Raw genomic sequence first — 122784 nt, forward strand, 5'->3', positions numbered from 1 at the left:
TCCCTTATAGCGTAAAAATTAGCTTTAAAAATACCATTTCGTTAATTTTGGACAATTTTTTGGGCCGCCATCTTGGATTTAAGAAAAAAAAAATATCTCAAGAACGAAATGCACTATAGAAATGGTTAGTGTCTCATATTAAAGCTTATTTAACATACTTTACTATGATATACAATTCGTTGACCTTTGACCTTGTTTAGTGATTTTATGAGAAAAAAATGTACATTTGACCTCTGATTGACCTTTGACCTCGGTGGTGAAAAGAGTTCCTCATACCAATCCTTCATCTCAAATATGAACTTCAAGGAACTTATAATAACTTCCAAACCAATATTAAAGACTTGTTTCAAAGCCACCGTAAATTTCTTAAATGTGATACTTTGGTCATTTGAGTTTTACACATGTCATTTGAGCCATTGGATAGCTCCAGGTAAGTCGTATTATATGTTCTCTCTTTCTATGAGTGATATATCCTGTGTGAAATCATATTTGATGTGGTTAACTACAAAGTCAACGGTCACATAAAAGGTCAAAGGTTAATCAAGGGTCAAATTTTGGACAAATTTGTTTAGCCGCCATCCTGGATTTTTGAATTTTGAGTTTTTAAATTTTTAAATATTTCCCCATACAAAATTAGCTTTCCAAAAATACAATTTTCATTAATTTTGGACAAACCTTTTTTAGCCGCCATCTTGGATTTTTGAAGCCGTGATTTTTTGAATTTTTAATATTTTTCCCATATAGCATAAAAATTAGCTTTCCAAAAATACGATTTTCATTAATTTTGGACAAACTTTTTTAGCCGCCATCTTGGATTATATGGACTATTTGGGGTGCTTCCCGTCATCCGATTTGGTTAAAATTGAGATCCAAGTAGACCTCGACGAGCTCTATATGTGTCGTCCAATTTATGTTCGGCAAGTTTTTAGTTTGTTAGATATAGGCGGCTGTTCCATTTAATTTACATACTCAGCCAGGGCTGTAGAAGCCATATCTCCTTATCGGAATGTGCTATTGACCTGATTTTTTTTGCAAAACGTAGATGTCAACAACCTCTTTAGCTTTCTTCATAGGTTCAAATTTGTAAAAGCCCAAATACATCCTCAAAAATGCAATTCAATTTTTTCCCATAGACTTATGTACAAACTTTGACCCCTAGGGTTAGGTATTTTTAATTGGAGTATCAAAAACCCAACGGGGATCCATACTGTCCTTCATCAGACCTATCATATACTCGAAGCACAACTCCTAGCTCCCAACCATATTTACGGCAATATGCCGTAACTCTAACCCTAACCCTAACCCTAACCCTAACCCTAACCCTAACCCTAACCCTATATATGGCCTATTTGGGGTGGTTCCCGTCATCCGATTTGGTTAAAAATTGAGATCCAAGTAGATCTCGACGAGCTCTACATGTGTCGTCCAATTTATGTTCCGCAGGTTTTAGTAGAGTGTTAGATATAGGCGGCTGTTCCATTTAATTTACATACTCACCCAGGGCTGTAGAAGCCATATCTCCTTAACGGAATGTGCTATTGACCTGATTTTTGTTGCAAAACGTAGATCGTATTTAGTTCTACAAATAACCTCACAAAAAAAAAAATCTAATGGGTCATCTTCACTTTCAAAATGGCGTTTTAAATTTGTTTCCATAGACTTATGTACAAACTTTGCACCCTGGTAACTCGGCCAAAAAGAGCAGCTAAGCTAAGCCTACGCGGATCCATGATAACCCTACCTAGGTCTACCAAGACAACCTAGAGCCAGACCTTAGCAGTCCCAGGAAAGTTCGGGCATTTCGGATTAACTCTAACCCTAACCCTAACCCTAACCCTAACCCTAACCCTAACCCTAACCCTAACCCTAACCCTAACCCTAACCCTAACCCTAACCCTAACCCTAACCCTAACCCTAACCCTAACCCTACGCGGATCCATGATAACCCTACCTAGGTCTACCAAGACAACCTAGAGCCAGACCTTAGCAGTCCCAGGAAAGTTCGGGCATTTCGGATTAACTCTAACCCCAACCCCAACCCTAACCCCTAACCCTACCCCAACCCTAACCCTAACCCTAACCTAACCCTTACCCTTACCCTAACCCTAACCCTAACCCTAACCCTAACCCTAACCCTAACCCTAACCCTAACCCTAACCCTAACCCTAACCCTAACCCTAACCCTAACCCTAACCCTAACCCAATTTATGTTCCGCAGGTTTTTAGTTTGTTAGATATAGGCGGCTGTTCCATTTAATTTACATACTCACCCAGGGCTGTAGAAGCCATATCTCCTTAACGGAATGTGCTATTGACCTGATTTTTTATGCAAAACGTAGATCGTATTTAGTTCTACAAATAACCTCACAGGCAAAAAAATCTAATGGGTCATCTTCACTTTCAAAATGGCGTTTTAAATTTGTTTCCATAGACTTATGTACAAACTTTGCACCCTGGTAACTCGGCCAAAAAGAGCAGCTAAGCTAAGCCTACGCGGATCCATGATAACCCTACCTAGGTCTACCAAGACAACCTAGAGCCAGACCTTAGCAGTCCCAGGAAAGTTCGGGCATTTCGGATTAACTCTAACCCTAACCCTAACCCTAACCCTAACCCTAACCCTAACCCTTGGCCTATATGGACTATTTGGGGTGGTTCCCGTCATCCGATTTGGTTAAAATTGAGATCCAAGTAGACCTCGACGAGCTCTATATGTGTCGTCCAATTTATGTTCGGCAAGTTTTTAGTTTGTTAGATATAGGCGGCTGTTCCATTTAATTTACATACTCAGCCAGGGCTGTAGAAGCCATATCTCCTTAACGGAATGTGCTATTGACCTGATTTTTTTTACAAAACGTAGATCGTATTTAGTTCTACAAATAACCTCAAAAAAAAAAAAATCTAATGGGTCATCTTCACTTTCAAAATGGCGTTTTAAATTTGTTTCCATAGACTTATGTACAAACTTTGCACCCTGGTAACTCGGCCAAAAAGAGCAGCTAAGCTAAGCCTACGCGGATCCATGATAACCCTACCTAGGTCTACCAAGACAACCTAGAGCCAGACCTTAGCAGTCCCAGGAAAGTTCGGGCATTTCGGATTAACTCTAACCCTAACCCTAACCCTAACCCTAACCCTAACCCTAACCCTAACCCTAACCCTAACCCTAACCCCAACCCTAACCCTAACCCCCAACCCTAACCCCAACCCTAACCCTAACCCTAACCCTAACCCTAACCCTAACCCTAACCCTAACCCTAACCCTAACCCCTAACCCCTAACCCTAACTAACCTAACCCTAACCCCTAACCCTAACCCTAACCCTAAGTTCGGGCATTTCGGATTAACTCTAACCCTAGCCATTGGATAGCTCCAGGTAAGGCGTATTATGTGTTCTCTCTTTCTATGAGTGATATATCCTGTGTGAAATCATATTTGATGTGGTTAAAAGCAAAATCAAAGGTCACACAAAAGGTCAAAAGGTTATTCAAGGGTCAAATTTTGGACAAACTTTTTAGCCGCCATCCTGGATTTTTGAAGATGTGAGTTTTGATTTTTAAATATTTTTCTCATATAGCATAAAAATTAGCTGTCCAAAATTAACATTTGAATTAATTTGAGACAAACTTTTTTTTTTTTTTTCTTGGATTTGTGAAGACGTGAGTTTTTGAATTTCTAAATATTTTCCCCTTATAGCGTAAAAAATTAGCTTTAAAAAATACCATTTCGTTAATTTTGGACAATTTTTTGGGCCGCCATCTTGGATTTAAGAAAAAAAAATATCTCAAGAACGAAATGCACTATAGAAATGGTTAGTGTCTCATATTAAAGCTTATTTAACATACTTTACTATGATATACAATTCGTTGACCTTTGACCTTGTTTAGTGATTTTATGAGAAAAAATGTACATTTGACCTCTGATTGACCTTTGACCTCGGTGGTGAAAAGAGTTCCTCATACCAATCCTTCATCTCAAATATGAACTTCAAGGAACTTATAATAACTTAAAACGAATATTAAAGACTTGTTTCAAAGCCACCGTAAATTTCTTAAATGTGATACTTTGGTCATTTGAGTTTTACACATGTCATTTGAGCCATTGGATAGCTCCAGGTAAGTCGTATTATATGTTCTCTCTTTCTATGAGTGATATATCCTGTGTGAAATCATATTTGATGTGGTTAACTACAAAGTCAACGGTCACATAAAAGGTCAAAGGTTAATCAAGGGTCAAATTTTGGACAAATTTGTTTAGCCGCCATCCTGGATTTGTGAATTTTTGAGTTTTTAAATTTTTAAATATTTCCCCATACAAAATTAGCTTTCCAAAATACAATTTTCATTAATTTTGGACAAACCTTTTTTAGCCGCCATCTTGGATTTTTGAAGCCGTGATTTTTTGAATTTTTAATATTTTTCCCCATATAGCATAAAAATTAGCTTTCCAAAATACGATTTTCATTAATTTTGGACAAACTTTTTTAGCCGCCATCTTGGATTATATGGACTATTTGGGGTGCTTCCCGTCATCCGATTTGGTTAAAATTGAGATCCAAGTAGACCTCGACGAGCTCTATATGTGTCGTCCAATTTATGTTCGGCAAGTTTTTAGTTTGTTAGATATAGGCGGCTGTTCCATTTAATTTACATACTCAGCCAGGGCTGTAGAAGCCATATCTCCTTATCGGAATGTGCTATTGACCTGATTTTTTTTTTTTTTTTTAGATGTCAACAACCTCTTTAGCTTTCTTCATAGGTTCAAATTTGTAAAAGCCCAAATACATCCTCAAAAATGCAATTCAATTTTTTCCCATAGACTTATGTACAAACTTTGACCCCTAGGGTTAGGTATTTTTAATTGGAGTATCAAAAACCCAACGGGGATCCATACTGTCCTTCATCAGACCTATCATATACTCGAAGCACAACTCCTAGCTCCCAACCATATTTACGGCAATATGCCGTAACTCTAACCCTAACCCTAACCCTAACCCTAACCCTAACCCTAACCCTAACCCTATATATGGCCTATTTGGGGTGGTTCCCGTCATCCGATTTGGTTAAAAATTGAGATCCAAGTAGATCTCGACGAGCTCTACATGTGTCGTCCAATTTATGTTCCGCAGGTTTTTAGTTTGTTAGATATAGGCGGCTGTTCCATTTAATTTACATACTCACCCAGGGCTGTAGAAGCCATATCTCCTTAACGGAATGTGCTATTGACCTGATTTTTGTTGCAAAACGTAGATCGTATTTAGTTCTACAAATAACCTCACAGGCAAAAAAATCTAATGGGTCATCTTCACTTTCAAAATGGCGTTTTAAATTTGTTTCCATAGACTTATGTACAAACTTTGCACCCTGGTAACTCGGCCAAAAAGAGCAGCTAAGCTAAGCCTACGCGGATCCATGATAACCCTACCTAGGTCTACCAAGACAACCTAGAGCCAGACCTTAGCAGTCCCAGGAAAGTTCGGGCATTTCGGATTAACTCTAACCTAACCCTAACCCTAACCCTAACCCTAACCCTAACCCTAACCCTAACCCTTACCCTTACCCTAACCGTAACCCAAACCTTAACCCTAACCCTAACCCCCTAACCCCTAACCCCTAACCCTAACCCTAACCCTAACCCTAACCCTAACCCTAACCCTAACCCCCTAACCCAATTTATGTTCCGCAGGTTTTTAGTTTGTTAGATATAGGCGGCTGTTCCATTTAATTTACATACTCACCCAGGGCTGTAGAAGCCATATCTCCTTAACGGAATGTGCTATTGACCTGATTTTTTATGCAAAACGTAGATCGTATTTAGTTCTACAAATAACCTCACAGGCAAAAAAATCTAATGGGTCATCTTCACTTTCAAAATGGCGTTTTAAATTTGTTTCCATAGACTTATGTACAAACTTTGCACCCTGGTAACTCGGCCAAAAAGAGCAGCTAAGCTAAGCCTACGCGGATCCATGATAACCCTACCTAGGTCTACCAAGACAACCTAGAGCCAGACCTTAGCAGTCCCAGGAAAGTTCGGGCATTTCGGATTAACTCTAACCCTAACCCTAACCCTAACCCTAACCCTAACCCTAACCCTTGGCCTATATGGACTATTTGGGGTGGTTCCCGTCATCCGATTTGGTTAAAAATTGAGATCCAAGTAGACCTCGACGAGCTCTATATGTGTCGTCCAATTTATGTTCGGCAAGTTTTTAGTTTGTTAGATATAGGCGGCTGTTCCATTTAATTTACATACTCAGCCAGGGCTGTAGAAGCCATATCTCCTTAACGGAATGTGCTATTGACCTGATTTTTTTTGCAAAACGTAGATCGTATTTAGTTCTACAAATAACCTCACAGGCAAAAAAAAAATCTAATGGGTCATCTTCACTTTCAAAATGGCGTTTTAAATTTGTTTCCATAGACTTATGTACAAACTTTGCACCCTGGTAACTCGGCCAAAAAGAGCAGCTAAGCTAAGCCTACGCGGATCCATGATAACCCTACCTAGGTCTACCAAGACAACCTAGAGCCAGACCTTAGCAGTCCCAGGAAAGTTCGGGCATTTCGGATTAACTCTAACCCTAACCCTAACCCTAACCCTAACTCTAACCCTAACCCTAACCCTAACCCTTGGCCTATATGGACTATTTGGGGTGGTTCCCGTCATCCGATTTGGTTAAAAATTGAGATCCAAGTAGACCTCGACGAGCTCTATATGTGTCGTCCAATTTATGTTCGGCAAGTTTTTAGTTTGTTAGATATAGGCGGCTGTTCCATTTAATTTACATACTCAGCCAGGGCTGTAGAAGCCATATCTTCTTATCGGAATGTGCTATTGACCTGATTTTTTTTGCAAAACGTAGATCGTATTTAGTTCTACAAATAATCTCACAGGCAAAAAAATCTAATGGGTCATCTTCACTTTCAAAATGGCGTTTTAAATTTGTTTCCATAGACTTATGCACAAACTTTGCACCCTGGTAACTCAGCCAAAAAGAGCAGCTAAGCTAAGCCTACGCGGATCCATGATAACCCTACCTAGGTCTACCAAGACAACCTAGAGCCAGACCTTAGCAGTCCCAGGAAAGTTCGGGCATTTCGGATTAACTCTAACCCTAGCCATTGGATAGCTCCAGGTAAGGCGTATTATGTGTTCTCTCTTTCTATGAGTGATATATCCTGTGTGAAATCATATTTGATGTGGTTAAAAGCAAAATCAAAGGTCACACAAAAGGTCAAAAGGTTATTCAAGGGTCAAATTTTGGACAAACTTTTTAGCCGCCATCCTGGATTTTTTGAAGATGTGAGTTTTGATTTTTTAAATATTTTTCTCATATAGCATAAAAATTAGCTGTCCAAAATTAACATTTGAATTAATTTGAGACAAACTTTTTTTTTTTTTTTCTTGGATTTGTGAAGACGTGAGTTTTTGAATTTCTAAATATTTTTCCCTTATAGCGTATAAAATTAGCTTTAAAAATACCATTTCGTTAATTTTGGACAATTTTTTGGGCCGCCATCTTGGATTTAAGAAAAAAAAATATCTCAAGAACGAAATGCACTATAGAAATGGTTAGTGTCTCATATTAAAGCTTATTTAACATACTTTACTATGATATACAATTCGTTGACCTTTGACCTTGTTTAGTGATTTTATGAGAAAAAATGTACATTTGACCTCTGATTGACCTTTGACCTCGGTGGTGAAAAGAGTTCCTCATACCAATCCTTCATCTCAAATATGAACTTCAAGGAACTTATAATAACTTAAAAACGAATATTAAAGACTTGTTTCAAAGCCACCGTAAATTTCTTAAATGTGATACTTTGGTCATTTGAGTTTTACACATGTCATTTGAGCCATTGGATAGCTCCAGGTAAGTCGTATTATATGTTCTCTCTTTCTATGAGTGATATATCCTGTGTGAAATCATATTTGATGTGGTTAACTACAAAGTCAACGGTCACATAAAAGGTCAAAGGTTAATCAAGGGTCAAATTTTGGACAAATTTGTTTAGCCGCCATCCTGGATTTTTGAATTTTTGAGTTTTTAAATTTTTAAATATTTCCCCATACAAAATTAGCTTTCCAAAAAAATACAATTTTCATTAATTTTGGACAAACCTTTTTTTAGCCGCCATCTTGGATTTTTGAAGCCGTGATTTTTTGATTTTTTTAATATTTTTCCCATATAGCATAAAAAATTAGCTTTCCAAAAATACGATTTTCATTAATTTTGGACAAACTTTTTTAGCCGCCATCTTGGATTATATGGACTATTTGGGGTGCTTCCCGTCATCCGATTTGGTTAAAATTGAGATCCAAGTAGACCTCGACGAGCTCTATATGTGTCGTCCAATTTATGTTCGGCAAGTTTTTAGTTTGTTAGATATAGGCGGCTGTTCCATTTAATTTACATACTCAGCCAGGGCTGTAGAAGCCATATCTCCTTATCGGAATGTGCTATTGACCTGATTTTTTTGCAAAACGTAGATGTCAACAACCTCTTTAGCTTTCTTCATAGGTTCAAATTTGTAAAAGCCCAAATACACCCTCAAAAAATGCAATTCAATTTTTTTCCCATAGACTTATGTACAAACTTTGACCCCTAGGGTTAGGTATTTTTAATTGGAGTATCAAAAACCCAACGGGGATCCATACTGTCCTTCATCAGACCTATCATATACTCGAAGCACAACTCCTAGCTCCCAACCATATTTACGGCAATATGCCGTAACTCTAACCTAACCTAACCCTAACCCTAACCCTAACCCTAACCCTATATATGGCCTATTTGGGGTGGTTCCCGTCATCCGATTTGGTTAAAATTGAGATCCAAGTAGATCTCGACAGGCTCTACATGTGTCGTCCAATTTATGTTCCGCAGGTTTTTAGTTTGTTAGATATAGGCGGCTGTTCCATTTAATTTACATACTCACCCAGGGCTGTAGAAGCCATATCTCCTTAACGGAATGTGCTATTGACCTGATTTTTGTTGCAAAACGTAGATCGTATTTAGTTCTACAAATAACCTCACAGGCAAAAAAAAATCTAATGGGTCATCTTCACTTTCAAAATGGCGTTTTAAATTTGTTTCCATAGACTTATGTACAAACTTTGCACCCTGGTAACTCGGCCAAAAAGAGCAGCTAAGCTAAGCCTACGCGGATCCATGATAACCCTACCTAGGTCTACCAAGACAACCTAGAGCCAGACCTTAGCAGTCCCAGGAAAGTTCGGGCATTTCGGATTAACTCTAACCCTAACCCTAACCCTAACCCTAACCCTAACCCTAACCTAACCCTTGGCCTATATGGACTATTTGGGGTGGTTCCCGTCATCCGATTTGGTTAAAATTGAGATCCAAGTAGACCTCGACGAGCTCTATATGTGTCGTCCAATTTATGTTCGGCAAGTTTTTAGTTTGTTAGATATAGGCGGCTGTTCCATTTAATTTACATACTCAGCCAGGGCTGTAGAAGCCATATCTCCTTAACGGAATGTGCTATTGACCTGATTTTTTTGAAAAACGTAGATCTTATTTAGTTCTACAAATAACAAAAAAAAAAAAAAAATCTAATGGGTCATCTTCACTTTCAAAATGGCGTTTTAAATTTGTTTCCATAGACTTATGTACAAACTTTGCACCCTGGTAACTCGGCCAAAAAGAGCAGCTAAGCTAAGCCTACGCGGATCCATGATAACCCTACCTAGGTCTACCAAGACAACCTAGAGCCAGACCTTAGCAGTCCCAGGAAAGTTCGGGCATTTCGGATTAACTCTAACCCCAACCCTAACCCTAACCCTAACCCCTAACCCTAACCCTAACCCTAACCCTAACCCTCAACCCAACCCACTAACCCTAACCCCAACCCTAACCCTAACCCTAACCCTAACCCTAACCCTAACCCTAACCCTAACCCTAACCCCAACCCACTAACCCTAACCCTAACCCTAACCCTAACCCTAACCCTAACCCTAACCCTAACCCTAACCCCAACCCTAACCCTAACCCTAACCCACTAACCCTAACCCTAACCCTAACCCTAACCCCAACCCTAACCCTAACCCTAACCCTAACCCTAACCCCTAACCCCCCTAACCCTAACCCTAACCCTAACCCACTAACCCACTAACCCACTAACCCTAACCCTAACCCTAACCCTAACCCTAACCCTAACCCTAACCCTAACCCTAACCCTAACCCTAACCCTAGGTTTTCGAGTTTTTAACTCGATCTACGCTCTTTTGCAGGTTTTCGAGTTTGTTTCCCGGCTTCATTGCTGTTCAAATACATATGTACTAAAGAATTGCAATTGTATTGCGTTGATATAATTCGGAATAATTCGTTTTAAGTATTTGCTTCCCCAATTCCCATGCGTGGTTGGTCATGTTGGTGGTATGTATGTCAGTTTTTACATTCTACTGAGTACTGTTGCAATATTTTTTGCATGCATACCCATAGCCGTTTCAAGACTATGACTGAGAAATTTGCTTTTTGTTTGTTAAGATAAAAATAAAAATAAAATGCAAGAATCATCTTTCCCCACACAATAGGGCCTACTTCTTACAAACAAGGTGTTGATATTGGCCCTTTCGATGCAAAACAAAGCACAAATGAAGGAAAGAAAACAAAACAATAACGTTTTTGATTTTTTATTATTACACATACAAAAAAGTAATGGCACAAGCATAAAAGAATCTGATACGAAAATGTGTTACTCTGACACGTTACAATCGTAATTTTCAGTCAAAAAATCCACAAGAAATGACTCTTGATACAACTTAGGCCTATATTTAAAAAACGGAAACGGCTGCCTGCATCTGGAACTCTTCATATCTGAAAGTTTGAAGGTCTTATTTCATACATCAGAATTATCTGCAAAATTGCAAGATGGCTTTAGGTGACCGTGGCCCTATTGGCTAATGCACAAATTTAGATTTTCTTTCTATTTAAATAATACTATAGTATGTTAAAGCTTAAATGCCCTGTAGATTACATTCGGTTCTTGAGATATGGCCTGTCAAAATGGCGCGAAACCAAAACAAAAAATTGGCAACAACTTTCTTTTTTTTTCTATATTTTTGACAAGTCCAGTTGCCAGATGATTTTCTAATTACATGCATGAATTATGCAAAGTAAAGATTTCAGATAATCAGATACAGTTAAAAGAGCTATGGTACTGAGGAATGATACATGGGTAGAACACACACTATACTACAAAATTACGGTTGCGTTTTGGCAAATTTCAATTTGCATAATTAATTAGGGCCACTTATTAGAAAAGTTGATTAGGGGCCCTAATTAATTATGCAAATGAAATTGCCAAAAAGCATCCATGGGTTTTATATCTTATTTTGTAGCCGATCTGAACATTTTACTTTGTATAATTCTTGCATATATAATTAGAAAATAAGGCCTACCTGACAACATTGCATAACAAAAATAAAAGAAAGTTGTTGCCAACTTCTTGGTTACGTGCCATTTTGACAGGCCATATTTTCAGACAAAAATCTATATCCAATAGCGTTACCTTAAAGCTAGCATTAAAAGTGTCTCCTTAACTAATAACAAAAGGTGCCCACTGGTATCTTGGAGGCATTGTCTTTTTTAAAGACATTTCTTGTTTTGTATTATCTTACTAGTGGTAATCTCATTCCAACATTCCGACACCCAAGTCCAGCATTTAAAATGAACCCCCACGAAGTGCCTGAAATGCTAATCGTCATACCTAATATACTTTCACCCACTCATTTGCACGTAAAACTTACCATATTGACCAGGTAAATCTAACTGAAGGAATTAAAATGATACACAGATTTTTTTTTCTCAAAATCACGTCGCATGGACTTGGGTGGGTTTTGAATTCATGTATTCAATTGTCTATTAATTTTTGCAATCTTTTGACCTGATTGCACTACCTTTTGCTAATTACTAAATTTCTGTCAAGAAAATAATGATAGGCTTTTGGACACTAGTGATTTTCCTGTTTAATAACAGGTTTTATTTTGATCATTGTATCAAAAGCTTTCAATACATAGTCTACATGCTTAGGTATTTTAAAAATTTAATATCAAAAATTGTCACAAAATTGCTTGCAATTGTTCAGAGAATTTCCAAGTTCACACTATTAAGGGCAATTGAGGGGCGGAATGTTAGTGCCAATTTTATGTTTGTACCAATATTTAAACTGAGCTAGCGCCCTCCTTTTGATTTTGATGTTTCGATAGTACTCAGGCTATTCAATTTATCAATAAGCAATCAGTTTTTAGGTTCGATGCATTGGCGACTCGATAATCAAGGCAAGCAGGTAGAAACCTGATCAAGTTTTAACCTTTTTGACACTGATATGAAGGGTTTTTTTGTTATGGATTCTTCAATATACTAAATAAAGAAGCTTAAGAAGAACATTAAGTTTAACCAGTTTACTACTCAAGGCTTGTAAATGCAGTGTAGAGATATTGAAGTTTTTCGGCTCTACAAATCCAATAGCTGCCTTTAATTGTGTCACATTTTTCTAGTATATTTTTAAAGCTTAAATGGCATTTAACTATTGAAATGGATATGTTTGTAACTCTAGTTTATTCTCTAACTATATTCAATATCATTTTGTCCCCTAAAATTCTCAAATGCAAGGTTTAAAAATGGTTACCATTGGACTTAATGCCTTTTGGAACAACAACAAGAAAAAAAACACAAAAAAAACAAAAAAACAATTCTTTTATATTTATTGATTTCTTACATTTGCTGTATACATTGGCCAATCAGATATCAATCAAATGTTTCATTTTGTTGCCTTGTACAGGACCGGAGTTGGTTAAAGAGTGTCTGCCACAGTACACAGCGCACCATAACCATAACAATCGCCTATTCAGTGTGTGCGCTCAACTTTTTTCAACTTTTTTGGGTGGGCGTTTCTATCTCACGTGGACAGATTTAGAGTAGGGTATAAATGTAGCAGACCCCAGAGCACAATATCAGTCTGTTCTTCGTGAACCACTGGACGCTTATAAACATTGGAAAGTTCCACACACTGCTAACTATCGCATCACAAACTTATGCGAGCTGACGGACACAGACGACTTCATCCTAAGAAGGAAAGAATTTTTAGAATTACTTGTGGTTTAGAGTTATACTCGGAGCAGGTATGTGATATTTTGTTCGTTTATCAATTTTGTTCCCCCGTTTGATGTGTGATTGTTTTACAGCATACAGCTCTTGGTTTCAAATATGATGCCGAAGTGGTATGGTATGGGAACCTTGTGTGATCCTTGATGGTGTGTTTTGATTGATTGGTTTTGGTCTCTGTACTGTCTTGGCACGTATGTGTCGTTTCTCTTCAGAACCTCAAGTTGTGTGATCCTAATGTGTATTTTTTCCTTTGTGGTTGTAGGGTTTAGTTCCTAATTTTCACATCACGGTGAAATCTTGGCCTTTGTGAGACAGTTTTTACTTTCTTAGCATTTCTTTAATACTCGTTGATGATTCACAATACTGTTAAATAGTAACTTATCCTGTTTTTAATGTTTCTAGTGTGTTCAGTGTAGAACAAATTGTAAAACCTCTTGTTACAATCCGCCATTTTGTCTGTCTGATTGGTCGCAGAAATCTGGACGCAACTCGAGTAATGAAGTTTTAGATCGCTTAAGGTGGCGCCACACGCGCAAATGCTTAGAACCCTAAATTGGCACAAACATTCCGGCCCCTAATTGAACGCTTCCAATTACCCCTAAATTGACTGACAACAATTAGGTGTCCACTTTAGAGACACCTTGTAAAATCATTCAAAAATCTCAAACAATGTGAAACGAAAGTGACCAAAACTATAAATGAGATCTGGCGGTTTGCTAAAAATAACATATATAACACAATCATAACATATCTTGACAACACTTCATGAAAATAGCAAATATCTGTATGCAGGTGAATACACAATAAACAAACTTATCGTGGAAATTAACTACTTTGACACAGGTTGTCTTTCTTTCATAGACTGTTCTGTTTCAAGGACCAGTGAAGTAACATTGCTGCTCTGAAAGCTGCATTGTAAGCAGTTATACTTTATAGCGTCCTTTCATAGTTCATATATAATGATGATGGTATTAAGATGGATATCCAACTCAATAACTTTAATGCACATATCAAATGCAACCCCGGCCCCTGGGGACCCGGGGATGGTCCGAGACTTGACATCATGTGACCCGGGATTTGACTCAAAATGTGTCCCGGGGGGAGCCGGGTGTTGGCCGGGACTGGTATAAGAGTTGACGTTGGCCAAAACCCCGGGAAATTGGGTTGGGACTTTACCCGGGCGAGGGCCGGGATTATGTCATAACGTACCCGGGGTTTTCCAACCAGTATTTTTAAAAAAAATGGGGCGTGAACATGGCCGTGGTTTGCTAGTAAGGATTCCCTTCATTTATGGGCCGGGGAATCCTATCACTTGGCCGTTCTTGAGCCGTGGATGTATATTAATAATCCACTGAGACGCCACATTAATGTAACTGTTCATATTAAAATCCAAAAACAAAATCTTGGCTGTTGCGCTATGTTTCAAAATTTTGCAGTAGGCCATGTATTTGCTATTTAGCGGGGCTCTAAAGTTAGCATGTTTAACCAGACCACACTGGCTTCTTGACATGCACATATGCAAACGAGAGCCTGCTATACGCTTATTTATGCCAAATGAAGTTGGTTTCTATTTTTTACGCTATTTTTTTAAAAGTTTTAACCACCCGCCGAGAGTAAAGTTTTAAAATATTTTAAGTTTTAGGCCTACACTCAAAAACAAAACTGACCGTGATAATAAAAGAATCCATGATACTTTTGTGACATCTGCGATCGACTGCTACATGGCCATAATACTTAATGGAAGACTATACTATAGGTAGTGTACATGTTCTTTATAAATTCTCGAGCTGTATTTTTCTTCTTTTAAGAAAATAATTATAAGTGTATAATATAAAAATTGAATATAATGTCTTGTGTTAATATACAGATTATTGATCACAAATCGTTGAAAGGATGTTTTAAATAATATCCAAAATGGCAATACCTGTCATGGCAATTTTGAGCCCGCATGACAAGATTGATGCGATATTAAGATCCAGGCCTATATTCGATGCTCAGGGCCAGGAACTTGGGCCGAGGAATACCCGGGGTTTGCAGTGGCTTGCATCGGATATTCGCCCCGGGAGGGCCGGGGAGTGGCTGAGTGTTTTGCCCGGGTGGGTCCGGGACTGGCCGGGTGTTTACCCGTGACTTGAACTTTTAAACCCAAAATCCACGGCCCACGACCCGGCCATCCCCGGGTCCCCATGGGCCGGGGTTGCATTTGATATGTGCATAATAGCCCTTTGAGCAGTTTTAAATTTAATATTGAACAAATGAAAAATACCTTAGGCTAAATAGACAAACCACAAAAGCACAATATTTTGTGCAAATTATTGACTTTACAAAAGCACTTCACCATGAGATCTTGCAGTGGCTCCGGAACCGTGGTGGGGGTGGGGGCTGGGGCGGCCCCCTCAATAAATTTGGTGAGGAGCCCAAGTACCCTAGAGCCCCCTCCCCAATAATCTGAGGAAAAATTCATAATTTTACAGTAAAATTCATAATTTTGGGATCAATTTCATAATTTTAAGGTAGAATTCATAATTTTAGGGTATAATTCAAAATCTAAGGTACTACAATTCATGGAAAAATGTATGCATTTCAAAATCTTCCGGAGCCTGTGTCTTGTCAATACTAACATGACTAAAAACAATGACCAAAACAAGAACAGGGCAAACGCACTGAGCAATTGGGATGAAACATTTGGCAGGGCAAACAAGAGCCCAGCAAATATACCAAGTCGCATGGAGAAACCACATGTGACTTGTAAAAACCTTTGTGACAGCCCACATGAAGAATTCTAGAGGTGCAAGATCAGGAGATCACATTGTCACAATAAGACCATTTTCATCTCGATCATGTGCAACAATAATGTCAAATTCAATTTTTTTGCGCACATCATCCCAAAAAAGCCTTTTTTGGAAGCTCGAAGACATATTATACAGTGCATACAATGGGATGCCCCATCAAGATCCCATGTGTAAGTGTGAAATTTTAATTTCAAACTTACACATGGGATCTTGCTGTTTAAAAACACTGCTATCTTAAATGTTATTTTCCAACAAAATAATTTTGGGAGCTTGTTGGCAAACTTAGTTATCTGAGGTTAAGGTCAAAATTTCCTATTTATGCGCATTTTTACTTGCCTGTATTTATGCTTGCCAACATCACTTGACTCTCTGAATAGTGGTTGTTCTTTGCCAGAGTCAATATGTGACCATCCATCTCAAACCGCTCGGCAAATTGTATTTCGAGTTACAGTCCAAAATGTGCATAAAGCTTGTACATAATGTACCTAATAATTGTCCTAGAAGTTTCTCATTTTAGTCCAGTCAAACACCAATCTTTAATCCTATTGTTGAAGAGGATAATAAGCTTATACTTATAGTAAATAGCTTTAGTCTTTGTTTGCTTTGGCTAAATCCTGTTCAAGTGGTGGGTTAACCAACAATTAACAATGAGAGGACATTCCTGAACCTCGTTGACTTGGGGATGATTTGAAGTGACCGCCAATTATGCCCATTTGATATTTAATACCAGCAATGTAGAAAAGAGAAATATTGCAGCACCAAAATAATGTACACTTTTACTGAAGGAGCAAAGTTTAACAAGCCATAACTCCGCTTCTGGATATCGTTTGAAGTCAAATGATATATCATTGTAAAGCTTATGATATATATTTTCTAAACACGGAAGAAAACAAAATTAACCAGGGGCAGACTTTACGAGCGTTTCGACGTGGATGGTCAAATATTCATCACTTCTATTTTGCGAACTGGAAAATCAATAAAAAAATATTCAAATTAGAAATTAGAATTCTATGAAGAAATATTTAGTCACTACAGTTCACTTTTATTTTGCATCTTCACACTTTACTGGAACAGCAATTTTGGAAAAAACAATGGCCTCTAAAAGCAAAGCTGTAAGTGGCTTTTGCAAAAATAATTTAGTCAAGACAACAAAGTTATGAAGTTTCCTTTGATTTTAATTCAGAGTGGAAAGGAAAGGAACGTGAACCAACGTGGAGCCAGAACAGACATACTACGAGTATCTTCAGGTCCTTGTCCATGTGAAGAGGTAGGTTATCAGATTTGGTGGATATGTAGGATTTAAGGTGGTACTGCACTCCTGGCAAATTGTGTGCCTATTTTTGCATTTTTCTCAAAAATTAAAGCGTATTGGTGACAAGTAAGAAATGTATATTATAGGGGCAAGGACTACAAATACTGCACTGGAAATTTCAGCACAGACAACAGTTGTGGAGTTACAGTCAAAAATGAGGGAAACCCAATATTTGATCAATAAATCAATAACTACTTGCCTTGAGTTGCTGATTTTCCAATGCAGTAGTTGTAGTCCTTGCCCCTATAATATAAATAGCTTACTTGTCACCAGCGCGCTATAATTTGTGAGAAAAATGCAAAAATAGACAAAAAAAATTGGCAAGGGGTGTAATACCACCTTAAAGGGACGTTCAATATTATTTTTAACTGTCTTTGCATCTTGGCAAGACTGGCTTTGCATCTATGAAATCTGGGTAAGCAATTGCAACAATATTATTCAAAAGGCAAATTCTACGATGAAATGTATGTATCGCAATGGCAGCTGTTTCAACCAAAACTGTCGCAAAATTCTGTGTTCGGCTTTAATTCAATGCCACTATGCCATTATTCATCATCTTCATGGTATTCGGGTCTAAGCCAACGGCGCAAAAACAAGCTTCAAATCAGTCAAAATAAAATGGTGCGCTATATTTTGTACCTAGAACCCCGGACACATATTGCTAAAAGCCGAACTTGATTGACAGTCTGAATATTTTGAATGTAGAGTGTAGAGTAAAAATTTGAAAATTATGCCACGTGCACACTTTTCTATGGGTCTAGTGCCCCTTACTTGTGTCAGTTGTTTACTAAAACGTCTGAAATTCACAATCGCAATACTAGAAGGCGGCCCTTTAATTTACATGAGCCTAAAATCAAAAGTTCAGCTACCAATACTTTCTATTATAGTGCAATACGGAATTGGAACATGCTTCCAAGTTCCAAATGATATCAAAACATCCCCAATTTAAATCAAATCAATGATGCAATAAGGAATCATCTCAGTAATGGCCAATTTCCAGTGAGGGTCTGTTGTCTTCTTTTGTTGTTTATTCTCTGCCATTTCTGTAAAATCTTTTTATTAATGACCCCATTGGAAATAAGCCTGAAACATTGGCTTTTATGGGTTATCCTGGTTCATAGTGTATTTTTATCCTCACTTTATATATCTTTTTATTTTTATTTGTTTAGTGTCATATATTATGTTATGTATTTTAATCTTGTAATAATATATATCTTATGTATTTCCTATTTTTATAATTCTCTGCTCAGTGTGGAACCAAATAAAATTAATCAATTCAAAGATCTGACCAAAAATACCATAGTGTAGAAAAAAATAATGAACTCACCTTAAGGTTACACAAAGAGACGTATAAAAAACGTATAAAAGACGTATAAAGTTGTTCTCTAAAACAGAGTTTTCTCAGTAATCAAATATCGCAGCGAGTGAAATGTTGGTGCATTGGATGTAGCTTAACATTTTTGTGTGTGTTATATACAAATTATTAGAATAAATTTGAAAATCCTTCGTTTAAAGCATTTTTACCCACCATGTTCACAACATCAAAAACACGTTCCATGAGGTTTTTTTTCAAATGTGCGCTCCCTATAAATCCACACCGAGCGATTGTTTTCTTCTTTTTCGTATTGTATTATAAATCGATCAAAGAAATAATGTTGCCATGGGGAAGAACCAAATACAGTACCGATTAAATTTTAAAAGCCCTTTTTGGGGGAAAATTTTGGAGAATTTGCTTGAGAAAAAGCGGGGTTGTGAAATTATCGATATCTTGATTACGAGACGTTAATTTAGACATCTGAATACCTACATTATTTCTCAACATTCTGCCAATTGCTATTCCATTTGATTTTCACTCCAAATTGAAGCTAGTTTTGCAAAAACGAGGTTTTCCTCCATCAGTTCGTTCAAAATTTCAGCGCCGACATGCGTGTTTATTCTAAGAGCCATAATGCGGACGCGATTGTAATCATCTTGAATTGCATCCAATTATAGTTATATCACCCGCTTTGAGAACAGTCTATTGCGTAAGTTGATCGATGGCCGAGTGGATAGAGCATTGGACTGATAATCTAATGTGAACTATTTTTGTGGGTTCGAGTCTCCGTGTGGCTGAATTTTCTTTTTTTTCTTTTCTCATTTTTACTTCCTTTCTTTCCTCTTTTCTTTCTCCTTTTTTTCATTTCTTTTTTCATTTCTTTCTTTCTTTCTTTCATTTTCGTTTATTTTCTTTCTCTCTCTTTCTTCCTCTTTTTTCACTATGTATTTATTCTTTCTTGCTCCTTTCTTTTTAGTTTTATTTGATTGATTCGCTGAGTGCAGTGAATCGTGATTGATTGTTTTTCACTTTATATAATTCAGAAATTTGTAGGCCTGCTAAGTCTGTCTTGTTGATTTTCATCCCAAATTCGATTTACAAATAATTGCTTTTTGATATTGTTGTTGTTGCCTACCCTTAGGCCTACATTGTAATCAGGGGAATAGCAGCATTGATTTCATCAAAGATATCAAGGCTATAAATTCAAAATCAACACATTTTCCAGGGCGTAGCTTGACGAAGTGCCCCCAATCAATTTTAAAATGTATAAAATCCTTGTGAAAATTGCCGAAAACGGCTTGTGCCACCCCCCCGGCATCCGAGCTCCGGGCACGAGCTAAGCCAAGTTTCATAGCCTTTTCATGTCTTGACCGTGGTTCGATATTCTATTGTAAGTAGGCCTACGTCCCGGTACGCTTGTTCATTTTCTGCATGGCTGTTTCTGTTATGAACTTACGCCCCTCTGAAATCAAGCGCATGAAAAACTCTCGGCTAACCTTAAATGCTTCATGAACCCGTAAACTAACCCTTAAACCATTCTACATGCATATATACATATTTTATTTATTTCCATCAAAATACATGCAAATTATAAACATCAAAATAGAATTTTAAAAAGGATGGAGGAAGCGTTACACCACCTTAAAAGACATATCCCAGCAAACACAAAAACGTTTTAAAAACGTTTTAAATAGGTTATATTTTGGCTTTTGGTTTAAGTAAAAACGTTTTAAAAACATTAAAATGTCGGGTTATATAAAGGTCATGATAACGTTTTAAAAAATTTTGTATGAAAACACAATACAACAATATTTTTTAAATGTTTTCCAAAAATGTTATTGTAAACTATTTTTGCAAACATCTTTGCCAAATATTGTGTCAATACTTAAATAACATTATGTTAAAATATTTGAGCCCAGCAAACACAGAAATGTTCTTAAAATGTTTTTTTCAAAACCTTTTAATAACATTTAAATGTCGGGTTATATAAAGGTCATGAAAACATTTGTAAAACGTTATTGAAAATATTTTGGGCAAACATTTTTCGCAAAATATTTTTTCAACCCCAAAATAATATTCTGTTTAGAATGTTTTGTATCAAGTTTTCAAGAATGTTTTTGGAATGTTATTAAAGCGTTTTTATACCCTTTAAATAACCCGACATTTAAACGTTTTCTGAAAAAATTTTTTGTTTGCTGAGCAGTAGATTATCAAAAAATGTTTTTTATGGTTATGAAAACGTTTTATACTCTTAATATTCCCTTTATATAACCCGACATTTAAACGTTTTCTGACAACCTTTTATAACCTTTTGCGAATGATGTCGAAAACGTTTTGTGTTTGCTGGGATTATAGGCTAATTATTGTAATACTAGAATTAAGAATTACACACAAACACATTAACATTAAACAAATCAGATGTCTCAAGCAACAAAAGTAAAGGAATGGAGGAATATAAATCAGAAAAAAAATCATTTGATCAATAAGTCAGATTTACCGATGTGATAAAAATAATTATGACAAATCCTGAGTTTACAGCAAGGATATATATGCTTAAATTTTTCTTCATGAGAAAAGACGACAAGCGCGTTTTATAGGAATTTAAATTTCGAGTCGATTTAATATCAGAGGGCAAAGAGTTCCAAAGGTTCGGTCCCCAGGTTTATGCAGATTTAATTTTGTGAGTTTCGAGTCTGTAAGTAGTCTTGTTTCTCGTATCATTATTTGTGAATGCTTTCCAATTCAGTGAATAAATTATCAAATGATTGTTGAAGTAAACCAGTTTTATAATAATACATAAATATACCCAATTCTTTATACAATTCAAAGATATTTGATATTTTTTATCTTGTACTTTTGGATATAACCTTCTGTTGGTTTATTTATTGATTTATTATGCAAAATATTCTTCCTACGAATACACTTCAACAATGAAAATGTTATCCAAGGTGATTTCGGTTTGTTTTTTCTATTTTCGTCTCAGAAATAATTATTGGCACCTGAAAGGTACAAGGTGCATGTCCCCAAAGTCTCTTATTTTGAACCATCATATCTCTCGCAATTATTATTGTTATGAAAAACTAAATACATATTTGAAAAAACCAAAGTTGCACAATTATTTTGATACCAGACTTGACATTCTCATTGAAAACAAAAAATCAACACCATTTCCAAACCACCCAAATATCAAGAATTTCATTGAGTTCATTTGCAGTTCAAATACCCTTTTTAAACTAAGGATATCAACTTTTAGATGTCAAAGTCAAGATTTTCTGGTGATGTTTACCAACTTTTTAATACGATACTGTCCCTAGAGACATCTCAAAACAAGAAAATACCCTGTGTATCTGTAGTTTCAGCTAAATAGCCATGATGATATCAACTATTGCTTTAATGGCAAAGCCTATCTAGGCTATCATGTTTGATTCGACCTCATGTATACACTTCACAGTGTAAGCACTGCCGTTAGCATGATTTTTTTAAGAATTTCATTTGAGACGAAGAAAAAGGCATATAATAATCTATATATCAAAGTAAATTATTTCATTTTCCTTAGTATGTTTTTTCCTTTAATGACTCAATGGAAAGCTGACATACCAATTTATGCAATCTTGCAATATTAGAATTATAAATCCAAACATCGAAATAACCGCTTAAATCAGGTGTCAATTTCATACAGTTTTCTATTTGATTGTAGTATCACAAACAATGTATCCATCGTTTTGTCCCGCGTTTTGTATTCAAAAATATTAACAACTAAGGCTAAAGGATTGCGACGGAACCGAGCGGCTAGGTACTTTGGTAGCAAGTGGTTTAATTGGTGGGTTTGCTGGAGCTGGAATCCGGCTACGCACTGGAGGAGTCTGTGATGGACCACAAAGAAAACTACTGTGATACCTTGTTTTTACCTCAACAATTTATTACTAATTTATTCATAGTACTTATACTTTATCTCCGAAAAAGTAATAACCATCTCACGTGTTAACCAACAACAGGCTTTTGATCTGGCAAGCAGGCTGTCTCACGTGCCATAACAACAGGACAGCAGGTAACAGCAAGTTGCCGTGCCACAAATTAACACGCTGCACACAGGGCCGGATTTACCATAGGGCCAGATAAATAAAAATATTATTGAGATATTCTTATGATCGTTTTGGTAGACCGTATGCATTATTCTTCTAATTAAAAAAAAACCACACACACATACCCCCCACACACACAAAAGATTATGTTCTCGCTCTAAGAGACAATGAGTGTGGTAGAGCGTGACAGTGATACACATTTTAGGTATTATAGTGAAAAGCAAAATAATATTCAGTATGTTAGGATTCCATTGCAATTTAACTGAAGACCCGTAGATTAAAATCCTATCTGACTTGTTAGTGCAGTTGGTATAGCACGCGTCTCTGAAAGTCCCGGGTTCGAACCCTAGATAATCAGTGGAAGCTTTGTTCATTAGTCGACTTTAAGTTATTGACTTTGGAAAGTCTACTGTTGATAAGCCAAAGATCAGGGGATTAAATGAAAAAGCAAAATATATTACCCTTACTGTTTAAGGGGTGGGGTATGAACGTTTGGACAGTATTTATTGTGGGACATTAGAGCACATTAAACATATAGAATTGCATTCTGAATACGAGGAATGACCTTCTGATATCAAATAATTTTGATTTTTTGAAATTCGCAATGTTATACACATTTTATGGCAAATCATTAAAAATTGATATTTTTGATATTTAACAGTACTCGAAGTAAACTATATAAATCTGATGATTTATACTTAAAGTGTATGTACAGGGTGTCCCAAAAAATAGGCCCCTCATTGCGCCTTTTTTTCTCCTATTTCTGAAAAGTTGATTAAATATATTTTGGTATGTAAAGAAACCTTTAATCGTTAGCTTTAATAAACCAAAACAATTATTTCAATCGGCTCACAACTTTTGAAGATATGTTCTTTTGAATAAAAGTGCCCGTTTTTCACTCTGTCCACGGATAGCAAACAGAGTGGTTGGGATGGCTTATGCTGTGGAGTGGCCTGCACGATCACCAGACCTCACACCACTTTTTTTCCCTTTGTGGCAAAATTCAAGATCTTCGCAAACGTATTACTGAATGCATTCGCAAGTATTCGGCGCACATGGATGTTACGCAACGCAATTGATGCAATGAGGAGCAGGGCTGAAACCTGTATTCGCCAAGGAGGCAACCAGGTAGAGGGCAGAGCAGCACAGTAAACTCACTTCAGAAGAACTAAAGACAAACCAAACAGCCTTTTAGGGCTACCTTTTATCCTAAAAAGAGAAATGACTTATGTTGTAAATAAATAAAAGAAAGCAAGAAACAACAAAGTAAGAAAGTAAGAAACATAATAAAACAAAAAGGCATAAATAACCAAGAAAAAATAAGTAATTGCAAGTAAAGCAAAGAAGTCCCATTCGGCATCCATTTTACCCACAAATTAATGACTTTATTAACAATTCATTGCCCTTAAACCCACCGGTAAAGCCCATTCTATAAATAAAGTTATTTTATAAAGTTATCATTGAGGAATGTTTGATATTAATGCATGGTATGTGTACTCCTTTTCAATCTTTGAAGTAGCGAAACCTTCTCCGTGGACAGAGTGAAAAACAGGTACATTTCTGTAAAAGAGCATATCTTTAAAAGTTGTGAGCTGATTGATATAATTGTTTTGGTTTATTTAAGCTAACGACTCAAGATTTCTTTACATACCAAAATATATTTGATCAACTTTTCAGAAATAGCAGAAAAAGAGGGCGCAATGAGGGCCTCTTTTTTTTTTGGACACCCTGTAGGTGGGATGAAAAGCCGACGATCAATTGAAAATTTTGACCTTTCGTATTGAAGATATGGATTTTTCCCCAAAACACCAAATAAAATTAGGTCTTTTTGGGGAAAAATCCATATCTTCAATATGAAAGGTCAAAATTCAATTGATCGTCGGCTTTTCCTCCCACTACATACACCAGAATACTTTGCATACACTTTGGACTAGTTGGACAAGTTGGACTCTAAAACAAAGCGATATCAAGAAGATAGAGTCGTTTGAGCTGTGGGTATGGCGCAGAATGCTTCAGGTCAGCTGGAAAGAAAGGAAAACCAATGCATGGATCCGTCAGAAAGTGGGCATCACAGAGAAACAAGGTCTGCTCAGTCAGCTGAAGAAAAGAAAGATATCCCTGTATGGTCATTGGAAGCGGCGTCCAGATAGCATTGTTCAGATAACGATAGAAGGAGAAGTAGAAGGAAAAGCCAGGCCAGGTCGAAGGAAAACAGGATGGATCGATAACATCAGAATGTGGACGAATGGTGGAATGGCCGTGGCAAGAGAGAAAGCACGCAAGAGAATGCCGACGGTTCTATGAGGACTATGGCAACGCAGCAGCAGCAGCAACATACACTTTAAGAATATATCATTAGATTTATAAAATTTACTTCGAGGACTGTTATATATCAAAATGTGAAAAATATCAAATTTTAATAATTTGTCATAAAATTTGTATTATATCGTGAATTTAAAAAAATGATAATTATTTGATATCAGAAAGACATTCTTCGTATTTAGAATGCAATTCGATATGTCTGATGTGCTCTCATGTCCCACAAAAACTACTGTCGAAACGCTTAAAACGCTCATATTCCAGATCCCTTAAGTTATTTTAAGTCCACGGGGTCAAAATAGCTTGGACAATATGATAAACATTATTGTATTTATGAATGAACGTGGTATCGATTGGTATGGGATAGGGATAGGATTGGGAGCAATTAGTAAATTTACAGTGACTCTGAAAAAGCCCTCTTTTGAGTGGTTGAAATTGGGTACGAAATAGGGAAGTGAGAATCGAGGGCACACTAACTACTCCTCGCAAAATAGACCAACCTTAGTAAATAAAAATCCCTTTAAAAAGGGATGTGCTGGCACATAGAAGGAAACGTGGTATGTTTTTGTAATGGAACTAGTATAGGTAGATGCTAGTGGAGTTTAATACGTTTGGTAAAATGACTTGTGTTGTGTAAAAGACTATGTAAAATCAATCAAGAGGAGGTATAGAGTTGATATCGCAGACGTTGTAAGAAATTAGTAACAAAGATGTAAATAACTAAATCGAACGTGCCAGCTTAGCTATGGGACGCTACTAAACGCGTACCCACGCTCAGACCGATCAGCTGATCTTTTATTCACTGTTTACCTAATTACCATACGAAAGTAGAGAACAGGAGCTCGAGCCTCGTACAGCTATTTTTTTAGTTTGATGTCTCTTTTTATTTCGACTTTTTTGTTTACCTTTCTCATGAAATATGCTTTATTTATTGATTTTGTATTCACCACACAATGAAAATTCACAACATTGAAAAGCAATGTATAATTATTTATTCATATTATTAAAAATTCCCTTTAAAAAGGGATGCGCAGCGACCAAGTTCGTCATTTGGCTGCGGGGGAACAAATTAAGAGTAATCATTGTCGCACAAAAGCACTGATGAAGTTATGCGTGATAAAACATCACTATATACATATACCCTCATATCGCGCGTACCAAACACGCACCTTTACACGCAACTTTCGGCTGCATTACCGCATCCACATTAGCATACACTCCACTATACCAAGCTCATACACATGGCATGGACCATTCACACAATGACTTTGGCCTACTTTTTTATTCTTCATCTTGCAAATTGCTATGTTTGTGCTATACTTTATCACGGCAACTGTCTTGTTTCGCAAATAAGTTCATCAGTATTGTTGGTAAAATATAGATATTCGAAGGTTCCTTTGTACAAATCCAACAATTTGGGTTGATGTTACCATTTCTGATGTTACGCACCTCAAAGACAGTTTCGTGCTAAGACTTAGCACTTTCTCAAATTGACTGACCAATTCCTGCACATCGTCGGTTGCTTCCGGATAGAGCTGGCGTAGATGGCGCTGTTAGGACTTGGTCGTAAGTGTGCGGAAGAAAAAAGGTCCCCTGTTTTTAAGAAACATGGTATCAATACCGCGTTTAAGCCACACCAAACTCTTCGTAATAAACTTGTCCATCGCAAAGACAAGCGGGATGTTAAGCGAACATCGGACTGTGTTTACGAAATCTCCTGCCTCAACTATGATAAATCATAATTGTAGAAACATTGAGACTTATTGGTACACGACTCAAAGAACACAAAACGGAAGCTGATAAAGCTTTTAAGAAAGCCTACACCAGAGCGCAAAGACAGGGGAGGAGAATAAATCTACTATCACAGATCACGTGGCCGAGCAAAAACATGTAATCGGATGAGGAGCCACAAATCAAAGACAGAGAACAGAACAGGAAGAGGAGACACATAAAAGAAGCCATCTGGATAAGAAAGAGGGGGGGGGGGGGAAAACACTCAACAGAGATGAGGAAGAACTACTTTCATCCGCACATTTACGACCAAGTCCTAACATCGCCATCTACGCCAGCTCCATCCGGAAGCAGCCAACGATGTTCAGGAATTAGTCATGTCTTAGCACGAAACTGTTATTGAGGTACGTAACATCAACCCAATTTTTTGGATTTTTATTAAGGAATCTTCAAATATCAACTGTCATGTTTGAATGACAAATACAGGTTAACTATTAGCCTATCACAGGGCTTTATTTTACTCTGGAACATCTAACTATATTTTACTCTGGAACATCTAACTACTACGGCTTTTGAAAACCGCTACCGAGTTCGCTGTCTTGAGAAAAAGTCAATTTCGAGTACAGCAAATAAATCTCAGACAAGTTATGCAGTGGCTGATAGGTCTAGTATTGTGGAGGAGTATAAATAATCCTATCTAGTAGGGCCAGTGGAATATGGATATTATGTTTACACAATCTTTCCTATTTTTTGTCACAACAAGTCTAAATGTAAATAATTCAAACGACAGTACAAACTTACTATAACTGGTTTTTAAAATTTTATTTGAAGGATTTGAGGTTTTTCCCCCAACACGTTTGGCAGGCAAATCGTAGTCATATCTTGGATCCTTGAAGCCATTTATAAAGACACACAGTTTATTTTCACCAACAATGTTTACCATGTTTAAGAATAGTGGAATTTTTCACCTGTTGCGATTTGGTCGTTCGCAGTATCTTGCGAATGGTAGTGCGCTCTGGCAAAAATTGTAATGATCACTTTCAAGCGAGCGTGACGAAGCATACAAATGCAACAGATATACTTTTGTAGGTCCTGTGTTTCTTGAGTTATGATGCAAAGAGTGCTGGAATTGATACACCTTCGTAAAATGTACACAAATAGTTAACAACAATAAATCTAAGTGCTGAAATGAGCAAAATTTTGAGTTACACCTTTTCAATGTAAAATTTATTTTCTCGGCCAAATGAAAACAGTAAATGTCAGGAAAAACTGTAATGCTTGATACTGTATTTTTTTTCAAATCCTAGTGTTAAACTTAGGCGTGAAATTCAGTCATTTAGAGTAAGATTTTCAATTTTGATAGGCTTCAACTCTGCCCGCGAGCCTTTTTTGGATCAACCTTTTAGCTTTTCAAAGTAATATAGTTCGCTAATGAAGGATTTTCCCAACTTTCTAACGCACATCACCGTGAGCAATATATCATAGTTTTGTCAGAATTTCCGTTTTAATTTCACCATTTTTTACTGCCGGCTGAAAATTATCAAAATCCACGCGTGAAATCTGAGGCTAATATTAGCATTGGTGATCGATATCTCTGGGTGCCCGGCCTGGCTACAGTGTTGCCAGAACTTCAATATAGCAAAGAAATTCCCAGGCCTAGCGCTCCTATGACACTGGTCATATTGAGGATCTTTCATGAGTGATTAATTATTTGATTTCTTCATCACCGTGATCATCGGACCAATGTGTTGAAATTTGCTTCTCCTCAAAACAACTTTGCCCAACATTTGGTAAAAAAAATCAACAATCTTACATCTTACAATTGGTCAATATTTTAAACAAAACTTTCATTTACAAAACATAAATATTACGCTGTATGTTTTATCAAGCAAACTGTTTCGAACACACTTCCAAATAACCTTCGTAACATCCCCAGACTTAAAACCAAGCTTAAAACCAATCTTTGTAAATTGATTGTTTTTATGTTTGTTTGTCAATTTCGTGCTTTACTCGCTTTGAGTTCCTCATCGGAAGAGATTGTACCTTATAAGAACCATTCATTTATCATTGTTAATTTAACCTAGTGTTTCAATTGTCATGAAGGTGACTGGGTATGGTGCCTTTTGTTTGTGTTTGTTTGAAATTGCTTTTGGAAATCCACCGAAAGTCATAATGAACAGCCAAAACAATACAAGGTTAAACATGGAAGTTTATAAAAACCTATTAAATGACCTAAACATGCTAAAGGAAAAAAACATTTGTGGCAACAATGAGCCTTGTATTGCAAGTCATGGTTAAAATGTGTTGAGTACCACCCCTACATACACCCCCACTACACACCTCACACACCCCTGCACCCACCCCACCCCATAGGCCTACATAATATTACATGTATAACGTTACATAATAATATTTATATTTATAGCACGGCTATAGCTATACATTTAGAAAGTAGGTCCTTAGCGCTAAATTATGACAAATAGGCCTACATGTCCAATTAAAAACAAACCCGAACACAAGTCCGAAGGGTGTAATGAAAATGCCAACCCGCGATTGGGGGGGGGGGGGTGGGGGGGGGGGTCATACAAAATTCACCTGGAGATAGGAGTGACAGAAAATTAAAATCCCCTATAATAGCAACCTAATTTTTCTAGGTTTGGACATTGGATTTTCCCATGGACCTCATCCTAGGTAAATAAACAAACAAACAAACAGACAAAATGGTTTTCATAATCATGGAATCCATAGGCCCTATAAATTGAAATTGCAGGCTATCACGGGAGCAAATGTCCAAAATTCACCTCATTTACCAGAACACCCAATTGGGGATTTGGGCTACCAAATCGATGGCCGGGCAATCCTTGCTTTCAATGGAAAAGGGACCTGGATGATAACAATGGAAATATCGATTATTTCTGCTGGTTGCTCTCGAAATAAAGTACTGCGTTTGACATTTTCGGAGCATGAAGGGAAAAAGGGTAAAATATAAACGGAAATTCTAACACAACTATAATATATAGACCCACACGATGTGCCTTACAGAGGTGGGAAATATCTTTCTTTAGCAAACTATATTAGTTTGAGACGCTAAAAAATGAATTCCGTAAAAAGCTCGCGGGGCGAACTAAAGGCCTATAAAAATCAAAAATGTCACACTAAAAGACACAATTTCATGGCTAATTTTAACACTAGGATTTTAAAAAAAATGTATATCCAAGCACTATGTTTTTAACTGACATTACTGAAGATAAAAAATATATTTGACCGAGAAAATTAATTTCATAGCAAAAAGGTGTATCTCTGAATTGTGCTGATTTTAACATGTATCGATCGACTTTTAGCGCGACTAAGCAGAACAAAAGAATCGGTTGTCCTGCGTTCTGAGTGTAATGATTTGTGTGGAGTTGTTGATGAGATACTGGGGTGGCAAGGAGTTGATGTAGAAGGAGATGCCAAATTAGTTGCTGATTGCTGCTGAGATACATTTTTCTCTTGGAAATTCAAAGATTGCATTACCCCAGCAAACACAAAACGTTTTCGACATCATTCGCAAAAGGTTATAAAAGGTTGTCAGAAAACGTTTAAATGTCGGGTTATATATATGGTACATTAATGGTATAAAACGTTTTTATAAGATTAAATAACATTTGTTGGTTATTTACTACACAGCAAACACAAATGTTTTACAGAAAACATTTTAATGTCGGGTTATATAAAGGGTATAAAACGTTTTAATAACATTCCAAAAACATTTTTGAAAACTTGGTACAAATCATTCTAAACAGAATGTTATTTTGGGGTTGAAAAATATTTTGCAAAAATGTTTGCCCAAAATATTTACAAAACGTTTTTAAAATGTTTTCACGACCTTTATATAACCCGACATTTAAATGTTATTAAAACGCTTTGTAAAAAACATTTTAAGAACATTTCTGTGTTTGCTGGGAGCAAATATTTTAACATTATGTTATTTAAGTGTTGACAAAATATTTGGCCAAAATGTTTGCAAAATAGTTTACAATGACATTTCAAAAACATTTTTAAAATATTGTAGTGTGTTTTCATAGCAAACGTTTTAAAACGATTTCATGACCTTTATATAACCCGACATTTTAATGTTATTTAAACGTTTTTACCTAAACCAAAACCCAAAATATAACATATTTAAAACGTTTTAAAAACGTTTTTGTGTTTGCTGGGACTTTTGTTGCAAATTTTGGTAGTATTTTGCGGATCCACATCGCATATCCAGCTTCCTGAATTCTTACAAGAACATGCATCATCGCTAGTTCCAAGTTCTGCTCTGTATATCCTGCCATTATTTACCATATTCTGTGGGCTCCACTCCAGGGTGTCAAAGGCAAGTTCATCATTTCTTTCCTTTCTGGAAAGAATTTCCCAAACATCCTCAGCAGGGACATGGGAAATTTCGGAGTTAGAAAAACCCATAAAGTCAGTGCTATTGAGCATGTTGAGAGTGGCATGATGACTAACAGAATCCATTGTCCTGTCTATTGTCCCATCCATTGATCAGTGTATTGATTGATTCAGAGGTGAAGTCCAAGATGGTTAACTGGTATGCTATTTACACACTATACAGTATGAAAAATGAGCACAATAATCACAAAATATCAGCAGCTATATTTCAAGAAAATGCACCATAAGAATCCCGAAGATAAGATCTATATGATGGTAGTTGATAGATGACTTAAAATATTAATATTATATCGAAGGAAACATCAATGATTATCTGTAGAGAAACTCAGAGACATGATTGTATGCACAGGTCAACTGGCAACAATAACCATGGAAACGTGGAAAAGTCATACCGGAAATGATATTGCAAAGAATGTGTCTAAGGGTATAGGTGTCAAAAGCCAACTCAAACACTTTGTTCCCGATAGAGTTCTCTTTCATTCTCTTTATTGAACTTTAATTCTACCTTATTATTACAAAGTTACGGCATATTGGCTTGGGAAAATACATGTAAAAGATATTTAGATACAATTTTCAAACTCCTAAAAAGAGTATTAATAATTACTGTACAACTACCTAAAGTATTTGACAGTTACTTCGTCACACAAGGAAAGCAGCATGGATGCTACACAAGAAATACTAAGGATTATATAATCTGTCAACTAATTTTGCTCATAAAACAATACGAACAGCCGGTCCTCAAATATGGAATCAAATTGACAAGACCAGCAAAACATCTAAATCTTTTACAAACTTTTGGTCTCAAATTAAAGCTAATATTTTGTCAAATTACATTTAAGCCTGTAATTTTTATACCAGATACCTTGTATCATTATGCCTTTAATAGCCATTACAAATAACAGCTTTCTTGTGCGATGAATTTTTTTTAAACTAAATATGCTGGGAAATTCATACTAGGTGTAAAAGAAAGTTGAGACAAAAAAAATAAGAAAAATGCAAAAAAAAAAAAAATTGAAAAAATGTTTCAAAACCTGATAACTCCAAAAATAAGATTTTTGACCTAAAAAAATGTGACGGTGCGTCAAAACAAAAAAAAAATCAAAAATATACTTCCACACTTTTTTTACAAATAATAAAACACACATTCTGCGAAAAATTCATTAAAATCCGTCTTAAAATGTCCTCAAGCTACTATTTTGAAGGCGCTAAAATGCAAAAAATGACAAAAATCCTAGAAACATCTAGAAAAACCTTTTTAATTTTTAATGCAAATTAGATGGCAATTTATAACATAAAACATGTAAAAGAAGCAGGCACTTGATTTATTACAATATTTTGTGAAGATAACATGATAAAAGCTTATTTGCCTTTTGAGATACAGTTTTTTGATTGTAAAAATGTTATATATCGCCACTTGAAAAACAATAAAATACATAAATAAAACATTTGATCGCACAAGATGCTTCACTTCAAATTGCAGTTTCTTGAGAACCCTAAGTGCAATTTTAGGAGAATAAAAAGTATATGAAAGACAAAAGTCTGCTCTTTTACCTGGAATGACAATGAAATATGACAATAAATGAGTGTTTTTCCTGCGCTTCTTCCCTTAATACTTAAAGCAAAGGATTTTTTTGTTGTTGTTGCATGTTTACTTGATTTAAACTGCTGTATTTATTTTGTTTGATTGTTATGTGTCTAAGGGTGTCGTCATGGGATGCTCGTTTCAGGCCATCTGGCCTCTTGAGTTCCTCCCCATTCAAATGTGTATTTTATTCGTGTATTTGAATGAAATAAAGAAGATCGTCGTGAATGGAGGAAAGAGGATTAAAAGGACGACCTGCTTTCATCTGATTTCCACTTAATTTATACATGCAAATAATAAGCCCTGTAGCTCGTCTTCTCTGGGCCGTTGTTATGAGGTCTATGACTTATGTGAATAGTCGAATACTAATCTTATTTATTTTATTTTACCTTTTGTTCTTGCGGATTGTTCACCATTCTTGTCAAAATGATCATAATCCCTCACTTAAGTGTAACAATTACACAATATATATATATATATATATATATAATTGGGTTTTATATCTATGTTATTACAGGTATACAATTAATCAGCCCTAGCTGAAGAAGACTGACACCTGCTTCCGATGTTCTTACTGTGACGTACCTTGTACAGACACTGAGTTAGCCTACATGTTCTGTAGTTACACCCTGAACATATATTGGGAGAATCATTCACTGTGAAGTGCCAACTGTCGGTTGGACAGATACAATACTTAAGACGCATGTGTACACCCCGTCTAATGTTCAGTCTGTAGTTGCACACTCTACGTACCATCTTTAAACGTTCAGCTTCAAGCTACCTGCATAGTTTACCATGGTTAAGAGTAGGACTACATTTAAGTAGAGAGAAAAGACATAAACTGCCAAGACGATCGGTTCACTAAGGATCATTGATAAAAAACAATCTAAAGATGTTTATTGAAGGATTACGTTGCAAATAATACAAAATTAGCATATATATATAGCTGCTGTAAAGGTCTGAAAAGTAAGAATAAATGGATTTGGTTATTAACTACATTACTAGGCAATTAATTTACCATTTTCACTGTTACATTACAAATCTAGCTTTTTGTATACATGTAAATACATAAAAGCTGCTAGAGACAAGCGCAATTCTTCAAATTTTCTGACTAAATTAAACAACGTCTTGTTTGCCAACACAGTCAAACGATCTCATGATCGATCACGCAGTAAATTATTAGAACTGACGATAACTACATACAAGAAAATTCAAGTTACGTTTTATAAATTTTCTCTCCTCACACATGGAATGTTATTTTAATTTATAAAAATAACATCATCCATCAGACACAAATTCAAACATGGCTTCAAGGCTTTCCCTTGAAGGAGGCCGCATTCTCTTAGAAAATGTATTTAGCCACATGCAACGAGGACTCCTCTACCCATCTCCATATGCTTGCTTCGTTACCTATTGGCGGCGTAAGGATGATGCCTACGGTGACAATATCACCAAAAATGACCTCTCACATTTGATGAAAGATCTTCGCACAGAGATCCATGAAAAATATGGCAAAGCACACACCACAGCTGTGGTGGGTGTGAATTTCTCATTGTGGACAAAATGGTGTGAAGAGGAAGGAAAGGAACCACCGGTTGGCATGACCTTTAAATATGAAGAAACCTTGATGGGCAATATACCTAAATATAAAACCTCCTCAGTCTTCAGCCGAGCCTCATCTTTTGTGGACTCCAAGGGCGACCTCTGGTTTCACATAAAATCAGACAAACGGGACCATATCCCTCGCGTCCAGCAATATATCCACAAATATCTCACTGAGAAGCTAGACATAGTTTGCTCTGACTGTGTTCACCAAGACGTGAACACCAGGTCCACGAAGCCTGACAGATCAGATGGAAAAGTCTTGGGGAGGCGTTTTTCGGAGAACCTAAACAACCCTTCCGATCCAATCAACCTGGGAAATCATACCGTTATTGGATATGAGGATATGAACAATATAGGTGGCTCATTTGCGTTGGCCCAGCGGTTGAACATCAACTGGGCACATATCCATGCCAAGACTGAAGAGGGGATAGAAGACATGATTGGGCGCAAGGCTAATGATACTATTATTCCAATACAGGATGACCGCACCCACATAAAATCGGCAAGAGTCCGGGATGAAAATGGTGACACCACATTGGTCCTCCGTCTAGGGCTGCCATTTGGATCCTCGCCATATGTTGACGATAGAAATCACCCCATAGGCCCCAAAAATGATGAAAAGGGTGTATACTTTGCGGGATTGACGAAAGACGTTAAGGTTCTGGAAACCATCATGGACCAAATGATTGGTGAAACAGAATACTTCATGCAGGATCGCCTATTTGACAATCTGAGAGCTGATTTCGGTGGCTTCTTCTACATTCCTTCTTGCAAAAACCTCAGACTGCCATTAAATAAATGGTATGGTGATTGGAACTACTACCCAGGTATTGATTGGCAACGGGTGAGTCGTCATTTTAAGAAGCGCTCTCCTAATGGTGTTATGTTCTACAATCACAAAGACTATTTGTTCACCATGGCCACAGCGAAAAATGAAGACAGGGAGAAGTTGAACCCACCTTCCTACCGCATCCTTGCCTTGCTGGCCAACACCTTTTTACTTTGGCAGGACAGCTGGTATTTCAACAGAAAGCAGGAAGAAATTGGTCACCTGAAAGACTATGTGGCAGCAGAATATGGCCCTGAGAAAGCCGAAGAAGTAATGGCGCTGTCAGTCGTGGAGCGCAAGGGCTGGGCCACAAAAATGACCCTGCGCCTCAGTAGCAGCACCAAATATGGCTTCCGAGGTCAACGTGAGATCAATGGCAAGGCGATAAATGGTGCCAACACATTCCATATTCATCCACAAGAGATTATCGTAGGTGGGATGCCAAATCTCGGCCTTGGACAGGGCCGTTATGTAATGAAGTACCTCACTGAAAAAGAATCCATGGAGGGCTACCTGAGAAATCTGAGTGAGGCCAGTGGGGTTGGCCATGTAGTGCCTGGTCATGAGCGGTCACTAAAGCTTGGCATATCCGGCCTCATTGATCAAGTTCAGAGGAAACTAGACATGACATATGATGATGATAGCAAGAGGAATTTCTACCGGTCAGTGATTTTATCATTGGAAGGTGTGGTCGATTATTGCCATAACTATGCTCAACTAGCTGACCAAATGGCCTCTAAATTAAAACCGTGGACACAAATAGAAACAAGAAAGAACCTTATGGAGATCAAGGAACGCATGTACAAACTTGCTGAAGGAAAGCCAGACACCATGACTGATGCTCTTCAACTGTTGTTTACAATGCACGTTTGTCTGAGCCTGAATGGCGAGCCTTGTGGCATTGGTAGGGTAGATCAGATAATCTATCCATTCTACGAGGCAGACTTTGCTGCAGGCCGGATTACTGAGGCAGGAGCCCAGGAAGTGATGGAGGCCTTTTGGATCAAGCTAGGGGAAAAGGTGCAACAGAATCGTATGATGATAGAAGATCACCAACCCACGGGCAACCTTGCCATGGGTGGCGCAAGTGGTCCTTATGTACAAGGGGCTGCCATCAACCAATGGGTACAACAGATCACTGTGGGGGGCACTGCAGCTAATGGAACATTGGCCTACAACACGCTCACCAAGCTTGCCTTGCGTGCATCCAGACTGCCATTGAACGCACCCTGCCTCTCATTGCGGGTCAGACAGGACATGCCAGTGGAATACCTAGTAGAGGCCGCCAAGGTACTTAAGACGGGTGGTGCACACCCAATATTTCTGAACGATGATAAACTTATCCCCGCACTGTTTGCCAGTGGTAGTAGTGTGGGGGGTAATGCGGCAAATTCCTCAAAATGGAAAAGTGACGTCACCTTAGAAAGTGCACGTAACTATGCCTGTGATGGTTGTTATGAGCCCCAGTTCCCAGGTGAGAACTGGTTCACGTTGGGAGGGTTCTCTGCCCTCAACCCACTGGAATGTGCGCTCAATATGGGTAGGCTCTATGTTACTGCTGGACCCACTTATCTTTTGGGCCAGAAAAATTCATTCACATCTCGTGACGTTAAAGATATCAAGCGTTTTGATGATCTTGTGGAGTTGTACCGAGAGCATTTCCGCTGGTTAATCACCAAGTCAATCAGCGACCAGGTTGAATTGTATGGTGCTGCATCAAGTGTTTGCCCCTCGCCCCTGCTATCTGTCATGATGGACGACTGCATTGAAAGGGGTCGAGACATCTATGGTGGAGGCACAAAGTACAATATCTTTGCCCCTTGCTTCTTTGCCATACCAAGCGCCATTAACTCTCTGTATGCTATCAAACACATGGTGTTTGACTCCGAAACAGCAGTCATCACATTGCCTGAGCTGGTACATTGTTTGACATGTGACTGGGGCTATAAGATGGTGGAACCCCTGTTCAGCAGCTTGGTAGGTGGGTTTCGGTTAGAGTTAACAGCTGAGCGCTACAAGCGCCTGCGTGAGGTGGCGTTATCACTCCCGCGCTTCGGCAGGGGTAACCCTGAAGTAGATGATCTGGGCCAGGAACTGCTAAAGATAATTGCGGAAGAGACGTTGAAAGTATTCAGGGATCCAATTAAACCAATAGAAGACAATATGGCCCGTTTTTGTGAGAAATTTGGAAGCTGTAATTCTCCATTTGGCTTTCAAATTCAGCCAGGTGTTGGTAACTTTGAGAACTTTGTGGATTTTGGTTACCAGAATGGAGCCTCAGCTGATGGACGTCGGGCAGCTGAAGCCATCTCCTCTGACCTTAGTCCTGCTCCAACACCTGATGACCGTGAGCCCAAACAGGCCACAGTGCAAAATTCCCCCGGCTTTTGTAAGGTGTTAAAGGGATATAAAGGCGAGGGTGTCAACTGCTTCAGCGATGGTGCCGCTTCAGATTTTAACATCGACGAAAATTATCCAGAGGCTAATCTAGTCGGTGCCCTCAAGGCATTCGCCAATGGTGAAGGCTCGAACATTATGACTGTGACATGTGCTTCTTCTGACACACTTGATGAGGCCCGGAAAAATCCTGAAGCTTATGACCTGTTGCGTGTGCGTATGGGCGGCTGGAGTGAGTTCTACACGGCCATGTTCCCACATAACCAGGAACAGCACCGCCGTCGCCCTCACAACGTTCCTGACCAACAGATTCCAAAGTCGGCTGAAAAATGATTATATTACGCCTCCACTATTTATAGTGGTTGAGCACTTTCGACTACTTTTGGAGTAGAGGCTGTGCTGGAATGGCTTGGTTTGTCATGATTCTGACACCACAGAATGTATATACATGTATATGTATTTCTGTTAAGTTGAAACCATGACAAATTATCCGTCTGATGATCGGTATACTCAATGATCGTAAGTGAGGATAGGCCGTGAAACTATTAGTAACGGTTGTCTTTTCCAGAGGTCTATACTTTGAATTTGTTTCTTCGCTCACCTGTAATGGGTTTGAGCACTTTTAATTCCAAAGTTAGTCATCTGACAAATAATACTTATTATATTACGCCCCCACTATTTATAGTGGCTGAGCACTTTTGACTACTTTTGGAGTAGAGGCTGTGCTGGAATGGCTTAGTTTGTCATGATTCTGACACCACAGAATGTATATACATGTATACGCATTTCGTTAAGTTGAAATCATCTGATTTGAAGGACCTCCCGCACCAGGTGGGGGTATTATCTGTCTTCACGATTCAAAACCTTGACATTATCCAAGTCAGTTTGGTGATTAGTTTCAGTACTGTGTTCAGATATGACTGATGGTGTCCTGCTGGGGGCAGTGGACTTATATTCTTTAAGTATCTGTCCCAGTTGTCTTTCAGACTGTCCGATGTAAAGATTTTGTGCATTCGGGGCAGTTTAGTCCGGCATATGCAACCACAGCGTTTTTCAATTGGAACTGGGTCCTTATGTTACACGAGGATTTTGCGAAGTGTCGTGTAGGGTTTGAAGCTGGTGGCTACCCCGTAGGTTTTGAAAATACGCTGACATTTTTGCGAGATGCCATCCAGAAAGGGTAAGGTGATGAAAGCCTTGTTGCTTGGTTGAGGAAGGTCAGATGTCATATATATAATATACGCTAGATTGGTAATGTAACAGTGATAGTGATAATAAAAAATCTAAAAAGGACCAATTTTCATGAAATCGCAACATTTCAAACGTCCTCAGTTTTTGTCATAATTCAGTAGACATATGGAGGCTTATGTGGCTGATTTTGCAACAAGTTTGTGGGTTTTAATTCTTACATACGACGTGGTTAAACTTTAGTGTTGTTAAAACATGTTATTTACATATCACGGGTATTACCTCTTATGATAGTACAACTTACAACAAATTAAAGACAAAGCAAACGTTAATTGCAATGTAAATATATATGTGTGTACCAGTATAGTATAGCTAGTCACTGTTAATTTTTAATTACCCTGCCATATTAATCATTCCTCCTTTTACCAAGTCATTTTTGTAACACTGTTTACCATAACCACCTCAGGAGCACCCCAGGTGCTTTTATTAAGCACCCGATACGTATATGGCTATCAATGGATAGCTATGGTCTTACCCTTTACATTGATACTAAAATAAATGAAAGTTTGAGGCCCATACTAGTAAGAAAATAGGTCAAATACACAAAAAGGTCAACAAAGTACTGTACACAGTCTATTAGGGTGGCAACCACCCCTTCCCCCTACATCTCGACTTTGACGGGACACCCTGACCCTGGGGAATGTTGTACCTCCATATTGTTTTCGCTAACGTGACCGGAAAAGATGAACTTAAAAAATCTTAAACTCTAGAGGGTGCTAACCACCCCCTTGTTAAGAGGAAGGTTAATTTGGTAAGGAACGAGCATAGTAGTATGACAAAATCGATTCGAAATGGGCGATTTTAAATCGCATGTTATACAACCCTGAAACGCGAAGCCTGTGAGTACTTTTGAAATTTAGTACAAAGTTCGTATTTTTGCAATTATCATGTAGTTAGCAGTTAATATAAATCATGTGCCGTGTAAACCTAGTGCTTAGTTTTTTCTTTAATTGTATAAGAATTTCACTGTAACTTTTACATCAGGAAAGTACACTTTTATGACCCTGATAGAAACATGTACATTTTAGTCCGATATAAAAATGTATGTAGCATGCTTATTTGTAATTCTTATAAGGCAATAATTCCATTATAATTTCGATTTTGTGGGATATTATGAATACAAACAATGTTGACTTAACTGGGTCGTAACTTGTTTCCAAGTTTTACGATATGGATAAAGTTTAGATATTAACAGTAGGCTAATTGGTTACTAACTTCGTGTCTCACTAGAGAAACACTGCATAGAAATAAGTATTAGTGTTTGAACTATTTCAACATACAGGGATTGTGATTGGTCTAAGCAGCCAAAAAATCGAGTTTCATTATCTTAATCAATATATTATTGAAAAATACGTAGCACTTTGATGTTTTGCACAAGCTTTTTCTCCAATCATATACTTTGAAAACTCAAGAACCACAGGACCTACAAAAGTTTATCTGTGATATTTGAATTCTTTTACATAATCGCTATGAAACGAGTCAATGCAATTTTTGCCAAAAGCTCACTACCATTCGCAAGATGTTGTGAACTACCAAATCGCAACAGTTTAAAACAGTTGCTAACCTTATCAAGCATTCTTTTATAAGAAATAACTGGCCTCAAAAAGAAACTTATAATTTTTCACAAGGTCATATCTTAAAATCATGTCCATAAAAATTAACAAAAATTACACACATGATTACTTCAATACTCTTCTCTAAACACATGCCAGCAACCAAGCAGTTGTCTAACTGACACAGCAGTAAAATACATTGACACGGTACAGCTTCCGGGACAACATTCACAGGCGAATAATAGGAACCCCAGCAAAAGAAATATGTGAGAATGCCACAAGTAAAACAGTGTGTAACGGTGCTGCTTCTGCTTTTCACACACTTTCTTCTAGAAACAGGTCTTGTTCCACCCTATTCCATTTACTCACAGATTTTTTTTTGTGTTGGGTGCCAATTATTAAATTGTGCTGTGAATGTGGTCCAGCTGTTTCATGTCATTGCATTTTGCTGCTGTGTCAGTTGGACAACTGTTTGGTTTAATACTGACCAGTGTTTAGAGTAGATTATTGAAGTAATCCTGTGTGCAATTTTTATTCATTTTTATGTACAGGATTTTAAGATTTGACCTTGTGAAAAATTATAAGTTTCTTTTTGAGGCCAGTTTATAACCACTGACGTGTAATTATACGCAGATGTCTCCAGTGGCTTGGTGATCTCTAATGTGTTATTTACGTGATAAAAGTTCACATTATTTTGTCAAACATTGTTGAATCAAAATGCAACCAGGAAAAGGTGCATCGGTATAGAAAACACAATTATAACACTAATGTAAAATAACTTTTTTAACTAATGGATGAAATATTGCATGCTTGATCATAATCTCTGGACATGGTAATTTTCGTGATCATACAGTCCTGATGAACATCCAAATACTGGCTATTTTCGGCTAAATAATTCTGTCGTAACTATACACAGTAAACGATTCATTGCCTCCAACAGTTACAACTACTAAAACATAGCCATCAGAAGGGGGAGTGTCAGATCAATCACATAAATAACACACACTGTTTTATCCATGAAACAACATAATCACTTTTTAGCTCCAAAAGATTTTTAGAATGTTGAGATTTAGCACGGACACATACAGACATGCCATTTATTTAACCTCAGGTACCATTGAAATGAAACGTAAATAATAGAAGATTTTGGCCAAAATCACATTTCTGACAATATATTCCGTTTGATTGAAATATATGATACCAGCCATTTTTCAGCCATTGGTGTCACACTTTATTTATTAATTGGGCTCATTAAGCGCTATGATTCTTTTCTGTATGCTATCCGGACGATGCATTAACCCCATTTCTGAAAAAGTTGTCTTTGGTCGCGTAAATAACACCCTTGCTCATTAAACTTACATTTTCGATTGAAATATATATCAAATTATATATCAAATTAAAGAACTCGGTGATATCTTTCACAAAAACGCCACAATAGTAATATAAGGCCTTTAATAAAAACGATACACGAGAAAAAGAAAACAAAATTACCAAATTGTTCTATTATTTTGGGACTTGACAATATACACATGTAATATCGTCGCCTGTATCACATAATCACGTATTTGCATCGTATTTTGTTTAAAATATGGATGCTTTCAATGCTTAATATATGTTTCGGCGTAATAAATCTTCCTTTAATATAGAAACAAAAGATAGCACAACGAATTTTATTAGGTAAAGCGATGACCGGTCCGAAGGTCTCTATAGTGTCATATCTTCATATCTTGTTTTGTGATAGTAGGCCTGAATTTTCCAGGACCGCCACAGGAAAGTAAACATAAACACAAATAATTATGTGGATGTTCTTGTAATTAATTTTGAACATATAGTTTGTAGTAGACCAGTAGACATACCATACCATAACGAATTTTATTAGGTAAAGCGATGACCGGTCCGAAGGTCTCTATAGTGTCATTTCATATCTTGTTTTGTGATAGTAGGCCTGAATTTTCCAGGACCGCCACAGGAAAGTAAACATAAACACAAATAATTATGTGGATGTTCTTGTAATTAATTTTGAACATATAGTTTGTAGTAGACCAGTAGACATACCATACCATAACGAATTTTATTAGGTAAAGCGATGACCGGTCCGAAGGTCTCTATAGTGTCATTTCATATCTTGTTTTGTGATAGTAGGCCTGAATTTTCCAGAACCGCCACAGGAAAGTAAACATAAACACAAAAAATTATGTGGACGTTCTTGTAATTAATTTTGAACATATAGTTTGTAGTAGACCAGTAGACATACCATATATTAAACTGTGGTAGATGATCAATAATAATTGCGTTCATGTTCTTCATATAATTTACTTTAGAACAATGTTGTTTTTACTGTATACCCAGCTAACACAAAAACGTTATTAAAACGTTTGGTAAAAGGGGATGTTTTAAAAACATTTTAATTAAACGTATCAACTTAAAATATATTAACAATTCGTTTGTTGTTTTAAAGACGTTTGAAGATGTTTTCAACAAACATCATTTTTCAAACCTTTCTGAACTCGACATTTAACGTTTAAATATCATTTAAAAAATATGCAAAACGTTTTTCAAACCCGTCTGTGCTCAGACATTTTAACGTTGTTATAACGTTAATGGTAAAATGTTCGAAAACATTTTGTGTTTTCATGGTACATCATTTTTTTGTATCTCTTATTCTTCAAACTGTAAAATAGAAAATGTAAACAAACTGTTTATTTATTTAAAAAAAATAGTCTGGTTAGTAGTTAATAAAATAGAGTTAGATATAGCTTGATAAAAAAATGTAAGTGTTCATTTATTACTTCCTTATGGAAGCTTAAAAGTGCCATCCTACCTGGCGAGATGGCGAGCTAATTTATGTTGATAAGTTGACAAATTAGCCGAAGTTAGTTGACTTAAGGTAGATGTGTACTCTCAGACATGCATGTAGTAAAAGTGCCATAACTGTGTAAATTATTCACGCAAGACATATAAAAGTATACATTTTTATAAAGGCAAGACATCAATGAATCTCAATATAAGTACAGTTTTGATGTAAAAACAACAATAATGAAGAAAATCACAAAAAAGTGAATTTTTGGCCATTTTTTGTTCGGTACATCGTAACAAAAAAAACACTCTTTTCAAAAATTTTTGTTTTGCTTCTTTCTTAATCTTGAGGCACCATTCCAAAAACAGTTTTTTTAGTTTTTTGATATTGGCCTTATTTTTTGAGATATTGGCCATATAAGGCATCAAAATGAACTTTATAAAATTCACGCCTATTTGCACAAAATGATGCCTAAAATCGGAGATAGACCAAAATATAAAAAAATGAGAAAACCGTTTCTTAAGTCGATCATGCTTTTTTATGATGCGCATAATTGCTTACCTATAGATGCTGTATTTATTGAGTTATCGTGTACCTTTTTTTACCGAGAAAATGAACATTGAAATAAAGCCCATTGAAGTTTAAAGTGGTCACATTTTGCACTTTGATTGAAGCTTACAGAATAATGCAGCAGTTCTCGTTTTTCTACCTTACATTGCGTGAACATCGGGTAAATCCACAGCCCCTTGAGAAGTTTGGGCGAAATCTATTCATATCTTGATGTTTAAATCGGGGGAAATAACTTGAAAAAATTCACATTTTATCAGCTAAAACGGAGCCATTTGACCGCTAGGTTTTTGTGAAATCAGTGCTTCCGTGGTGCTTCCTTAAGATGCGCCGCGCATGCAGATAAGCGTTGCGTATGCGTAGCGTATCTGTGCGTTAACAAATAGTACAAAGCCACGTTAAAATATGGTTTTCGTCAGAAGTATGGCGATATAAATTATCTCGCCATATTTTCAGGGAGTCGACTTGACAAGATTATTAAGGTTGGTCTTAACCCTGGAATTATGGAAAATTTCGGGCCTCATCACTGCTAAATGGTTGATCTAAAGTATATGAAGACTGTAGTGGAAGATGTGCTTAAGTGCCAAAATACTACTACTGAGAAAATAAGGCTCAATGACAATGACGATGAAGAAGAAGATGATGATGATGATGATAATGATTATTATTATGTACTACATGTAGATTATCCAATCACCACCAACACAGATGTTGTAGTGTTTTTGCATCATCGTCATCATCATCATCATAGTCATCATCAACATCAACATGATTATAATGCTTACGATAATGACAATGATGATGATGATAATGATTATTATCATGATAGTGATGATCATCATGTACTAGATTATCCAATCACCACCAACACAAATGTTGTAGTGCTTTTGCATCATCATCATCATCATCATCATCATCATGGTCATCATCAACATCAACATGATTATACTGCTTACGATAATGACAATGACGAAGATGATGGTGATGATTATTATCATGATAGTGATGATCATCATGTACTACATGTAGATTATCCAATCACCACCAACGCAAATGTTGTAGTGTTTTTGCATCATCATCATCATCACCACCACCATTATCATCATTAGTGAATTATATTATATACACATTAAAATAAAAATATATACAAAAGCAATGTCATTATGATCTTGACTAGCCTCATTTCACACTGTACTATATGTGTACAGCAGACCGTCTGTAAGCCTACTGAAAAACAGAAGTAAAAACATTCAAATTGCCACCATCATGGTGATCATCATGGCCAATGCCATCATCACCATTACTATTACCATTATCGTATGAAGTCAGTTATGCTAGTACTACCGGTATATAAAATAATGGATCATTAAGGTAAACATGAAAAACAACATGATTCTTGAAGTAGGCCTACTGGTCATTATCATGGTTCGGTCAACATCATTAACATGTTTATTATCATACAGATTATCATGGTCATCATCATGATCATCATTATATTAAAAATGCTTAGGATTATAAAGACAGTGATGATGATGATGATGATGATTATAATGCATATTATTAAGATTGTTGTCATGACAGTGATGATCATCAGACTAGGCTCATTTCAAAGAACTGTAAAGCTTATGCACTAAGTAAACACATTAAAATCTGCACCATTATGGTGATCATCATGGCCAATGCAATCATCACTATGGTCATCATTGACATCATGATCATCATTAAATATTAAATGCTTAGGATAATAATAGTGATGATGGCGATGATGATAATGAAAAGTCATAAAAAATCAGAAATCTAATCATCACCACCGTCATCATCATCATCAGTTGATTATATGGACTAGGCATTAAAACAAATATGTACAAAAGGAACATCAATATGATCCAGAGTAGGCTCATTTCACAGAACTATAAAGCTTATGCACTGATACATTATCATCAACTTCATTCTCAACAAACTGCAAATATGTTTTATTTTACACATAAAAACACTAAAAAACGCTGCAAATAATATAAAACAGGACCAAAATATACATTGGTATACATGAAATGGGTAAAAATGTCTTGATATAGCCAGCGCTTGGCACTTTCCTCTGTAAGATCCGGGTTCTCTTGTAGAAACGGGTGCAGGGTGTCAGTCCGAAACGTCCTTAGTCCGAAACGTCTTCAGTCCGAAACGTCGTCAGTCCGAAGTGCAAATTTACTATATCTGGGGGTTCGTCAGTCCGAAAGTCATTTTAGGTTCGTCAGTCCGAAAAAAACTTCGCTAGTCCGAAAATACAAAACACGTCATTAGTCCGACACTTCATCAGTCCGAAGTCTTCAGTCCGAAACGTCTTTAGTCCGAATCTGAAAAGCACGTCTTTAGTCCGAATCTGAAAAGCACGTCTTTAGTCCGAATCTGAAAAGCACGTATTTAGTCCGAATCTGAAAAGCACGTCTTTAGTCCGAATCTGAAAAGCACGTCGTCAGTCCGAATCTGAAAAGCACAGCATCAGTCCGAATTTGACAACCACGTCAATAAAATAAAATGAAATAAAATAAATAGACACATAACATGCACATAGCCGTGGCATTTCAGTGTCATTTAAGCCACTCTTTGCACTCTGTGAGGGGTATTTAGGCCTACTAGCAAAAATTCCGGGCCGCACTCCCTTCCTCCCCCCCCCCATACACACCCACACAAACACTTTTTAGATTCTTGAGCGTCATGGCAAAAAAGGGGTCAACAATTCATTGTGTTTGAGACACACATTTTATTTGCTTATGGTGTACTTCGAAATCCAAGATGGCGTCCAAAATGATCTCCAGTTTCACCGGCGTGACCTCTATTGTTAGTAACAAAATGGTGAAAATAAGCTTTTTGGAAAACAAAGTTGAATACGAAAGTCATTTCTCGCTTAAATTTTGTATTGAGTTCATAGATAAGATATGAAACATGAGCCTAACCCTAACCCTAACGCGAACCTTAACCATGCCCCTAATCCTTACCATATAAACCTAACCCTAAGCCTAAACTAACCCTAAGCATATCCCTAAGCCTAAGCTAACCCTAAGCATATCCCTAAGCCTAAACCTAACCCTAATCCGAAGCCTAACCCTAACCCTATGCATTATCTAACCCTAGCTTCTTAGGAGTTGTTCCGGCGTCTAACCCTAACCCTGACCCGAACCCGACCCCTAACCTTAGACCTACCCCTAACCCTATCCTGAACTTAAGCCTAAACCTACCCCTAACCTTAACTCTAACCCTAAATTAACCCTAAGCCTAACCCTAAGCCTAAGTCTTTCCCTAACCCTGGGTTCTTAAAAGTTATTTCGGCGTCTAACCGTAACCGAACCCTAACCCCCGGCCCTAATCCTAAACTTATGCCTAACCCTAACCATAACCATAACCAGGGTACACCCGTCAGTCCGAAACACCGTCAGTCCGAACCACCGTCAGTACTAATTTTTAGGATTACTAACTAACACTAACCCTAAAAATTCGGACTGACGGTGGCTCTGACTGACGGTGTTTCGGACTGACAAGGATACTCCCATAACCGATAACCCTAAGCGTAACCCTAACCCTGAGGCTTACCCTAACCCTAACCCTTGTTCCGGCGTCTAACCCGAACCCTCACCCAAACTTTAACCATAACCCTAATCCTAACCCTAACTTTAATCCTAACCGTAACCCATACCCCAGCCCTATCCCTTATCCTAAACCTAACCCTAACACTTATCCCTAAACCTAAACATTAACCATAACCGTAATCCTAAACATAAGCCTAACGCTAACAATAACCATAACCCTGCGCCTAATAATCCTAAACTTAAGCCTAACCCTAACAATAACCCTAACCCTAACCCATACCCTAACCCTAATCCTAAACTTAAGCATAACCCTTACCCGAACCCTAACATTAACCTAATCCTAAAGTCTAGCCATAACCATCGGGTATAATTGTGCATATAGCACCTCTGATTATAAGGCAATCAGTATTAAGGTCAGGTTTTGGGAACAGGTAATTCTTCCGGCGTCAAACCCGAACCCTTGCCCTATCCATGACTCTTACCCGAACCCTAACCCTAACGCTAAGCCTAATACTAACCCTACGCCTATCACTAACCCTAAGCCTAACCCTAAGCATAAACTTAACCCTAATCCTAAACTGAAGCATTACCTTAACCCTAGGTTCTTAGGAGTTGTTCCCGCATCTAACGCTAACCCTGACCCGAACCCTTACAATAACCCTAATACTATACTATGCATAAGCCTAACTATAACCATAACCAGGGTACACGATTACTAACCCTATTTGTAATCCTAACCCTAACCCTACAAATTCGCAAATTCGGACTGACGGTGGTTCGGACGGACGGGGAGACCCAAAGCCTTACCTAACCCTAGGTGCTTAGGAGTTGTTCCGACGTCTAACCCTAACCCGAACCCTAACCCAAACTTTAATCCTAACCCTAATCCTAAACTTAAGCTTAACCCTAAGCCTAACCCTAACCTAAATTCTAACCCTTACCCATACCCATACCATAGCCCTATCCCTTATCCTAAACCTAACCCTGACACTTAATCCTAACCCAAACTTTAATCCTAACCCTAATCCCAAACTTAGGCCTAACCCTAACAATAACCATAACCCTACGCTTAAACACAACGTATAATTAGCTGTATCTTAGCTTCTAAAGCAGATATGATGATGATTTTAGTGTCTTTGAATAGGTTTAAAAGGTCAGAGAATTCAAATTTGTACAAATCTAACACACTGATGTCTTTAATTACACTGAAATCCAAGATGGCCGCCAAAATGGCCACCCCCACATATGATTAGATATATCTCCGCTTCTGAAGCAGATATGATGATGATTTTAGTATATTTTTGAATATATTTCAGAGGTCAAAGAATTCCAATTTGTACGTATCTAAAACACTGAAGTCTTCATTCACACTGGAATCCAAGATGGCCGCCAAAATGGCCGCCACCACCACGTGTTATGTTTAGGTATATTTTGGCTTATGAAGCAGATATGATAATGATTTTAGTGTCTTTGAATAGGTTTAGGTAATGCAGAAGTCAATTTTGTATTTATCTAAAGTACTAAGTCTTCACTCACACTGTAATCCAAGATGATCCTCAATATGGCTAAAATCAAACATGCTTAGCTGTATATCTCAGCTTCTGGAACCAATATAATGATGATTTTAATCTTTGAATAGGCTTTTATGAGAATGTAGGTTTTAGGGGTTGCAGATTTCAATTGCAGATTTCAATGTTGCAATTACTTAAAACACGGAAGTAAGTGCTCAGTAACAATAGAATCCAAAACAGCTGCCACCACATGATTTTCTATATCTCAGTTTCTGAAGCAATAGTAGCTATCTTCGACTTCATCTGCAAGTATAATCCGCCTCAGCGTTTTGGCAATTTTCTCCTCTGCAATCTCCCCAAGCTGTGACACATTTAAGTCCCTTTTTGCGACAGGAACATCCGTTATTTCCACAAGGACTCCTGGATACATTTGTATCGTACAAACTTAACAAGCCTTGTGGTGCTGTATCTAATCCCATTGTATTTGGATCCAAGTTATTGTTTGTGAGCTTTCTCCAAAGTATGACCTGCAAAAGAACACTCTTTTGTGGATCAAGTGATGCTTTATTTGATGATACTATTAATAAGCGAACCGCAGGCCGCAGAATCTTCTTCTCTGCCACCACATAAGACAACAAATACTCTGATGCCATTTGTACCAATCTGTTCTAATGTCGCCTCAGGATCGCTCATCAAGGACGATATCTGCGGCAATTCTTCTTATCTTCTGCAACAAGTAGTGACATCCCATCTCCATGCATGGAGTGGTTGCAACTCAACTTCTGCAACATTTGGACATGGAAAGACAAGTTTGTTGAAGAAGATAAAAGAATTGCAGCAGATATCATCCTAGATGAGCGATCCTGAGGCGACATTAGAACAGATTGGTACAGCTGGCATCAGATTATTTGTTGTCTTATATGGTGGCAGAGAAGAAGAGTCTTTAAACGGTCTACGGTTCGCTGCGGGTTCTTTTACAGGTCATACTTTGGAGAAAGCTAACAAACAATGACTTGATTCCAATTTAAAGCAATGGGGCTGGAAACACTCTGACATCGTACTAGCACCGGTCCTTACGAAATTTAGATGCAGCACCACAAAGCTTGCTTAAGTTTGGTCGATACAAATGTAAACTTTCCTCCAGGAATTCTTGTGAAAATAATGGATGATCCTGCCGCAAAAATGGACTTAAGTGTGTCACAGCTTGTGAAGATTACACAGGAGAACATTGCCAAAACGCTGAGGCGATTATACTTTTAGATGAGAACGAAGAGAGCTACTTTTGCTTCAGAAGCTGAGATATATATTCACATGTGGTGGCAGCTTTTTGGGATTCTATTGCGACTTGTACTTCAGTGTTGTAAACCCGGGTTTTAAGTAATTGCAACAATTCTCTGACCCTTAAAACCTACATTCTCTTAAAAGCCTATTCAAAGATTAAAATCACCATTATATTGGCTTCAGAAGCTGAGATATTTAGTTAATCATGTTTGATTTTAGCAATATTGAGGGCCATGTTGGATTACAGTGTCAGTGAAGACATACACTTATGAAGATAAATACAAAATTGACTTCTGTGTCACCTAAAACCTATTCAAAGACACTAAAATCATTATCATATCTGCTTCATAAGCCAAAATATACCTAAATATAACATGTGGTGGTGGCCATTTTGGCGGCCATCTTGGATTCCAGTGTGAATGAAGACATCAGTGTTTTAGATACGTACAAATTTGAATTCTTTGACCTCTGAAATATATACAAGGACACTAAAATCATCATCATATCTACTTCAGAAGCGGAGATATATCTAATCATATGTGGTGGTGGGCATTTTGGCGGCCATCTTGAATTTCAGTGTGATTGAAGACATCAGTGTGTTAGATTTGTACAAATTTGAATTCTCTGACCTCTTACACCTATTCAAAGACAATAAAATCATCATCATACCTGCTTTAGAAGCTACGATACAGCTAATTATATGTTGTGGCGGCCATTTTGGCGGCCATCTTGAATAAAACGAATTCCCCAAGGAGGATTTTTTCGGATTTTGGATATAATGTTCTATGATATATTCTGCTTGTCTGGTGCAAAAATCAGCTTTTTACCAATTTTGTACCAATTTTTAGCCACTGTTTTTCCTCTTCAACGACCATACTATAATAAGGGCAACTAATCCAATTACTTGAGAAATGAGTTAGATTGTAGCGGTACCTCTTTTCTTTTCATAAATAACGTACCGCGTGTCTTCAGTCACTGAAATTCCAGTGCAGTAACTGGATTCCTTGCCCCTATAATATACATAACTTTTGATAGTCCAGGAGCAAGATCTCACAGGGGCCCTAAATAAGGAGTTGGTTCACTCCCACCACATCCAAGGTTTGACACCATAGGTAGTTAGTATGGACCCTCTAGATCACTGCTAGGTAGGCAGTGGTCTCAAATTGTGGTATCACTTTTTTTTACAGGTCATTTTATATATGGACGCATAAAATTAAGGGGTAGGGGAGATATAAATTCCCATAACTCAACTTTTACTCATAATAATGAATTTATTTTGGTATGAATATGTAGCTAATTGATTGTTCTAACTTCCTAGTATTAATTGAAAGCAAACCTAGGTTTCATTAGATCATGATTGGAAGTGGCCAGTCCATACACTAGTGAAAAATCAGATTTTTCACAACAATGCGCAGGATGTGTGTTTTTGTGACATTGACTTCAAGTTTTACTGTTGTGCCAATTTCTATTAAAAAAATTAATTAAGTTTCCATTTTTAATTTTGTTTTTAATATCAAGCATATCTAGGCAAACTTTGATGTTCTGGTTCAAATATTTATGTATGTGCATGTTTGCTTGCGTGTGGGTTTGGGGGGGTATGTGGGGGGGGTGTGGGGTGTGTATAGGGTTCAGGGTTGGGGTGTTTTACGTGTCTTAATATGTCACTTGGCTGAACTATATAAGTTCTATTAACAACATTTGTTTGGTAAGTTGCCATTCATGCAATATTTTGAATATTTATATGTGCAGGGTGAGATCAACCGCTGTTTGTCGGGAAAATGGACTGAAAATGTAAAAAAAAATAGTTACTTTTCCACATGTAGCAGCAGGGGAAATATAAACCATCATAACTCAACTTCAACTCATGATAATGAATTCATTTTGGAATTAATATGTAGCTAATTGATTGTTCAAACGTTTTAGTATTATTATAAAGCAAAGCTAACATTAATTGTCCGGTAGATAGACATAAATGTGAGAAAAGGTTACTTTTCCATGTATAACCATGTCAAATATGGCATTATTAAGGGGTAGGGGAAATAAAAACCACCATAACTCAACATTTACTCATAATAATGAATTCATTTTGGTATCAACATGTAGCTAATTGATTGTTCTAACTATCCAGTATTATTTTTAACAGAAAAACCATAAGATTTAATTATGTTGATTAACCATGTTAATTTTCTAATGTGTAACAGCGTAAAATATGACAATATTAAAGGTTAGGGGACGTACAAACCAACCTAACTCGACATTTATTTATTATAATTAATTCATTTTGGCATATAGCTATTTGGTTGTTGTAATCTTTTAAAGCAAAATAACCAATAATTCTTAGCTGGATAGACATAAAATGTTTAAAAAATGTTAAATTTTCAGGTGTAGTACCGTAAAATATGACAATATTAAGGTGTAGGGGACATTCAAATCACCAAAACTCAAGTTTTACTGATGAAAATTAATTCATTTTGGTATCAATATGTAGTTAATGGATAGTTCCAACTTTCTAGTGTTATTTTAAAAGCAATTAAACCATTAGTTGTCCGGTAGATAGACATAAAATGTACAAACATGTTAATATTCCATGTCTAACAGCGTAAAATATGACAATATTAAGGGGTAGGGGGCATACAAATAACCAAAACACAAGCTTTACTGATGAAAATGAATTCATTTTGTTATCAATATTTAGCTAATTGATAGTTCTAACTTTCTAGTATTATTTTAAAAGCAATTAAGGATGCACACAGGATCACTGAAGTGTTACATGGCCAAAATTGAGTTTTCATCACTAATGTCATCTTCAAACCGTATTTTATCTTGTCATTAATAGATTTTAAAGAAACCTTAAAATTTGAACCATAAGAAAAGCTATTTTAAAGACCCTTTTTCATTAAAAATTCGTCAAAATGCAAAAGCAAATAAATCATAGTTTTCCCGCAATAGATCGCGTTCTCGTAACGCGTACTGCGGCGTACAGCTAGCAAAGACACGCACACATGGTAAACTGGATGGGCGAGGTGATTACTGATTGAGGCGCTGGAGTCGCCAATCGCGATCACTACCGTATTTTATCGTATTGATCTCTTCCAAGGTAGGTAAAGCTTGCACCATTGCATTGCGAAACTGCGGGCCGACAGACCACCACCGTCCCCGTCCCCGTCCCAGAATCTGTAGGCCTACTCGATAAATTTCGCCAAAAAAGTGCTGACATAGTGGTATAAATTTTTTTTTTTTTAATATGAACATAATGGTGAATTTTTTGTTTGTTTTTGTTTTGAAAAGTGAAAAGATGAAATTTATCTGTAAGAAGTAGTTACCCGTAAGAAGCCCTGTAATGATGACGCAATCTGGTAGATACGATAGAAAACGTAGGCCCTAAATATTTTGCTAGTAGGCTAGACTTAGCCCGTATAGTACATCATTAGGCTTATTATTTTATGTTTAAAAATTTGTTTTGTTATTTCATTCATTCATTCATTCATTCATTCATTCATTCATTCATTCATTCATTCATTCATTCATTTCATTGTTATTATTTGATTTACCAATTAGTTGGTGTAGTTGGACAAGAATATAGGCCTATTAGGCCTATATTAGCTTATATTTAATGCAGTCCCAGCTTTGGTTCGGGAGCCTCTGCGGTCGTTCAGTCCCGTCTTCATTTTGAAGTCCATAAAAAATAAGCAAGCAGTTACTATTAATACCGGTAGGCCTATAATTTAATTTAAGGCCCTGAATAATGTTTCAAAGTGTTATTAAAACACGGATTTAAGGTTCGTTTCAAACGTTCTCTACTCCTGATTGACCGTTGACAATTCAATACATCATATCAACCATCTAGGCATAGGCCTACAACTCTAAGTCAAAAATGTCGATATTTGAAATCGGCATAGCGAGCACGCGTTTATGAAAGCATTTTCATGAATGTTTTAATGCTAAATAATAATTTCAAACGAGAAATATAATCGAAAACGCAAATTCGTGCTTTTTTCATAACCCATTTTAACTACATTTCCATTAGTAGGCCTATTAGGTCTACCATATACCATGATTGCGATAAAAGCCTTTGGTTTTACAACACTTTTTGCGAATGTTTTGAATCTATAATTTGAAGCCATAAGTGTTCCGTTTTCTACTTTTGAAATTCGGTTTTGTTAGGCTATGTAAATGTCCGTGTTTTTTTTTTTTCAGTTTTCTTGTGACCTCTCCGTGTTTTGCCCGTTTAACATATATAAAGGCCTACTTTTTGTCCGTTTTACAAGAAGTTTATTCAAGACATATTACAACTTTTACCTCACTTTTTACACGTTTATTTGATTGAAAACAACAACAGTTTTTTTTAATTTTTGTTGTTGTAGTTTTATTCACTTTTTATGCGGTACAAAATATTTTACAACCTATAATAGGCCTATGACTTTTGTACGTGTTTGATATTCCGTAAAAAGTTAAAAATAGAATATGATAACAACAAACAATTACAATAACAAAAACCCAATATTGAGTATAAATGCGACACATCAGAATCCTTTAAAATTTTACTTGGGATTCCTGTGGTGTAGGCCTAGCTATATTCAAACGGGTGTTAAAATGCCTATCTTTGGCGCGGACGGGCCGCTGTGGTGCCTCTCAAGCACCAACTAAAAAGAAAAAAGCAACGAGTAGTAACAACATCATGTTTGCGGTTCAGAAAAGGACAATGAACATAAAATGCAATATTTTGTCAACACCAAAAAAAAAGAAGAAGAAAATCACCAAAAACGATAAATTAAAAACATTGCATTTTTAAAGCAATATTATGAAAATTAGTACAAAACAGAAATCGCAATTATCATGATTAGGCCTATGTCTCAATTTATTCATAAAACTTCCTGATTATCAGCTAAAATAATTGCTTGTCAGTTATTCTATGCTAATTTTAATGTTCTGGTGTCCGCACATTTTGATACAGAGCATGATCTTTTTTTTATACGGAACAGGACAAAATTGTGCTTAAATAATCATGGTTTCGTTCGCGGCAACACGACCATGCACTGTGCAACTTATTCGCGTAACCTGTCTGTCTGTCCGCGCGCCCTGTCGCTCCTCAAACGCCGACGCGACGCCGCGACCTTGCCGGAAGCTCTGCTGCACCATGGAAACAAGACTGCAGTAAATAAAATGGCTGCACCATGTGGATAAACATCTGCCGAATGTGCACGGATAATTTTGTCATATTGTATTTTTACCTTCTAAATCACCAAAAAATGCCAATCTGCTGCAGTTGGACGCCCCTTCTCATTTTCTAACTTGACCAAACGTCACAAGTCACCGGATTATATCTTTATGGAATAATCATTCAAAAATGGACCTAAAATCCGCTGTATTTTTCTAAATCGCCATAGCGTCTAAATGAAGCATCACTGAGGTAAGTTTTTAAGTCAAACGTTTAGATATGGCCAAAATCTAGATAGTGTTTTTTAATTTTTTTAAATTAGGGCCTAGAACTTATTTTATCACCCATGATTCAAAAATTTGAACACGGGTCACACGTTTTGGCGATCTTTTCTTTTAGACCACCCGAGCTATATAAGGTTAAAATTACGAATTTATTAATTAAAACTTTCGCAACAAGGTTAAACATGTTCTTAGCTATACAAACATACCTTTTATTTCGTCGAACAAGCTTTATTTTGTTCCAAAATCCACATTTTTATCGCTGAATACAAAACCGGTGATGCAAACTCCAAAACTTTCGCGTAGCACGAGCGCTTGATATACGCTCGTTTTGACGGTGATTTACGCTTGCGTATCAAGCATTTTCAAGCGCGTTTGACAGTATTATTTTGCATGACGCAATTTTGCATTTATTCAAGATGGCGAATTTCTCGAAAAACACGATGTATTTTTCTTTTTAAAAATCCCTTATTTCACACATTCTTTGCCTTTTTTCACTCATCTGATCATCTTTTTATGTGACGGAAGTGATGCTGATTGTATGAAGGTAGGTTTCTTGCTTTTCCGATTATTTTCTAATTGTTTTTTGAGACAAAAACTTCTTTGCAGAATAGCTGATTTCACTTGTTTTCAAAAAGTTGTTTTAAACTTGTTTTTTTACCCCATGATTTCCCTCATTTATCGAAGCCCTGCCCTCCTTCCAATACATTAAACCTTGACTTCAAAGTGTTTGGCAGCTGTTTAACCTTGATGCAAAAGTAAACCTTGATGCAAAAGTAATAATTTAGTCCCTATATAGCGAGGGTGGTCTAAAGGAAAAGATCGCCCACGTTTTTACTGATTTTTTGCCTATATTTTAAAAACTAAGCAAAATTTCGAAAAAATAAAAAAACACTTTCTAGATTTATTTGTCTAAATTAATAAAACTAGCGGGATACCCGCGCTTCGCGCGGGTCCCCGCTAGATGAGTAATCAGTAAATGGGGGCGTTCACTATAACAGGAAGAATTTCTGAGGTAGAATCATTGAAAAGGTACATTTTATTTATCTAAATCTGTCTCTTCTTACATTTTCTTTTTTAGTTTCTTCTGCTCAGCTTTAGATAAGCTTCAGATAAGTTTGCTTTCTCATGCATATAAGATATTTACCAGAATAATCCAAAACAGGATTCAAAGAATACTAGACGAAAACCAGCCAAGGGAACAAGCAGGATTTCGGGCAGGTTTCTCAACAACAGACCATCTACACGCATTAAACCAGCTGATTGAAAAGGCGAATGAATACCAGCTAAAGCTTTGTGTAGGGTACATAGACTATGAAAAGGCATTTGATTCGGTTGAACATTCAGATCTTTTGCAGCCCTAAGAAGAATAGGAGTCAATGAAACCTATGTGCTCATCATAGAGGATATCTACACAGATGCAGTAGCCACAATCCATTTGGACAATGATGTGTCAAACCATATTCACATAAAGAGAGGAGTGAGGCAAGGGGATACAATATCACCAAAGATCTTTACAGCTGCCATGGAAGAGATTTTCAAGAAGTTAGATTTGGAGAAGCAAGGAATAAATATAGATGGAGAATGGCTGACAGACCTGAGATTCGCAGATGATGTTGCTTTAACAACAACATCAGTCAAGGACATGGAGATTCAATTAAATGGTTTGAACAGTGAAAGCAAGAAGATCGGTTTAAAAATACACAAAGGAAAAACAAAATTCATGACAAATTTCGAAACAAATGAGCCCATTGTAGTTGAAACTGATGAGATAGAAAAAGTAGAAAGCTACAAATATCTTGGCCAGACTGTGAAGCTGGAAGACAACACGAGAGAGGAAGTTCTAATCAGAATTAAGGCTGGCTGGAGCTGCTTTGGCAGATATAAAGACATTCTGTGTGATAAAAAACTATCAATGATATTAAGGAAGAGGGTCTTCAATCAATGTGTGCTGCCTACAATGACATACGGCTGCGAAACGTGGACAACAACTAAATACCTAGAACAAAAACTGATAACAGCACAGCGGGCAATGGAAAGAAGAATGCTGAACATCACAATACGGGACAAAATTAGGAACTCATATATAAGAAATAAAACCAAAGTCAAGGACATTCTAGAGAAAATAAAAGAGGCAAAATGGAGATGGGCAGGACATCTAGCAAGATCAAATGATAACAGGTGGACAAAACGTCTAACAGAGTGGCAACCTAGAACAGGCAGAAGGCGAAGGGGAAGACAAAAACGCAGATGGCGGGACGACATTACATCATACATTGGCACAACCTGGGCTAGGATAGCGCAAGACAGAGAAACATGGAAGCTTCATGAGGAGGGCTACAGCCGACATGGGCTGACGTAGCCAGCAAGGCAAGGCAAGGCAAGGCTCAGCTTTATTTATTTAACCCATTTAACCCCGTTCCCATTATGTTCTAAATCTATTCTTTCTTACATTTCACTTTTAGCTTCTTTTTTTATTTGCTGCTTGTGATTTCCCATTTCCATGTTTTTTATGTAATTCTGTTCTCATTATTTTGGCTTCCTTTTTTCTTACATTTCCTGATTAGTTTCTTTCCTTCTTTGTTTCGTTCCCGTTTCATTTAGTTACTTTCACCCCTTATCATAATCCCGTGAGTGACCCGTCCATGTACCTTTTTGTCCTTTATTTTTCCTTCTTTCCGTATTATCATGTCCACTGGTCTCTGGATCGCAAGTCGCGTGGCTCTGCGCCGTTTACGCGCGCATTGGCGTAATTCGCATTACGCACGCGGCGCCGACGCGCTGCCGGCCAGCTGCAGTGACGCGTAGGCTGGTAACCGATTTTCATAACAAAAAACCCGTTTTTACCCATATTTTCACTGTTTTTACAGCCAATTCTTGACCGTTTTCAACCAAATAAAGTTTAAACACGTCCCCGTATATTCCTCGATCTCCCGTATGAATTTGGCGACATTTGGATCGAAACTGACGGAGCCTTTATAGCGATACATACATAGATACATAGATACATAGATAGATACATACAACATTCCCCTATTTATAGTAAGATTCATGTTTTACAGTTTTTGATTTTCAAATAATTTTTTTATGGCGGACCAAAAATGTTTGGTCAAAAAATCAGTTTTTTGGATTTTTTCGAAAATTGTAGTTTTTGACCCAAAACTGACATTTTAAATGGATTTATGAGCCCATTTCCATTCAAAAAATGTATACTTTTATATACTTTACATAAATAGTTTTCGAGTTATGAGGTGAATAATAATGGATAATTAGTGACCCTGTGTGCCTCCTTAAGCCATTAGTTGTCCGGTAGATAGACATAAAATGTTTGAAAATGTTAAGATTCAATGTCCAACAGCATAAAATATGACAATATTAAGGGATAAAGGGACATACAAACCACCAAAACACAAGTTTCACTGACGAAAAATGAATTCCATTTTGGTATCAATATGTAGGTATTTGATTGTTCTCATTTTCTGACATTATTTTAAAAGCAATTAAACCATTCGTTGTCAGGTAGTTAAACATAAAATATGAGAAAAATGTCAATATTCCATGTCTAACAGCATAAAATATGGCAATATTAAGGGGTAGGGGACATACAAATCACCAAAACACAAGTTTTACTGATGAAAATGAATTCATTTGGGTATCAATATGTAGCTATTTGATTGTTCTCATTTTCTGGTATTATTTTAAAAGCAATTAACCCATTAGTTGTCAGGTAGTTAAACATACAATATGAGAAAAATGTTAATACCCCATGTCTAACAGCGTAAAATATGACAATATTAACGGGTAAGGGGACATACAAATCACCAAAACACAAGTTTCACTGACGAAAATGAATTCAATTTGGTATCAATATGTAGCTATTTGATTGTTTTCATTTTCTGGTATTATTTTAAAAGCAATTAAACCATTAGTTGTCAGGTAGTTAAACATACAATATGAGAAAAATGTTAATACCCCATGTCTAACAGCGTAAAATATGACAATATTAACGGGAACAACATTTATTTTCATTATAGACTTTTTTATAGTCTATATTTTTTTCATTTCAGCTTCATTTAGCAGTTGTCATGGTTGTGTGTAAATTACTATTACTATTAGATACGTTGTAATAAAACATGATTTTAAATATTTGTATATTAATTTTCTCTGAGGGCTTGCAGCAAAATTGATATTTTATTTTCCTTGGTATGGGTTTGTGGCTAGTAGTCAGGTAATGATGAAGGCGATGATGATGATATGATGATGATGATGACGACGACGACGACGATGATGATGATAATGATGACGATGATGATGATGATGATGATGATGATGATGATGATGATGATGATGATGATGATGATGTTAATTAATACACAAACGACAAAGAGGAACAAACATGCCTTGCATGTAATTCTATTTTTAACATGGAAAAATTTGACCTCTTATCTTCTCGCAAACTAAGATTATGCATATTTTATCTCTTCAATAAAGATTGTAAAAGTCGATTTGGCCTTGGCACGTGGGCCTCATCCTCTATAACAGCAGGTTTACTTTCTTGTTGAATGGAGGCCTCGAGGTCACTGAACTGTGTATTTGGAGATGATGGCTCATAGCACACGTGTGTGCTTGCAATCCCCTCCCCCCCCCAAAGCAATGTTGGAGCCAATACTAGACCAATTGTCCGTTCCTGTCTCAGTATCAAAACAACATTGACTGGGTGGGTGCGGGAGGGGGGTTGAAAATTTATTACTAAATTAAATCTTTCATCACTGCCATCATCGTCACCATCACGACTCATCATCATCATCATCATCATCATCATCATCATCATCATCAACAACAACAACAACAACATCACCATCACCATCATCATCATCATAATCATCATCATCATCATCAATATCAACAACAACAACATCACCACCATCATCATCATCATCAACAACAACAACAACAACAACAACACCATCATCATAATCATCATCATCATCTACACCATCATCATCATCACCATCATCATCATCATCATCATCGTCGTCGTCATCATCATCATTTACACTATAGCCACACAAATAGAAATCTTACATTAACTGCAAGTCATCAGAAAAGAAAATATTTAAAACAAATTATTGTTTTATTACTGCGCGCACAGTTTGCAACAACAACATCAACTGCCAGATTGTGCTCAATTGAAAAAAAAATAGATTTTTAAAGTCTAATATGAAAAAAATTTTTGTTCGGGTAAGGGGACATACAAATCACCAAAACACAAGTTTTACTGATGAAAATGAATTCATTTGGGTATCAATGTAGCTATTTGATTGTTCTCATTTTCTGGTATTATTTTAAAAGCAATTAAACCATTAGTTGTCAGGTAGTTAAACATACAATATGAGAAAAATATTAATACCCCATGTCTAACAGCGTAAAATATGACAATATTAACGGGTAAGGGGACATACAAATCACCAAAACACAAGTTTTACTGATGAAAATGAATTCATTTGGGTATCAATGTAGCTATTTGATTGTTCTCATTTTCTGGTATTATTTTAAAAGCAATTAAACCATTAGTTGTCAGGTAGTTAAACATACAATATGAGAAAAATGTTAATACCCCATGTCTAACAGCGTAAAATATGACAATATTAACGGGTAAGGGGACATACAAATCACCAAAACACAAGTTTTACTGATGAAAATGAATTCATTTGGGTATCAATATGTATAGCTATTTGATTGTTCTCATTTTCTGGCATTATTTTAAAAGCAATTAAACCATTAGTTGTCAGGTAGTTAAACATACAATATGAGAAAAATGTTAATATCCCATGTCTAACAGCGTAAAATATGACAATATTAACGGGTAAGGGGACATACAAATCACCAAAACACAAGTTTTACTGATGAAAATGAATTCATTTGGGTATCAATGTAGCTATTTGATTGTTCTCATTTTCGGGTATTATTTTAAAAGCAATTAAACCATTAGTTGTCAGGTAGTTAAACATACAATATGAGAAAAATGTCAATACCCCATGTCTAACAGCGTAAAATATGACAATATTAACGGGTAAGGGGACATACAAATCACCAAAACACAAGTTTTACTGATGACAATGAATTCATTTGGGTATCAATGTAGCTATTTGATTGTTCTCATTTTCTGGTATTATTTTAAAAGCAATTAAACCATTAGTTGTCAGGTAGTTAAACATACAATATGAGAAAAATGTTAATACCCCATGTCTAACAGCGTAAAATATGACAATATTAACGTTTAAGGGGACATACAAAATCACCAAAACACAAGTTTCACTGACGAAAATGAATTCAATTTGGTATCAATATGTATAGCTATTTGATTGTTCTCATTTTCTGGCATTATTTTAAAAGCAATTTCACCATTAGTTGTCAGGTAGTTAAACATACAATATGAGAAAAATGTTAATATTCCATGTCTAACAGCGTAAAATATGACAATATTAAGGGGTAGGGGACATACAAATCACCAAAACTCAAGTTTTACTGATGAAAATGAATTCATTTTAGTATCATTTTTTTTCTCTCACATTTCCTTTGTATCTACATAACAACTAATGATACTAGAACGTTAGATGAATTCATTATCACGAGTAAAAGTTGAGTTATGGGAGTTTATATTTCCCTACCCCTTAATATTGTCATATTTACGCTGCTAGCTATAGAAAATGACTTCTTCTGACAGTTTCTGTGTAACGACCTGACAACTAATGATCTCTTTGTTTATAATAATACTAGAAAGTTAGAACAGCCGATTAGATACATTTTGATACCAAGATGAACACATTTTCATGAGTTAAAGTTGAATTATGGCAGTTATAAATTTCCCCTACCCTGAATATTGTAATTTTACGCTGTTAGACATAGAAAATGTACCTTTTCCTCACAGTTTCTGTATATCTACCTGACAACTAATGGTCGCTTTGCTTTAAAATAATACTAAAAAGTTAGAACAATCAATTAATACATATTGAATTTAATTGAATAGAATTAATACCAAAATGAAGTCAATATCATGAGTAAAATATTGAGTGCTGATGATTTATTTTCCCCTACCCCTTAATATTTTTCTATGTTATGCTGATATACGAGAGAAATCAACATCAGTTTTTGTTGTTGGTTTTTGTTGGGGTTTTTTTTAAAACATTTTCTTGTCTTTTTTCCCAGTGGTTACTCACGTCCTACACATAAATATTCAAAATATTACATCAATGGAAACTTAACGGATTTTGTAAATGGAAGTTGGTGCAGTGTAGTGAGATAATAAGACATGTACACACACACCCCCACCCCCTCACCCCCCCCCCTACCCTATGTACACCCCGCACCACACACCCCCCCCCCCACACACACACGCGCGCACCCCCCTCCCACAGACACTCCAACAAACTCATACATATTATAATGATTGGAACTGTTACATTAATGTTTCCCTTGATATGCTTAACATTAAAAACAAAATAAAACATTAAAATTGAAATTAACAAATTAAAAATGGAAACTTAATCAATTTTGAAAATATAAAGTGGTATAGTTGTGAGATTTGAGGTCAATGTCAAACTTCACACATGGTTTTAAAAAAGTCAGATTACCACTCATTTATGGACTATATACTTCCAAATATGCTCAAATGAAACATGTTTTTGTTTAAAAATAATACTAAAAAGTTAGGGAAATCATTTAGCTACATATTGATACCAAAATGAATTCAAAATCACGAGTAAAAGTTGAGTTCTTGGAGTTTATATCTCCCCTACCCCTTAATTTTGTCCTATTTTTTGTGATTTTATGCGATTATACGTCCATATATAAAATGACCTGTAAAAAAAGTGATACCATAATTTGAGACCACTACCTACCTAGCAGTGATCTAGAGGGTCCATACTAACTACCTATGGTGTCAAACCTTGTATATAGTGGGGGATGAACGAACTCATTTTCCCTACTATTATTTTTTGAGAAAAATGCAAAAATAATCACAAATTTATCAAGGGGTGTAGTACCACCTTTATGAATTTTAAGACCGCTGTAAAATAATTTACATTAAGTAATTAACACACATGAAACAAGAGGCAAATATTATGAATCTTTGTTACTGGTTTATTATATGACTAGGAATGATGTTAACGTACTTATTCATCTGTCATTGATGTGATGATGAGAGTGTCATCCTCATCCATCTAAAGCAGGGGTAGGCGACTTTTTTTAACACGCTGGGCTAGAAATAAACAATGAAAAACTGCATAGGCGGCACATTTTTATTTTCAAAGTGCACTATTAAAATCATTTACAATAATATTAATTTTGTAAACTATTTAAATTAATTCATATGTTTCCATGTTTCTAAAGTCTAATCCCTGTCCTAAAATGTATTGAATTATGGTTATGAATTTTGAAACTTTAATAGACTGCAAAAAAATTGAAGAGGAAGTCATTCCATATCTTTATCATCGAAACTAAATTTAATAGTCCTAAGTCTACCTCTTACATGTGTCATGAACTTTATTCTGAGCTTTACAGAATTCACGGGTCATTTGATCATTATGAAAATTATTCATGTGTATTCTCTTGAATCAAGTAGTCATGGAAACCTTTGAAAAAATAATGTATACATAAATCCCAGTTATATGAATCATTCCATGTCAACGATTTACATGTTCTATAGAAAATATTTTACATCGAAATAAGAAAAAACCTCCCACGTACACTTGTACGTACCGTACATGTACAGGGCTCCTTTTACCATGGACCTATGCATTTTAATAATAGTAGTATTAATATACGATTTCAGTCAAATTTTAATTTGATTATTATTTGCCAAAAAATTATGCAATATTATAAAAAAAGTTTTCTGGCCATTTTAATCCAAACTACATGTTACAGAAAACTCATTATCTCATCCGCTTAACGGCAGTGTGCTTTTGTCCTAAAACACAATGAATTTGGTTGAATCCAATTGGGACTGACATGTGTAAACATTACAATTATGGCAAAAAAACAACAAAACGTATTCGGCCTTTTTGACTCACACCCCCTAAACAAAAGGACTTTCGATTATGACTTCATCAAACTTTTGGGTTATTCCCTTAAAGTTTATAATTTCTACACACCAAGATTACTATACTTCCTTGTATTGAGATTCATCATAATATAACCGTATTAACTACGTCACATTTGTCTTTATTACACAGTCATGACAATAACAAAATTGTCAAACTTGAATATATTAGTACCACGCCTGATGAAGGCAAATTTTTTTTAATCGTTTTTTCTTTAATTATGTTGAACATGGCAACACAATTTTCATGATTTCCCGACATACTGGGGGCCTCTTGCTATTAATATTGTAAATACCACAAAGATCGAAATGATAAATTTGAAGATTATCATTTTGGCGTGTAATTTTATTAAACTGCATTATGGCGAATCTTACAGGGGCCCATCAAGATATGGTACAATAGGACAAACCACTCTATCGCTTTAGTTTTGACAAAACACTGCACTTACATATAATAAAGTGAGAGTATGGTAAGTGTTACAATTTCAGCCATGAAGGCTCTGCTTTCATCCATCTGAACCTGAAGCTGAACCCCTTATTTCATTTTCGCTTTTGCTCGGGGCCCTTTAACCCTCGGGCCCATGGACTTCATCCATCCTGTCCACCCGCTTGCTACGCCCCTGACCATAACCCTAACCCTAACTTTTACCCTAACCTTTACGATAAGCCTAACCCTAAGCCTAATACTAACCCTAAGCATATCCCTAACCCTAAGCCTAAACCTAACCCTAATCCTAAACCGAAGCATTACCATAACCCTGACCAGAACCCGAACCTTAACCGTAACCCTAATCCTTACCCTAAACCTAGGTTCTTAGGAGTTGTTCCGGCGTCTAACACTAACCTTTACACGAACCCTAACCCAAACTATCACCCTAACCCTAATCCTAAATTTAATCCTAACCCTAACCCTTACATTAACCCTAACCCTAATCCTAAATTTAAGCCTAACCATAGCCCTAAGCCTAAGCCTAACCCGAACCCTAACCCTAACCTTAAGCCTAACCCTTACCCATACCCATACCATATCACTAATCTTAACCCTAAGCCTAACCCTTAACCCTAATCCTAACCCTAATCCTACACTTAAGCCTAACCCTAACAATAAACATAACCATAACCCTACACCTAACCCTAACCCGAACCATAACCCTAAACTAAGCATAACCCTAACCCTGACCCGAACCATAACCTTAGCCCTAACCCTAATCATAAACTTAAGCCTAACCCGAACCCTAACCCTAACCCTAACATTAACCTAACCTTAACCCTAACCCTAACCCAAGCCTAACGTAGGCACCATCTGGTATAATAATTGTGCTTAACCTTTACCCTAACCATGAGCCTAACCCGAAACCTAGTCCTAACCTTAACCCTACCCTACACCTACACCCAATCCTAACCCTATCCCTAACCCTAAGCCAAACCCTAACCATTAACCTAACCCTAATCCTAAACCGAAGCATTACCCTAACCTATAGGTTCTTAGGAGTTATTCTGACCCTAACCCTAACCCTAACCCTAACCCTAACCTAACCCTAACTCAAACACGAACAAGAACCCTAACCCTAACCTTAAACCTAATCCTAAACTTAACCTTAAGCCTAACCTATACCCTAATCCTAACCTTAACCATAACCCTAATCCTAAACTTAAGCCTACCCCTAACCCTAACTCTAAACTCTAAACTAACCCATATTTTACATATTATAAAATACATAATATTATAAAACACATAACCAACACAGTGTATCAAATTTAACTACAAATTGTTTTTATCAAATATAAAATTAAGAATTTTTTCAAGAAAGAAATTTAAGAGTTCAGATTTCCATTAAACTTGCCAAAACAGCATAAAAGACATGTTTTGGAAACTAAATAATTTACACAGTTTAAGATTTATGACACAATAGAATTTACATAACAAGAAAATTCATCATTTAGTATTTGGATTAAATAAGCATCTTTCTCAAATTATAAAACAATTGATACAGTAAGAAATTTCATCAGCATTTCAATTATATATACACATTTGAAAACTAAAATTTTGATTGCAACATTGGCCAAATACAAGCCTAAGGCCATGGTCACACATTTTTTTAAAAAGGTTTGCTACATAATTACACAAATGGTCATATTACACTATTAAATATATTGCTAATATTATTACACACTTAAAAACCTGTTTTTGAAAATGGAAGTATTGGTTGGTATTGGATATTTCAGATCAGATTTCAGATTATTCCATGCTTTGGCCCCCTGAACAGGAAAGAACGTCTTCCAGCTTCAGTTCTGGGTTTAAAATTGAGAGCTATATTACCGTGAGAGCTACCTCTTGTATTATGGCCATGATTGTCTCTAATAAGAGTAAAAACATCATGTAGGCCTTCAGGAACAAGCCCGGCTAGGCATTTAAAGACAGTGACACATAAGTTATCATGTCTACGATCACTTAGGAGCTTCCAGCCAAGCCTGTCCCTAATAAATGAAGAAGGTGTGCGAACAGGGACCCTGAGAATAGCTCTCCCAGCCCGATTCTGAAGACGTTCTATCCTATTCTGGAGAGTATAATTGCAGTTACCCCATACAATGTCACAATAACTGAGTCTGGGAAGCACAAGAGCTTTGTAAATTGTATTTAAATTGTCAGCTGATAGCCACTCTCTAATTCTATATAGAAGACCAATATATTTTGAAACATTACAACAAATTTGATTTATGTGAGGCTCCCAGCACATTTTTTGATCCAGAGTGAGGCCTAAGTATTTACATTTATTTACAGTTTCCAAGACATCATTATTCAAAAATAAACTAAGATCATCAGATTTACTAATATTGCGACTTGAGCAAAAGAGCATGGCTTTGGTCTTTTTTGAATTAAGAGTGAGTTTATTTCTTTCCATCCACAATGCAATTTGAGAAAGGTCAGAATTGAGATGATCATTGCACAGCCGCCATCGGCGCTGTGCATTGTTTTTACCGCGTTCTTCTTTTTCTGTCAACATTTTGCAGACCCCCCCTCTTGAAATTTACAAATTGCTCTAGCTCCGACATACTTTCATGGATTTCAACCAAACTTAGACACACTCATCACTGGCACTTGCTACAAATGTCACATGATCAATTTCCGGTCAAAGATCATCCACTTCCGGTCAATGATCAAAAACGTGATTTTTACTAAAATGCTTCTTCTTCCACATTTTACATAGCACCATGACGTCACTTGCACACATGCATCGCCTATCACCAGTGTCTAAAAGTCCTTCACAGAATTGGGATCAAAGGTCATTAAGGGGTCACTTCCGGTAAAAGTATGACAAATTTGTAAAAAATATTCAAAAAATCACTGTCTTTACAAATTACATAGCAGAGAGTCGCCATTAGCACATATGCATCGCTACTAGCCAGGGTCTTTAGGATGCCTACAGTTTTGGGGTCAAAGGTCATTAAGGGGTTACTTCCGGTCAAAAACCAAAATTATCAAAAATTTAAAAAAAATTTTATCTCAAAATGTAAACAGACCAGAGCAATATAACCATCATACATGAATTGGTATTACCTGATGTATGCACAGTATTTTTATTTTGGGGGTCAAAGGTCATTAAGGGTTCACTTCCTGTTTTTAGCTAAATTACTTTAAGAATTTTTATCTCGACAACTAAACAAAGTAGAATTTTTTAATTAAAATTTGAACAATGCATTTTGTCGGTGTATATAAGGGTTTTTTTTCATTGAGGTCAAACGTCATTAAGGGGGTCAAAAGGTCAATCATAAATTTAAAAAAAAATCAAAATCCATTTATAAATTCCGATTAAGCTGGAATTCACCAGGAATATTCCTTATGACATCCTGAGCAGTATGTAATATTTTGCGGGGTCAAAGGTTATTAAGGGATCACTTCCGGTTATCAACAAAACCGCCTGGTGGCTGTGCTCGCGGTCGCAGGTGACCGCAACCAATCAGATCTCGTTAATGTTGTGAACATCTTTGGAAGCGAAAAATATGGCTGTGTCATCAGCATAAAGGTTAATTTTTGTTTCCTTATCTTAAACTTAAGCCTAAACCTAACCATAACCTAAGCCTAAGTTACCCTAACCCTAAGTCTAAGCCTAATCCTATACCGAAGTATAACTCTAAGTCTTACCCTAACCCTAGGTTCTTAGGAGTTGTTCTGGCGTCTAATCCTAACCCTGACCCAAACACGAACAAGAACCCGAACCCTAACCCTAACCTTAACCCTAAGCCTAAGCATAACCATAACCTTAACCCTAACTCCAACATATACCTTAACCCTAACCTTAACCCTAATCCTAAACTTAAGCTTAACCCTAACCTTAACCCTAATCCTAATCTTAAACTTAAGCCTAAACCTAACCATAATCTAAGCCTAAGTTACCCCAACCCTAAGTCTAACCCTAATCCTATACCGAAGTCTAACCCTAAGTCTTACCCTAACCCTAGCTTCTTAGGAGTTGTCCTAACCATGACCCGAATCCGAACAAGAGCCCGAACCATAACCTTACCTATAACCCTAAGCCTAATCCTAACCTTAACCCTAACCCTAACCTATACCCAAACCGAACCCTAACCTTAACCCTAATAATAATAATAATATTTATCTTTTTCCTGCTTTTTTGTGGTAACTTTTATTCTATAGGGTAAGGGCGTTATTTATATACATTTTAAATAATTTAAATTAGCAAACTAATAATGAGTTAGTCCTTACATTTCATGATAAAAAGTGTTTTGAAAATTCTCTTGCCATTTGCTAGTCTTTTTCTGATGTTCGAATGCCATTATATTATACTAGTGTTTACTTCTTCTAAAGATGCAAACAAGATTTGTTGGGGTTAAGGTTAGGGTTAGGGTATATGATAGGGTTAGGGTTAAGGTTAAGTTTATGATTAGGGTTAACCTGTTCTCAAAACTTGACCTTTAATACTGATTGTCTTATAATAGGTGTTATAGGCACAATTATACCTGATAGTGCTTACGCTAGGCTTGGGTTATTAGGCTTAGGGTTAGGGTTAGGTTAATGTTAGGGTTTGAGTAAGGTTAAGTGTTAGGCTCAAGTTTAGGATTGGGTTAGGGTGTGAGTAAGGGTTGCGGTTAGGCTTAGGGTTATGGTTATTGTTAGGATTAGGCTTCAGTTCAGGATTAAGGTTAAGGTTAAGGTTTAGGTTAAGAGTAGGCTATGGGTAAGGGTTAGCCTTAAGGTTAGGGTTCGGGTTATGCTTAGGCTTAGGGTTATGGTCAGGTTTAAGTTTAGCATTAGGGTTAGGGTTAAGGTTTGGGTTACGGTTAGGGTAAGGGTTAGGGTTAGGCGCCAGAACAACTCCTAAGAAAGAACCTATGGTTAGGTAGGGTAAGGCTTGGGGTTAGGGTAAATGTTAGGGTTAGGGTTAGGCTTAAGGTTGGTCTGAACCCTGGAATTATGGAAACTTTCGGGCCTCATAACTTTTAAATTGTTGGTCTAAAGTATATAAAAGTATACATATTTAGAATGGCAAAGACTTGATAAGTTCATCTGTGAGGTCAAATTTGGGCCAAAATGGCACTTTTGGCCCAAAAATCCCAAACATAATGGTTTTTGGCCCACTTCTTTTCCGTGCATCGTAACAAAAAAATTCTTGGGCCAAAATGGTTTTTTTCTTAATTTTTATAAACTAGATCAAAATATCTAGGATATGTTTTTTTCATTTTTTTAAATTTTGACCAATTTCACCAAAAATATTTGAAATTTGGGCCAAAATCGGGCTTTTTTATAATTTTTTTGAAAAATCAGCATTTTTTGACCATTTTTGGCGCAAATTTCTCAAAGTTGGTCGAAATTCAAAAAAATGAAAAAACGGGTCCTAGATATTTTGATCTACTTTAAACAAATTAATTTTAAACAAATTGGCCCAAGAATTTTTTTGTTACAATGCACGAAAAAGAAGTGGGCCAAAAACCGTTATTTTTGGGATTTTGGGCCAAAAGTGCCATTTTGGCCCAAATTTAATAATTTCATAATTCCAGGGTTCAGACCAACCTTAAGTTTAGGATTAGAGTTAGGGAGAAGGTTTGGGCTCGGGTAACGGTAAGGGTTAGTGTTAGACACCGAAACAACTCCAAAGAACCTAGGGTTAGGGTAAGGATTAGGTTACGGTTAATGTTAGGGAATGGGTTCTGGTCAGGGTTAGGGTTAGACGACGGAAGAACTCCTACGAACCTACGGTTAGGGCAATGCTTCGGTTTAGGATTAGAGTTAGGTTTAGGCTTAGGTTTAGGGTTAAGCGTAGGTTTAGGGTTAGGGTTAATGTTAGGACTAGGGTTCGGGTTAGGGTCATGGTTAGGGTAAGGGTTTGGGTTTGATGCCGGAAAAACTTCTAAGAACCTTAAATTGATTGCCTTATAATAGGTGCTATAGGCACAATTATACCCGATGGTGCCACCGTTAGGCTTGGGCTAGGGTTAGGATTAGGGTTAGGTTAGGGTTCATGTTCGGGTAAGGATTAGGCTTAGGTTTAGGATTAGGGATAGGGTATGCGTTAGGATTAAGGTTAGGGTAAAAGGTTAGGTTTAGGTTAAGGGTTAGGATTAGGGATAGGGTATGGGTTAGGGTTAGCCTTAAGGTTAGGGTTCGGGTTAGTGTTATGCTTAGGGTTATGGTCAGGCTTAAGTTTAGGATTAGGCTTAGGGTTAAGGTTTGGGTTACGGTTAGGGTAAGGGTTAGGGTTAGACGCCGGAACAATTCCTAAGAACCTATGGTGAGGGTAAGGATTAGGGTTACGGTTAAGGTTAAGGTTAGGGATCGGGTTCTGGTTAAGGTTAGGGATCGGGTTCTGGTTAGGGTTAGGGTTAGACGACGGAACAACTCCTAAGAACCAAGGGTTATGGTAATGCTTCGGTTTAGGATTAGGGTTAGGTGTAGGCTTAGGATTAGACTTGGGGTTAGGCCTAGGTTAGGGTTAATGTTAAGGTTAGGGTTCGGGTTCGGGTCATGGTTAGGGTAAGGTTTGACACCAGTAGAACTCCTAAGAACCTTAACTGATTGCCTTATAATAGATGCAATAGGCATAATTATACCGATGGTGTCTACGTTAGGCTTCGGTTAGGGTTAGGATTAGGGTTAGGTTAGGGTTCGGGTAAGGGTTAGGCTTAGGATTGGGTTAGGGTATGTGTTAGGGTTATGGTTATTGTTAGGGTTAGGCTTAAGGGTTAGGTTTAGGTTAATGGTTGGGATTAAGGGATTGGGCAATCTTGTTTCAAATATCTCCGAAATGAGAGAAATTTGCCATGTTTGCTGTGAATTTTTGCCTAGCAATATTGATCTAGTTTTATATTTGAGCCTGATCACTTGTGTAAGGTCTTAGGAAATTATGTAAATAGGCGTGTATATTTGATGTTACATTATTGCTCACGCACTTTCTAGTGGCAACGAAGATTTCATGAATTTGCTTTGCGTCGATTTCGCCAGAAGTTCGTCTTAATATGTTGGACACTATATATAAATAATTACGGTACTTACTTTCAACTTGAGGGTAAGGCATGTGCCTTAATTGGTATAGTTTGTGCACACAATTCATCGTGATTTTGCAAGCTTGGAAACGCCTATTTCTTATTGCTATTTTGTCCATCAAAATTAAAAAAATGTCCCACTTTTTAAACGAAAAAGACTTCTACACCCATTCCGTTAGCGAAGAAACCCTAATTTGTTTGTATTTAGTACATGCATCCTATTCAAACGTCCACTTTAGTGCTGAGTTTTGCTTTTTTTTTTTTATGTCATATCTACAGAATTGATGTTATGGAATTTTTTAGCATAAATTCATTGATTTTAATTATTTTACTCACCGCCTTGCCTCGAAATTTCACACATAAGAAGGCCAAACACAAGCGTTGCACTGTGGTTATTATTTTTCTTCCGATTATTGTCTTGCGTTAGTATAAATCCACATTTTCCTGGTAAAAGTCAATTGCAATACTTCATAACTGAAAACATGTGTCACTCTGAGTAACTCTGGATTCAGTGTCGATATATTTATCATCATTTCAAGGGGTCTCAATGTAGGTTGTCAATGTACGCTTAATGTATAAAACCGAACTTTAGGGTTAGGGTAAGAGTTAGGGTTAGACGCCGGAACAACTCCTAAGAACATATGCATGGTTAGGGTAAAGCTTAGGGTTATGGTTAATGTTAGGGTTAGGGATAGGGTTAGGCTCAAGTTTAGGATTAAGGTTAGGGTGAATGTTTGGGTTAGGGTTCGGGTAAGGGTTAGTGTTAGACGCCGGAACAACTCCTAAGAACGTAGGGTTAAGGTAAGGATTAGGATTACGGTTAAGGTTAGGGAATGAGTTCTGGTCTGGGTTAGGGTTAGACGACGGAAGAACTCCTAAGATCCTAGGGTTAGGGTAATGCTTCAGTTTAGGATTAGGGTTAGGTTTAGGATTAGGGTTAGGCGTAGGCTTAGGGTTAGGCTTAGGTTTAGGTTAGGGTTAATGTTAGGGCTGGGGTTCGGGTTAGGGTCATTGTTAGGGTAAGGGTTTGGGTTTGACGCCAGAAGACCTCCTAATAACTTTAACTGATTGCCTTATAATAGGTGCTATAGGCACAATTATACCCGATGGTGCTTGGGTTAGGGTTAGGGTTAGGGTTAGGTTCGGGTAAGGCTTAGGCTAAGGCTTAGGGTTAGGGTATGCGTTAGGGTTGTGGTTATTGTTAGGGTTTGGCTTAAGTTTGGGGATTAGGATTAGGGTAAGGGTTAGGGTTAAGGTTAGGTTTCGGATCAGGGTTAGGGTTAGGCTTAGTGTTATGGTTCAGCTTAGGGTTAGGCGTAGGGTTATGGTTATTATTAGGGTTAGGCTTAAGTTTAGGGTTAGTGTTAAGGGTTAGGTTTAGGGTTAAGTATTAGGGATGGGTTTAGGATAAGGGATAGGGCTAGGGTATGTGTAAGGGTTAGGGTTGGACTTAAGGTTAGGGTTAGGCTTAGGGTTAGACTTAAGTTTAGGATTAGAGTTAGAGTTAGGGTTAGACCCCGGAACAACTCCTAAGAACCTAGGGTTAGGGTAAGGCTTAGGGTTAGGGTTAATGTTAGGGTTAGGCTTAGGGTTTCATTTCATTTCATTTCATTTTATTTAGCACTCAATATACATCAAAAATTGCAAACAGAAAAGAAAATACAATAGATTGCACATTATGGATAAAATACTTTAAAATCTACTGTACATGTATGTAATTCAGGTACCAGAATAAACTATTGCACGAGGTGACAATGGAATAAATACCAATGAGTACCAAGGATAGCCCAAAAAGCCTTCCGAAGAAAGCTTAATTCCATTGGGGTCCTTGTAAGGCAAAAACAATAAAGCAGCAGCAGCAATGATTAAGGCAGGAGGACGAGCAAAACATAACAAAGACGAAAAACAAACGAGCAAAAAAGGGCCTAATAATTTTCGTGATGCATAATATCACGCTCAGCTAGCCAAGCCTGTTCGGAAAGGTGCTTCTTGACAGCACGTTTGAATTGCGGCAAATTCCCAATTTCTTTGATTGATTTGGGTAACAAATTCCAATGGTGAATAGCAGTGAAATAAAAAGTATTGTATGCTTGGCCTTTGACTTTGGGGACAATGAAATTGACTGAGCTACCCTGGTACTATATTTGTGAATGGACGAAATACGGGTAAAATTGGAATTAAGATAATCTGGGGCGGTACCCTGAAAAATTTTAAAAACGTTATTCAGGGTTATCGGTTATGGGGGTCTCCCCATCAGTCCGAAACACCGTCAGTCCGAACCACCGTCAGTCCGAATGGAATAACTATAGAATACCCCGCTCAGGTTGTCTAACCCTAACCCTAACCTAACCCTAAGCATAATCCCAACCCTAACCCTAACCCTAACCCTGTGTGTTGGGAGGTGAGATGGGTATTCTATCTATATCTATGCCGTCCGAATATGGGGGTTAGGTTTAGGGTTAGGGTTAGTAATCCTAAAAATAAGTACTGACGGTTGTTCGGATTGACGGTGTTTCGGACTGACGGGTGTACACTGGTTATGGTTAGGGTTAGGCTTAAGTTTAGGGTTAGGGTTCGGGCCCGGGTTAGGGTTAGACGCCTAAATAACTCTTAAGAACCCAGGGTTAGGGCAAGGGTTAGGGTTATGTTTCGGTTTAGAATTAGGGTTAGGGTTAGGCTTCGTGTTAGTTTAGGATTAGGGTTAGGTTTAGGGTTAAGGTTAGGGATAGGCTTAGGCTTAAGTTCAGGATTAGGGTTAGGTTTAAGGTTAGGGGTTAGGTTCGGGTCATGGTTAGGGTTAGGCACCGGAACAACTCCTAAGAACCTACGGTTAGGGTACTGCTTAGGGTTATTGTTAGGGTTCGGTTTAGGATTAGGGTTAGGGTTAGTTTAGGGTTAGGTTTAGGGTTAGTTTAGGCGTAGGGTTAGGTTTACGGTTAGGGTTAGGAGCAGGGTTAAGGTTCGTGTTAGGGTTAGGGTTCGGGTTTGGGTCATGGTTAGAGTTAAGGTTTGACGCCTGACTAAGAACATTAACCTGTTCTCAAAACTTGAACTTAATACTGATCAGTCCGGTTCGACTGCCTGATCAGGAAGTATTGCCGAATCAGGCAGCATGTTGCCGAGTCAGGCAGCATGGTATCCCACAATGCAATGCTCTATTTTAAATAGAGCATCTTTTAATATACCGTTATTTCTTGGTTTAGAGTAACGAAGTAGGTAAAATATATAAAATCAATCAATGAATGTACAATTAGTAGTAATTTTTCATCAATTTTAGTTAAAATAAAGTTAATTTGCATATTTAAATCAATTTTTTAAAAACCGTTAGAAATTGTTTTGTTATTTAAATTATTTTCCTCCCGGTGGAATTTTTTTTCGCCCGGTGGAAAATTGTCAACTTACATGTAGTTCATGTGTGTCAAAGTAAAATTTCCCCCGATCTTTTATAAAATCACCATGAACAATTTAGTCCTTAGTCTGTCAAATTCGGAAGGGTTACCAAAGCCTGTGCATGTTTCCTGACTCGGCAACATGCTGCCTGATTCGGCAGTACTTCCTGATCAGGCAGTCGGACCGGACTGCTGATTGCTAGTGCATTATACAAGGTGCTATAGGCACAATTATACCAGATGGTCCTGAGGACTAAGACGCCGGAACAACTCCTGAAAGCATGTTCTCAAAACTTATCCTTAATATGGATTGCTAGTGCCTTATACTAGGTGCTATAGGATTAAGACGTCGGAACAACTCCTAAGAACCAGTTCTTAAAACTCTGCTAGTTCTTTATGCTAAGTGTTATAGGCACAATTAGACCCAGCGGTCTCGAGGATTAAGACGCTGGCACAACTCCTAGGAACCTGTTCTCAAAACTTGCCCTCAATACTGATTAGGCTACTAGTGTCTTATACTAGATGCTATAGGCACAATTTGACTCGATGGTCCCGAAGATTAAGACACCTGAATAACTCCTAAGAACCTGTTCTCAAAATTTACCCTTCATACTGATAGCCAATGCCTTATTAAAGATGCTATATATATATATATATGCTAAATTAGAATTAGACCCGATGCTCCCGAAAATTAAGACGCCGGAACAACTCTTAAGAACCAGTTCTCAAAAGTTACCCTTAATACTGATTGCTAGTGCCTTATACTAGGTTCTAGTATTAAGGGCAAGTCAGTTTTGAGAACAGGGTCTTAGGAGTTGTTCCGCCGTCTTAATCCTCGGGAGCAGTTGTTCCGGCGTCTAGCCCTAACCATGACCTGAACCCGAACCCCAACACTAACCTTAACCTTAAACCCTAAGCCTAAGCCGAAGCCTAATCTTAACCCTGGTCCTAAGCCGAACCCTAATCCGAACCCAAATCCTAACCCTAACCTTAACGTTAATCCTAACCTAAGCCTAATCATAACCCTAACCTCAGGGGTCTATCGTCTTAATCCTCGCGGGAGCAGATGTTCCGGCGTCTAACCCTAACCCTGACCTGAACTTGAACCCTAATCCTAACGCTAATGCTAACCATGACCCTAAACCGAACCATAATCCTAACCCTGAACCTAATCCTAACCCTAATCCTAATCCTAACCCTAACATGGAGACCATCGGATCTAATTTGTGCCTATATCATCTAGTATAAGGCACTAGCAATCAGTATTAGTGGCAAGTTTTGGGAACAGGTTCTATGTTCAGCGTTTTAATCATCGGGAGCATCGGGTTTAATGTTCATGTTTTTAAGATTCGGACTGATGACGTGCTTTTCAGATTCGGACTAACGGCGTGTTTTTCAGATCGGACTGACGACGTGCTTTTCAGATTCGGACTGACGACGTGTTTTTCAGATTCGGACAGACGACGTGTTTTTCAGATTCGGACTGACGACGTGTTTTTCAGATTCGGACAGACGACGTGTTTTTCAGATTCGGACTGACGACGTGTCGGAGTGAAGACGTTTCGGACTGAAGACGTTTCGAACTAAAATAGTGCATTTCATTTTCGGACTGATGACTGTTCGGACTGAGGACGTTTCGGACTGACGACGTTTCGGACTGATGCGGGCACCCCCTAGAAACAGCTTGTGCATTTTGGTGATGTTTAAGGATGCGTCCAGGTACTTGCATGTTGTCTGCTTTGATCTGCTGTAATGGCTTTCCCGCGCTGGAAATTGTTCGATGTGCTGTCTGATTCGGCCTCTGATGTCATCATCAACTCTGGGATGATTATTGTGCTTCCCTCTGCCATCTTCTATACTCTGGTCAACTTCTAACACTTTTCTCTTTAGTCTTGGTTTCCCGATTCCATGCAAGGCACAAAACGACTTCTGACACACAGTTTGTGTGTTGGCCCCAAATGATATCGTGTATACAAAGCTGCGTCGATCAGCGACACCTCTAGCTCCATTCCCACGACGTCTCACATCAGCATCATGCTTTACTCGTACGCAACCTCTAAGATAGATGTTTTGTTTTTCATGATTCGCCAAGTCATAGAATCTGGAGAAAATGCCACTCCTTTCTTCTTCTGTGAATTTTATACAACACCGACATCGGCAATCAACCAGTATCTGCTTTTTGGACGGAATGTCCTTGCCTGCCAAGGTCTTATGTGCTTCACCTAAAAACATGAGATCAAACACATATGAGAAATCATAAATATACTAAAAATCAACAAGACCTCTTAAGACTCAGGGTCTCTTATTTTCAAGCAAAATTTTAAATATGCGGACAAAGTCAAAAAAATAGAAATCCTTGATTCTTCTAGCATAGAAAGGGTTTAGGTGGGACATTTTCAAAATGATATTAAAAAAGTTGTATTTGGCCTGTTGGTAAAATAACGGGCAAAACAAATTTGAGCCGAAAATGACCAAAATTGCATTTTTCATTTTTGAAAAAAGGTAAAGTTTGGTCTTATGCTACAACTATATAAGATGCGATAAATTTTCTGTTTTTTTATTTTAGGATAGAGACATGCTTTGTTATTCATTGTAAATGAAGAAAGAGTGTGTCACTCTTCGAAAAGATCCTGCAAATTTAAGTAGAAAAAGTACATTTTTGGGCAATAATCATAAGCGTCATTTTACCCCGACTTTGAAGGGGCATAAATGTAAAGGTAGGATCTGTATGTTGAAACTGTATAATGTCATAGTTAGAGTAAACCCTTGTTAACTGATATATCCTTTTCAAAAATTGGGCTCTTAACTATTTTAGAAGTTCTGGCTTTTCAAAAGTACCAAGTTTTTAAAAAAATTCAATTTTTTCACAAGGGGATTTACAGTAAAAAATAGTTTCATTATTTTTTTTTAATTATTACTGAAACTAATTGTATTAAAATAACTTAATGGGACTTAATTGAAGAAAGTAACGATTCTAATGGTACAAACAAGCTATACAGAAACCAGATGCAGAAGCATTGTTAATGAAAAATGCAATAGAGAGCAGCGCTGGGTGACGGGCTGCGTTTAGCTGAAAAGGCAATCAGGGGCCGGTACAAACAACAGTTCATCAATTATATAAGAATAGTATATAGCTGGTAAATGGTAAGTGTCAGATTATTAATTCTCCAGTGGTTAACTTCTACGACTCTACTCAGGGAGGTAAATAACATGTTAACTGGGTGGGCAAATGCCCACACAGTAAATTATTTTGCCCACCCAGTAAATTCAACTTGCCCATTGCCCAAAAGTGCCCACCCAGTAAATTATTTTGCCCACAACAAATTGGGCACCATAATATTTATCATAAAACTAGTACCAACGTGCATATCTTGAAATCAACTTGCATTTTGAAAGTGATGTTGAATAATGAAAGTGATGTATCTTTTCTTAACATTTGCCAATTTATTCATTTACCATGTTTACAACTTCGGAGCAGGAATAATTATCATACAATATAAAATGATATATAAGATTTCCACAGAGTTTGCTAGTAATTAAAAAAGAAGATATTCCGACCGACCGACCGACCCAATTGTTAAAATTCATTTGAGGGCAAGGAAACAATTTTTTTTCTTGGCCTTATGGGGAGGGTAAAGTCCACTTTTTACATCAAAGCCAACTTCCACGCAAAACCAGGTCTACATTTCCGAAAATCCAAAGGCCCAGGCCCGTACGCAGGATTTCATTGGGGGGGTGCTGATTTTGAAAAAGTGGACCTTTTTTCCAAATTTTGTGAAAAGTGGACTTTCTTCCTAAAATTTGGACCTTTTTTGTCCAAAAAAGCGTAAAAACGCTGATTTTTTTGGCTCGCTACGCTCGCAAATTTTGGGACTTTTTGTATACTTTTCCAAATTTGGGGGGGGGGGCCCCCTGCATACGGGCCTGCCAAAGGTCTTTATGAAATTAATTATCGCTGCCCATCCAGTAAATTATTTTCCCTAATTTGAGGGCAAAAATAAATTAAATTGCCCACCCAGTAAATTATCCTTATTTACCTCCCTGACTCTACCAGTAGTGTGAGCTCAACTGGTATGTACAAAGACATACATCAAATCATCAGCGTTAGAAGCTCATATTCTGTCAGGAAAACATGACCGGTACAAACAGAGAGAAAGGCTACTCGATAGAGCCAAAATGAGATATGCAAATATGCTTTCAAGAGAGGAAAGCACACTTCCACAAGTTTCAGGAAACACAGGTGGGCAGCATTGTATTCTAGCTGAACCAACAACAGAATTATGTCTTGGATGGGCCTTGAAATCAGGCAGAAAACATACCAGGTTTTCTAACAAGCAGAAAGAATTTCTCATAAAAGGTTTGAACATGGAGAGGTCACTGGGAACAAAGATGATCCTTCTAGAGTCGCTAAGCAAATGCGTTGTCTGAAGAATGAAAATAACGAGAGGGTGTTTAGTGCAAGAGACTATCTGACGCCACAACAAATAGGTAGTTTTTTCTCCAGACTTTCAGCCAAGAAAAGAGCAAATGGAGATTTAGAGGAGATAACTGATGATCTGGAAGCTCCAGCAGACAGCGGTGTTTCAAGATAGCCTAAGACAAGTGGTGCAGGAAGTTTCTCATCCTATAATTGTTGGTGAAATAAATGTATGCCGCTCTGTAAAAAATGACAAACTTCAAAGTTTGAGCATAAATACCCTCAAAGACATCTGTTCCTCACTTAACATTGACACTAGTGATGTTAGCATTCGACGAAAGGCACCATATTTGGACAAAATTAGGATTGCTGTTAGTGATTGTTCATGTTCTCACTAGGTTAGATTTAGTTGGCTCTAGCGTCAAATTTGTCGACAATGCCTTGAGCATACCATAAAATACTGACTTTTTTTTCATTACATTATTTCAAATTGCTTGTTCACTCATCGGAATGCCAGTTGTTGATTTGCAAACTATAGAAACAACTCGTAATTTACCAATTGACATCATTTATAATCCTTTAAATTATGGCATGCACATTTACACTATAATGTAGATTGTATTGTAGCTTTATTATAACATTAGGCCTACTCCAAAGTAGTGACGAAGTTACCTAGCTCTGGTACTGTAGTTACATGGTTAAATCTATCACAAACTGTATGATCCTGGTCAAAATATATCCCCCTTGCTTTCCTCAAGGTAATCTACCTTAATTTTCATCATGTTCATATGGCAATTCTATTTCTTGACATTTTTTTTTTTAATTTCTATACACTAGATGGATGATTGTCTAATAGATAACAAACGTGGCGGGAAAGATTGTTGATTTTGACAAAGTTATTCTGGACGCCAAATTTGATTTTGTTGGAAAAGTACCATTTATCATTAATTATCAATTGGATGATAATAATAGACAGATACCCACATAATTACCCACACAATTATCAACAACGTAACTTACCCTACTTTTCGGTTTGAGAATATTAATTGTTAATGGGGTGGGAGTTGTTTGACCAATAATGTGGCTATGAAAATTTGCATACATACTTAAGTGGAAGTCTATGGATAAGATATGGGTCAATAAACATTTCTCGGTATGTTATTTGTAAGTCTCTGACCAATAAATGATTACGTTTACTGTAAGAGTGCTATGTAATTAGCTAATTTTAATCGAAAATAGTGAATTTTCGTATAAGTAAAATTTCGCTATGGGGTACAGACCCCATTTTTTTATTGGATGATTTATCAACCCCATTCATGGTTATTCTCATTCACTCCCAGACTTAAATCAGCAAACCCTACCTTGAGAGTTATTGACTTTTAAAGTTATAGTACTTTTACTAAAGAAAAAAAGTACATAAAAGCGGGATTTTGCATTGCGTATAGCGCAATATTATGGATGATTGAAAAAAATGGCAATACTATTTTTGTAACATGTAATGTATAGGTATTTATCAGAAGAAATTTCAATTATCCTGTACTTACAGCAATTTTGTTAGAGCCGGCCGAAAATGAGCCTCTTTCAGTACTGCGAAATTGAAAAAACTGACTTTTTCTGTAGCCAACTTCAAAGGCCCGTTGTCATGGCGACAAGGCACATTTGAATTTTTTATCAAGCTACATAATCATTAGACCCAATAACCTTTCCTGTCATAAGATTTGGACAAAATCCATTGACCTTCATTTTTTGGCTTTGGCCGCACCTTGCTGAATTGGTACAGACATCCAGTCTTAAATATTTACATAATTTTGCTGCTGTCCTTTTTTTGGAAATGGAAAATGTTGATTTTTGATACGAACGATAACGTATAGGCCTACACTGATTAAAAAATTTCAAATTTTAATCCAAAACACATTGTATCATTTGGACAAAGAAAATTATATTAAAGATATTTAAATTAAAATCTAGTTTGCTTTAATTTCTATTGGTCATTTCTTTTTTATGTTGAATATACTAAACAAGCTGGCTTTAAACTATAAGGATCTCCAAGATTGTAATGAAACAGAAATGAAAGCAAAGTAACTTAACTGCTCAAAGATGATACTTGAAAAGTGTACCTCTAGAGACGCACACATAAGCGTAGCGCACAAAAGCGTAACACACATTTAAGGCGTCAGAGTTATGCGTACATTATGTTTACATACGCACAAACTTAGTATCCAAGGCCGGTATTCACAAAAGAAGACTAACTTTAGTCCTGGATTATCGCTAGTCCGGGACTAGTTAGTCCTGGTCTAAGGATGATCCACGGACCAGGACTAATTGGTATTCACAAAAGCTGGACTAACTAGTCCAGGCCTAAATCGCGATCTGAAAGTTAATCCGCGGACTAAATTTTCAGATTGCGCGTTAGGCCTGGACTAACGCGAGATCTAAAGGTCAATCCACTGACTAATTGAACTGCACATGCGCAACAGCGTCGTCAGAGGCCGCACATCATGCGATCGCGTTTTTTTTTTATGGTAGCTTGATAAGGATGTAACAAGAAATCAATCTTGAAACACCATGTTTACTGTTATACATTAATACATATTTATTTATGTGTTTATATTTATTTATGTGTTTTCTTTCTTTATAGGCTATTTTCTTTTTAATTTAAAGTAGGCCAACGGGATTTTGAAAGAACGGCTACCAAAACAAAAAGTTACATTAAACAAGTAAAGGTATAGGCCCTGCGTTTATACAGTTAGGCCTAGTGCCTATTTAGTAGCATGGATATATAGTAATAGTAGGGTTTATGGCCGGTATTCACAAAAGGAGACTAACTTTAGTCCTGGACTAAATCAGAGGTTTAGTCCAGGACTAAAGTTATTTGGTATTCACAAAAGTGGACTAGGCTTAGTCCTGGACTAAAATGATGCAAAAACGGCACCAAATTTAGTCCACTGAGAGGGCAGGTTTAACTTGTGGACTAAGCGGTGACCGGTGGCTGTGAAATAGCAGTTTTGGGCACTTTTTTAAGCATTTTGTTGAATAAAAATACTGTCAGGGGCAAACAAAGTGATCAGAACTTTCAAACTTACTGCGGCTTTGTAAATGTTATGAAAGGTCACCTTGGAACCTACGTAAATAAGTTTATAGGCCGAGTTTCGTTCACCAAACCGGGAATCGGGCCGCGAAACTACAAGAAAGGCTGAAATTTCCGGTGAGTATTGTGATTATTTGTTCATTTTTATTTAAAAACGAATTAAAACATTAAAGGACATCATCTGTGACGAAACATCATTAACATATGTAAATTAGTAACGCCCCGCCCATCAACAGTTCCCGGAAGTGCTTTATTAATGCCCGTAATTAATTGGAATTTTGACATGTAGCCATACCTACCGCCACATTACTCGGGTAAAAATGCCCAATTTTTCCATCTAAAAATGCATTTTGTATATTTTCGTTCGTGTAAGATGTAACGGAGACTGCGGTCTGCAAAGTAATGAAGCATAGACGTGAATTAGTAGCCAGGTATGCCGTAACCAGAGCTATTTTCAACCTTAAATTTTCATGCCACGTAAGCTTACGCATACATGTACGTATGCCTATGTCACTGTATGTCCTGATGTATTTGCCATACATCATGAAATGCTAGCATACATAATACATGTATAAACAAGTCATGGTGTAAAGGTAAACACTGGATCAAGGCGATCAGAAGGACATCATGGTTAGGTTGACATTTTATCTCATCGTGTGATGCCGCAATGTTTTAAAAGCATTCATAGCATCATGCTGCAATGTGTGGTGGAGTCTGAATCGGACTTTAGGGATGTCCTTCTGATCGCCGCGATCCAATGCTTAAAGCCCGATCCTGACTCCACTTCGCAGCGCGATGCGATGCTTTTCAAACATCGCAGCATCGCCCGATGAAATTAAAATGTACATTTTATTTTCATTGCGCGATGTTGCGATGTTTTAAAAGCATGTGGGATCTGCATCTTCTTTTAAGGTCATTCTACCGACCTTGATTTTGACCTGCGATATCGCAGCGCGATGCAAAAAAGTTGAACATTATTCAACTCCATCGCGGACCAAAATTTCCACAGCGCGATAAGAATTTTCACCGCTGAGCTCGTAAACACCTGACTCAGATTACAGTTTTTATAGCATCGCAGCATCGCATCGCGCTGCGATGTGGAGTCAGGACGGGGCTTAACTGGTATAAAGCCATTAAAGCAGTGCTGGTACAGTAGTGATCACACAGGCTTTAAAGCATTATCCACTGAAGATTCCGCTGGATTTCGTAGTGGCATATTCAAATTTCTTTAAGTATAGTGAATCTAGCATATTTGGTGGAATAAATTCGCACGAAGCGCGCACAAATTTGCACTTTTGAGGTTAAAATGGCCAAATATGAGGTTCGTGTGTAATTACGCTCACACACGCTTGTACATACTCGCACCCCGGCGTGCGCACACGAGTGCGTACCCACCATAACTTTGCGCACGCAAGTGTATGCCCACAATAACTTCGAGTGCATACCCACAAGAAATGCATACTGGTGGTACCCCCAAAATAACTTGCACACACATGTGAGTTCACAAACACTTTCACCCGGGGATAGCACAACAAGAATGATATGTAACCTAGTGGCTGGCATGCTGGGCCGGGGGCATACCTCATGCAGGGGACTTGTAACATAATGCCCATGGCATTGGTATGCAGGGGATGGGGTGTATATATAAAAGTGGGTGTACTAAATACATTTAGCAGGGACATGGTTAAAAATTCGTGAATTTAATGTGTTTTCATTTAAGATCCACATGACCCCTGTGGATGTTACAAATATTTTCCACAAGGAGCAGTGGCGGCACCAGGAATTTTTTTTTTCAGGGGAGCATTGGGGGGGCAAAGTGAATTTCAGGGGGAAAAAATTGGCAAATTTTGCGCAAAATTGCTGCAAAAAAGTGGGAATTTACGTGATTTTGGTGGTTTTGCCTCAAAAGTGGGGGGCAAGAAAAATATTGGGGGGAATTCCCCCTTGCCACCTCCCTCCCTGTAGCGCCGCCACTGACAAGGAGAGTATGAATTTTAAATAGAATGAACGCATTAGGCAGCTTCATTGAATTCCATACACCATCTGATAAAGATTCAGCATCTGAGGGAGTGTGAGTTTCAATCTTTCAAAATCTTTTTTACAGGGGGAGTGTGGACTTTAAATGGCTTAGCCCAATTACTAATAATTTGGTTTATTTCAACTTTTACAATAACAAAATGTCTCAATTACAAGTTCAATTTCATGAAAAAACAGTATAAAACTTGCTAGTGCTACTAAGTAGGTTTTCATGATAGGACAAATGTTCAAATATTTGAAGATGGTATCTATTTCTGAAATGTTGCCATTTTGTTTTCTGTTGTTTCAGAGGTGTGAGACATTGGTTGTACTGAAAGCTACATTGGTTTGGTTGCACTGAAAACTGGAAATTACGGCCTGAGCCTTAACCTAAATCTACAAATGGTGAGTTTTTTTTAAATGTTTAATACAATGTAAGAACAATGGAAACATGATAAAAGGATCCAATTCTTTAAATTGTGAGAAATCTGGAAATTTGCATGATTTGAAACCAACATAGACTCATGCACAGTCCACTGCTGTCACACTAAGACACACCCCACTCCAAATGCCCACCCCATACCAGCACCGGGGGGGGGGGTACTCAAGTTTGGTTTTGGTAGGGATGTGCCGCTGAGATTTTGGAAGTGGACCCATAAATATACCAATTTTTCAAGAAATTTGGACCCATTGATATACCAAAAGTCAAAATTTTCGGCCAAATTTAACCAAAATTGTCTTAGTTTTTTAAAATTTTCCCAAAAGTTTGGGAAAATCTTGGCTAGATTATGGAAAAATTGGGCTGTTTTCCGAAAAAATTGAGAAAATTTTGAAAAAAGGACCCATTCATACACCAAAATAGGCTTTGAAAAAGGGGTCATTGATATACCAGAAGGCCGAAAATGCTACCCATGTTTGCGGCACGTCCCCGTATGGTCATTTGTATTGAGTACCCCCCCCCCCCCGGGTACCAGCATAGCCACCTTTTCAACATCACCTGTGAGCATGCACACATACACACCCCACCCACAGTAATATTGGGCTATTCCATTTAAAATCCACATTGCCCCTGTGGAAGATGTTACAAATTTTCAAATGGAATGAACACACAATAGGAGAGTGAGTGTCAAATAGTGTTGGTTAATGTGCTAATTCCATTTGAAATTCATACTCCCCCTGTGGAAGATATTTCTAAATCTTCAACAGGTGGTGTGTGGACTTTGCCCAATGGCTTAGCCCAATATTTAAAATTGGGCTTGGTAATACCATGATGATATACTGGTTATTTGGTTAACATTTATAATAACATACGTCTGAATTCCAAGTTAAATTTCATGACAAACTGTTTGAAACTTGGTTTACATCACAGGAAAAATGTTAATTTTGTGTTCAAAATGTTAGATGATATCTATTTCTAAAATGTTGCTATTTTGTTTTCAGTTGTTTCAGATGTGCCGTGAGACATTGGTTGAACAGAAAGCAAGAAATGACAGCCTTAGCCTAAATCTATAAATGGTGAGTTTCTTTTAACATGTTTAATATCAATGTTACTTGTAAGAACCATAAAATCCATAAAATTTTGATATTTTAATGAGATGTAAATTCTTTCAATTTCATAGTAAGTTTTGAGAAAACTGGAAATTTACATGAATTGAAACCTACAATCACATTGTAACATATTGTAATTCCCCAAGACTTGTAACGACTCAACTCGGACTCGACTCATCATTTTGGGATTTGTCACTTACTCAAGTTTTAAATCCCAAATGACTCCAACTTCAGGTTTATTCTCAAAATCCCAAGTGATGACTCACTTTATTTAAAGGGGTGTACATAGCCAGATTGACAGCCTCATTTCCTCTCCCACTTAATCCTATCAAAATAGAGATTTGGTACCAGAAGAAAACTCATATATTTATCATAATGTCAGTGAAATTTTGGGCCTGAAATTTGTCCTGTTTAGATGTTTGAACAAAATAGTAATAGCCTCATCCCCATGGTTAACCATCCTGCACTGTTAACATTATTTTCACCATTGTGAAACAGCTGTTTATATCAAAACCACTAGTATAATCAGTGACGGCGCCACAGGGGGCATGGTGGGAATTGCCATCTCAGTCAGAACTCTTGCCCCCCCCCCCCAAAAAAAAAAAATTCCACTTTTTGCGGTAATTTTGTGCAAATTTGTTGATTTTGCTCCCCCTGAAATTCACTTTGCCCCCACCCCCCTAAAAAAATTCCTGGCGCCGTCACTGAGTATAATAAATATAAAACATGGTAATCAGATTATTTTGGTACGAAATGAAAACCAAAAAATCTGACCACCCACAGGAGAAAAGAAAGAGCCCCAATATTATGAGTTTTTAACTACTCTATTTCTTTCTTTCCTGTTACAGGTATCTTCAAGCATGATGAGTAGTAACATTTGACACCACCAATTGGATGACTAAAGATGTTTGTGCAAGATCTCTTCTGTGAATGTTTTTAAAGGAAATCAATGTACAAATGATACATAAAATGTTAAAGAACCACTAGATTTGATATAGATTGCAAAGTTGCAGTGAACATTTTTCTGGACCATTCCAGTAAATCAGCATAATCATGCCTCTTCATTTCAAGTGCGTGAAAAATGTTTGTTATTTAATTATTAATACAATTTGAATTTTTATATTTTAATGCAACTTTCTATGGTGGCAGATTAAAGTTTGAAGTTGTTATTATTGATCTTGTTATTTATTAAGCCAAAGCAGATAACCGTAACCTCTTTTCTTGTTGACATTTGTTTATTATTCTTTAGCTGCCCAAAATGCAGTGTAGTTACTCAGTGAACATTTTGTCTGTTTTCGCCATGGTAGTACAGGGCGCTATTGGGTAATATTTGGGATCTAGTTTTGCTACATTATGATTAGTGGAACCAATGTTTTTTTGCATCCTTATGCCTCAACTGATAAGACTAGAATTGGTTCTCCATTTTTTATGCCCCCTGTGCTTCCCATAAGGGGTCGAAGGGTCATGGGGCCAAAATTTCAAATTTGTTATATCATGTTGCAATCCATCCCTCAAATTGTTTGTTCCTCTCATTGCTTGGAATAAAAAAAAGTCAACTGTCATTCTGAACTAATGGTTAGTTCAGGAGTTATAGAGTAAAATAGGTCAAAGGTCAAATATCACATGCACAGTCGCCAAATTTTCAAAGTGCACCGATTTAATCACAACTTGTCTCAAAATACTCCTCTGGCAAACAAAATAGTATAGGAAAACAATTCGTTTGAGAAATGTATAACTGCATAAACTCTGAACGGGGACATGACTATGAAAATTTGTACAAAATTGTGAATTAATGTTTGAGATTTCCTATAATAAGGGTCCGTTCACAAACACTTGTAAGGGGGGGGGCCTGATGCAAAAAAATGTCATCACAAAAATTTTTCGGCCCCCCTTTACAGACCTCGAAAATTTCAGGGCCCCCTTTTTGACATGAAAATTATGGGTCAATCCCATAGAAAAGCATATAAACTCAATTTTTCCAGGAAAATTTGTGGTCATTTTTTTCAGGGCCCCCCTTAGGAGGGTCAAAAATGTTCAGGGCCCCCTTTTTGCATCAGCCCCCCCTTACAAGTGTTTGTGAACGGTCCCTAAGGGAGTAATTTGTCCTATCTGACCTTATAACTCCTGAACTAAGAAGAATATGACCATTGACTTTTTTATTCCCTGTGATGAGTGGAACAATTTGAGATACATAACAACATGATGGGGCTATTTTTAAGTTTTGGCCCCACAGTGACCTTATATTGATACATTAGGGAACAACCCAAAAGTTCGATGAAGCCCTATAAACGAAAGTCCTTTCGTTAGAAGGCTAACCCCCTCCCCCTCCCCTCTAACGTAAGTTTTCAAATATCGAAAATTCCAACCCCGGATTCCAACCCGGATTCATAGGATACAGGGCCGTCGCTATGGTGGATGGGGATGTGGAGGAGTGCGACAGTGCAATGATATTGATCACGTATATGGAAGAAACCAATATTCTATTTTATTTTAAAATATTTTTCTTCATACCTTTTTGGGCACGAAAAAAAGTATGACTTGCTGGATTTTCAAATAAAAAAAATGAACTTACAAATTGCAGGTTGCAAGTACTGCACTCTATATCGATTTGAAATTATTTTGAAGCAACCACTGTAAAATGTCAATATCGTACTTCAAAAATACTAAAATTTTAAAATTATATTTTAAATGCTTAAAAAAAGATCAACTTTGACCGATGTTTTTAACTACTTTTTTACAAACGTAATCTGACTTTTTGACCCCCTCCCTCCCTAACGAAAGGACTTTCGTTTATAGGGCTTCATCGAACTTTTGGGTTGTTCCCTTATTATCATCAGCAAAATCGATACTTAGAGACATTCCTGTAAAATGTAAGATATTGATGTTCCTGGTAAACATGTTAAAAAACAGAGAGAAAAAATAATAATAAAAAAATTAAGAGAAAAAAATGAAAACCATAATAACTTATGTGTGGGTGTGTGTTTATGGTCATTTGAATTTTGGTAAGTTGGGTAACATAATATTAATTTAATATATTTCACGTTTATGAATATTACCGAGGGGACTAACCAGAAGTCGTTATTTGACGTATGACAAAATTGACAGAAGTGTTCTGTCCCTATATTTCAAAACAACTTTTTTTTGCTGAAATTCTATTTATCAGAAAGTTTTTGAACTCATCATTGCAAAACAAAACATTTATTTTGGACATACGCAGTTATGGTTCTAAGCCGTTGTTTATCATGTATATATGCAATGGTATTATATAACGGGCAATAACCAGGAGCGAATCCAGTTCCCACGGTCCCTGTACTCCCGTGTATGATTATCTGCCGTTATTAATGCTCGTCGGAAATTTGGTAAAATATGGGATGATTTCTGGGACGCACAAAAAGTTTCATTTTTCAAAACAAATTCGCAGAATGGTGCAAAAAGGTGTTCTTCGTCTAAATCAAGTAAAATAAATGTGCATAATGTATCCAATTATTTATCATGCACGCAATATTGCTCGAAATGCTTATTTTAACTCGGTTTCGGGACAAGTTTTAGGCCCTACGTGTTCCAGTCCAAAAAAGCATGCGAGGGTTTCGCGAAATCGATTTAAAAAGGTGTTTTTGCTCTGAAATGTTCACAAAATATTCAAAAAGGTGAATGTTTTCACTTTGACCAGGCGATTTTGATAAAACTGTTGCAAAATTGTACAACTCCGATCGATCATATCCCTCGAGCTCATCTCAGAATTGCCAATATAGTCGAATTTGCCGTGAAAATTGGGATGAGCGAAGCACGAGCAGGTAAAATTTGTCAAACCTGGATCCGCTCTTTCTGGCAATAACTCCCCTGTTACTGCCCCTCCGCCCTTCACTTTTATATACGCTATATAAAGCCTACTATTACTATCCATGCTACTAAATAGGCACTAGGCCTACTGTATAAACGCAGGGCCTACCTTTACTTGTTTAATGTAACTATTTGTTTTGCCAGCCGTTCTTTCAAAATCCCGTTGGCCTACTTTAAATTAAAAAGAAAATAGCCTATAAAGAAAGAAAACACATAAATAAATATAAACACATAAATAAATATGTATTAATGTATAACAGTAAACAGGGTGTTTCAAGATTGATTTCTTGTTACATCCTTATCGAGCTACGATAAAAAAAAAACCGCGATCGATGATGTGCGGCCTCTGACGACGCTGTTGCGCATGTGCAGTTCAATTAGTCCGTGGATTGACCTTTAGAGCTCGCGTTAGTCCAGGCCTAACGCGCAATCTGAAAAGTTAGTCCGCGGATTAAATTTCAGATCGCGAGTTAGGCCTGGACTTGTTAGTCCAGCTTTTGTGAATACCAATTAGCCCTGGTCCGTGGATCATCCTTAGACCAGGACTAACTAGTCCCGGACTAGCGATAATCCAGGACTAAAGTTAGTCTTCTTTTGTGAATACCGGCCTATATAGCGTAGGCCTATATAAAAGTGAAGGACGGAGGGGCAGTAACAGGGGAGTTATTGCCAGAAAGAGCGGATCCAGGTTTGACAAATTTAACCTGCTCGTGCTTCGCTCACCCCAATTTTCACGGCAAATTCGACTATATTGGCAATTCTGAGATGAGCTCGAGGGATATGAATCATATGATCGATCGGAGTTGTAAAATTTTGCAACAGTTTTATCAAAATTGCCTGGTCAAAGTGAAAACATTCACCTTTTTGAATATTTTGTGAACATTTCAGAGCAAAAACAACTTTTTAAATCGATTTCGCGAAACCCTCGCATGCTTTTTTGGACAGGAACACGTAGGGCCTACAACTAGTCCCGAAACCGAGTTAAAATAAGCATTTCGAGCAATATTGCGTGCATGATAAATAATTGGATATACATTTATTTTACTTGATTTAGACGAAGAACACCTTTTTGCACCATTCTGCGAATTTGTTTTGAAAAATGAAACTTTTTGTGCTTCCCAGAAATCATCCCATATTTTACAAAATTTCAGACGAGCATTAATAACGGCAGATAATCATACACGGGAGTACAGGGACCGTGAGAACTGGATTCGCTCCTGGTTATTGCCCGTAAATATCATTGTATATAGTCTACTGCAGGCAGTGCCGCCGGGGGGGGGGGTGTTACCCCCGGACCCGGGGTCCTAGGGGACCCCGTAAAAAATAAAGAAAGCATGGGTCCATAAAAGCAAATAAAAGATACCTCAGGGGGCCGTAAAAAGGGCGCCCGTGCGATCATTTTATCCCCGGACCCGTACCGGTAATGGCTCTCGGCAGCACTGACTGCAGCTTTCTTGTGGTTAAGAGGAATAGGCTTACTTTGTTGTGATTTAAAATTCTGAGTAATTTAGAAATTTTGAAGATCCAAAGGGGAGCGTATATTGCAGTAGAGGTCAAGCGGCTCGTGGCCGGGCGCTTGGCCCTTACCCCGCACCTGCTCATCAAATTTTCAATAGACATACAAGTGGAATGTCTACATTTACCGGGACATTTAAAAAACTATTATTTTCTGGTTGTGCAATAATTTTGAGCTCTGGGGGAGGGTAACATGGGGGGTGGTGATATTTTGGTCAGCTGAAAGGGGGCACAAGCTATTTTTGGCAAGACATAAGGGGAAGAGGAAAGCGAGTTTTGCCACACATTCATGGGGCACCTTTTTAATAAAACGCTGTAAAAAGTCCCCGGAAAAAAGTCTTAGGAAAACAGTACGAAAACGCTTAAATATGCCAATTCCAAATATTTGGCATATGCATTGGGGGATTTTGGCAAAGCGCGGGGCGGTTATTTCTTGATCTGCCATTTGGAAATCCCCCGGCTCAGAATTATTGCATAGCCCGGCTAAGGACAAAATTCAAAGTAGTCCCCTAACCATCATCATGAAAACTTATTGCCAGCCCTGCCTTAATTAAATAATAAGATGTGTAACAAATACCATTGCATATAAACATGATAAACAACGGCTTAGAACCAGAACTGCGTATGTCCAAAATAGATGTTTTGTTTTGCAATGATGAGTTAAAAAACTTTCTGATAAATAGAATTTCAGCAAAAAAAAGTTGTTTTGAAATATAGGGACAATTTTGTCATAACGACTTCTGGTTATCCCCTCGGTAATATTCATAAACGTGAAATATATTAAATTAATATTATGTTACCCAACTTACTAAAATTCAAATGACCATAAACACACACCCACACATAAGTTATTATGGTTTTCATTTTTTTCTCTTAATTTTTTATTATCATTTTTTCTCTCTGTTTTTTAACATGTTTACCAGGAACATCAATATCTTAAATTTTACAGGAATGTCTCTAAGTATCGATTTTGCGGATGATAATAAGGGAACAACCCAAAAGTTCGATGAAGCCCTATAAGTCCTTTCGTTAGGGAGGGAGTGGGTCAAAAAGTCAGTTTACGTTTGTAAAAAAGTAGTTAAAACATCGGTCAAAGTTTTTTTAAGCATTTAAAATATAATTTTAAAAGTAGTATTTTTTGAAGTACAATATTGACATTTTACAGTGGTTGCTTCAAAATAATTTCAAATCGATAGAGTGCAGTACTCGCAACCTGCAATTTGTAAGTTCATTTTTTAAATCAGCTGTACCGCTTTTTTATTTGAAAATCCAGCAAGTCATAATTTTTTTCGTGCCCAAAAAGGTATGAAGAAAAATATTTAAAAAAAAAATAGAATATTGGTTTCTTCCATATACGTGATCAATATCATTGCACTGTCGCACTCCTCCACATCCCCATCCACCATAGCGACGGCCCTGTATCCTATGAATCCGGGTTGGAATCCGGGGTAGGAATTTTCGATATTTGAAAACTTACGTTAGAGGGGAGGGGGAGGTTAGGCTTCTAACGAAAGGACTTTCGTTAGAACTTTTGGGTTGTTCCCTGATGTATCAATATAAGGTCACTGTGGGGCCAAAACTTAAAAATAACTCCATCACGTTGTTATGTATCTCAAATTGTTCCACTCATCACAGGGAATAAAAAGTCAATGGTCATATTCTTCTTAGTTCAGGAGTTATAAGGTCAGATAGGTCAAATTACTCCCTTAGGGACCGTTCACAAACACTTGTAAGGGGGGCTGATGCAAAAAGGGGGCCCTGAAAATTTTGGACCCTCCTAAGGGGGGGGGCCTGAAAAAATGACCACAAATTTTCCTGGAAAAATTGAGTTATATGCTTTTCTATGGATTGACCCATAATTTTCATGTCAAAAGGGGGCCCTGAAATTGTCGAGGTCTGTAAAGGGGGGCGAAAAATTTTCGCAATAATTTTTTTTTGCATCAGCCCCCCCCTTAGGATTTCTTTTAGAATACCCTACCACTGTAGATTTTCAATGGGGGTCTTTTATGAACGACCCATACACATGCACTGTGAATGTAAAAAATGGTAGGGTAGTCTAAAAGATAGCCCAACATGTCCCCGTTCAGAGTTTATGCAGTCAAAGTCAAATAGAATGTGCATCCATAACCTTTGACTCATCATGTGATTTCATCTATTCTGAGCAATGAGAGGAACAAACAATTTGAGGGATGGATTGCAACATGATATAACAAATTTGAAATTTTGGCCCCATGACCCTTCGACCCCTCATGGAAAGCACAGGGGGCATAAAAAATGGAGAACCAATTCTAGTCTTATCAGTTGAGGCATAAAAAAAAAAAAAAACATTGGTTCCACTAATCATGATGTAGCAAAACTAGATCCAAAATATTATACAAATATATACTGCCATGAGAGGTTCTGGTTAAAACTATGGGCCCGAGGTGAGATCAATAGTACTATTTTCCTGAGGGGCGCAGCCCCGAAGGAAGATAGTACTATTCATCTCGTGTGTTGCTAATCTTCGAGTATCGAGTTTCGAGTTCGAGTATCGAGTTTCGAGTTCGAGTATCGAGTTTCGAGTTGAAATTTTCGAGTATCGAGTTGAAATCTTCGAGTATCGAGTTCAATTTTCGAGTATCGAGTTGCAATTTTCGAGTATCGAGTTGCAATATTAATGGTACCGTGGTATCCAACCCCCCTTACGGATGACTTTACCGTAACCCTAAAACGCTTTTATTTAGTTTTAGCACCCTCTACTTTTTATATAGCTCGAAAATCGTTCATTTTAGCGCACTTCGAGTTTCAAACTCGAAAACCTGCAAAATGATCAATAATCGAGTGAAATCCATATTTACTATATATGAAAGGCAAAATACTTCAGATCAATCTAGATTAAACTTTGGCCTAATAATATGTGTTTACCACTTTGATTAAGGGCCGCATGTGCGAAAAATGTATCATTTGCAACAGGAAAGTTAAACTCGAACTTCGTTCATTTGAGCGCATTTCGAGTAACAAACTCGACAACCTGCAAAATGAGCGTACTTCGAGTAAAAACTCGAAAACCTGCAAAATGATCAATATTCGAGTGAAATCCATATTTACTATATGAAAGGCAAAATACTTCAGATCAATCTAGATTAACCTTTGCTAAATAATATGTGTTTACCACTTTGATTAAGGGCCGCATGTGCGAAAAATGTATCATTTGCAACAGGAAAGTTTAACTCGAACTTCGTTCATTTGAGCGCATTTCGAGTTAAAAACTCGATAACCTGCAAAATGAGCGTACTTCGAGTCAAACACTCGAAAACCTGCAAAATGATCAATATTCGAGTGAAATCCATATTTACTATTTACAGTATATGAAAGGCAAAATACTTCAGATCAATCTAGATTAACCTTTGGCCTAATAATATGTGTCTACCACTTTGATTAAGGGCCGCATGTGCGAAAAATGTATCATTTGCAACAGGAAAGTTAAACTCGAACTTCGTTCATTTGAGCGCATTTCGAGTAACAAACTCGAAAACCTGCAAAATGAGCGTACTTCGCGTAAAAAACTCGAAAACCTGCAAAATGATCAATATTCGAGTGAAATCCATATTTACTATATGAAAGGCAAAATACTTCAGATCAATCTAGATTAACCTTTGGCCTAATAATATGTGTTTACCACTTTGATTAAAGGGCCGCGTGTGCGAAAAATGTATCATTTGCAACAGGAAAGTTAACTGAGACCAAAGCATTGAGTGAGAGTTTACCAGAAATTCTATTGAAATTGGAAGGTTTTTCTCAACACTTTAAAAATAATCCGGTAGATGTTGGGTACCATTATTTTGGAAGGTCTCATTATACAGATTTGTAGGTATTGTGATTTTGGATAGTGAATGGATGAATAGTAAATTAATTATACTCCTCACCAAAAACATTTTATAAAAATGAAAAATATAATTCAGTTCATAAAATGCAGACAGTGTTTCTTATTGGTATATTTATTCTTAGTGTATTAACGCAGTGATCCCAGTTGTCCCTCAACCAATTACAACAATTCCGGCGGTATTTAAATCTTGTTCTGTGCATGCTTTTGGCTTGGCCCAATTCCAAGAAAATACAAATTTTATGCCCTATGAATGTTCTAATGTTATTGGTGAGGAGTATAATTCACAATACACTCCAGACGCACAGTAACTTGCCCTATCATTTGTTATAATGCACCAACTGTGACATCTTTTGAGTTATAGAGGTTGTGCATGAAATTATTGATTGGCTCCAAACAAAGGATTTGAACCGGTGTCCTTCACCGAAATCCACAGTCCATTCAATCAAATATTGTCATCAACCTATTTGATCGTAGTGTATTTGTTATGCGTGTGAGACGACCTCTCGCGGTGATTGCAAACATGCTTTTGTTGAATGCATTTGAGTAGACCGCCATTATTGTGAATTAGTAAAAGGATCAAAGAAAAAGGGTGTCATCACTGATCAATATGCATGACTGCAATGTTCAAACACCCCTTACTGTAAATAGATTATCCCATCAAAAGTTTCAAGTCATTAGGAATATTCGGCTGGACCCAGATATCTTGCTGTAAATTGGTCAAAATTGAATAAAAGTAGACAAGGAAGAATATTTTTCATCGCTTTACTAATAATTTCTGTTAGGTCTGACCGTGTTTAGCAACTTTTCTTTCATGACTTTTTGCCAAAGTGAAAACTTTTCGAAATATATCCTAAAAACCGGGTGTCTAAGTTATTTGGACAGACAATAGCATTTCATGATGTATGGCAAATACATCAGGACATACGGAAACCAGACAACTCGCCCCAATTACAACTCGCCCCAACGCTAGACAACTGGCCCCGCGGACAACTCGCCCCAACGGACAACTCGCCCCACATACAAACTCGCCCCAGTGATAACTCAATGGAAGGTATTGATTACGTATATACCGTCCCCCAAAATTATAAGAATTACGGGCCCTGGAAGAAACCTGCCTCCAGTCCAAAATCAAAACCATAAAGGGGTAAATTATAAAAGAAAATATCCAAAATATGTCTCACCTTGTGAAACTAATTAAAACGAATCTTGATACAAAACAAAAACACTACTTTCTTCAACATGTCTAAGGAAAGTATACGTGTTTCACAAAATATACCACTTATATATTCTGAATTAGAATAGTAGTATAGCTATATATGGTCATGTTGAACACTTTAGTTTGATTCCGTGAAATCAAACCGCACGAATATCCTCTCGGATCTCTCATGCAAGTGTGCATACATTATTATGCAACATAGAATCCGAACTTGGATCCATGTCTCGGTTATCCAAATTAAGAAACCGAATACTACTCATATCTCTCAAAACTTAGTAGTATTACTTCAGACATGCATATAAAATTGTCTTTATTAAAATAAACCATCCAAATATTCAAGGCTCTAAATTAAGCCTATTTTGTTTCGAAATCCTTCAAAACTTTCAAATTCTTTCCAAATTTCCAAAATAATCTTCTACTCAACCAATTGAACACTTCACTATCTTTTAGTAAAAATGTCTGCGTCAGCAGACTAAAAATTGTACATTAACACTAAAAACAGCAAGGCCGCAGGGCCGGCAGGCCCGAGGCCGGCGACTCCCATACGTCGACTAAACACTCCAAGTGAGTTTGTTTTATATAGGCCCCGCAGGGCTAGAAAGATCGGTAAACCGCTAAAGCCCTAATACAATCTCTTGTCTCTAGAGCTTTTTCAAAGTTCCCACTCATAACGGTAATCAACTTGATTTTATCCAATTTAGGACAAGCTAAAAACCGTTGCTAGAAAGCATACAGCTAGCAAGACGTGTTTTGCCAGTTGTATGCAGGCTGTTAAGCAATAACACGTTTCTGGAATCTTTTCCTTCGTCAGTTGCTCTGTATATGTAGGTCTAGATTTTTCTTATGACCCATGCTTAGAATTCAACATAAATAAATTCGACATGTCGCATCTATGTACCTTTTCTGTACATTAATAAAAGACCAAGTATAACAGTACAAATATCCATATCGGATCTCTCGTACGTGCGAAAGCTATTGTAAGCTCATAATATTTATATACGACTACCATCTCTGGTCTTTCGTACCATATTAATAAAAAGCCTACATGCATAAAACGTGGCCTATAAACACTTTAGTTTGATTCCGTAAAATCAAACCGCACGAATATCCTCTCGGATCTCTCATGCAAGTGTGCATACATTAATATACAACATAGAATCCGAACTTGGATCCATGTCTCGGTTATCTAAATTAAGATAACCGGTGGGCTCTTATTGAGTACAAAAACCATTTCTGTACTTTTGTACGATTTTGATGGATGACAACATCCAATCTTGTTGAATTCATTTTAACTGAAGCTCGAATTAAAAGCTTTCTTTATTTCAAAAAATCACATTCCAACTGAAACTAAAATCAAGCCCATGTTCCTTCAATGAAGTCAGAATGTGATGTGCAACTCTCTCATGTGTAGTGCGACCATGGCCTATGTGTAAAATATGTCTGAAATATTTGAAATATTTGAGTTTGATGAAGCCCTATACAAAAGTCCTTTTGTTAGAAGGCTAACCCACTCCCATAAGTGTCAAATATCGAAAAAATTCAATTCCTATTCATCGGGCACAGGGCCATTGCTATGGTCGATGGGGTTGTGGAGGGGTGCAACATTGCTAGGATATTGATCACGTTTAAGAAATTATTGTATTTTATTTTAAAACATTTTTCTTCATAAAAAAATTAGGACTATCATAAAAAGCAACCACTGAATGTCAATCCGGGATATCGATATCATACTTCAGGAAATACGGTACTAAAATGTGACAATTATAATACGATAAATCTTTAACAAAGATCAACTTTGACCGATGTTTTAACTACTTACAAACGTAATTGGACTTTTTGACCCCCCCTTCCCTCCCTAACGAAAGGGCCTTCGTTTAAAGGGCGTCATCAAACTTGTGGGTTGTTCCCTAAACATCTCACACCAACATAACTATACGTTTTTGGAAAGCATATGTTTCAAAGAATCCAACAATGAAAAATTGATGTTGGTATACAGGGTGTGTACATTTAAGAAAACATATCTAGGGGTGATATCATGAAAAAAAATTATTTTACTAGAAAATTGATAATTTATTGCATTTGCTACTGAATCTAATTTTGTGGCAGGCAACACTATGAGCTTCATAAAATGTATATTTTTGCTACATTTTATCAGTGGTTATGATTGACCAATGTGGTGATGCAGGGTGTGAAAATGTACATAACTTTACGCAGTAAATGTTGATTACATTTTTGAAAATATTTTCTTTAGAGTGTATCCTACTATTTTAACTGTATATTTGGATTCCTGGGGTAAAACGCTTTCCAAAAATGTATACTTTTCCTATCTTAGAGTGTATAATACTCATACCGGTACAACAATTTAAAGCCAAAACGCATATTGTGACTGAAAATATTGGCATTTGTGTGTAGTGAATAGGGGAAAATTGTGGATCTTATGACTAAGACTTGCGGTTCTCAGTCAGTACTTGTAAACACGAAATAGATCAAACCAATAGCTGAATATGAATAATGAATGAACAAAGCTTTGATTTGAGATACGATTTGCATGTATAGCACAGAATTTGGCAATGATAAAATAAAAAAATTCTATAAGACAACATTTCCCATAGAGATCCTCTACCGCTTATCCTCAAGGTTTATCCTCGTTAACATTTTAATATTTTTCACTAATTAAACAAATGATAATTTCTAATTATGAAACATATTTGAATAATCAAGCTGTATAATGAGCGCAAACTTGATGCAATTGGACAAATAGCTCTGTACCAACAAGTTAAATCTGAAAGTGGAGAGAAAAATGTACTCCCACTATCTTGGGGTCCCACCATACGACACATGATATCTCGAGGGCACAAAATGATTATATAGAGGGAATGCAAGGGGATAGATTATCTTGAAGGAATAAGATTTTATCCTGGGGGGATTAAATCATGAGGTAGCAACTTAATTTATACCACCTTGATAACCGGGCTTAAGGGCTGCGGGGTATGAACGTTTGGACAGTATCTATTGTGGGACATTGGAGCACATCAGACATTTCGAATTGCATTCTGAATATGAAGAATGTCATTCTGATATCAAATAATTTAGATTTTTGAAATTCGCAATTTAATACACATTTTATGGCAAATCATTAAAATTGATATTTTGATATTTAACAGTACTTGAAGTAAACTTTATAAATCTGATGATTTATACTTAAAGTGTATGTAGGTGGGATGAAAAGCCGACGATCAATTGAAAATTTTGACCTTTCGTATTGAAGATATGGATTTTTTTTCCCAAAACACCAAAACAAATTAAGTCTTTTTGGGAAAAAAATCCATATCTTCAATATGAAAGGTCAAAATTTTCAATTGACCGTCGGCTTTTCCACCCTGCTACATACCGGTACACTTTAAGAATATGTCATTAGATTTACATAATTTACTTCGAGGACTGTTATATCAAAAATTTGAAAAATATCAAATTGGAATTCCTTTATACATGTATAGTAATATATCTTGCCCGAGAGTGAACGAATATCTTGAGCTAGGAATAAAAAGTGCAGTGATTTTATATACTAGCATGTACATGGTGCTATACGCACGTCCCAGGCACAACGCCTAGACCAGGGCTCCGCAAATAGCGGCGCGCGCGCCACATGTGGCGCGCCGTGGCTTCCCGAGTGGCGCACGGCGCCGTTTAGATTTTTTTAAAATAAATAAAAAACAATGCGATTCCCATGTTATCCTTGTAAAGACAGGCTAAAATAGTACAAAATGTTGCACCAAATGGCGTCATTTGCACCTCAAATTAAAAAAAATCGATAGCTTCAGAGGGGGAAAACCCCCCTCTGACTCCTCCCGCGAATTCGCAGCCATTGAGTGAATGAGTGGCGCTTTGCAGTTTTTTTTATTTCATGTGGCGCTTCAACAAATCTATTTGAGGAAGCCTGGCCTAGACGTTGATCCACCAGTTTCTCATTTCCTCAAGATCCAGGCCTCAAGATCTTATCCCTTCGAGACATATTATCTTGTTCCCTTGATGCAAATGGGCCCTCAAGATATTCTTGTTCCTCAAGATATCAATTGTTTAGCAGTTAACTTAATTATAGCTCAATCGATAGGGCGTTCGACTGGTGCGACCCAGAGGTTGCGGGTTTGAAGGGGCCATACTGTATGAGTGGTCACCGGCAACCTGTAAAGATCGATCGAACTATCTCAAAGGCTCTAAATGATTATAGAGGAAACAGCGGGAATGACTTGATATCTTGAGGAAATGAGATAATATCTCGAGCCCGATCTCGAGGGAAAGAGATTTTATGCTGGCGGATTTAATCTTGAAGGAATGTCTTAATTATGAGGGAACATCTCAAGGAAACATGATATTATTGATTCGGGGATATTATCATGAGGCAACGACATATCTTTATGGAACGCAGTCAAGACATCTCGAAGCAACAAGATACTATTACGGAGGAACGATGAAACAAAACTTTTCATGTCATGTCTGATGATGCTAAATTATAGTGGGAATTCCAATTGAATGAACGCAGCTTTTAATAACGTTACGAATTTTTGCCTACACTGCGTGATCACGCCAGCGTGTGCGACTGTGCGTGAGTAACGCGAAAGTGAATCCAACCATGCCAACGCACTCATGATTGGTTAGCATTGTATCCAAGGTCGTGCGTTCGCATTGTAGTTTGAAATACGCGATATACGATCGCGGTTGGATCGAGTACAGCTGTTGAAAGCTGTTATAGGCAGAAATATCGAAAATCATCACCATGATAACTTTTTAGATCATGAATACAGATATTGCAAGAAAAAGAAACACCCCAATGATTCACTCTATTCTTCATCAGAATATTTCCTTTCATATAGACAACTATCAAGAGAGAGAGAGAGTGAGAAACAAACACATTTATGTACATACGGAAAAGCTTTAGGGTAGATGTTTCGGAAAATTTATTTCTACAATTTCTATGGTAAAGCTTAAACCCGGCCGTACATGAGTAGGCCACTTTACGGTGGATTCTTTAACTCTGCAAGGCATAATTATATCAGGTAAGCCTCCGTGGCTTTATCCTCCACATCCACACAATGTCATGCACTATAAAACGAAAATAATTACGCTATTAAAACAGTGAAAAACATGCAAAGAACGACGCGATCGACGGCAGTTTGGCCAGTGCCATGGTAGTGGAATTCGACAGGTTTCGCTGTACGGTGATCATCCGGGTGATCAAAATTCTGGCGTCAATTTTGCTTAATTTTACAACTTTTGGACTTGACGTACCCAAGAATATTAATTGGTATGCTGTTTTCTATTTTACTTTAGTAGGGTAGCTGCAGGTATATAATATGGGACAGCAGGTAATATGGGACACCTGTTTTCATTTTAACAAAAAGTAGCTTAGAGAAGGTACACACTTTAAGTTGATTTGTTAAGTGTTTAGAGACATCAATTGTGCTTCTAGAAATGCAGTTTTGGAGTCTGTGTATCAAACTCTTGGAAATCAATGCCAAAAGAGTGAAATTGCCCAAAATGTACGTCGTTTTTTGGCCTGATATAAAATCAATGACGCCACATTTAATGATTGTGTATCCAAATACTCTGGTACTGAGGGTGCATTTGTCACTTTTTATGATCTTTAGGTGATGGGTTAAGCTTGTCAGCAGGTAAAATTCCACTGAAAAGTGGCACTTTCCTTTTATAAATGATTATTTTCTCTGATTTTCAACTGAATGGGTGCAGGTAATATGGGACACATAGGAAATTGTGTGCATTGTCAATGCGAAAAGCAAAACTATTTAGAAAATTGAATTTTCTTGTTGAAATTTGCATTTAACATTCAAAATCATGTAACAAAAATGTTTTTAGAACAAAAGAGTGATTTTCTGAACATTTTGATTTTCACCATAGAGATAACACAGTGTCCCATATTACCTGCATATGCAGGTAATATGGGACACTTGACGATGACGTCATTTTGACGTCATAGCGTCCAAACAAACATAAAAACAAGATAACATTGCCTGTTTTATTAATCTTAAAGGACAGGTTGTTCATCATAACAATCTCTTTTGGGCATATCTTCTATAGTTTTTATATACATAAGCTAAACGTCCTTAATGGTCCCATATTACCTGCAGGTACCCTATTATGAAACATTTAATTACTACTGAGTGCGTGTAGGCCTATTCTGCTGATGTTTCTGAATGCCGATTGACATGATTTTGCGAATTTCCGTTCGTGGACTATCATGTACTAAGTTGTCAAATTTGGCCGGAATTTTCAGCAATAATCATAACAAAATATTGCCAATAATATATGATGTTCATATAATTGTTGACATACCATTGTTTTATCCCTGTAGCAGTGTGATAAAACCTTCTTTTTACGTATGCTAGAGAAAAAGTCTCTGCGTATACTTATTATTGCAGGGGCGAGTTGTCCGTGGGTACGTGGGGCGAGTTGTCCGTTGGGGCGAGTTGTCCGTTGGGGCGAGTTGTCCGTTGGGGCGAGTCGTCTGGCATTCAGGACATACATGTATATACCTAGCCTGAGTCCCTGGCCTCTCACTCGCAAAATGGCGGACAAACATGGCGGCGGCTCGTTCGAGGCCTGAGAACGATCCGTGCATTTTTATGGAGGACTTTTCATGCGCGACCCTGTATATACAGGGTCGCGCAAAATGCAACTCTAATTGGTACGTTGAAATCTCAGCGCGCCTATTATCCATATATGGACCTATACAGTCCATATATGGAATATAGCCAGAGATCACTCAAATCAGCGCCATTTCGTCGGAATTTTAAACACCGATGCCGACATTCAACCACGGCGCCGTGTGGAAGACACATTTTTGGACAGGATATACCGATTTGTGGAATAATAAACAAGGTATAATGAACGGCAAGTGTTCAAACATCGCTTGGACTAAACTGGAAGTGAAGAAAGAGTTGTAGGCCTACATAATCTAATTTGGAAGAATCTGTGATAGTATTGCCGGGAGTGCTGCTGTGTCATGTCTGTGCAACCGCAATGTGCATGTGTGTACACTATGCTTATGCTATACTTTTACATGTTTTATTACATGTCATGGTGATGATGTTGTTTTTACGTACTGTCTGAGCCCAGCTGAGTGACGACAATTTTAATCAACTCTATTCTAGTATAAAACAAGTTCATTCTTGTGGCAGTGACTGTGTCTTTCTGTCTGCATCTCAAGTTGCCGTGCAAAAACGGACAATTCAATGCACCATGACCATGTGCATACATGCAAACCGTGTTACTTCTGACCAACTAGGCCATGAAGCCTATGTCACGGCATACATGGCATCACATTGAATGATTGATTGTACTTGTAGACAGGCCTAGCATCTGACTTGCTAAGAGAATAGAATACTGCTACTTGAAAATATCGTGTCACTGCAATCATGTAATGATCAAAACTCTGAGACTTCCATGCAAGACTCTCCATCATTCATGCAGAATGTTGTACCAACAAAACATTTAGCGGATAGCCGTAGCACAGCGAGGCCTAGGCCCGAGGCTAACCTGGAGAAAGCAGTTGATTTGCTTTTATAATTTTTCTGTTAGACTGTGCCTGATGTCATGATTTTTGCCCGAGATTGTACATGCTAGTTCCAACTTCCAACATGTCCAAAGTCATGAGGTATACTCATGGACATGGTACTGGCACTGACTGGAGTTTTACGCTGATGTTGACAGTGTTACCATGGCCATGTCATCATTATTATTGACTGTGTATTCTGACTGTGACATGGACATGGACATGAGTACTATTTGCCGAGATCTGACTGAACAAGCACCAATGCCGCCAATGGCATGTACCGCATGAGTATACAATGTGTCATCATGTCAGAAGCTGCAGGCCTACAAAAGAGAAATGGTAAGCAAAAACATGACAACAATTCAATTGTGGCCTATAGTTGAACATGATGTCCTCTCCTCTCCCGTCATGCCCGTATGAGGTTTGGACTATAATTAGGCCCTGCCCTACGTTAGCCCCTTGGCCTAAAATATACTAGTAAGTCATGACTGTAGTACCGTATACTAAAAGTCCTAGCATATTCACCCCCCCCGAGCGTTAGTATGCTAGCATGAGCTGCATCCATGACATTTTTCCATTATTTTCATGGAAAGAAAGTCAACTATCAAAATTTAAATTTAACCTATCAAAATGCCAGACACGCCCGGCTGTTTGTCTTAATAGCAGTGATAGCTAAACGTAGTAAGGGACATTTTTAGTCACCAACCTTCAATAATTCTATAACCCCCTATTTTGGGTGTTAACAAATTATAACCCCCTATATTTGGTCTAAAATTGTATGACCCCCCTTCCAGTATATTCATGACCCCCCTTAGGGGCTGTCATTTTCTACGGGGTCATGACTCATGAATTATGTCGGTGACCGGAGTAAATTTTTTCATGCCCCCCCTATCGCGGGCTGAATTTTTACAACCCCCTATCTCAGGTCGAAAATATTTATGCCTGCACCCCTTCCGCCTACACAGACTGACTACAAATTATTCATCACTGGAACTAAGGGGGCTGTCATTTTCTTCAGAAGAGGGGTCATGAATATACTGGGGGGGTCATAGAATTTTTAGACCAAAAAATTTTAACAACCAAAATAGGGGGGTTATAGAATTATTAAGGGCTGGTGACTCAACATTTTTGCGCGCTGCGCGCGCATTCCTTAGCTTCAAAACCAAAATGTGTGCGCAATCTTTTGTTATACAATGCAAGATTTTTGCGCGCTCCGCGTTCCTTCTTTACACTTACGATCAAAATTGTTAACGTGTTTCGCGCACTCTGCTGTTTGGGTACGCTCCGCGCCTTACTTCCGGCCATGAATAATTTGTCTTCTGTCTGTATAGGCGAAAGGGGGTCATAAAAATTTTTGACCCGCAATAGGGGGTTGTAAAAAATTTAGCTCGCAATAGGGGGGTCGTAAAAAATTGACTCGACAATTTTGGGTCACCAGCCCTTAATAATTCTATAACCCGATTAACCCCCCCTAATTTTGGTGTAAAAAAATTATAACCCCCCCCCCCCTATTTTTGGTCAAAAATTGCTATGACACCCTCCAGTATATTCATGACCCACCCCCTTGCAAAGAAAATGACAGCCCCCTAAATAACCCGAATTACCCGATAAATAACGACCATGTACAAATGATGTACATGTACCTGGGAATACAAATATTTCTAATTTCTTTTCATTTTAATAAAACAAACTCAAATGATTTTTTTTTTTTCAAACTCTAAAATCTACTGTTAAAGAAGGCTAAGCATTTCTCTGATTTTGACATGGTCTTGACAGGTACCGGTATTAAATTTGTATACATGAATGAAATACAATAAAATATTAGATCAAGTCGCATCATCACGCAACAAAAATTATGGGACCGGAATTTAAAACATTTCATTTGACTTTCTATTTTACTGTGGGTGCACCGTAACTCGGCTGTACATTCTCTACGGCGCGGCATATATAAGCGTGGACTGTGTTATAAATATTGTTCACTGTAGGCCTATAAACTGCAAATATAAAAACAAGCCTACCATCCATTAAAAAACAACAATTTCACAACAACAACAAAAACACAAAAAACAATGGAGCCTTCGGGCGACACACAAGCACTTTATTTGTTTTCATGTTCGGCGGCTTCGGCCAGGTTAGTTTGGGCTGTTTAATTAGCATGAAATTTGTTAAACACGATGATGAACCACAAAATTGAACGTGGGATAATTTTAAAGAAAACAAAGCAAAAATATGCCCAATTAAAACCGGACCGACATAATGGCCGAGTGAAAATTGAAGAAGTCAGAGTATTAAACAGAATCAGAATGGTGAAAGGAAAATATAACAATAAAGCAATATGCCTATTTAAAACTAAACAGTATTTATACTATTATATAATACTGATAGGCCTAGGGAATATAAATCGCAGGAAAGAAAGCAATTATCATACAAAAAGAACAAGTTTAAAATTCATTAAAATTCCTTTAAAAACGGTTGTTTTATTCACGGGCGAGTCGGAAGATAATTTACCCGCGGAAATTTCCTTAAATGGCAATTCGCCTTGCGACGCGAAGCGCGCGAAGTCGCACGCGTTTTATTAATGAGCTCAAAAGTCCTCCACGCTCAGAACACGTTTGGTGTTCAGTCCTCGTATACAGCACAGTGTAGCGGCCGTGCGTATATTCGAGACTGGAGGATTTAGTCTAGTAGGCCTATATACCTACGTACCTGTATGCGCAGTGTGCGCAAGCTTACGTGGCATGAAAATTTAAGGTTGAAAATAGCTCTGGTTACGGCATACCTGGCTACTAATTCACGTCTATGCTTCATTACTTTGCAGACCACAATCTCCGTTAAATCTTACACGAACGAAAATATACAAAATGCATTTTTAGATGGAAAAATTGGGCATTTTTACCCGAGTAATGTGGCGGTAGTATGGCTAGCTACATGTCAAAATTCCAATTAATTACGGGCATTAATAAAGCACTTACGGGAACTGTTGATGGGCGGGGCGTTACTAATTTACATGTTAATGATGTTTCGTCACAGATGATGTCCTTTAATGTTTTAATTCGTTTTTTAAATAAAAAAATGAACAAGTAATCACAATAAATACTCACCGGAAATTTCAGCCTTTCTTGTAGTTTTGCGGCCCGATTCCCGGTTTGGTGAACTAAACTCGGTCTATAAACTTATTTTCGTAGGTTCCAAGGCGACCTTTCATAACATTTACAAAGCTGCAGTAAGTTTGAAAGTTCTGATCACTTTGTTTTGCCCCTGACAGTATTTTTATTCAACAAAATGCTTTAAAAAGTGCCCAAAACTGCTATTTCACAGCCACCGGTCACCGCTTAGGCCGGTATTCACAAAAGGAGACTAACTTTAGTCCTGGATTATCCCTAGTCCTGGACTAGTTAGTCCTGGTCTAAGGATGATCCACGGACCAGGACTAATTGGTATTCACAAAAGCTGGACTAACTAGTCCAGGCCTAACTCTCGATCTGAAAGTTAATCCACGGACTAACTTTTCAGATTGCGCGTTAGGCCTGGACTAACGCGAGATCTAAAGGTCAATCAACGGATTAATTGAACTGCACATGCGCAACAGCGTCGTCAGAGGCCGCACATCATCGATCGCGGGTTTTCTTAATGGTAGCCCGATTAAGAATGTAACAGGAAATCAATCTTGAAACACCTTGTACACAACTTATTTGTAATTTATACATTAATACATATTTATGTCTATTTATGTGTTTTCTTTCTTTTTAATTTCTTTTTAAATTAAAGAAGGCCAACGGGATTTTGAAAGAACGGCTGCCAAAAAAAAATTAAATAGTAACATTAAACAAGTAAAAGTAGGCCCTACGTTTATTAACGATGTTTCCACAAATTACTCATTATACAGTAGGCCTATATCCTATTTAGTAGGCTTAGCGTATATAAAAGTGAGTGGCGGAGGGGCAGTAACAGGGGATTGCCATGCCAGGAGGAGCGGTTCCAGGTTTGACAAATTTTTCCTGCTCGTGCTTCGTCCACCCCAATTTTCACGGCAAATACGCCTCTATTGGCAATTCTGAGATGAGCTCGAGGGGTATATGGTCGATCGGAGTTGTAAAATTTTGCAACATTTTTATCAAAATTGCCTTAGAAATGGACAAGTGTCCCTTTGTACGCACCCCACACTCCGTGTATCCGCGGGTGGTCATCCTTGTTGGCAAACTTTGAAAACATTCCCCTTTTTGAATATCATTTTGCCAACATTTCAGAGCAAAAATACCCTTTTTAAATCGATTTCGCGAAACCCTCGCATGCTTTTTTGGACAGGAACACGTAGGGCCTACAACTAGTCCCGAAACCGAATTAAAATATGCGCATCATTTCTGTTTCCCAAAATAAGCATTTCGAGTAATATTGCGTGCATGATGAATAATCGGATATACACATTATGCACATTTATTTTACTTGATTTAGACGAAGAACACCTTTTTGCACCATTCTGCGAATATGTTTTGAAAAATGAAACTTTTTTGTGCGTCCCAGAAATCATCCCATATTTTACAAAATTTCCGACGAGCATTAATAACGGCAGATAATCATACGAGTATCACAGGGACCGTGGGAACTGGATTCGCTCCTGGTTATTGCCCGTAATGTATAATCTACTGCAGGCAGTGCCGCCGACAAGGAGGGTTAAGGGGGGGGGGGGGTGATACCCCGGGGCCCGGGGTATAAAAGCAAATAGAAAGATACCTCGGGGGGGCATAAAAGCAAATAAAACATAAGATCATTTTATCCCCGGACCCGTACCGGTAATGGCTCTCGGCGGCACTGACTGCAGGAAGAAAAGGGCTTTCTCGTGGTTAAGAGGAATAGGCCTACTTTGTTGTGATTTAAAATTCTGAGTAATTTAAAAAAAGATCCCAAGGGGAGCGTATATTGCAGTAGAGGTCAGGCGGCTCTTGGCCCTTACCCCATCTCCCCTCCACCTGCTCATCAAATTTTCAATAGACATACGTGTGGAATGTCTACATTTAAAAAACTACTATTTTCTGGTTGTGCAATAATTATAAGCTCTGGGGGAGGGTAACATGGTGGGGGGTGATATTTTGGTCAGCTGAATGGGGGCACAAGCAATTTTTGGCAAGACATAAGGGAAAGAGGAAAGCGAGTTTTGCCCAACATTCATGGGGCACCTTTTTTAATAAAACGCTGTAAAAAGGCTTAGGAAAACAGTATGCAAACGCTTAAATATGCCAATTTAGATTCCAAATAATTTTATTTGGCATATGCACTGGGGGGATTTCTTGATCCGCCATTTGGAAATCCCCCGGCTCAGAATTATTGCATAGCCCGGATAAGGACAAAATTCAAAGTAGGCCCCTATAACCATCATTATGAAAACTTACTGCCAGCCCTGCCTTAATAAGATGTGTAACAAAATACCATTGCATAATATTATAATTAAACAACGGCTTAGAACCAGAACTGCTATGTCCAAAATAGATGTTTTGTTTTGCAATGATGAGTTCAAAAACTTTCTGATAAATCGAATTTCAGCAAAAAAAAGTTGTTTTGAAATATAGGGACAGAACATTTCTGTCAATTTTGTCATACGTCAAATAACGACTTCTGGTTAGTCCCCTCGGTAATATTCATAAACGTGAAATATATTAAATTAATATTATGTTACCCGTAACCCAACTTACCAAAATTCAAATGGCCATAAACACACACCCACACATAAATTATTATGGTTTTCATTTTTTTCTCTTAATTTTTTTATTATTTTTTTCTCTCTGTTTTTTAACATGTTTACCAGGAACATCAATATCTAAAATTTTACAGGAATGTCTCTAAGTATCGATTTTGCTGATGATAATAAGGGAACAACCCAAAAGTTCGATGAAGCCCTATAAACGAAAGTCCTTTCGTTAGGGAGGGAGGGGTCAAAAAGTCCGATTACGTTTGTAAAAAAGTAGTTAAAACATCGGTCAAAGTTGATCTTTTTTTAAGGATTTAAAATATAATTTTAAAATTTTAGTATTTTCTGAAGTACGATATTGACATTTTACAGTGGTTGCTTCAAAATAATTTCAAATCGATATAGAGTGCAGTACTCGCAACCTGCAATTTGTAAGTTCATTTTTTAAATCAGCTGTACCGCACCTTGATTCTTTTTTATTTGAAAATCCAGCAAGTCATAATTTTTTTCGTGCCCAAAAAGGTATGAAGAAAAATATTTTAAAATAAAGTAGAATATTGGTTTCTTCCATAAACGTGATCAATATCATTGCACTGTCGCACTCCTCCACATCCCCATCCACCATAGCGATGGTCCTGTATCCTATGAATCCGGGGTTGGAATTTTCAATATTTGAAAACTTACGTTAGAGGGGAGGGGGGTTAGCCTTCTAACGAAACGACTTTCGTTATAGGGCTTCATCGAACTTTTGGGTTGTTCCCTAATGTATAATATAAGGTCACTGTGGGGCCAAAACTTAAAAATAGTCCCATCATGTTGTTATGTATCTCAAATTGTTCCACTCATCACAGGGAATAAAAAAGTCAATGGTCATATTCTTCTTAGTTCAGGAGTTATTCAGATAGGTCAAATTACTCCCTTATTATAGGAAATCTCAAACATATATTTAATTCACAATTTTGGTACAAATTTTCATAGTCATGTCCCCCTTCAGAGTTTATGCAGTCAAAGTCAAATAGAAATGCATAACCTTTGACTCATCATGTGATTTCATCTATTCTGAGGTTATACATTTCTCAAACGAATTGTTTTCCTATTTTGTTTGCCCAGACGAATATTTTGAGACAAGTTGTGATTAAATCGGTGCACTTTGAAAATTTGGCCACTGTGCATGTGATATTTGACCTTTGACCTATTTTACTCTATAACTCCTGAACTAACCATTAGTTCAGAATGACAGTTGACTTTTTTTTATTCCAAGCAATGAGAGGAACAAACAATTTGAGGGATGGATTGCAACATGATATAACAAATTTGAAATTTTGGCCCCATTATGACCCTTCGACCTCTCATGGGAAGCACAGGGGGCATAAAAAACAGAGAACCAATTCTAGTCTTATCAGTTGAGGCATAAGGATGCAAAAAAAAAACATTGGTTCCACTAATCATAATGTAGCAAAACTAGATCCCAAATATTACCCAATAGCGCCCTGTACTACCATGGCGAAGACAAAATGTTCACTGAGTAACTACAATGTATTTTGGGCAGCTAAAGATTAATAAACAAATGTCAACAAGAAAAGAGGTTACGGATATCTGCTTTGGCTTAATCTTAACAAGATCAATAATAACAACTTCAAACTTTAATCTGCCACCATAGAAAGTTGCATTAAAATATACAAATTCAAATTGTATTAATAATTAAATAACAAACATTTTTCACGCACTTGAAATGAAGAGGCATGATTATGCTGATTTACTGGAATGGTCCAGAAAAATGTTCACTGCAATTTTGCAATCTATATCAAATTTAGTGGTTCTTTAACATTTTATGTATCATTTGTACATTGATTTCCTTTAAAAACATTCACAGAAGAGAGCTTGCACAAACATCTTTAGTCGTCCAACTGGTGGTGTCAAATGTTACAACTCATCATGCTTGAAGATACCTGTAACAGGAAAGAAAGAAATAGAGTAGTTAACTAGAAAGCTATATATTTGTACACAAATACGGCTATACCCGCATGTTATCGGTTTACCCAAACTTACAGTCCTTATTTGCTGAGGACTTAAAAAGAAATTGTAAAAAGTCGCCCAATTGGGCAGAAAATGTGTAAAAAGTGAAAGTCACAAGCTTTAATTGAATGTAGGTTGCACTGTCGTAGCACTTAAAATAAAGAAATTGTAAAAGTCCCCTCGCAGGGGAGTCGTCTCTCTTACTCTCCATAGGTTGCTGTTGTCAGTCTCTCTTACTCACAGTGAGGCTATGCAATATGATTAGGGGAAACTATTCCAGAGGGAGTATGTAAATTACTTGGAACAGCCATTTCAGAGGAGTATGTAAATTAAACGGAACAGCCTTTTTTGGGCCATTTCAGAGGGAGTATGTAAATTAAATGGAACAGCCAATGGGTAATAGTCTCTTATTCACAGTGAGGCTATGCAATATGATTAGGGGAAAATTATTTCAGAGGGAGTATGTAAATTAAATGGAACAGCCATTTCAGAGGGAGTATGTAAATTAAACGGAACAGCCTATTTTGGGGCCATTTCAGAGGGAGTATGTAAATTGAATGGAACAGCCAATGGGTATGTAATTTAACTGGAACAGCCTTAACGCTTCACACTGGTATTTCCAATTACCATCATATATCTATTATAATACGGATCTGTCTGTTTAGTCCTACGTGTGTGTGGTGGTTGGGTGGATGTTAGTAACAATATAATTCTCAGGTGCTATCTGTGTACAAATTCGCCCAATTGGGCAGAAAATGTGTAAAAAGTGAAAGTCCAAGTCACAAGCTTGAATTAAAAGTAGGTTGCACTGTCGTAGCACTTAAAATAAAGAAATTGCAAAAAGTCCCCTCTCAGGGGAGTCGTCTCTCTTACTCTCCATAGGTTGCTGTTGTCAGTATCTCTTACTCACAGTGAGGCTATGCAATATGATTAGGGAAAACTATTCCAGAGGGAGTATGTTAATTAAATGGAACAGCCATTTCAGAGGGAGTATGTAAATTAAACGGAACAGCCTTTTTGGGGCCATTTCAGAGGGAGTATGTAAATTAAATGGAACAGCCAATGGGTAGGTAATTTAAATGGAACAGCCTTAACGCTTCACGCTGGTATTTCCTATTATGATATAATACGATATGTCTGTTTAGTTCTACGTGTATGGGGTGGATGGGTGTGTGGGTGTTAGTAACAATATACTTCTTATGGGAAAGCTATTTCAGAGGGAGTATGTAAATTAAATGGAACAGCCTATTTTGTGGCCATTTCAGAGGGAGTATGTAAATTAAATGGAACAGCCAATGGGTATGTAACTTAACGTTGATGTCATCTAAATATAATTACACTATTCTCTGTGGATCTGTTTAGTCCTACGTGTATGGGGTGGGTGTTAGTAACAATATAATTCTCAGGTGCAATCTGTGTACAAACTCTGAGCCCTGAAGCTGCTTTTATTTGATGAGAAACAACCGGCCCTTTGTTTTAACATTTGGGACCCTGGTGGGGCCCATAGTATTTGATTTATGAGGCTCATGAACATATATTGAAGTATAATTCTCAGGTGCTCTCAGTAGACTCAAGCTGGGCACTGTAGCTGGTTTATTTACTGAGTAATGGCCGGCCCTATATTTTAGCGTTTGGGGCCCTGGGGCCCATATTATGTGACATATGGGGCTCATATGTACATATAACAATATAATTCTCAGCTGCAATCTGTGTACAAACTCTAAGCCCTGAAGCTGCTTTATTTGATGAGAAACGGCCGGCCCTTTGTTTTAACATTTGGGCCCTGGGGCCCATAATATTTGACTTATGGGGCTCATGTACATATGTTGAAGTATAATTTTCAAGTGCTATCAGTAAACTCAAGCTGGGCATCGTAGCTGCTTTATTCACTGAGTAACGGCCGGCCCTATGTTTTAGCGTTTGGGGCCCTGGGGCCCATATTATGTGACATATGAAGGTTATATATACATATGACAATATAATAATAAAGACCTATCTGTGTACCAAATCTGAACCCTGTAGCTACTTTATTTGCTGAGAAACGGCCGGCCCTTTGTTTTAACATTTGGGCCCCTGGGGCCCCTAGCCTTGTAAATCTGGGGCCAAAATGGGCAAAAGGCACATCTACAACTTAGGGCCCATACATATGCCATATATGATCCCCAGTGATCTTGTACTTTTAGAGCTAGGCTTGTCAATCTGTTGCACCATATTTTAACATTTGGGCCCCTGGGGCCCATAATATATAACATATGGGGCTCTTGTATATTTGTAAATATAGAGTACCCCTAGGGCTATCACTGGACCAACTCAGGGCCCTGGGGCTGCTTCATTTGATGAGAAACGGCGTGCTTTGTATTTTCACATTTGGGCCCCTGGGGCCCGTGACCTTTGACCTCTGGGGCCAAGATGGGCAAAAGGCACTTCCACGGGGTAGGGCCCATAAGTGTACACCACATATGGGCCCTGGGGCCCTTGTAGTTTTAGCGCTAGCCTTGACAGAATGATGTGTTTGATAGGAGAAGGAGGAGGAGGAGGAGGAGATGAAACCACAGAATGGCAATATACCCGTTCATGCTTCGCATGCGGGTATAAAAACTCATAATATTGGGGCTTTTTCTTTTTCTCCTGTGGGTGGTCAGATTTTTTTGGTTTTCATTTTGTACCAAAATAATCTGATTACCATGTTTTATAATTATTATACTCAGTGGCAGCGCCAGGAATTTTTTAGGGTTTTGGGGGCAAAGTGAATTTCAGGGGAGCAAAATCAACAAATGTGCGCAAAATTACCGCAACTAAGTGGAAATATCAAAATTTTATGGATTTTATGGTTCTTACAAGTAACCAGACTTGTAGTACCCGTACCCGTACTCGGGTCCCAATTTCCGTACCCGTACCCATGGCTCTGTACCTGTACCTGTATCCGTACTCACACCTTATTTTGGCTTCGGACCCGTACCCGTACCTTCGGACCCGTACCCGTACTCATGGACTGGGACCTGTACCTGTACTCATGGTCCGTGACCCATGGGTACGGGTACCATACAGTACATAGCTAAATGCATGCAGGAAAGTGAGAGTCAGAGCTAGATCTACTCTTACTTCCCACTCATGAATCCCACTGCATTGTGAGTCCTACATGTATGATCATAATCAAAACAAATCTAGGCTACATGGGATGGGGTTGGGTGAGGAGTAACACATTAAGCCAGAGCCCTAAATTGTAGCCTGGCCCAGGGCCATGAAAAGGGTAAATATGGCCCTGGCTACACAAAATGTGTATGCTACATCAATATCAACACTGTTATCAATATCTGTGGCTACATACAGTGTAGATACCTACATTGTGACAGCCTCCAGCCTGATGTGCACACTTTATGCCACCCATACATAAATTACATACTCTGACTGATACAGCAAAATGCAACAAACTGGAAAAACATTTCAAGAAATTGTGTTTCTGTGGTGAATTTCAAGTTATCGTGTTCATAGCTTTTATTCATCATTTTAATATTCCCCATCCGAACACACTACCCTACATGCACAAGTACACACGTGAAGAACTACATGATAATATGACTGGTGAGCAGTGAACACTTTCCGCCATGTACTTGGAAAATTGACAATTAATTAAGTCTACCAATTTTGGATCAACTTTGAGATCCAATTGATGTTTTGAGATAAATAATAACTTGAATGCTATATCACTGCTAAATGTATGTTGAAATTAGTATTGTGCAGTATGTGTGTCCATACAAAGACATTTGCATGAATTTTGCATCCCCAAATATGCCACCTTTAAGCTAGATTCACTAAAACCATCAATATTACATCTCTTTTTGTACTTGATTAATTCCTAAAAAACAGTTTTGCAACTTTCTGTAAATGAGAGTACTTCTTAGCAAATAAAAATGTCTCAGCAACTCAAGGCACACATAGCAACTTAAGATGTATGTTGTGTGATTATGATGTAATAAATTTCTCTAATTTTTTTGGTGCGGAATGTAGTTTTATTCATTTGTTGTGGCATAAATGACATCAAAGAGTGTATTTACAGCAAGGTATTGCTAATAAATTAATGTTTACACCAATAACAATAGCTTTGTTTATAACCATACCCATAATAGGACCCGTACCCGTACCCATGGCCCGTACCCGTACCCATACTGGGACCCGTACCCGTATTCGAGTCCCAATTTTTGTACCCGTACCCATACTCATGGCTCTGGACCCGTACTCGTACCCGTACTCACACCCTATTTTGGGTTCGGACCCGTACCCATACTCATGGCTTGGGACCCATACCCGTACCCATGGCCTGGGACCCGTACCCGTGGTCTGGGACCTGTACCCGTACCCGTACTCATGGCTTGGGACCCGTACCCGTACTCATGACGGGTCCCAATACTACAAGTCTGCAAGTAACATTGGTATTAAACATGTTAAAAGAAACTCACCATTTGTGGATTTAGGCTAAGGCTGTAATTTCTTGCTTTCTGTTCAACCAATGTCTCACGGTACATCTGAAACAACTGAAAACAAAATAGCAACATTTTAGAAATAGATATCATCTTCAAACATTTTGAACACAAAATTAACATTTTTCCTGTGTTTGAAACCAAGTTTCTTGACAGTTTGTCATGAAATTTAACTTGGAATTCAGACATGTTATTATAAAAGTTAACCAAATAAGCAGTATGGTATTACCAAGCCCAATTTTAAATATTGGGCTAAGCCATTGGGCAAAGTCCACACACCACCTGTTGAAGATTTAGAAATATCTTCCACAGGGGGAGTATGAATTTCAAATGGAATTAGCACATTAACCAACACTATTTGACACTCACTCTCCTTCTATGGAAGATTCATACTGAATCAAATGGAATTCAAATGGAGCTGCCAAATGTGTTCATTCCATTTGAAAATTTCTAACATCTTCCACAGGGGCAGTGTGGATTTTAAATGGAATAGCCCAATATTACTGTGGGTAGGGTGTGTACATATGTATGTGTGCATGCTCACAGGTGATGTTGAAAAGGTGGCTATGCTGGTATGGGGTGGGCATTTGGAGTGGGGTGTGTCTTAGCGTACAGTGGACTGTGCATGAGGCTATGTGGTTTCAAATCATGCAAATTTCTAGATTTCTCAAAATTTAAAGAATTGACATCCTTTTATCAAGTTTCCATTGTTCTTACATTCTATTAAACATGTTAAAAAAGACTCACCATTTATAGATTCAGGTTACAGCTCAGGCCGTAATTTCCAGTTTTCAGTGCAACCCAAACCAATGTAGCTTTCAGTACAACCAATGTCTCACACCTCTGAAACAACTGAAAACAAAATGGCAACATTTCAGAAATAGATAACATCTTCAAATATTTGAACATTTGTCCTATCTTGAAAACCTACTTAGTAGCACTAGCAAGTTTTATACTGTTTTTTCATGAAATTGAACTTGTAATTGAGACATTTTGTTATTGTAAAAGTTGAAATAAACCAAATACCAGTAATATTGGGCTAGCTAAGCCATTTAAAGTCCACACTCCCCCTGTAAAAGATTTTGAAAAATTGAAACTCACACTCTCTCAGATGCTGAATCTTTATCAGAGGGTGTACATGAAATTCAATGGAGCTGCCTAATGCGTTCATTCTATTTAAAATTCATACTCTCCTTGTCAGTGGCGGCGCTACGGGGAGGGGGTGGCAAGGGGGAATTAGCCCCCCAATATTTTTCTTGCCCCCCACTTTTGAGGCAAAACCACCAAAATCACGTAAATTCCCACTTTTATGCGGCAATTTTGCGCAAAACTTGCCAATTTGCCCCTGAAATTCATTTTGCCCCCAATGCTCCCCTAACAAAAAATTCCTGGCACTGCCACTGCTCCTTGTGGAAAATATTTGTAACATCCACAGGATTTATTTAGTACACCCACTTTTATATACACCCCATCCCCTGCACACCAATGCCATGGGCATTTTGTTACAAGTCCCCTGCATGAAGTATGCCCCCGGCCCAGCATGCCGGCCACTATGTTACATATCATTCTTGTTGTGCTATCCCCGGGTATGTGTGTATCTGAAAGTGTTTGTGTACGCACACACCCCTGCAAGTTATTTTGGGTACCGCCAGTATGCATTTATTGTGGGTATGCACTCGAAGTTATTGTGGGTACATACACTTGTGTGCGCAAAGTTATTGTGGGTACGCACTCGTGTGCGCAAGTGTACGTGCGAGTATGTACAAGCGTGTGTGAGCGTAATTACACACGAACCTCATATTTGGCCATTTTAACCTCAAAAGTGCAAATTTGTGCGCGCTTCGTGCGAATTTATTCCACCAAATATGCTAGATTCACTAAACTTCAAGAAATTTGAATATGCCACTACGAAATCCAGCAGAATCTTCAGCGGTCTGAGATTTGGCACTATTTTAGCATAAACAAGGCTCTGATTGGTCAAATCAATTATTTAATACATCAACACCTCATTCGCCGGTCAAGCAAGGTAACAAGTCATGACCTGTAGTCTTGTGCGCAACCTTAATCCCGCTGGATGTTTACACACGTAGAAGGGCGATTTATCCATACGCTGGTGACTAAACCGCGTGAATGCATTGATTCGAGTCTGCCACTACTAAATCCAACATGGCATAACCCTAAACTTTTTACGGGAACTTGAGCAAGAGCACTCGGACACCGCTGAAGGCAGCTGTTTCGCATGTGCATCTATGCAGCGTCTTTAAGCATGTGCGTGTGTACGCCAGCAGCACTTTGAGCAAACACTTTCGATTTGTAGCTGCGCCCAACGTCACTGCCACATCAGGGTGGATAATGCTTTAAAGCCTGGGTGATCACTACTGTACCAGCAGTCCAGCACTGCTTTATATGGCTTTATACCAGTAAATCAAACCGTTGGATCGCGGCGATCAGAAGGACATCCCTAAAGTCCGATTCAGACTCCACATCGCAGCATGATGCTATGCTTTTAAAACATTGCGGCATCACACAATGAAATAAAATGTTCAATTTAATTTCATCGCACGATGCTGTGATGTTTTATAAGCATGTGGGCGTGGGGTCTGCATCTCCTTTTTATAGTCATTCTGCAGACCTTGATTTTCAAGCAGCCAATCACAAGCATGCATGCATGCAGCATGGCCACGATGCGAAGAAAGTTCAACTTTCATCGCCAACGAAATTTCCACTGCACGATGAGAACTTTCACCGTCGAGCATGCAAGCTTGTAAAAACCGTGCTGCTCAGAAGTCAGATTTCGACATAGAAGTATCGCAGCATCAGCGATGTCATCGCATCGCGCTGCGACATGGTCTAAATCAGACTGTACACTAGGACTAGTTAACCTAACCAATAGTAACCATGATGTCCTTCTGATCGCCGTGATCAAGTGTTTACCTTTACACCATGACTTGTTTATACATGTAGGCTAGCATTTCATGATGTATGGCAAATACATGAATACATCAGGACATATAGGCCTACGTACATGCGTAACCCGTAAGCTTACGTGGCATGAAAATTTAAGGTTGAAAATAGCTCTGGTTACGGCATACCTGGCTACTAATTCACGTCTATGCTTCATTACTTTGCAGACCACAGTCTCCGTTAAATCTTTCACGAACGAAAAATATACAAAATGCATTTTTAGATGGAAAAATTGGGCATTTTTACCCGACCCGAGTAATGTGGCGAAAGGTGTATGGCTACATGTCAAAATTCCAATTAATTACGGGCATTAATAAAGCACTTCCGGGAACTGTTGATGGGCGGGGCGTTACTAATTTACATGTTAATGATGTTTCGTCACAGATGATGTCCTTTAATGTTTTAATTCGTTTTTTAAATAAAAAATGAACAAATAATCACAATACTCACCGGAAATTTCAGCCTTTCTTGTAGTTTCGCGGCCCGATTCCCGGTTTGGTGAACTAAACTCGGCCTATAAACTTATTTACGTAGGTTCCAAGGCGACCTTTCATAACATTTACAAAGCTGCAGTAAGTTTGAAAGTTCTGATCACTTTGTTTGCCCCTGACAGTATTTTTATTCAACAAAATGCTTAGTAAAGTGCCCAAAACTGCTATTTCACAGCCACCGGTTACCGCTTAGTCCATAAGTTAAACCTGCCCTCTCAGTGGACTAAAATTGGTGGCCTATTTGCATCATTTTAGTCCAGGACTAAGCTTAGTCCCCTTTTGTGAATACCAAATAACTTTAGTCCTGGACTAAACCTCCGATTTAGTCCAGGACTAAAGTTAGTCTCCTTTTGTGAATACCGGCCTTAGTCCACAAGTTAAACCTGCCCTCTCAGTGGACTTGGTGCCGTTTTTGCATCATTTTAGTCCAGGACTAAGCCTAGTCCACTTTTGTGAATACCAAATAACTTTAGTCCTGGACTAAACCTCCGATTTAGTCCAGGACTAAAGTTAGTCTCCTTTTGTGAATACCGGCCCAAGTGACTTGAGCATGCACTGTTAACATTTCATGTCCATGTTTTCATTATTTTTTAATATTTTTATTTTGCTTTAATTATTTTATTGATAATGAAATATTTAATATACAGTTATGATTATCACATACTTATAGGCCTTGTATATAACCAAAAATACATCACTCATTATTAACACTTTTTTAACATGACTATATTTTGGACTCTGTGAAAGAAACGAAAAGTAACTTGTTATTTTACAAATAAAATTCATAAATTTGGAAAAAAGTTTCAAAACATGTATTTAATATATATGCACCATTTTCAAGAGTTTCAAAAGTTGAGCATGTTTAAGAACTTTTCCAAAAATAGTATGACTAATGTTACTTACACATCTGTCAATTTTAATTCAATCTTTCTAAAACCAAAAAAAAAAAAAAAAAAAAAAAAAAAAACTTGCACAATAAACTCTAGAAAAAAAAGTACATACCTTTATCTCTCAATGTTTTAACTTTAACCTTCTTCCACTGTTCTGGATCACTTCTCCTTCTTTTACCCACATTTCTGTTGACATTTTCTTGCAACACATTGCCAAAATCATCTCCTCCTCTATCTTCCATGATGTTGTGTGTATGTTGTTGCTTATAGAAGCTAAGCAAAACCATACATGCACATCAGTGCATGTCATGTGACTATTTTCTGGGTGACTGATTGGCTTACTGCACACTTGACCACATCTTCCACTACAAGGATGTACTTGAGTACAACTTCCACTGCAATGCAGCATTGTTAATAAACAATGGGGTGTCAATTGGGGTACTTGAGATATGAATTTTAATTTTTTGTGTTGTGTTATGTGTTATTTTTGAAAAAATGGCACTTGAGCACATTATCCACTACAGTCTTCATATAAAAGTATACATATTTAGAATGGAAAAGATTTGATAAATTCATCTGTGAGGTCAAATTTGCTCATTTTTGGCCCAGAATCCCCCAAAACGGGTTTTTTGGCCCACTTCTATTTCGTTAAACGTAACAAAAATTCTTGGGTCCAAATTGGACGGGTAACTTTGATATCCTGGTTAAGACCCTAGCCAGGAGGGAGTGGGTGTTTTTTATTAATTTGTAAAAACTAGATAAAAATACATAGGAACCGTTTTTTATTTTTTTTGAATTTTGACCAACTTTTTGAAATTTGCACCAAAATGGTCAAAAATGATTATTAAAAAAAAAACCATTCAAAAGCCAGATTTCGCCCAAATTTAAAATATTTTTGGTGAAGTTGGTCAAAATTAAAAAAAATAGAAAACACGGCTCCTAGATATTTTTATTTAGTTTTTAAAAATTAATAAAAAAAATGTTTGGCCCAAGGATTTTTTGTTACGTTTAACGAAAAGAAGTGTGCCAAAAATGAGGGGCCAAAAATGAGCATTATGTTGGCATTGTACTTATATAAAATCTACATGGCGAGATAATTTATCCCACCATGACGGCATCGTTCTTTCAGGAAGTCTACTTGGCGACAATATTTACCTCACCATGGTGATATTATACTCTTGGGCAGTCGATATGGCGAAATCAATGACCCTGCCTTTTGGGATGTCGACATATTGCGATAATGTATCTCGCCATGATGGCGTCCCATTTTGGAGATGTCATCATGGTGAAATACTAGCATGAAAGTTCATCTGTGTTGGTAGACATCATAATTTATGGATACCATGGATGGATAACTGACTAAATATTTAGGGAACTTTGCCTACTAGGCATTTCATTGTCATTAATGGAATAGGGGAAAACAATTGAACAAATATTAATTCAAAATAAAATATCCTATGTTGGTCAATATTTAACCAATTTGAATATGTTGGGTGTCAATCTGGACTGAAAATGAGCCATTCGCATGCAGATTTTGTTGATTACAGCAAATTTCATCCATAAACAAAAAAACTTATCCAGCACATTTCATATCTTCCTAAACTCTTGAACAACCTCATCCTTTTTCTGAAAATAACCACAATTTGAAGGTCATCACAAGAGAGTCATACACATGCAAAATGAAGAAA

The 122784-nt window shown here is 37.4% G+C and overlaps 2 protein-coding genes and 1 long non-coding RNA gene across 3 annotated transcripts; 2 read left to right on the forward strand and 1 right to left on the reverse strand.

Moving 5' to 3' along the window:
• The first annotated feature begins 12965 nt into the window (after nucleotides 1-12965).
• On the forward strand, nucleotides 12966-45738 carry LOC140145241 (4-hydroxyphenylacetate decarboxylase glycyl radical subunit-like). The gene is made up of 3 exons (XM_072167010.1): nucleotides 12966-13149; nucleotides 17111-17194; nucleotides 33223-45738. Exon 3 carries the CDS (start codon nucleotides 34009-34011, stop codon nucleotides 37867-37869), a length of 3861 nt encoding a protein of 1286 aa, XP_072023111.1. The 5' UTR covers nucleotides 12966-13149; nucleotides 17111-17194; nucleotides 33223-34008; the 3' UTR covers nucleotides 37870-45738.
• Nucleotides 45739-77026: 31288 nt separating this feature from the next.
• On the reverse strand, nucleotides 77027-121564 carry LOC140145242 (uncharacterized). The gene is made up of 2 exons (XM_072167011.1): nucleotides 121209-121564; nucleotides 77027-77724 (listed from the first exon to the last, which is right to left on the reverse strand). The coding sequence occupies exons 1-2, from the start codon at nucleotides 121381-121383 to the stop codon at nucleotides 77027-77029; spliced, it is 873 nt and encodes a 290-aa protein (XP_072023112.1). The 5' UTR covers nucleotides 121384-121564.
• LOC140145240 (uncharacterized) lies at nucleotides 83246-88365 on the forward strand. The gene is made up of 4 exons (XR_011858009.1): nucleotides 83246-83438; nucleotides 85334-85428; nucleotides 86464-86538; nucleotides 87420-88365. It is a non-coding gene; the product is annotated as an uncharacterized lncRNA (long non-coding RNA).
• Nucleotides 121565-122784: the final 1220 nt, after the last annotated feature.

This window comes from Amphiura filiformis, unplaced genomic scaffold (assembly GCF_039555335.1).
Source record: "Amphiura filiformis unplaced genomic scaffold, Afil_fr2py scaffold_180, whole genome shotgun sequence".
Lineage (NCBI taxonomy): Eukaryota > Metazoa > Echinodermata > Ophiuroidea > Amphilepidida > Amphiuridae > Amphiura > Amphiura filiformis.

What these genes read in the sequence shown, in the direction of transcription:
- LOC140145241 (XM_072167010.1), top strand. Translation starts at nt 34,009, where the DNA reads ATGGCTTCAAGGCTTTCCCTTGAAGGAGGCCGCATTCTCTTAGAAAAT.
- LOC140145242 (XM_072167011.1), bottom strand. Translation starts at nt 121,383, where the DNA reads ATGGTTTTGCTTAGCTTCTATAAGCAACAACATACACACAACATCATG. An exon ending in TAAAACATTGAGAGATAAAG is followed by an intron (nt 77,725 to 121,208) that starts GTATGTACTTTT and finishes TCATGTTTTTAG; the next exon opens with GTGAAGCACATAAGACCTTG.